Source organism: Oryzias latipes, chromosome 16, assembly GCF_053564925.1.
Source record: "Oryzias latipes strain Hd-rR chromosome 16, Olatipes_Hd-rR_3.1".
NCBI lineage: Eukaryota > Metazoa > Chordata > Actinopteri > Beloniformes > Adrianichthyidae > Oryzias > Oryzias latipes.
Genome location: NC_136252.1, coordinates 36,305,867 through 36,440,892, shown reverse-complemented (window position 1 = coordinate 36,440,892; position 135,026 = coordinate 36,305,867). Strand labels below are relative to the sequence as shown.

General features: G+C 46.9%; 7 protein-coding genes across 17 annotated transcripts; 2 read left to right on the top strand and 5 right to left on the bottom strand.

Moving 5' to 3' along the window:
• Positions 1 to 6,469: 6,469 nt before the first annotated feature.
• Positions 6,470 to 32,428, bottom strand: LOC101174395 (transmembrane protein 79). The gene is made up of 5 exons (XM_023963874.2): positions 32,293 to 32,428; positions 24,302 to 24,825; positions 23,993 to 24,187; positions 7,021 to 7,252; positions 6,470 to 6,930 (listed from the first exon to the last, which is right to left on the bottom strand). The coding sequence occupies exons 2-5, from the start codon at positions 24,783 to 24,785 to the stop codon at positions 6,726 to 6,728; spliced, it is 1,116 nt and encodes a 371-aa protein (XP_023819642.1). The 5' UTR covers positions 24,786 to 24,825; positions 32,293 to 32,428; the 3' UTR covers positions 6,470 to 6,725.
• A 1,573-nt stretch (positions 32,429 to 34,001) lies between these two features.
• ankrd34a (ankyrin repeat domain 34A) lies at positions 34,002 to 42,851 on the bottom strand. 4 transcript variants are annotated; one of them, XM_078933754.1, is made up of 3 exons: positions 42,712 to 42,851; positions 36,939 to 37,015; positions 34,002 to 36,086 (listed from the first exon to the last, which is right to left on the bottom strand). In XM_078933754.1, the coding sequence occupies exon 3, from the start codon at positions 36,001 to 36,003 to the stop codon at positions 34,426 to 34,428; it is 1,578 nt and encodes a 525-aa protein (XP_078789880.1). In that variant the 5' UTR covers positions 36,004 to 36,086; positions 36,939 to 37,015; positions 42,712 to 42,851; the 3' UTR covers positions 34,002 to 34,425. The 4 variants fall into 4 exon arrangements, with proteins under 4 accessions (XP_078789880.1, XP_023819641.1, XP_023819640.1 ...); XM_023963873.2 differs by having other exon boundaries at positions 36,966 to 37,015; XM_023963872.2 differs by lacking the exon at positions 36,939 to 37,015.
• Positions 42,852 to 42,955: 104 nt separating this feature from the next.
• pnp4b (purine nucleoside phosphorylase 4b) lies at positions 42,956 to 60,024 on the top strand. 4 transcript variants are annotated; one of them, XM_078933758.1, is made up of 11 exons: positions 42,956 to 43,095; positions 46,481 to 46,631; positions 47,110 to 47,186; positions 47,266 to 47,301; positions 47,378 to 47,402; positions 47,901 to 48,073; positions 49,115 to 49,218; positions 58,924 to 59,099; positions 59,270 to 59,460; positions 59,670 to 59,749; positions 59,820 to 60,024. In XM_078933758.1, exons 3-11 carry the CDS (start codon positions 47,168 to 47,170, stop codon positions 59,961 to 59,963), a joined length of 948 nt encoding a protein of 315 aa, XP_078789884.1. In that variant the 5' UTR covers positions 42,956 to 43,095; positions 46,481 to 46,631; positions 47,110 to 47,167; the 3' UTR covers positions 59,964 to 60,024. The 4 variants fall into 4 exon arrangements, with proteins under 4 accessions (XP_078789884.1, XP_023819644.1, XP_078789885.1 ...); XM_023963876.2 differs by lacking the exon at positions 47,378 to 47,402 and having other exon boundaries at positions 46,481 to 47,186; XM_078933759.1 differs by lacking the exons at positions 42,956 to 43,095; positions 47,378 to 47,402 and having other exon boundaries at positions 46,558 to 46,631.
• Positions 60,025 to 61,066: 1,042 nt separating this feature from the next.
• decr1 (2,4-dienoyl CoA reductase 1, mitochondrial) lies at positions 61,067 to 70,040 on the bottom strand. Of its 3 annotated transcripts, none has more exons than XM_023963869.2 (10): positions 69,902 to 70,040; positions 67,832 to 68,136; positions 67,709 to 67,766; positions 67,553 to 67,639; positions 67,327 to 67,474; positions 62,165 to 62,264; positions 61,987 to 62,059; positions 61,782 to 61,928; positions 61,386 to 61,448; positions 61,067 to 61,309 (listed from the first exon to the last, which is right to left on the bottom strand). In XM_023963869.2, the coding sequence occupies exons 2-10, from the start codon at positions 67,951 to 67,953 to the stop codon at positions 61,250 to 61,252; spliced, it is 858 nt and encodes a 285-aa protein (XP_023819637.1). In that variant the 5' UTR covers positions 67,954 to 68,136; positions 69,902 to 70,040; the 3' UTR covers positions 61,067 to 61,249. The 3 variants fall into 3 exon arrangements, with proteins under 3 accessions (XP_023819637.1, XP_078789882.1, XP_004086742.1); XM_078933756.1 differs by having other exon boundaries at positions 67,327 to 67,431; positions 67,516 to 67,639; positions 67,832 to 68,037; positions 69,902 to 70,035; XM_004086694.3 differs by having other exon boundaries at positions 67,832 to 68,037; positions 69,902 to 70,035.
• pmvk (phosphomevalonate kinase) lies at positions 70,009 to 71,455 on the top strand. Of its 2 annotated transcripts, none has more exons than XM_004086695.5 (5): positions 70,009 to 70,144; positions 70,489 to 70,552; positions 70,622 to 70,774; positions 70,846 to 70,975; positions 71,044 to 71,455. In XM_004086695.5, the coding sequence occupies exons 1-5, from the start codon at positions 70,050 to 70,052 to the stop codon at positions 71,193 to 71,195; spliced, it is 594 nt and encodes a 197-aa protein (XP_004086743.1). In that variant the 5' UTR covers positions 70,009 to 70,049; the 3' UTR covers positions 71,196 to 71,455. The 2 variants fall into 2 exon arrangements, with proteins under 2 accessions (XP_004086743.1, XP_011471667.1); XM_011473365.4 differs by having other exon boundaries at positions 70,135 to 70,238.
• LOC101168689 (tropomyosin) lies at positions 71,446 to 81,256 on the bottom strand. Of its 2 annotated transcripts, none has more exons than XM_011473363.4 (9): positions 80,959 to 81,256; positions 77,366 to 77,509; positions 76,400 to 76,533; positions 75,664 to 75,781; positions 75,505 to 75,575; positions 75,272 to 75,347; positions 73,782 to 73,844; positions 73,636 to 73,705; positions 71,446 to 71,847 (listed from the first exon to the last, which is right to left on the bottom strand). In XM_011473363.4, the coding sequence occupies exons 2-9, from the start codon at positions 77,498 to 77,500 to the stop codon at positions 71,765 to 71,767; spliced, it is 750 nt and encodes a 249-aa protein (XP_011471665.1). In that variant the 5' UTR covers positions 77,501 to 77,509; positions 80,959 to 81,256; the 3' UTR covers positions 71,446 to 71,764. The 2 variants fall into 2 exon arrangements, with proteins under 2 accessions (XP_011471665.1, XP_023819638.1); XM_023963870.2 differs by lacking the exon at positions 75,272 to 75,347 and adding an exon at positions 75,005 to 75,080.
• A 382-nt stretch (positions 81,257 to 81,638) lies between these two features.
• arhgef2b (rho/rac guanine nucleotide exchange factor (GEF) 2b) lies at positions 81,639 to 128,653 on the bottom strand. Its single transcript, XM_023963868.2, has 22 exons — positions 128,486 to 128,653; positions 118,224 to 118,386; positions 113,064 to 113,131; positions 112,832 to 112,895; positions 112,587 to 112,719; positions 112,381 to 112,484; positions 108,357 to 108,500; positions 102,595 to 102,845; positions 99,507 to 99,632; positions 97,298 to 97,415; positions 96,978 to 97,226; positions 96,817 to 96,893; positions 89,658 to 89,830; positions 88,557 to 88,624; positions 88,234 to 88,443; positions 88,094 to 88,165; positions 84,201 to 84,256; positions 84,024 to 84,065; positions 83,533 to 83,583; positions 83,161 to 83,448; positions 82,927 to 83,068; positions 81,639 to 82,844 (listed from the first exon to the last, which is right to left on the bottom strand). Exons 1-22 carry the CDS (start codon positions 128,540 to 128,542, stop codon positions 82,810 to 82,812), a joined length of 2,691 nt encoding a protein of 896 aa, XP_023819636.1. The 5' UTR covers positions 128,543 to 128,653; the 3' UTR covers positions 81,639 to 82,809.
• Between the last annotated feature and the right edge of the window lie 6,373 nt (positions 128,654 to 135,026).

Sequence of the window (135,026 nt, the reverse complement as noted above, 5' to 3'; positions counted from 1 at the left end):
AGGGCAGGGGTGTCAAACTCATTTTCACTGAGGGCCACATCAGCATAGTGTCTGTCCTCAAAGGGCCAGATATAACTTATACATTTAACTAAATGTACTGAAAAATAAATGTAACTACTCCTTAATGTTAAATAACTCATTATTTATTTACTATAACTTTTTGAAGTAACAAATACAGCTGCATAGAAACATATGTTTGCTTCCTACTTTAGCATAAATCCTTTTACATTTGATTCTGTCAGGTTAGGTTATATGGACAGTGTTTAAGTCCTGATGTGCAGTTGCCCAATCCCATATGTCCAGTCCGAATCCCCCTAGATATGAATACATACACACACATTTTAATTTTTTATTCGAAGAATATAAACTTTTATGCTTTCGCGGGCCACATTTGGCCCCCGGGCCTCGAGTTTGACACATGTGATTTAGAGGAACCAATGAACCTAGGAAGCATGTTTTTGGACGGTGGGAGGAAGCGGGAGATAACCCAGGCATGCACAGAACACGCTAACTCCACACAGAAAGGTCCCCATTGGTGTTCGGCTTCAGGTCTTGAACCGGGGGGCCGTCTTGCTGTGAGGCTAGAGCGCTAACCACTGCGCCAGCCCTTCTTGAGTAGCGATGGCCAAATGAAGCTCTGACCAATTTCAAGACAACCCGCCTAAGATGGACAGTCTGCTCTGATCATTTCAGTTCTAGTGACTTCTGCAGTTAAAACCTCAAGACTGTAAGAAGATTTTAAAGCTCAGTCCATATTTGTCTTTTATGAAGTGTTTGATCAACAGTTGTCATTTTGTTTGACAACTATCTGATGATCTGATGTGGTAAATGTTGAATCGTAATATTGGCTTTGGATATACAACCATCATCATCGTCATCTCCACTACTGATGGGTTGGGGGGTCGTCACAGGCGCAGCAGCTCATGAACCGAGGCGGTGAGAGAGATGACAGCAAGAAACTACAGCAACACAAAAACATCGAGAACATTTTTTACAATATTTATTCATTCTGTGCATAATCTTATACTGTTGATAATAAATGAAATAAAGCAACAAAAAAATCTAAAGAGCCTTTTTTTAGTGAGCCGATCCAAAACAGCCGAGTCTCTATGAAGAGCCGGGATTTCCATCACAACACTGATCCCACACCAGCACCAATGTTCGGCCCGTTCTGAAGCCCGGGTAAAGAGTCGCACCTGTTGGGTTCACACAGCTCACCCATTGACAGACTGTCAGTGTGCTCCATGAAGTGACGTGACCAGGGCTCGTTTGCATTGGTCACGTGAATTGCAGTCTACTTGAACCACTGAGCACATTTGCAGTAAAAGAAATGGATGCTGTGTCGAGCTGGACATCTCTATTCTTGAGTCAGTCAGGAATTCCTCATAGTGGAATGTTGTGTTTCACCGTTCAATTGAAAACTACGCCATGTTAATTAAACATGACCCTGGGGTACGTGGATGACTAAATGTTTACACCTCAACACCACTAAGGATTTGGTGGATGGGTGACTCAGAAATCTCTGGTTTGCTTCAGAGGAGAAGAAACACAAGCATGGCACCAGGTAGCGGCCAAGAGGGGGGGGGGGGATTTAGTAGATTTTGAGCAAAAAATTAAGTCATATCAACATAAATTGTGTTAGGTAGTCATACAAATTTAAGTTGAATAAACTTAATTTAATGAGGTGTTACCAATTGGAGTGATTCAATTAAGTTGGATCAACTTTTATCTTTTGAGAGTGAGCAACAACATTAATTTAAAGTTAGGTCCAACTGCAGTATTTAGATTGAATCAACTTAAATTTATTAGTTTGAACCTAAGTACATTAAGTAGGACCAATATGATTCATTTTTGTTCAAGTAACGCTGTCTAATCATGTGGAAATCATTTCCATAATTTTTTTATGTTCATTCAAAGTGAACGTATTTTGAGTGTAGTTTACCTGCTTTGTTTTGTCCTTATTCAATAAAGGAACATAATGTTACACATTGTGTTTTCATATTTTAATGGAATGTGTATTTGTTTATATGACAGAGTACCAGGGCCCCACTGAGGAAAAATGATAAAGTCATAAATTTATGAGGCTGGTTCTTTCTGCAGAAAAGCAACATATTCTTTTTACAGTTTTGATAGTTATGACTATGTAATACTTCATATTCTGGCACATCAGCATGTCTTCGTTTATGAAACCATACTGAAGGACAATTTCAGGAAATGCCCCACATCTGTCATTTTAACAACTGTCCTTTAAAACAACTGGTTACAATATTATGACTTGTCTTTTTTCCCTCTGTGGCCCTAATATTCTATCATTTTACATATAGCCTTATAGTCTATGGGAAACTGTAAATTATCTAATGATAGCAACATCGTCTAAAACTCATTATTTATCCAAAATGATTGAAATGAATGATCACAAACGTTTAAATAATGACAGTGGGTCTAGTTATATGTGATAACAATGTATAGTTAGCAATGAAATAACTATTGGTTTCCATTTGTGGCGAATGCTGACTGACATTAGGGATGAGATTAAATAGATCCTGGAATTTAGCCTGGTCTGGAGCAGGCTAGCTCCACAGAATAAATCTCCATGGTAACTTATCCCATAACATATCCTCCTGCCCCCTATCCAGCTTTAGTGCAACCGGATTGGGGATCAATTGAGCCAGGATCACCAAGATATCCTGGTTTAATCCCTTATCCTACTTTTGTGCAACAGGCACCCGGTTGCAACTTTAATCCAGGTTTTAATCCTCCTGTTATGTTGTGGGTCAAATTGACCCGTTTCAAAGTTTGAACATCTAGGAAAAATTGTTAAAAGTATTTTTTCAGCATGAAACTTCTTTTGCTTGCCTTATTTAGTGTAATCAACATATATTATGAATTTGGTTCATCTCACATATTTGCAACCCCCCCCCCCCCCCTGCATGTTTCTATCACATAGATACTGTCCGGGTCAATTTGACCCGGCAGTCAAACTGGAGGTACAAGGATGTCTCATTATTAGTAGTAGTCCTTTATTTGCAGCTATGAGACATATTTCACCCCAATCACACACACAGACACACACAGGTGCATAGGTGTTATGACTTTTGACAGGAACCATTTATGTTCTAGCGGGAAAACTCAACCCACATTCAGTGATCACTCAACAGGGGAGGGGCTAAACTTATAAAAGATTCTTTGCATGGGAGTCCTTCCAACATTACACAGGCAGACCTTTAGAAAATGAGCAGCAGAAGCAGAACGATGACAGTCCAGGAGGCTCTGGAAGTCATCACTGATCATGATCAGAAGAAGACTATCTTGAGCTAAATTCTGATTCTAATGATTCTGATTTTGAACCAGATGAGGGAATTGTTATTCCTGTTCCTCCAAGCAAGACATTCATTTCAAAGAATGGTGAAATATATTGGTCTTCATCCTCAAATATGCGTCAGACAAACCTGTCTGCAGAAAACATAATAAAGACAGTGCCAGGGCCCACTAGGATGGCAGTGACTCATGTGACTGTCAATTCAAATCAATTCAATTCAATTCAATTTTATTTGTGTAGCCCAAAATCACAACAACAGTCGTCTCAATGGGCTTCGTCTCGGTAATTGAAAAAGTAAAACATAAAATCAAAAGGATCATGAATACATAGAATTCAATAGGAAAATACTAAACTGAAACGGACATCCCTTCCCTTAGACCCCCCTTCACGGTAAGGAAAACTCCAAATAAAAAAAACTGATTCCGGAAAGAAATTAGAAACCTCAGGGGTGTCCACATGAAGGAGGGATCCTCCCCCAGGACGGACAGGCGATTTACCAGAACTCTTAGAGAAGAATGAATTCATCAAACTCTACAACTACAAAGTCCAGCAGACGAGCTTCATCCAGATGGAGTTGGGGGGACGGCTGGGGGTGCGAGTCTAGCCGGAGACAGGATCCAGGTCAACACAAGCGTGACCTGTGGGAAATGTGCAAAATTAATTTGCACAAAGCACAGTGTGATGACTGATCACTCTTGTGTTATGTAGATGTACAGACACACACATAACTTCATATTGCGATTGCTTGTCTGTTGTATTGTGATTTTGTTTTTTTCTGGTTTATAGATCATGTATGTAAAACAAAATTTCAAGATTATGTTTCAATCTCATGTAAAACTATTGTATTTTATATGTCAGCCTTTCAAAAGTAATGCAGTAGTGAAAAATTTTAAAAAAGTTTGAACATGTATATTTTTAAGAAAAAAAGAGTGAATTATCTAATAATTGAACCGCTTCCTGTTAGAGGTAAGGAACACCATTTCACTAAGTTTTTGAAAGAATAATTAGTAATGGAGTTAGTGATGATATATTCACACTATTTGTTAGGATTTTTTTTGGGTTTCAGACATTGTTTTAATTAATAAAACATGCACCGGGTCAAATTGACCCAGGAACATCATCTCTGTTCCTCACAAATGATCATAACGGGAGGGTTAAGCAGATGTCTTGAGCTGATCATCCATGCTTTTATCTCCTCTAGTTTAGACTACTGTAATTGTTTTTACTTGTTTTAACAAAAGTCTCTTAAACGTCTCCAACTGGTCCAAAATTCTGCTGCAAGGCTTTTAACTGGAACCAATAAGGACACTCATACCCCCCCCCCCTGCTTTTATCTCTACATTGGCTTCCTGTTAAATTTAGAATAGATTTGAAGATTTTGATTCTAGTTTTTAGAGCCCTGCACGGACAAACCCTGAACTGACCTTTGAACTCCCTACACTCCTGCACGTTCTTTGACGTCCACTGCTAAAAATCTTTCAGGTTCCAAAAACTCATTTTAAAACTAGGGGAGGCGTCGCCTTTCAGGCAGTCGCTCCCCGACGTTGGAACGACCCCCGTTGCCAGATTGACTCAGTCGAGTGTTTTAAAGCTCAAGTTAAGACTTTCTTATTTAGGAGAGCTTTTAGCTGACTTTGACTTGTGTTCACTTCTGCCTGTGTGTTTATTTCTATGCCTGTGTGAGTTTATTGGGTATCGCTACTGATTTTATATTGTTTTTTACTTTGTGAAGCACTTTGTGAGTCGCTCTCTGTGAAAAGTGCTATATAAATAAAGATTTACTTACTTACATAATGGTAGTGCAGGATGAGTCCCGGTGCAGTAGACTGTCTGGAAACGGTTCTGCTGCATTGGGTCAGGTTTCCTCTGAGAAGATGTCAGTCTTTCAGGTTGTGGAAGCATGCAGGGTTGAGCGTTGGAACCTCTTTCAAATCAAACTCTGTCACATTTCTTTGTGAATTAGGTTCATAATAAGTGAAAAAGAACATCTTCTAAGTTCAGTGTTAACTTACAGGTTATTCAAATCACTTAACACCTTGTTCTATAGAACAGTCAAATAAAAGCAGATTTAACCAAGTTCACAGTCTCAATTCAATGTTATTTGTATAGCCTAACTTCACAACAACACTCGTCTCCATGGGCTTCGTATGGGTCTCCAGTCTGTTGGGGCTGGAGCGCTTCTCTGCTGCTACTGAACCAGAAGGTCAGGTCTACTTGGGTACAGTGAGGGCTGGCTTGTGTGAGGGGGTCCTTAGTAAAGTCAAGAGCCTTTGTAGTCAAAGGACAAGGGCCACTCTCACTCACAACCACGCCGACCTTCCCAAGGGCCCAGGGTGGAGATGGTGGAGAGCTGTTGTGGGGCCCCGTAAATGCATTATGTCCTGGTATAGGGGGTCATCAGAGGCCCTCTAGCAGGGTCAGGGGCCCTCATAGTTAAAGGAATCCTAAAAACAGAGACCCTCTGAAATAGAAGTGTTCTTCTTCTAGTCATTGCTGTTTTGGGCTATGGGCCCACCAAGGGCCCCTGGGCGCTGGCCCCGCTGACCAGTTCCATAACCCAACCCTGGCCAAGGGAGGTGTGAGATTGAAAGCACAAAACTTACAACTTTGTCATCTTCTACTCATCTATCACATTCTATAGATATCTATTCTATTCTATCACAACAGACGGTCTTGTGGACCATTTCCTTCGTCTCGTTTCCTGACAAACACCAGAAGGTCTCCCGTCTGCACATCAAGAAATCTGGGATTTCATCATCGGAGAGTCACCGCGCGCTGGAAAGAAGACGAACGGCAACAGGAAGATCACGGACAAACTTAATGGCAGAGCTTGGTCTGTTGGAATGATGAGTGGGACACATTTTTGTTCACATAGGCAACACATCAGGACTGGATCCAACACGGGTTTCTAACACGACAGCAGTACAATCTTAGTGAAAGAGTTCACTGGGCAGCCGTCATTTTCTAATCTTCATAGGGGAGGGAAAGGGAAATTAGCCTTCAGTACCCAGAAAGCTGTCAAAATCAGAGAAGGCAAATTTAATGATTGCAATATTTTCTAGGAAAACCTCGTAAATACAGAGGGGCAATCAAGTACTGATGCACGTTCTCACTCACTTCTCTCTTTTTCCAAATGATTTGACATCAGAGTTGAGGAAAGTTTTACAGTTTTATTGGGAAACCAAGAAAAATAAATGCAGTTTTCAAATATTTCAGGATTCTAAAACCATTTTTACAAAAGTAATTAAAGCTTAAAAAACAAGTAGCAGAACAATAACTAAATCATATAACCTTAAACAAAATGACTTATCTGAAGAAGGTGGAGGCGACCCTAAACCTGTACTAAACATTCAAACCGAATGGTTTGGTTTACAAGTCAGATGCTGTGTTGCTCAGAAAGCAGAACTCAGCCCCAGAACCTCTGTTTGCCAGAGGGCGGGGGCAGCACCTCTACAGGGGGAACCTGAGCACTGAAGATGGAGCCATCTGCCTCCACCAAGAAGATGAAATAGAAGTTTGCAGCCATCATGACGACTCCTGGCAGGAAGGACAGGCCAAAACCAAAACCCCGGATGCTGCTACCAAAGGCTGCCGCCCCCCAGTAGACAAGCCTGGAAAAAGGAAAAGAGATGAAGCTTTACGGCCATCACTTCTATGGATTAATTATCAATGATTCTGACTGCTTTGCTTTAAAAATTCACCGTCCAAAGGCAAAAACAATAGTCAGCAGAGGGATGAGCTTCAGCTGCTCCTGGGTTAGGTACATCGCCATGACAACCATCTGAAGGAAGTAGATCAGGAACAGGGAGGCGGAGTCTGTGATGAAGCGCTGGTGCACAGCAACCTCCTTACACTCTGCCTCTTTCAGATTCTCATCAAACAAAGTTGGGGTCGAGGCTGACTTGAGCCGACTGATACCCAGAACCAGCCAACCTGAGAGACGGGAGAAACCACAGAGGCACAAAGGTGTGAGGAGGACAGTCCAACACCGGCAGGGGTCAGCAAAGGCCAGGCAAAGTCTCACATCTACGTTCATGGTCAGTCTGAAGGCAGAAACCTCCACTTTTGTTCTGCAGGCTGTGTAAACCGGCTTTTGGGTGGGTGCACTCTAAAATGACAAATGTTTCAACACCCAATTTTTCACAAAGCAAGCAGACATTTATAGAAAAACATGTTGTTTTATTACGTCTCATTTAGCATAAGCAGGGTCTTCCTTTTGATATTAATTTAATATTAGCTTGAACACACACTGGCAATTGCATTTTTTTAAGTAACCTTTTGACTTTTATCATAACTGGGTCGTGACCCCAACGACCACAACAGTCTGTGGGTTCAGAATGAATCAGGATGACGGCTTATCCCACACTTTTGCAATATTTTAAGAAAATACCAAAATCGAGAACTACTTAAGAATTGTTCTAAGCTCTAAAACAGCCAAAAGTGATGCTCCACTGTGAAGGTTTTCAGGAAAAAACTTCAAATTCATCTTTTTAGTAAAGGATTTATGTAGTTTTTACTTTCACACATGTTTTCATTTGATTTGATAAATTTGATTAACAATTTGATTTATTTTGATTCAAATGTTAACAATAATTACACATTTTATTTATAGGGCACCTTTCTGAGACTGCAGACAACTACACCAGAACATCCTCAGGCTCCTACAGCCAGGCCTCAGTGTCTGCACGGTGAAACGACTGGTAGCCACCAGGACTCGGTCCGCTTCCTCAGCCAGTCCTCTAATCTCCTGCTGTTGGCCAAAGCTGCGCGGCGGAAGCTGCCGCAAAAGCAATGTGCGGTAAAAGAAAACCAGCTGAGCAGCGACAGCATTAAGTCCATGGCCGAACGGCCTCCCAGGCCCGACATGCTGTCAGCTCAAGTCAACTTCATTTATAAAGAACTTTTAAAACAGCAGAAGCTGACCAACGTGCTAAACAACGCAGGGTAAAAACAAAACAAACTAAAACAAACAGAATAAAATCAATAAAACCAATGAAAACATCAACTCACACTGAGTTTCTACAGTGTCCTTCATCCAGGAGCAGCTGATCTAAGTGAGCGGGAAGGGTAAAGCAGCTGGAGCAGCTCAGAGAGGTGGGCGGAGCCAGACCATTTAAAGACTTAAAAACAAATACAAGAATTTAAAAAGCAACTCTAGAATGGACAGGCAGCCTGATCTGGTGTGATATGCTCTCTCTTCCAGTTACCAAGCCTGCAGCAGCGTTCTGCAGCAGCTGGAGAGCAAGGATGAGTGAGAGACACCAACGGAAAGACAGTTACAGTAATCTAGTAGGAACAAAGGCCTGGATTACTGTCTCAAAGTGCTTCTTGATAAGAACGATTGACTTTAGCTGCCTTAACTGAAAGAAGCTGGATCTCACCACTGAACTGATCTGCTTGTCCAAATTCAAACCGTCGTCCATCTTCACTCCTACGTTTGTGACAATAGATTTAACAGATTGTGTGAGAGAGTCCAGAGTTTTGGGGTGTGACCCACTGTTGCCACGGAGACCAAAGACAACCATCTCTGTCTATTCCTCATTGAGGTGGAGAGAATGAAGAGCCATCCAGATTTTTAATTCCTCCAAGCACTTAATTAAAGCGTTGATTATCAAGAGGCTGAAGACCAGATCCACTGCTGAGGTGGCTGACACCTTCAATGTGTCTCAGCGTCAAGTACAAAGTATAAGAAAAAGATTTGAAGAGACTGGAGATGTTTTTGACAAGCCCAGGTCCGGCAGACCCCCCAAGACAGCTGCTGGGGAGGACCAGCCCCTTTTCCACTGCAGCAGAGCTCCACCAGGCCTGGTCACCTCAAGTCCCTGTGTCAACCACAACAGTTTGTAGAATTCTGTCTCAAAATGGCCTCCATGGTCCAATCAGTGCCCAGAAACCAGCACCAAACAAAAGGCAATTGAACAAACGTGTGGCATTTGCCAAGGCCCACAGCCTGCTAAAAGGATGGACGCTGGAAAAGTGGCAGACGGTGGATTTCTCAGATGAGTCTTCAGCTGAATTACATCACAGGAGACCAACTGGAGCCCGCATGGACCCTAGAATCACCCAGAAAACAGTTCAGTTTGGTGGCAGGAAAATCCTGGTCTGGGGTTCCATCCAGTATGGGGGGGAGCGAAACATTTGCAGGGTGGAAGGCAATATCAATAGCCTAAAATATCAAGAAGTATTAGCTACCTCCTACATTCCCAACCATAAAAGGGGTCAAATTCTGCAGCAGGATGGGGCTCCATGGTATACTTCCATCTCTACATCAAAGTTCCTCAAGGTGCTCCAGGACTGGCCAGCCCAGTCAGCAGACATGAACATCATTGAGCATGTCTGGGGTAGAATGAAAGAGGAAGCATGGAAGACCAAACCAAAGAGTCTGGATGAACTCTGGGAGGCATGGAAGACTGCTGTCTTTGCTATTCCTGATGATAATCATTGTCAAACCGCATGGATGCTGTCCGTCAAGCTCATGGAAGTCATACAAGATATTAAATATGGATCTCACAGTAGCACTACTTAATTCACTGATGTTATGCAACATATTTTTGTTTTTGAAGTAAATTATTTGTTACATTTTCACATTACTCTCTGTAGGCCACAAAACTTTTGTCTTGCCAAAATGTGACCTTTCTGTGTTCATTAAATGATCAATCTTTCTTCAGTGAAGGAATTTTATTTTAGTATATTGAACATAATTTGGGAGGGTTTTAGCTTTCATATCAGACATTTCTAAAACCAATGGATTCATTAACAGTGAGGTTAGACGCTTTTGTTTCTACAAAATGGATAAGCGACAAGACTTTTGTCAGGGACTGTAAGTAAAGGGAGAAGAGCAGAGGCCCAAGGACCCCGTACAGTAGAGGAGCAGAGGAAGTCTGAACATTATTGAGGTTTACACAAAACGTTCTATCTTCTAGATATGACCTGAACCCCTACAGAGCAGTGCCATGGATGCCTACAAGTTGCTGTAACCGGGAGATCAAGATGTTGTGATCTAATGTGCCGAAGGCAGCCGTAAGATCCAGTAGTACCAGGACCACATGGTCCCCAGCATCTGTAGCTAAGAGGATGTCATTAAACACCCTGATCAGAGCTGACTCAGTGCTGTGTAGAGAATGGAAGCCAGACTGGAAAACCTCAAGGTTGCCATTTTCATCTAAAAAATCCTTCAAGTGGACATACACAAAACACAATTTTTCCCAGAATCTTCGAGAGGAAAGGGAGTTTGGAAATAGGCCTAAAATTGGACAGCACAGAGGGATCCAGGTTAGGCTTCTTGATCAATGGCTGCACTGTAGCATGTTTACAGTTTCTAGGGAACACACCAGAGGAAAGGCTGCCATTTACAACAGCAAGAACTGCAGGTCACAGAGTAGAGATAACCTCTTTAAATAATCGGGGTGGAACCACATCGGAGGGGGAACCTGAGGGCTTCAGGTGTTGCAAAGAGTCACTGGTTCAAACTGGTCAAAGGTTACAGGGCAAGACACAACAACAGAGGGGGTCTTGGTGTGGGGGTGGCTGGTCACTCCCCCTCCTTTTCACATTCCACCATCCATTTTATTTTATTTATTTTTATTTTTTTATTTTTTTTAACTTGTCCTGTCCAACAGCTGGGCAGACAGATGAGAGCTGAGGGCCTCTTGTGTTGGACATATTTTACTTTAACAACAGGGGTTATTAATCTTCAGACAAACCAGAGGTATGTCTGAATAAACCCCTTTTGGAATTGAGGCCAAACTTTATTAATTTCAATCATGTTTGAAAATCTTTGGTGTTGGACTGGACAGAAAAGGAAAGAAGGGAAGAAGAGAGAGGGATGTTAGAGAGAGGGGGGGAAGACTGCTGTCTTTGCTATTCCTGATGATAATCATTGTCAAACCGCATGGATGCTGTCCAGTTAAAAAAATAGAACATGTGGAATATGGGATGACACTGGTTTGATTAGAAGAAGCAGAGAAAAGAGCTGCAGTGGAAGGATTGATGATACGGATGCACCGAGCCGGAGCTCCAGGCCTACAGGAGGGCAGAGTGATGTCAAATAAAACAGGCATGTGATCTGAAAACACGGCAACACATACCACCAGGTTAGGAACAGAGAGTCTATATGTCAGCACCAGATCAACTTGTTAACGGTTGCGCCAACTGAAGTGGCAGCAAGTTCGTGTAGCGCTGTGTTTTTGCTGTCAAAAGTAGCTTCTTGTGCTTTTTCTTCTCTTCCTTTTTGACCGAAATGTGCATCTACAAATACTCGAGAGATATCCTCCTTCAATTACGACACACATCGAACAGATGTAAACATCTGATTCCTCCGGAGATTAAGAAGCCCGTCCGTGGATGCCGTGCTGGGGCTAAACTAAAGGCTTGAAGGTGGAGAAACAAGCCCTTCGTCCCATCGATTATCATGGGGAATGTAAACTCTCTACAGAATAAGTGTGAGGAGCTGGTCGCCTTGATAAGAACTGACGAGGCATACCGTGTGAGTTTATATCTGCTCACAGAGAGCTGGCTGACTGACGTGATCCCCGACTCAGCTGTTAGCATCCCCGGCTACGCACTCGTCAGAGTGGACAGAGAGGTGGAACTATGCGGAAAAACGAAGGGCGGTGGACTTTCTGTGCTGGTCAGCAACAAGTGGTGCCATCCCGGTCACATCACGGTCAAAAGCAAGATCTGCACTCGTGATGTGGAGCTCTTGGTGGTCGGTATAAGACCATACTATCTTCCACGAGAGTTTTCCAATGTAGTCGCCATTGTTGTTTACATTCCGCCGCGGGCGGACCCATCGTCAGCGTGTGACATCATCCAGGAAGTGGCTGCGAGGGCTCAGTCTGCACACCCAGAGGCGCTCATCATAATATCGGGGGACTTCAATCATGTTGATGTGAGCTCTCACTTAGGGGTTTTCATACAATATGTGAACTGTCCAACTAGACACAAAAACACTCTGGACCTGTGTTATGTGAATTTAAGATCTGCCTACACTGCAGTGGCTCTACCCCCCCTTGGTAGGTCTGATCATAACCTCAGTCAGCTCAGACCATCATATAAGCCATGTGTGATGAGGCTGCCTAAAGCTACCAGATCCTTTAGGCAGTGGACTCCTGAGACAGCAGCCATGCTAAGGGACTGTTTTGAATCCACTGACTGGGACTTGCTGGTGGGAGACAGTGACATCGATCAGGCTGTGGTGTGTGTCACTGATTACATCCACTTCTGTACAGATGTGGCAGTGCCTCTGAAAAAAGTACGCTGCTTTCCCAATAACAAGCCGTGGATTAAAAGCAATATGAAGCACCTGTTAAACCTGAAGAAGCAGGCCTTTAAGACTGGTGATCGGCACAAAGCAAGGGTGGCTCAACATGATCTAAGTAGAGCCATAAAGCGCGCCAGGAGGGATTACAAATCTGGGCTTGAGATGAAGCTGCAGAATAAGAACACTAGGGAGGTATGGAGCGGCATGAGAACCATTACTGGCTTTAAGGAGAGGGGATGGACTGTGCCTGGTGATGTGGCCAAGGCGGATGACTTCAACCATTTTTATAATAGGTTTGACTCTGTACACGCCCAACCATCAGTGACTCTTCCACCTCTGCTGCTGTGACCGGCTCCCCTTTTCCACCCAGTGACAGATCCTTGACTTCTGCTGCTGTGACTGGTTCCTCTACTCCACCAAGTGGCAGCTCCTACACCTCTGCGGCTGTGACCTGCTCTTCTCCTCCACCCAGCAGCGCCTGCTCCAGCTCCAGCCCTGATGCTGTAACACCTATAAGAATAGAGGAAGTGTGCATAGAGCTCAGGAGGCTGAATGGTTGGAAATCTGCTGGTCCTGATGGAATATCACCACGGTTGCCAAAGGACTGTGCGTCAGAGCTGGCGGTGCCTCTTCAAACCATCTTTAACAGGAGTCTTCAGACAGGATGTGTCCCTGGCTTGTGGAAGACCTCATGCCTTGTCCCAGTGCCCAAGGTGACAAGGCCTGCAGGGATGAAGGACTATAGACCAGTTGCCCTAACATCTGTCATAAGGAAGACTTTTGAGAGGCTACTACTCCGGAGGCTCAAACCCCTGGTGGAGGGGGCGCTTGACCCCCTTCAGTCCCCTTCAGGACAGTATGGGAGTGGAGGATGCAGTCCTTTATATGGTCCATAGGGTGCTCTCCTTTCTGGAAGGGACTGGCAGATATGTGAGGGTGATGTTTTTCGATTTCACAAGTGCCTTTGATACAGTCCAGCCTCAGCTGCTGAAGGGGAAGCTCGAGAGTATGGGAGTTGATCCAGTTCTTGTTCGCTGGATCCACAACTTTCTGACTCTTAGGTCACAGTTTGTCCGACTAGGAGACTGTGTATCTGGGACATTGATGAGCAACACCGGAGCACCACAGGGAACTGTACTATCGCCTTTTCTCTTCACACTCTACACTGCTGACTTTAATGATGCATCTGCAGCTTGTCATGTCCAGAAGTATTCGGACGACACTGCTATTGTGGCGTGTGTAAAGGGAGGGGATGAGAGTGAGTACAGGGAGCTCATCACCAGATTCACCTCCTGGAGCAGGGACAATGGTCTTGTGCTGAACACATCAAAGACCAAGGAGATGATCATTGACTTTATTAGGAAGTCCTCCCACCACCCAGTGATCATCGATGGTGGGGGAATCGAAGTGGTTGACTCCTACAAGTACTTGGGTGTGCACCTTGACCACAAACTGGACTGGTCAGAGTAGGCTCATGCTCTGTATAAGAAAGGGCAGAGTAGGCTGTTTTTCCTGAGAAAGCTGAAGTCCTTTGATGTATGTACTGACATGTTGCTCCTCTTTTACCAGTCGGTTGTGGCGAGTGCTGTCTTCTATGGGGTTGTATGCTGGGGTGGCAGAATGACCACAAGGGATTGCACTCGATTGGACAAACTGATTAAGAGATGTGCATCTGTGATCGGGAGGAGGGTGGACTCTCTGCTGCAGGAGAGGATGAGGGCTTTGACTCAGAGCATCCTGGACAATCCCAGACATCCCTTGCACAACACGATGTCTGGTCAGAGGAGCTCACTGAGTAATAGGCTCCTTTCACTGCGCTGCAGGACAGAGCACTTTAAGAACTCATTTGTCCCTACTGCTATCAGGCTGTTTAATGAACCTGCCTGATATGAATTGATATTATTTTGTGAACTGTCTTTTTACTGTTGTTTGTTGTGTGTGGTTGTGTGTTTTGCTACCGGACACCTGAATTTCTCCTTTGGGAGATTAATAAAGTTTATATCTATCTATCTAAGTGTGTGTCCACGTTCCTGCTTGGGTTCAGACACATGCTGAACAAGATTAAAAGAGTCAATAAGACTTAAAAAGTCCTTAGACATTGTATGGTCTGTGTTAGAGTTAAATAATTATCATTTGCGTGCACACTATAATCTCCATAATATGTTTGTCCCATTTCTATCTTTCAGTAAGAAAACAATGACTTGAATAGCTCTGATTATAGTAGAATATGATGTTCTTGTTGTTTCTGATTAAATGACCCACATTCATGTCTGCAACCTTCAGTTTTCAATAAAAGAAGGCTTCATGCACCAGGATGGCAGAACTCCTCTGCGACAGTTTGCGCTGTCACAGACTGATTCTCCTTCTGCAGAAGTCTAGCAAAAAGTTCTCATCTCCTGTGTGGTTCTTCTCTTTATTAAGGAAAAAGTCAAAACCCTGACATCTTGGTGCCGTGACCCGGATCTCAACATACCCACCGGTGGTGGACTGAGGACGACGCGCTGAAGCCGTGCACGCCCGGACAATATAGGCTGTCCGGAAGAAAGTCCCGGGAGGTGAATTCTTCGCCGGGCCAGCGTCATAAGTCTAACCCTCATCTGCCAGCGGTGGCTTGACGAGATCCGACCGGAAGTGATGAACCACAGGACTGAGTGAGTTTTGCATACGATCACAGTGTTGAGAGTAAAAATAGCAGAAAAGGTTTCTGGCTAAAAAGGGTAACCAGTCCCAAGCGCAAAGAATAGGAATAGCAGAAAAGGTTTCTGGCTAAGGGGAATAAAAAATAAATAAATAAATAAAATAAAAAAACATTTTTTACATTTTTTTTACATTTGTCTTTTCTTTATTTTTCTCCTCCTATTTTCCGCATTAATATCAAAGTGACCTTGGTGTCGGAGATTCGAGCTAGTTCGATCTCCCTGGACCAGGAACTCGGGACATAGCGTGCCATACCTCCTGGTTGGCCGAGGTCACCAAAGTAATCTCGGAGGTTTCCTTTTGCATTTTTTTTTCCATAATTTCAAAAGTGTGGACTGCAGACGATTAGAATTGATTTGTGTTTAAATTCACCGTCCTACAGTGTGATTATGGGTAGCAACATGAGTAAATCCCCTGACGGGGCTCCTTTACAGGGGGATGAAAAATATATGGCACGAAAAGACCCAAACAGCATGCGATACATGTTAAAATGGAAGAAAAAGTATGGTGTGAAAGGACAGCTAAAAACAGAAGAATGGAAAGAAGTAGTTGTTAAACTAGAGGCAAGTGTAGCTGGAAAAACCAGAGATAAGGAAAAAATGGAAGACAAACAAAAAGAATTAGATTGTGCAAGACACTGGCTTAGAGAAGCAGATAAACGTAAAAAAGATATCCAGGCTGCGAAAGACAAAAAAAGCAAACAAATCAAAAGAAGCAGGGACTCCTATCACCATGTTCGTACGTCCGGAAGATAACGAAACCCAGCTCTGTAGCAGACGCCAGCAGGCTGCGAGAGTAGCCGACATGCTACAGTCAAAAACTGAGGAAACACCTGCAGTACAACGTTTGTCCCTGACCAGTCCCCATGTCTCCCTCTCATTATACCCAGACCTTACCTCTCTGCCCCCACCTCCACCCGAGCCCCCTACTTACGATTTCAGAGACAGATCCGAGCTAAAACCCCCCCTCAGATATCGGGCTGAGGGAACAGAAACATATCCAATGATTCAGGTGGCTAATCCAAATCCAGGCGAAAGAGGGCCCGAACACCTTTATGTGTTCCGACCCTGGACCCTGGAAGAAGCTCGAAGGGCTGTTGAAGGGCTGACTCCCATTGATGAAGATGTAGAGAAGTGGATAGAAGATATGAGAGATCTTATACTCTCGTACAGACTAAATGGGTATGAGGCTGGCCAAGCAGCCCAAACATCAGTGGGAAAACATTGGGCTAGAGTAAGAGGGGATTATACAGGCAGAGATGGCCAAAATGAAGTTTTTCCTGCCCCTGTCGATGCACTGTCTAGCAGCTATGACAGAGCCTGGACAGCTTTGGAAGGCAGAAGTAGAACAATATTCAAGAAGAAAGCAAACTACTCCCACCTGGCAGGGATAAAACAAAAAACAGGGGAGCCGGTAGACGATTTTGCCCTCCGCTTTGAAAAAGAATTTAAGACCCACAGTGGCATTACACACAATGAGGACCCAGCCTCAGCTTACCAACAACAGTTAAAAAAATGGTCTCCTGAAAGCATTGCGGCCAGAAATTAGTGAATGGGTTCGTACCCATCACGTTGAATCTGATGACAGCTCAGTACCACAAACCATGACATGGGCCCGTCACGTTGAAAGAATTACAAAAGAAAAGAAAAACCCTGATGTGTTTTTCACCTCAGATGCTCTTCCACACTCTGCAGTGTTTTTCCACGGACCCACACCTCGCGGGCGGGGGCGTGGGCGTGGGCGAGGCAGAGGACGTGGTAATCCCAGGGGAAGAAAAGGCCCTAATCGCTCAGAAGACTGTTGGTGCTGTGGTGGCCACGGCCACTGGTCAGCAGAATGCCCAAACAACAAACAAGGTCCGAATCACGGACAACCCAATAAACCACCTAATCAGCAATCATGCCATTTGCATGGGAATGATTTCTGACTAGATGATGACCAAAGCAATCGTAGTGAAATAGTAGACGTTTGCTCAGCTTGGAACATTTTAAACACCCTTTATGAAAAACCATGGGTAATGTTAACATTAAATGGCAAAGACATACCATTTCTTTGTGACACCGGAGCATGTAAAACAGTTGTGAAAACGCAGGTACCAGGAATAATGAAATCCAAACATCAAATAAAAGTAAAGGCAGCAAATGGTCAGATCGAAACTGAAAACGTGTCTAAACCCCTAAGCATTATAGACCCAGAAACAGGAAAAGAAATCAGCGCAACAGTAGTCATGTCCCCAAAATGCCCCGTTAACTTATTAGGACGCGACCTAATGGTAAAACTAGGAATTGCTGTGGTTCCAGTAAAAGACGGCATGCGAGCTTTTAGAACACCACACGGTTCCTACGTTGCTGACACTGAAATAAATCAGAGAGTGTATTGTTCATATGATTTGCTCCCAAACAACAATCACATACAATCGACCTGCATGCTGACCACTGCACGAGAATCGTTAGAGGAACCCCAAAATGAAATGGCCTATAGTAATCTTCAGATTACTATGGCAATTTACAACGACCCGTCTGACCCAAACATTTTGAATTTCTGCTCCCAGCACCAGACCCTTGTAGGAACAACACATTTATATACAGATAGGCGTTCACTCGCAGCCGTGCATGTGGTCCCACCCTCAGAACCTCCATATCAGTTAGACGCAGTCCCCCACATTCCCCTTTTTAAGCCTGAAAACATCTCATGGACAGATGTGGGACAAAGGCTAAAACTGGCATGTGCGGCCACTGATTATCACACTGATGACTCCCGCTGGGCTTACAGCCCATCCACCAACATGTGGCGCACTACACATACTGGAGTGCTCACTGGAACAGCAGCAGTCCACCCCCTGCAATGACAAGCTGAAATTTACCTTACAGACAGAGATTTAGCAGACCTGGCCAAAATTCCAGATGACCTATGGACCAAAGGTCCTACGGATGTAGGGCTACTAAGGTCCATTCCACCTGTTCAGATCACCCCGAAATCATCTTGGCATCCCCGATTTAGACAATACCCCTTAAAACCAGAAGCTGCAGTCGGTATAAAACCAGTCATAGAACAATCACTGAAAAGTGGCATTATCCGCCCATGTCCTGACTCCCCTTGTAACACCCCTATTTTTCCTGTACAGAAAGCAAACAAAACAGATTGGCGTATGATCCAGGATTTAAGAGCGGTAAACGAAGCAGTGCAGACCAGAGCCCCATTAGTACCAGACCCACACACACTGCTGAATTCCCTCAAGCCAAACCATAAGTTTTTTTCAGTGGTAGATCTAAGTAATGCATTTTTCTCTATCCCAATACATCCAGATTCCCAATTTTGGTTCGCATTTACTTACAATGGTGCTAAATACACATATACCAGACTCCCCCAAGGTTTTGCAGACTCTCCCACTATCTTCACACAGGCCATTATGGCTTGCCTTTCTGATCTGCAGCTATCACCTAAAAGCCAGCTCATAGTGTACGTAGACGACATACTAGTAGCAAGCGAAGATAAAGAAAGCTGTAAACAAGATTCCCTTGCACTGCTGCGCCACCTCCACAAGACAGGAAACAAAGTAAGCCAGGCAAAACTGCAATGGGTAAAGGAGGAAGTCACATACCTAGGTCACACTTTGACAGCTGCAGGAAAACAAATCCATTTTACCAGAAAACAAGCTGTGGCAGACACCCCCAAGCCACAAACTAAAAAGCAAATGATGTCTTTCCTCGGGTTGTGCAACTACTGCCGTGCTTGGATACCCCACTATGCGGTTGTCACTCAACCCCTCCTTGACCTGATTCACGCCAAACCAATGACCATGACAGATAAGATACAGTGGACACCAGAGGCGGAAAAAGCATTTACAAACCTTAAACAAGATCTAATCAACACTACCACATTAGCACTGCCTAACTATTCCAAACCGTTCGTGCAGACAGTGGACTGCAGGGAGGGGTACATGACTTCTGTACTTATGCAAAAACACGGAGACAAATTACGCCCCCTTACATTTTACTCAAAAAAGCTTGATCCTGTTGCCCAATCTCTACCACCATGTGTACAGGCCGTTTGTGCTGCATCGATGGCTGTAACCTCCTCGGCAGATGTAATATTATTTCATCTTTTACAACTTTTAGTCCCTCATGCCGTTGACGTTTTACTTCTACAAAGCAAAATGAACTTGCTTTCACCCGCGAGACATCTCTCTTACACAGCTACGTTATTAGCCCAACCACACATCACAATCACTCGGTGCAACATTCTCAACCCAGCAACATTGCTACCTCTCCCAAAAGATGGCGAGCCACACAATTGCCTGGAAGCAACCGACAAGTTACAGTTACCACGTCCAGACTTAACTGACACGCCTTTAACAACCGGCATGACTTGGTTTGTTGACAGTTCTTGCTCAAAAACGGAAATGGGAAAAAACCAAACTGGTTACGCTGTTGTCCAGTTACCTAAAACAATCATTGAAGCAGCTCAGCTCCCTCCTAGCATGTCAGTACAAGCAGATGAAAGTATAGCATTAACCAGAGCGTGTGAATTAGCCAAAGGGAAAGACCTTACCGTGTACACAGACAGCCAGTACGCTTTTTCCACACTTTTTTATTTTGCCAAACAATGGGAACGCAGAGGAATGAAAACTTCCACAGGCAAACCCATCACCCACGCACAACTTTTACTTAACCTCTTACAAGCCATAAAGGCCCCATCAAGGTTAGCAGTTTGTAAATGTGCTGCACACACTGCAAACACGGACACAATCTCAATAGGGAACAGGCTTGCTGATAAAATTGCAAAACAAGCTGCAGCAGGACACCACAACACAGAAACATACTCTGCAGAAACAGAAAACACACAACTCCTAGACACTAGCATCCTGCATGACATGCAAAGCTCAGCTCCACTGCAGGAAAAGAAATTGTGGTTATCAAAAGGAGCAGAAATAACTGAAAAACAAATTTATGAACTGCATGATAAACCTGTACTCCCGAAATCATTGTTCAAAGCAGCAGCAGTTGCGACACATGGGCCATGCCATGTGTCGACAGGAGGAATGACAGTGCTCATACAAAGTCACTTTACAGCATTTGGCCTACAATCGTACTTAAAAAGGTTTTGTACAACATGCCCTACCTGTATACGGCATAACCCACAGGGTAATATGCGACCAAAGCGGGGAACTTTTCCTAAGCCATCCTACCCTTTCCAGGTATTACACATGGATTTCATTGAACTTACGGCAAGTGGCCCCTATAAGTACTGCCTTGTGCTAATAGACGCATTCTCAAAGTGGGTAGAAATAATCCCTACCAAAAAAGCAGACGCGATCTCAGTAGCAAAAGGTATCTGTAAAACCATCATTCCCAATTATGGAATACCAGAAATTATATATAGTGATAATGGAGCCCATTTTGTTAACACCATCATCCAAAACATGGCCGCCAGCCTAAAAATGACGTTGAAAAATCACTGTGCATACCACCCACAAAGTGCAGGACTTGTGGAACGCACAAATGGAACAGTAAAAAGCAGACTCAAAAAATGCATGGAAACAACAGGAAGACCATGGCCAGAGTGTTTAGATCTAGTAAAACTATACATGAGAATCAGACCTACATCCGATGGCCTGACACCCTTTGAAATAGTCTATGGAAGGCCCTATAGGTTACCTATAGTAGCCACAGACTTACAAAAAGCAAATGAAGAACAAACAATAGCAGATTTTATCATAAGAATGATAAACCAGAAGGAGGTGTCCAATGCAAATTTACTACCATCTGACTCTTTATCTCCACAGGAAAGCTCACCAGTGAAACCAGGCGACTGGGTGTTCATCAAGGTCCTAAAAAGGAAGAACTGGGCCAGCCCACGGTGGGAGGGACCATACCAAGTCCTCCTAACAACACCCACGGCAGTAAAAATAGCTGGATACATCTCAGTCACTGTAAGTTGCAGCGTGCACCAGAGGCCTAAAGGAGGCTGTTGTGGTGAAGTCTGACTACAAAGGGGTTCCGTCTTTTAGTGGCGGTTCGTCTCAATCGTCAGCGAAGAAACCAGCCGAACCCAACATCCATTAGAACCTGGGTCTTTGAAGTGACCCTGCAACCTAGCAGCATGGAAGGCCCACTGCTGGGAGACCGCAGCAGGTGGGTGCGGAGCTGCGCTGTGACTGTAGCATGTCTTCTAGTCGCACCGACTTTCCTAGCAATGGAGAAACCAGGAGAAGGCGGTATCAACCTCGTCCACCGCTCATGGGATCTGTATGAAAAGACAACTCACCTAAATATTGCCACCCATGATCATTCCTACAGTACCAATCTCTGGTGGCAACTGATGAACAGAACTGCACACGACAGCAACATCACCAGCTGTTATGTGTGTACTTTCATGCCGTATGCTTCCCACAATACAGGTCTCCGTCCAGGCAATATCACCAGAAGACAACAAGATTGCCTGTATGAACTTAGCACACACCCTGGCTACAACCGAACTAAAAGGAGGACATTCAACTCCTGGAGCAAAAGGAATTACTCTGAGCGGTTTTGGGTTCCTCCCAATAACCCCCGTGGACCATGTGGCCCAATGAGAGACCTGTTGCCACTACCACAAGACCCCATTAAGCTCCCGGAGGTGATATCTTTGGTGAGCATGAAGCCTGGCTCACTTGGACGTTGTGTATACAACAATGGCACAGTGAAAGTGGGCATGGTGCCCTGGCATCTGTGTAACGTTACCTTGACCTTCTGTGACTACAATCTTACAGTTCGGTCTAACTACTCAGCTTGTATGCAGAAAGCCAACAGGATCAGAGGAAGCTGTGGATTATTCCTGATCAAACGGACATTTGACATAACAAACCAGACCAAAGGTAGGCAAAACTTAGCAGGTTGCAGTACCATAGTGCCTGGGGACCGAGGATCCAGGGTCCTAGCTGATTGGTACTTCCTGTGCGGACACACTGCCTATGCATCCCTTCCTCCAAACTGGGGAGGCCTTTGTGCTCTGGTCCCTCTGGTTCCACCTGTGTTCTTCATGAACAGAACCGTCCGAACACCCCACCCCGCACGACGGAAACGTGCTGCACCAGAGTTCCACATGAACGCCCTACAAATGACTACCACTACTGGAGTCCCATGGGAGTTCCGCATCTGGGGTGGAGGAGCAAAATTCGGACAATCACTCCTTCCATGGATCGGAGTGGCAGAAGTAAGAGACCACATCGAGAGCAACAGGTACGCATTGCTGAGACTCCTTAACACCACCTACAAGTTTTCCAATGCATCAGCAGCAGAGATGTCGGCCATAAGAACTATGGTTCTGCAAAATCGACTCGTGCTCGACCTCCTAACTGCATCATCAGGAGGTGTGTGCAAAATGGTTGGAGACACCTGCTGCACTTTCATCCCGGACGGCACCAGTGATGGACAGGACATTTCTACCGCACTGCACGACTTAGCAGAGCTGCAAGCCTATGTTAAGTCTGCGAGTCCTGGCGCCAGTCCCACCAGTGACATCTGGTCCTGGCTGACCACAGGCCCATGGTGGCACCTCCTGCTGAAATTATTGACCCCTATACTCATCATTTTGTGCCTATTTTGTCTTTTTACAACATGCGCTCTGCCTTGTGTCATGTCCATGATCGCAAAGGCTACCACGCAGGCTTTCATCCGTTACCAGCTTGTCCAACAAGCTGAAGAGGACCCCTCCCCATGTGAATACTCCTACGTCAGAGGCATCGTATGAATCTCTCACTGAAAGTGCCAAAAGCAAGTGGTGAAATGATGATGTTTGATGCCTTGTTCTAAAAAAAATAAAAACAAAAAAACAATAACATTTTTTTTACGGTTGTACCTTCCCCTTATAGTGTTTACTTATGACGTGTTTGAAATGATAAAAAAGGGAGGGATGTTAGAGTTAAATAATTATCATTTGCGTGCACACTATAATCTCCATAATATGTTTGTCCCATTTCTATCTTTCAGTAAGAAAACAATGACTTGAATAGCTCTGATTATAGTAGAATATGATGTTCTTGTTGTTTCTGATTAAATGACCCACATTCATGTCTGCAACCTTCAGTTTTCAATAAAAGAAGGCTTCATGCACCAGGATGGCAGAACTCCTCTGCGACAGTTTGCGCTGTCACAGACTGATTCTCCTTCTGCAGAAGTCTAGCAAAAAGTTCTCATCTCCTGTGTGTTTCTTCTCTTTATTAAGGAAAAAGTCAAAACCCTGACATCTGAATTGTAGTTTGTCGATCTTTATTTGTATTCTTGTTGATGCATAAACAAACCTGCATCATCTGGAATGTGTTGATTTGCTTCCTGGTTCTGAACTGCTGCTGACGCCAACATTTTTTTGTTCCAGGGAAGTTCTTTTCATTCATCTTCCTCCTTTTCTCTCATTGTTGCTGTCACTTACAAGTTTGTCTCTTTCCAGTTCTCTGAGACTCCTAGCAGTCATAGGACAGACCACCCCTACCCTGAGTTGAGTTCTGCAGGTAGGGGGCAGTATATGAATTACTTTAACTTGGAGCTCATGGAAAGGACTTGCTCTTACTGCCATCTCTTCGTCAGAGGACAGGAGACTTTCAAACGTACAGATATAAACTGAAGGAAGATTGAGTCACACAGGTGAGAGACAGGTGAGGGAGGCATTAAGACAGGTGAAAAAGGAAAGACCTAAGGAGTTCAGGTGAAACAGATAACTGGGAGAAGCAGACTTACCAAGAACAATAGGGGCAGCAGCAAACACAGAGCAGCGCAGTGTGTAGACCAGCCTGAGGGGTGCGCTGTCTAGAAGAGGGGCATCAAAGGGCAGGAAAACAAACCCACCCCACACCAGGACAGGGAAGATGAGTGCTGACATCATCAAGGACACGCCCACCTTTAAAATGTCTCTGCTGGAACAACACAGGCCACCTAAACGATAAGAAAGCAAACATGCAGAGACATGACCAATAGCACACCCCTGTCATCCAAGACACTTCAACAGCCTGAAGGATGAAAGAACGACATCCGAAAAAGTGTATTTACATTTGGTAGGTGCTCTGGTCTCAGTCCATTCATACTGGAAGCCATGCTGGTCGTAGTCCACTCCTGTGTAGTTTAGGAAGGGACTTTTCTCAGACTCTATTTCCCAGCATGCCACTTCATCCTTGGGTGCTGAGTGCGAGGGTGGGACGGTCACCGCAGGACTGAACACCTGAGCCGCTTTCTCTGGCAGGCGGTTCTCTCCGAGGTTCTCTTCTTTCTGCAGGTAGGTTTTCAGAGGCATTCCTTCACCTGGAAGTTCTGGCCTTTCCTGTCTGGCCTTGCCGTCAGCCCCCAACGCTCTCTCACTCTCTGTACAGCTGGACGCCTCATGGATGGAGGTGTCAGACCTGATGCTCTTCCGGTCACCTTTACCTCTCAGTCCATCTGCCCGTCTGTCTGCCCGCTGTGGGGTGCAGGCTCTTGAAGATGTCACAACCTTCTCCTCTCCTGGGTTTGTCTCCCCTCTGCCTCTGTCATCCATCATGCAGCGTAGCCAGAAGGTCAACAGCAGATCAAAGATTCACCTGAACAAAAGCATGCAGTCACATAAAACCTTCAACTTTCAGTTCACTGCTGGATTTCAAGCTGACATTATGACAGCTTCTCCTGGCCTTCAGAGGTCCTCAGCATTGTAACATTGTTCAAAGGCCATCTTAGAACAATCAGTCCTCCAAGGATTTGGGGATGTTGTGATCAACACATTCCTGCAAATGTATCCAACACCAGTGGTGATAAAGTCTCAGTTTATTAAAAAAAAAAATCAAAGGAAAAAGATGGTGCTCAGCAGTTCACAAATATTCCTCATGAAAGTGGAGATTAAAGGTTTTCTTCTTCATCAACATTGTGTTGGGGCACAAATGGTGATGATTTACCGTGTCTGATAATAAACCATCTGTGTGTGGCTTTCTGTTACGGTTACTTCTGGACAGTGTCTACTGTAAATGTTTCAGAAAAGCCTCATATGCACCGTTTACATCATCTGTTTAGATTCCATTCCAGTCTTGATTTATGAGATCGTTTCTAAAGGCGTCCACAGTTTCATCATTCCTTATTCTTTTATATATTTGAAGGATTTCTGCTGACTTTTTGGGCAATTTAAAGCCAAATAAAGCAAATACAGGCAAGTGATCGCTTATGTCATTAATTACTAATCTCTTAATTATTAATCTCTTTGACCTTACAAAATATTGGTAAAAAATATTGTCTATTAATAATAATAATACATTTTATTTAGAATGCGCTTTACATTTTAGATAAAGTTGCACTAGTTGTTGTTCTATAAGGCTTTGTAATGAAAGGATACAATCCTTTACTATATAATGAATCAAAATAAATCAGGTGTTTGTAAAAGTGAATTAAGTTTTATGAGATCTATATAGAATCTCCACAGATTATTAATTGTTTATGTTGGTTTAGATTACTTAACATATCTTCTAAATTGTCCTTAAAGTTTCCATTTTTGATCCTGGTTTCCTATCTACACATCCAACAGTCATATTTTTGTTTTTTTGTAACTGTTTCCACAGCAACACTTTCCATTCAATCATCAATAGCAGAAGTCATACATTTTACCAGTTTCTATTTCAAACCGTTGTCAATATGAAGGGCGACCCCCCCTCCAATCCCATTCATTCTGCTATTGAAATACAAATCATAACCATCAAATTTCAAATCGTTCTCCTTCCCTTTAATTATCCATGTCTCTGACAGAGCAATTACTTTAAATGTTCCTTTAAATGTGTTCAAAAATATGTCATTTTATTCAAATGTCTTATTAGACTTCGACAATAGAAATGAATAACAGAAAATGTTCCCTCAGTTTTAACTTCACTGAGTTGTTCCTCACAGTAATATCTGCAGGGATCCTTGAACGTATTAAACACATGAGTCTCTGGATCCACATCATTAATAAAAAAACATAAAGTCCATGTTCTGTATAATCAAACTTAGAAGTCATTTGTGCCGAAAATAAAGTCCAGGGGCCTCATTTCTAAAACTTTGCGTAGGATTTGCGTCAGAAGTGGCGTACGGATGAAACATAGGACGTGCGTACGCACAGAAATATTGGGATTTATAAAACCGTGCGCACACACATCCTATAGATCTTTCCCTTAATAAAACACAACCAATTCTAAATGCAGCGCAGCTTTTGTGGCCTCATGACACGCCCATAGTTGCCCATAAATAGTCCGTGAAACGCCCACAAATGAATATTCATTGATTGAAACCATGGCACACACCGAGAGGAAATCAATAAAACGTAACTTCACTCAATGTGAAGTAGAAGTTATCGTTGGCGAGGTGGAAAAGAGGAGAAAAGTGTTGTTTGGAGGGCACAGTGTGGGCATTACTAATGCCAAAAAGGCACGTGAGTGGCAAACGGTGGCAGACGCCGTAAATGCTGCAGCCTCACAACCTCGGACCGTGGCCGAAATAAAAAAGAAAAGGTCGGACATCAAAGTCAAGGCAAAAAAACGTATAGCACTGCATCGCCAGAGTGTGTCTGCCACGAGGGGGGGGGGGGGGGGGCACCGGAGCTGACCCCTCCTGATGAGATGCTGCAGTGCCCGTTCTCGTTGGGTGGGCTGGGGTCCCGCTCTGTGGTCTAATAGCCATGGAGTGGGCCCTGGGCTGCTCTGTGCTGGGCGGGCGCTGTGGTACTGACCCCTGTGGTCGGGCTGGAATAAATGGATCCCCATCATATTGTTTCCTTGCAGCAGTACCAAACCAGAACTTCTTTAAGTGCAGTTCTTTGGTTCTGTTCAGGGTTCTATGGGGGGAACTGGGTAGGTGGGGTGTGGGTGGGTGGGTTGGGGGGTTGGGGGGGTGAGGGAGGGGTCCCATCTTTGTGTGATTGTCCTTTGTTTGCTGTTTTTAACAAACTTCGGTTTTTATGACTGTTTTATCTGCTTTTATGTGAAGCGCTTTGTGTTTTTAACTGAAATGAAAGGCGCTATATAAATAAATAAAGTTTGAGTTTGAGATGATGAGAGACTGGCGGCAATAATTGGGGAATCCCTTTTTAGTGGAGTGGTGACTGAGGCGGAGGGGGACACGACGCGCCAAAAGCCCGCAGAGGTCCAACAGGACGGCTGGAGGAAGTTGGAACCGGCTCATAAGCCACTCAACAAGTCTTCTTGCTGTCTAAAGATGCGTTCACTCCGAATTCTTCCATTTGCCACATCTTCTAAGATCAGCCATTGTGCGTCATTACGCATTGTGATGGAGCATTTTATTTCCCTCCATTTAATTACATCTGACAAGCTACAGATGTCGGTAATAATCCACGTGGAAATGGGAAATTGATCAGCAAATGTAATTTCTTGTTGCTTTCTGAATGGTTGAGACATACGCCATACATTGTTTTATCAAAAATAAAACAAACTAAAGGCATATGCATGAATACCATAATTCTGTAGCTTATGAAGAAATGTTTGACTATGAAAACAACTTTCCCCAGTGGACAATAAGTACATCTGTACGTCTGTCCGTCCATCCGCACCTCTATCTGCTCCTCCAGACGGACACATTGAGGAGAATATCAGTTTTGTACATTATTTCGTTCTGTTAACTATATTATTTATGAGGATGAATTGCACAACATGCCAATATTGCAGAACATATTTCACTTTTCTTTCTGCAAATATGTGTTCATTTGAATTTCTGTTGTAATTTTCGTTTGATCTTTTTTGTTTGTTTCACTGCTGATCGATCAAACGGGTGTTTGTGTAGCTGTTAATTGTCAGACTTGCTTTGTGAAGTCTTCATGTTATTTCTGAGAGGCAGTATTGTCATTTTCACTTTCACGTGTTTCTTCCATCTGCCGACGGCGTCGCCGTTTCTCATTTCACCCGTTTTTGTGCGTACGCCTGGGTCAGAGCGTGAAGGACCGCACATTTTCCCGTCAAGTTTGCTTTTTATAAATCTCAACTATTGCGTAGAGAGTGGCGTACGCCTTCTTTTGTGCGTACGCAACCTTTAGAAATGAGGCCCCTGGCCTCTACAGAATAGTCCACAGTCTGATTCTGTCAGCAGAATCTAAACTAAAACAGAACTTTAGAGTCTTTCACTTGTCTCACTGCTGCCACTTTAGCTTCTGGTGATCTATTTAGTTTTATGAACACGTTTCCATTCCTGGTCCAGTATTTTCTTGTATTTTATGTTGCTTTTTCAGGATAGGACATGTCCAAGCAATGTCTGAGTTGTTCTTGGTCAAGTGTTCATTTAAATAAACTCCAGTGCCTTTCAGTTTCTTTGCCTCCTTTAGGATTTCCACCTTGTGCTTTCTGTTCACAAATCTTTTTTTTCTCCTTACTTGGCAGAGTGTGGTATGCTGAGATGTGTCGACTGTCCAGATGAATGTCTTTACTTCTCATTTATTGGATCACTTGCTGCTCCTCAGGTGGAGCATCTTCACCTTCTCGATCCCTTCTTGGGTCAGCAGCATAACTCTGATGTCTGGTCTCTGTGAGCAGAAGCTCATCCACCTTTAGCTCCAGGAGTTCAATCCTTACATCCTTTTGTTTGATGACAGCCTGTAGCTCCTGGATCTCTTTTTCCATGAGACCTGTCAGTGTTTTCTGATTTTTTACCACTTCACTGACGTCCCTTAACATGAAGTTCAGAGATTCCTTCATACCTGCAATTTCAGCATCTAACTTGGTATTACTGGAGTCCCAATAGGATGACATGCGCTGCATTGTAGTTCTCTTCTTTCTGGACACAATAACTACTAAATGTCAAAATTATCCAATAGAATAAAGTGGACACATGAAGCACAAATCCCAATATCTTGACTTTTGATGGCTGTCACCATATTTTAGCGATTTTTGATGGATTGGATCAGGCCTTTAGGCTGAGAAAAGCAGTGGATATGTATAAACATTTGAAAAAATTATTTAAATATTATATTAAATATTAGATTAGATCAGCTTTATTAATCCCATAATCCCGTAATCAGCGGGTCGTCTCGCCTGATCTAAGGTCGTAGTTGGACGTGTGCCATGGAGGCGGCGTGGCTCGCATCCCGCACAACAAGGCTGGGGGGGCTCACGTGAGCATCCAGCCGTCCGGGTTCCACGCCGCTGCAGCGGTTGCAGACACGCACAGCTCCCGTCCACTGGGCCCGCGGGTATCGCTGGCACGCTTGATTCCCCCGCCATGGCCCTGTGTCGCATGGGCGGGCGCGGACAGCACGGTGACACCCGGACCGTGCAGGGTCCGGGCGCCGGCACACCCCCCGCCAGGGGTGTCGGGGAAGGAGAAGGAGGGAGGGGAGAGGCAAGGAGCCCACGGGGAGAGGGCAGAACACGGCTAAAACAGTCCAGCCTACCCCCCCCCCCCCGCGCAGTGAGGGGAATTGATTACAAAGCGCCCCCTCAGACAGGCGTGGCCCTGGGAGGAACACGGGGCCGCAAAATGCGTTTGAAGTGTTGATGATCAATGTAAACATAACCAATAATATGAAACAAAGACATACTTTCTCACAAAATATTGATTGTAACATGAAAATGCTGACAAGTCTTCATTACCAGCTCATAAAAATATAGATATTTATTCTTTTTTTGAGAGATTACTTTTACAGAATGGTGTTTTCACTGAGCTAGCAATTTGATGACGGTCCCTTGGCCGCTGTCTTGCTGCTCTGTCTGCATTTACTGCTGGAATAGAACAATTCTCAATAAAAAGCAGAAAAAATGATCTTTTTTAGAAATGCATTTGTGTTCAAACAAAATGACAGACTTGCTGTCACATTTGAACGTTTATCAGAAGTATTGAAGCAGGAAGTTCGCATCTGTGAAGACCTTTCTAACTTTACCAAGTCCTCTGGGTCCTGCTCTCTGATTGGTCGACTACCCTCTACTCTAACCCCCCCCCCCCCCCCCCCCCCCCCTGCTGTGTCAGTTTTGACACAAGTTTCTCGCAAGGACTTTGTCAAAAATCAGAGCGCAGTTGTAGCTCACTTGTGATTTGCACCAGCAGGTCTGAGCAGTTGGAATCACAGATTTGAAGTTGTAACGCTAAATGAACACCTGCAAATGGGAATTTGTCATTTGTGATTTTGTTTGTCAAACTTTACAACAGAAGCTTTTTACACACGGATGCAGATTTGTGGTGCCCAGGTTTTCACATTCTGTTTTACAAGTTCTTACATCAAATCTACAAGCTTTAGACACATTTAAACCTTCAGAACTGAACCTCTTTGAACGGTTCTACACACACAAAACTACAACATCTCAGCAATAGGCCTGCACAATATACCGCAAAGTTATTGTTATCGTAATATCCAGCTCTGCAATAGGCATATCGCAAAAGACTGCGAATATCGCAATAAATCGTAAACCCAAATGTGTTAAAACAATGTTATGGCAGCTTGACGCTTTTAACAAATCAAATAAATCCCTTTATGCTTTGACCAATCAGATGGAGGCCTATTATGTTAGATGTTTGTCACCTATGTCGATGAGGGTCATTTGGAGTATAATTTTAAACTGTTGCAATGAAATGGGAATGATGTTTTTGGCATTTTTCTATTTTTTTATATACACCGCAATTTATATCGTTATCGCAATGTTAATCTTTAATATCGCATATCGCAAGTTTTCCTCATATCGTGCAGCCCTACTCAGCAAAAAGTAGCTTGTTTTGTTGTTCTGAGACATAAACTACTTAGTATTTACTCAAGATGCTGCAATCATCATTTAAAACACGGATTGTGGTTCTTTGTAGCTCAGATAAAACCGAGTGGAGCTCTGCAGCAGATGCACAGAGACAAAATGCTATCGGCAAAGCGGGCCAAAGTTCTAGGTCAGTGACCCGGTGGATCCAACGCTCTGAAAAAAGGCCATCGTCGTGGCGATGAGCGGTGAAATCCCTGTTTACGGAGCTGCAGCTGAAGAGCAGACTGTCATAGAAATAAAGCATCATAGCCACATTAAAGCATCTCCTTCATCCTTTTATCCTGCCTCATCATCATCACTTTAATGTTCCTGGAAAGAATGACTGTTTTTTTCCTTTATTTATAAAATCCCCATTCAGACTCCTGAACCGGTTTAAAGTTCTGGAGAATCTACATTAATGTTGGAAATAAACAGAACTTCATTTCCCCAATCGTACTTTAGCACATTATCATTTAAGAAGTATTCATTCTATGTTTTTCTTAGCCTGAAAAATATTATATTGTGGAAATCAGACAATGTTGACTGTTCCAAGTTGCCAAAATAAAAGCATTATGAATTTTCTTGGGTAAAAACAACTTCCATATGAGATACAGTTGCAGTGGTTAACATTTGATCATTAAATAAACGGAATTTGACCATTTTATTACAATGGAAGGCATATTGATATTCAGATGTGTTCCGGTACACGTATTGTATCGCCAAACACACCCCTACCCCAAAGACTTTTGCCCCCACATAGAAATGGAAGATCGGAAAATGTGGTTGAACAACATGAGATGTTTGTCTTGTGATTGGAAAGTGTTCAGGCGTTGGTTTTAAGGTGGAATGGCAGGCCTTAAGGTCCACTGCAATGCTCTCAAGTTAAACCAGTTCAAGTCGCTAGGGCTCATGTACACAGCGAAAGCGGAGTAACCCTTGTGCTAATCTATCCTAGGTACTTTTACATTGGGAGGTGGGTCATCTAGACCCACTAGACAGAGCTCTGAACCTTTTTTCTTCAATGATTTGTGATCTTCACTGGTGAAGGTACATGAAATCTTTCCACCTTTATCCACCTTTGTCATGGTAGGGAGAACACCTCAATGGAAGGGGGGGGGGGGGGGGGGGGGGGGTCATCTGGACCCCATAGGATGGCACAAGGGTTAATCGGACGAAGGAACCCGAACCCGCGCATGTTCCGCCTCGTCCTGAATTCCCGGGTCCAAAGCGGGACGAACTGCGCACTTTTCCAAACTACTCCCACGTCATTAAGACACGAGCCCACGCGGAGGAACTGACGAGCTGTGCGCGCGGCGGCACCGAGGAACTCACAGACACTCTCCGGTTCGCTGTCCGTTCTGGACCCGGCTTTGGTTCGGTTCGGCCGTTCTCCCGATGTTATGAAATGTTAGAGGAAGCGCAGTTCAGGTGTGGCTGCAGGTAACTTAAAGGGGAGGTCCTCTTAAAGGGGACGCGTCACTTTACCTTCAAAGCAGCTGCGTGACGTCACTTTCGCCAGGTGAAAGTGGAACAATTGGAACATTCCAAAACATTGATACCAAAACTGTAAGAAATCACAGTCAGACGGGAAAAAGAAATCCTAAAATGAAATTAAGTCGTTCATTAAAATAAGAGACTTTTTTATTTGACTCTATTGTTTTTACGTTTGGCTCCTTTAACAGTTTCATTGATTCTTAATTCAATGTTTTACATTTTGGGGGGACCTTCTGAATGTATGTATATCAAAGACAGATAATATCTGGCTTTTCATTATCACAGCAAAGATGATACTGAACAGAGTAAATATTAATAACAATGAGATCTGATATTTCAGCCAACGGTTTATTGTTTGGCAAAATATCTGTGTTTGGGGAATAAATTACACCAATGCTGGACGGTCTCAATTTCATCTTTATAAAATGTACATATACTATCGTTAACATTAAATAAGCCTCAATAATTCTCTAAATAGCTCAACAATTATTTAAAATGAATTTAACATGATTTTTTTATTTAGTTTTCAAAACAAGCTTTCAAACTGATGAAATAAACGGGTAACTAATCATTTTCTCAAAAGGAAGTAAATCTAAAAGTTTTACAACACACCTAAAAGAAACAATCAGAGGTAGTTCAGCCGTCATCCAGACGGTGAGATTCTGGACTCTGGAGTTGGAATAATTCTTTTTGATTCTTATAACAGACACCAGTTATGGCTGAATGATAACCTGTCCGCCCCAAGACGGGTTAATTATGGGTTCTAATCCCCAATTAGGTTACTCCAGAGGCTAAAACGAGACTGTGACTCTCAATTTCTATGGCTCTAGAGTGGGATTGTGACTCCAGGGTCAAACAGGCTTTAGAACCTCCACCACACCCAGTTCTTCTGGGAGAGTTTCACTAACCCTAATATCAACACCTATCATTAGGCACAATTGAGGACTAGAGAGCAGAACACGTGGACTTATGCACAGATGAGCACAGGCTGGTGTTTACAAAGATGTTTGTAGAGGTTTCAGAACCCAATCACTTTAGAATGATTTGTAATGGACTCAATACCAATAATAGAAGTCTAGCAGACGTCAGATACAAGAGCTGCCGACTGACTGGAAAAATCTTAATGGGAAACATTCAAGAAAGGTCTGTAAAAGCAGGGCTTTGTGAAGCTTTCCTTTCCAGCCTCTTCAGGACTGAGTGAAATAAGGAGTTTAGCAGGAACGCTGCTCCAAACAGATCTTCTGATGGACTTCAACATGTTAGAAGATGCCAGCAAAGTCTGAGTGTCTTCAGTACTAACAGCCATGCTGATCTTTATTGTCTTCTCTAGAAACAATGAAGTTACGTTTTTTTGATGAACTTCACCGGCTACCGTGAAGGACCTGGTTTACTTCAGTCATTAGCACCTTCTGGATGGTTTCCCATCCTTTTCGTTGTGGATCAGGGAAACAGTGAAGAACGTTGTTCTGATGATCTGAGACATAAAGATTGTGGCAATCGTTTCCCTCAAAGTTCTTGTCTGGAATGTTCCAAACGGACACAAACACTTCTGTAAGATAATAAAGTTTATTCACATAAAGTTGTTTCTTTTCTGCAAGATTTTCAATCAGACGGCATTTTAAAAGATCAATGAAAACACATTTTAACATGTTAACACGTTGACCAGTGCACTAATGTTAGCACATTCACATGAGTGCACTGGTCTCACCACTTACTGCACTGTGGGGACATTCCCTGTCAAGCTCCTGAAAGGGGTTTCTGTATATGACAATAGAACATGTGTTGGAATTCACCACGCCATGTTGATATGAACTTAGTAGAATTCAGTTAACTGTAAAAAGTGCATTCATATTATTATAGTTTGAACTTCTGCATTGACCAGGAGCTCTTTGGCAGCCACTGGTCATCCAAAGGAAACGATACTCTTTCACACAAAGTCTTGGCAGAAACCAAAAACGCTTCCTTTGGTCATCAGTCCCCGTTACAATCGGAGACCTTCTCCGCCAGAATCTCTTGAAAGGTGGAGAGCTGTTTCATCTGCTCCGTCTGCATCGAGTGTCTCCTCATCAGTTTTTTCTTCATCTTGAAGTCAGGACCACGTTTTGGTGAAGCTGGTGCCACTGGGACCAAGATCTTGTGCCCTGAGTGGACTGGGGACGTTGCTTTTCCATTTGCACGGATGTCAGGAATGGTTCTCTGTGGGTTGATGTTAAGTGGGGGCAGAAAACCATGCCTGGTGTGAGACATGTGGTCCAGCAACAGGGTTCCAGATCCCCGGCGCTCCAAGAGTCCTGGGGGATGCCGCCTTATGATCATGGGGGACACTGAGTTAGGGATGTTTTCCAGGGACTCCCTAGATGAACTTGTAACCAGTGACAGGGGGGAAGCGTTTAACCTCCTACGCTCCACAGACAGCCGTCCGGAGTCCGGTGATCCTGGAATGGACTCTGGAGAGAGGTGAGTGTCCGACTCGTAGTGATCCATTCGTGTGAGTTTTGGGTGAGCCAGGGCCCGGGACACCATAGCATTGTCCTGGGGCTCTGGAGCAGTGTTCCTGCGGTACAAGGTTTGATGCTGCTGGACTTTTTCAGCCCAGGAGGTTGCAGATAAGGCAGCACTATCCTCAGAGCAAGACCGGTCAATTGGTTTAGGGGAGCAGGGGTCATGAGTTTCAATGCTGTGCCGTCTGGACAGAAGAGGTCTGACTGGCTCTGTGATGTTCAAACCGTTCATCTCAGTGCTGACATCATGGCTGCTCTCCTCTTTCAGACCACAGTCTACTCGTTCCTGAAAAAGGCTGCTCAGCACCGAAGGGGCCACCAAACCCCAGGGCTCAGAGTTAAGTCTCTTCAGCAGTTTACGAGGTGGCAGCCTTTTGTCCCCTGGGGGCCGGGTTGAAGGTAAAGGTAATGCAGGAGTTAGTGCAAAACTGAAGATCTGGTTCTTGCCTTCACTTTGGTGTCCTGCAGGTGAGGAGGTGGAAATCTCCACTTCAGAAGGAGACATGCAGGCTGGAGACAGCTTGTCAATAATGCCTGGGGAGGGGGGTGAGTTGAGATACTGTTTTGTCTTCTTGGTACCTAATGGAGACGTGTCAGTTGTGATGATGATCACCTCTTTCCCTTTAGCTTTGCAGGCATCTAGCAGCACCTGCAGTGTGTCACGGTCTTCTCTGTTGATGGCGTGCACAAGAGCTGAGGCGCCAGAGTAGTCCTTGAGGCTGGGATCAGCTCCATTCTCCAGCAGCAGAGAAACCACCTCCTTTCCCGCCTGCTTGTCGCAGGCATGCATTAAAGCCGTACGTCCGGTCTTATCAGGGATGTTGGGGTCAGCTCCTTTCTCCAGCAGGTACCGGACTATTTTCTGCCTTGTCTGTGGATCGTCATACTCAGCCAAGCAGGCCGCACAGATGGGAGTCTCTCCACGCTCATTACCCTCATTGATGTAAGCTCCGCCCTCCAGCAGCAGGCGGGTCAGTCTCAGCTTTCCCTGGAAAACTGCTTTGAGGAGGGCATTTCCCTCAGTCTGTTGAGGTCCTCCATCTCCCATGATCCTTTGTCACACCTCACACCTCCTGCCACTTGAAGCCAGCACAACACTGCCTGAGCATGCTCCTAGAGAAGTTACATGACCTGCAGGAGAAAAACACAGAGGTCAGTTTGGAAAAACGTGTGAACAGATGAAACTGAGCAGAAACGGGGATGATTAGCTGAGAAAGAATGAGGAGCCAATTAGAATAACCCTTTTCAAGTTTTTAAGTAGTATTCCAGTGTGATTTCAGGGTGGTATTCCAGAAAGCAGGTTATGCTAGTTACCACGGTAATTTTGAAGCTAAGGAAGTGGAAAGCCTCAGCTTTCAGTTCCAAAAATGGAGGTATGTTTCAGGGTATGTCAAGCTCAGATAATACCTTTTCCACCGTGAGAGGGTGATAGGACCACATATGGATGTTGGAAAGATTAACTTTTTTACATTGATTTAACTTAATTGAATCGGTGAATTCAAAAGGGGCCGAAGTCCACAATTTTTCAAAATAGAGATATGTTTTATGGTCTTCAAGGGAAAAGCTATCTGATTATGTGCAAAAACGTCCCAAGTCTGTTGTAATGTATTGAGTATGCATGGCATTTAAAATGCATTGAGTGCAAGAGAGGCCCAATTCCTGGACTTGGGCCTCTCTTGCATGGGTTTAGCTTTATCCCACAGATGGCAGCACTAGTAATCCAATATGGCAGCGCCCCTGTTTAATTTCAGAATCAGAATCAGAAATACTTTATTGATCCCACACGTGGGATATTTGTTTGTCACCATAGCAACTGACAGCAGAGGGGGAAAAAAGACTTAGAATGAAATAAAAAAACAAGAACAAAGAAAATGTAGCATAAATGCAAACATCACGGTAGTATAATTTAAAAAGCTATTTACAGAACAGTGCAGGTGAAAAGATGTGCAAAAGAAATGTGCAAAAAGAAGAGAAAGCAAGTACCTAAGAGATACAGCCAGATGGCCATACCTGAAGCACTGGAAACTGCCAAACAAAGGCTCCTAGCCTTGAGCAGCCGCCTAAAGAGGTACACAAGAGACAATGAAGCCAGACGAATAAACAGGCTGTTCACAACTCAGCCTGCAAAAGTGTACACTCAGTGGGAGGGTCAAAACAGCCGAGCAGACCCACCAAGGCTAGAAACTGAACAGTACTGGAAAAGTATATGGGAGAAAGAGACAGCACACAACAGCAATGCCCAGTGGCTGGTCTCTCTGAGAAAAGAACATAGCAACCTCCCTGAACAGAATCCAGTAACCATCACAGTGGCAGACATCCAAGAAAGAGTCTCAGGGATGAAGAACTGGACAGCACCGGGCCCTGACATGATACATGCCAACTGACTAAAGAAACTCACCGCACTCCACGAGTGCCTGGCAGCACAAATGAACCAGCTGCTAAGTGATGGGACTCACCCTGATCCAGAAGGATCCCTCAAAGGGTGCAGTCCCATCCAACTACCGGCCAATAACCTGTCTCTCCACAACATGGAAGCTCATGTCAGGCATCATTGCAACCAAGATAAATAGGCACATGGATCAATACATGAGCAACACACAGAAGGGCATTGATAGAGACTGCAGAGGAGCCAAAGGAGCTGGATTGATTAAAAGAAGGCCTATGACTCGATGCCACACACATGGATCACTGAATGCTTGGAGCTGTACAACATCAACATGACTCTAAGAGCCTTCATAGGAAACTCAATGAAGCTGTGGAAAACCACCCTTGAAGCCAATGGGAAGCCACTTGCACAAGTGTCCATCAAATGTGGGATATACCAAGGTGATGCTCTGTCCCCACTGCTGTTCTGCATGGGTCTGAACCCCTTCAGCCAAATAATCACCAAGACTGGCTATGGATACCGACTCAGAAATGGGGCCAACATCAGTCACCTCCTCTACATGGATGACATCAAGCTATATGCTAAGAGCGAGCGTGACATTGACTCCCTGATTCACACCACCAGGATCTACAGTACTGACATTGGGATGTCATTCGGGCTCGAGAAATGTAGCCGGATGGTGACAAAGAGAGGCAATGTAGTCCGCACAGGAGGGGTCTCACTCCCAGAAGGAACAATAGCAGACATTGAGGACAGTTACAAGTACCTTGGAATTCCGCAGGCAAATGGCAACCTGGAGCAGGCAACAAGGAAAGCTGCAACAGCTAAATATCTCCAACGGGTAAAGCAAGTCCTGCGAAGCCAGCTCAATGGCAAAAATAAGACCAAGGCAATAAACAGCTATGCTCACCATGCATGGAGGGTTCGATCCCAAATCCAGCACCCTGAGACTGTATGGTAGCCGCAAGGAAGGAGGCAGAGGACTAGTGAGCGTAGAAGCCACAATCCAGGATGAAACATCCAAGATGCATGAATACATCAAGCTGAAGGCCCCAACTGACAGTGTGCTCAGTGAATGTCTCAGGCAATGGAGAGCAGAGGATACAGTGCTGGAGGACAGATCCTCATGGGAGGACGAACCCCTGCAGGGGATGTACCACCGGACCATAACTGAAGTGGCTGATATCAAAAAGTCCTACCAATGGCTAGAAAGGGCTGGCCTACAGGACAGCACTGAGGCACTCATCCTGGCAGCTCAGGAACAAGCCCTGAGCACCAGAGCCATAGAGGCTCAGATCTACCACACCAGACAAGACCCAAGGTGTAGATCTACCACACCAGATAAGACCCAAGGTGTAGATCTACACCAGACAAGACCCAAGGTGTAGATCTACCACACCAGACAAGACCCAAGGTGTAGATCTACCACACCAGACAAGACCCAAGGTGTAGGCTGTGCAAAGAGGCGCCTGAAACAATCCAGCACATAACTGCAGGATGTAAGATGCTGGCAGGGAAAGCACACATGGAGCGCCACAATCAAGTGGCTGGAATAATATACAGGAACATGTGTGCAGAATATGGACTGGAAACCCCAAGGTCAAAATGGGAAACACCTCCGAAGGTGGTAGAGAATGAGAGGGAAAAGATCCTGTGGGACTTCCAGATCCAGACTGATAGGATGGTAATGGAGAACCAACCAGACATTGTAGTGGTGGATAAAGAACAGAGGAAAGCCGTTGTGGTGGATGTGGCAATATATATATATAACAGCTAAGATACTGGGCAGTTTCTCAAGCTCCCAGGCTTCTGGTAGAGGACCCGAGCTGGTGTGAGAAACCACCTGCGGAAGGGTGAGAGGGGCAGTATATATGTAAAACCAGGTTGGTTATGGTGCAATATCGCATGTAGCTACCTGATCTTTACTGTTACGACCCTTGTCATATTTGTGTATGTTTTTTATTTGTATTTGATGTTTTGTATGTTGAGTGTTCGTGTAGGTGGGTGAAAGTACTTTTGTATGTGTGTAAGTTCTGTTTTTTTCAGGTGACCTGGATTGCTGCACCAAGGCCTTGTGGCTGCCCAGGATTGGAAGATGAGTGACTGGTACTGGTGCTTTGATTGATTGATGGCTCCACGTGATTGGAGGATGGGACTTTAAAAACCTGGCATCTCCACACCCCCATGGGGGGGGGGGGGGGGGGGGGGTCTTTGGCTGGAGTTTCTGTCTGTCCTTCCCCCCACTGACAAAACTTAAGTGTTTGTGTGAGGCCTTTTGGCTGTGTAAACTCCTTTGTGAAGCTTAGCTTCTTGGTGTAGCTTGTATTAGGATTTTTGTTGTGTTTGTAGAGCAGTACGGGTGAACTGCCATTTTGTTTGACTGTTTTCTCCTGTTTTGGTTGAGGTTCAGGGAGACAGGTCAGACTCTGTCGTTTATTTTTACGTTGGTTTCTGGAAAGTTAGGTACAGTAGATCCCTTGGCATTTGAGTTAGTTCTGTTTTGTTTATTATTTTGGCCTGTGTTCACCCTGAAGTTAGATGCTCCTTTTTCTTTCCTTTTGTCACCTTTACATTTGGGACAATAAATCCTTATTGGAACAGAAATTGGTTTCCACAGCTTTATTAAATTTGGTGGTTTTTGAGGGCTTACCTCTTGCCTTTTGGGTCATTTTCTTATTTTATTCTTCTTTGTGTTATGCCCCACACCCCTAGACATAGGGTCCATAACAGTACCCTAACTGCTACCTAATCTGGGACTGCTACCTGATTGGTCCCTACATGCACAACCATTACGTCACTTTTGCCAAAGCATTTTAAAGTCATAGTATATTTTAAGATGTTAATAACTATAATATCGTATTGTGACGGGAGGCAGGAGAGGACGGAGGCGTTTGTTCACCGCTTCTCCACCTTGGACTCAGCTTTTTCTCTCTTTTTCCCCCTCTTTTTATTTATTTATTTTTCTCTCACTCAACTGGAGTGACAAACACTAGCTGAGCGACATCATCTGGAAGCGGGAAACTCCAAACAGCACCAGGCATCGTGTTCAAGTACTCCGTTTCCCAGTTATTGGCTCTTAACTGGCGGTTACCTCCACCTCCCCTGTGAAACAGCTTGGACTTCTGCGACGACCTCGAAATGTCTATAGAAAAATACCCTCCATTTGGTCCCTGGCCTCACGTCATCAGAACACTGACGCACCTGCATCACGTAGCAGCCATCAGACCCCCCCCTCTTTGAGGAGCTCTGGGCTAAACAGAAAACATGGAGTGGACTGCACTGTGCTAAGGAGTCTACAGCTGCATCAACCATCAGATCTGCCTCATGCCAAAATGGAGTTATTTAATGCACACATCTCTTTCAAACAAAACCCTCCTTGTCCATGATCATATTTTGGATAAAAAACTGGACTTTGTGCCTGGTTGAATCTTGGCACAGAACAGGGGACTTCTCAGTGCTAAATGAAGCCTGCCCCCAAGGTTACAGCTACATGGAGAAAGCCCGCAGTTCTGGACGTGGGGGTGTGGCTTAGCCGTCATTCACCGGGCTGATCTAAAACTTTCTCCACTATCACTGCCTGACTTTTCTTCCATGGAATGTCTAAACCTCCATATGTCAGAACAATGTTTCTTATATATCGGCCCCCCAAGCCAAATTCATTATTTCTGCCTGAAATACATGTTCTACTTACATCACTCTGCTCCATGTCAACCAACATTGTTATTATTGGTGATGTAAATATTCATGTGGACAACCATAAACCATCTACATAAAAATGCTCCAAACTCCACTGCAGCTCCATCCCATCTCACCGCATGCCTTGAGGAGATAAAGACGTGGAACAGCAACTTCCTACAGCTAAACAGCAGCAAAACCGAGGCACTCCTTGTTGGCCCCCCCAGCAGATAATTTCCTCCTCAATATCCCAGTTCACTTTCAGCAGTCATATCATCACTGTTTCCTCCTCAGTCACCATCCTAGGAGTACAGTTTGACCCTCAGCTAAACTTTAACAACCACATAAAGGATCTGTAACCCTTGTTCTATCCTAGGCAGGTTACCGTTGGGAGTTGGGTCATCTAGACCCACTAGACAGAGCTCTGAACCTTTTTTCTTCAATGATTTGTGATCTTCACTGGTGTCCATGGATTACATGAAATCTTTCCACCTTTATCCACCTTTGTCATGGTAGGGAGAACACGTCAATGGAAGGTGGATAAAGGTGGAAAGATACAGATATGAGTGAGATTAATAAAATTTAGCCTAAATTACAAAGGGGGTTTATTCAAATATAGACCCAGTGTGTCAAACATTTCACAACCCCTATTGTAACTTTAAAATCTGTCCGACACGAGGCTTTCAGCTCTCATCTGTCTGCTCTGCTGTTGGACAGACAGGACAAGTAAAAAAAAAACAACGGCATTTTCATGGATTCTAATGATGTGGAACAACATCTCATTCAGAAAACAGATTTTCTTTCTTTACGTTCAGTGGATGACACGTTAACATATCAGGTCATCTGCTGTAGCCGCACAGGTGGGAATTTCACCTGGAAGATTCAAAACTACATGCACACACATGCACACACATGCACACATGCAAACATGCACACACATGCATACATGCTCTCACATGCACTCGTAAGCACACATGCACACACATGCATACATGCTCTCACATGCACACACATGCAAACATGCACACACAAGCACACATGCACACACATGGATACATGCAAACTCATGCATACATGCACACATTTATACTGGCACACATGCACACATGCTCTCACATGCACACACATGCACTCGCATGCAACCATGCACACACAAGCACACATGCACACACATGGATAGATGCAAACTCATGCATACATGCACACATTTATACTGGCACACATGCACACATGCTCTCACATGCACACACATGCACACATGCACTCGCATGCAAACATGCGTACAAGTGTGCATTAATACATGTAAACATGTATGTCCAGAGAGAAAGTTTCATGCAGATAACCTGTTAGCCGTTCAGGGCTGACGGCTTGAACATCGTGACGTAAGGCCCTGAGTCACGTGACGAACAATGTGGTATTTGGAGGAATGCGGCTCCCCGCCTCACGTCACTGCGCCGCGGTGACGTGAACATTCTATATTTAACATCTGCGCTTAAGTTTTCGTGCTCGTGCGCGTTTGTCAGCGCGTGACCTGAGTGCGCATGCACAAATAAAGATGTGATTTAGCCGAACCCTCTACGGCGTTGGTGTCGAACTGGCCTGTAGGTCGGGGAGGAGGATGGAGACATTATGGAGGCTGCAGTGATGGGAGGGGGTGGGGGGGGGTGGGGGGGGCTGCACGCTTCGCAGTCTTACCGCGTGGAAGCTGCCGATCCTTCCTCCGCTGTGGACCCACCGGACTGTTCCACCGGACCGCCTGACTGCACCGACAGTTGTTCTTCGCCTCCACAGTCCAACGCTCCGACCACATTCACGGCCCGCTGCCTCCCGCCCCCTCCACGCGCGTGCACATCGATGACGGAATGCGGAAACAGGTGCGGATCCGAGCACGCAGCTCTGTCACCATGGCAACAGCTCACCTCTACTTCCTAACTCGCAGGTGAGTTTCTGTGTAAAATCCCCGGTGGGCTTTCTCCGTCTGAACATCGGGATTCTGGAGAGGAGGAGGTCCGGGAGACCAGCAGGCCTCCTCTGGAAGGAGAGTCACAGGAGCATCCCTGATCTGATGGACATCTGCAGGTGCAGCTTCTTCTGCTTCCTGTAGGGGGCAGCACCCTGACTGATACCTGCTTAAGCCTTTTATAGTAAACTTGGTCCATATATCATGTATTACTCTGGCACTCTAAGATTTTCTTTATCAAATATGAGTTCTTTTCACAGCTCATATTTCTACCTGGAAGTTGTTTTGAAGAATCTATATCCTGCTCTTTCTTAAACCTTTCATTCTATATATATATATATATATATATATATATATATATATATATATATATATATATATATATATATATATATATATATATATATATATATATATATATATATATATATATATATACTTCTATATGATAATATCCTTTGACACAACAAAGAACCATTTTTCTAAATTATTATGAGTTATTTTCAGATCATTTTCCATCCCGGAAGTTAGACGACTTAATCTCTAAAACTCCGCCTTTATCTCCTTGTGGGCGCCGCCCATTTTATGACGCCATCTTAGAGTCAGTCTCGGCAGCGTGTCTGCGTTTTGACCACGAAAACAAACATCAGAACTTTTACAAAGATGGATGTTCAGATTGTTCATAGAGAATAAAAGTGTTTAACCGATCACCGCTAGCTCCATGGAGAAAGTGGGCGTGTCTGTTAGCTTGGGTGCGGAGCTGACAGTGCAAACTCTTCCTGGAAGGGACGGTTTCTCACTTTGTGATGTCACAACGTGAGGACCCACTCATTTTGGTGGATAGAGAGGGGCTGGTGCTCAGAGAGCAGGTTCTTAGAGGAAAACTCGGAAATGTGTGAATGGATCAAAATACGGCTTTGGGGTTGATTTCGGGAGGAATGAAGATTAAAATACACGTAAAAGTTTAAAGAATTGATTTTGCACCATGTAGACCAGGTCTGGCCAACCCTGGTCCTCAGGAGCCCCAACTCTAGTTTCCAGCTCTCTCTGGACTCCTGGATGCTGCCAACCTAATCCAGGTTTGTTCAGTCAACCAGGATGTGGAATTAGCCGTGTGAATCAGCTGCAAGCTGGTCAGGGAGAACTGGAGGCAGGGTGGAGGCTCTTGAGGACCAGAGTTGGCCCTTTAACCTATAAATGCTCGTGAAGGGAAGACGGTGCATCCTTTCTACATTCACACTCTGCATGAGTGTAAACATGACGGGGTAAAAATCAGAGTATGGAAAAAAAAAATTTAAAGCCGCAAGCGGCATTGTATGGCCCGCAGACACAACCCGCCTTCCACGCCCAAGTCTACGCACCACCGCCGCCCTCACCACGCTCACCGCCCTCCCCGCCTACCTTTGATCAAGGCTAGTCAAAGCTGCATTTGCTAACTCTGCTAGCAATGCTAATGTGGCTAAAAGTGCTAGAATTACGAGCAGCATCAACAACTCTTTCAGAAAAACACACTACCTAAAATGCTAATTATGCTAACTATGCTAACTATGCTAATGTGGCTAAAAGTGCTAGCATAGCAATCAGCATCATCAACTCTCTCAGAAAAACACATTGCTGAAAATGCTAAATATGCTAACTATGCTAGCTATTCTAATATAGCTAAAAGTGCTAGGATAGCAATCAGCATCATCAAATGACTCAAAAAAACACATTGCCCCATTGGTGAGAGCTATATGTCATTAGTTAGCAAAAAAACACTTTTTCCAAAATGCCGGCTTTTCTGTTGATTTTATCTCCATAGCAACCATTTTGTGTTTTGGTCGCCTCGGGAGGAGGAAAATATCGACGTCAGTTTCAGACGAATCACGAAAAGTAAACTTTTGTTGTCCTTAGCAACAGTGGTTTTATGCTAACCACGCCCACATACCTCATATGTCCATGTCCAGTGTTTTTCAATGTATTCAGTTTCAGGCATAAATGCATGCATTCAAATTTCACAGTATTCCATTGAATAACATGAGAGTTATAACAGTGCGCCACTTTGCTAGCTTGCCACGAGCACGCCGTTCAAAATCTACAACTTTTAATTCCAACATTTTGTCCACATCACCTTGCTATGGATGCCTGAGAAGTTACGAGACGATGGCAAAAAATCCCTAGGACGAGTTTTCGTTTGTATGTAGCGCTAAAGCTATGTAGCTTTTTTTTTAAATGCAGGATGGCGGCCTTTTCCCAAGGTCAAAGGTCAACGACACTTCTGTGGTGTTTGTAGACTGGAGCTGGCAGCAAGTGTGTGCAATTTCGTGAAAATCGCTCCGACATAAGTGTCGTTTTCCCATATCGTGGGAAAACACAAAAATCGCCAATTCTCAGAGTTCGCCACAAAATGGCCGCCAGGCCGTAGGTCGTGTGGCCGCCCCGTAATGATTTAAAAACTTTTTGGGGATATCCCCAACACGTGTGTTTGGGTTTCGCAACTGTATTTTGAGGTACATTTTGTTCTGCCCCATACGCGATTTTCGGCCCATTCATTTTTTTGACGGGATCGCTGGCCGTGATGTTATCGTCTTCGGGGGGGTGACGTTGACTTTGTGGAAAATTCAGTTGCAATTTATCCCAAGTGTGTGCACGTTTTGGTGACTTTTCGAGCATGCGGCGGGGGTCACATTCTCGCTGCAAGGCGGCGAAGTCGTCGTTCCAACTGCGAAAACAATCTGGTCCTTGCAGTCAGTGACTGCTGCTGCGGGCCATAATAAACCTGCCAGAAGGGAGTCGTCTTTGCTGAGCCGCTCTTTAGGCCTAAATGGGGGCAGAAAAGAAGTAAAGCACCACATTGATGGACGTCAGGAAGACACGTCTGAGCTCTGATGTTTGCAGTTTGGGCACCACTTTGTTGTCATTAACCTGCTACCTTTAGGGGGCGCCACCGCAACTCTTCCACACTCACACCAACTACTATCGTGTCTTCCGTCTCTACATCCATGAACCTCCATTTAGCTCCAGCTGTAAATGTGATGAAGGTCCAGAAGATGCTGGACCGACAGCAAACGTCCAGAAAGACATTTTAATTTGGTAACTGGATCAAACTATTGTGGCTAAAACTCCAGTCTGTCAAAAATAAAAGATGTCAACACTGTTGCTACTATGGAAACATGGTTTCCTTAGTAACTGATGAGCACACACATACATACACACACCCAGACACACAAGTAGACACAGAAACCCAAAGTTCTCCTTAAACACATGTGGTGTTGATGAATCTGACATAGGGTCCACTGATCTTCCCTGAATCCACAGGTGCATTCTGGGAACTTCTGCTAATCTGCTAAAAATAAAAGCTGTGTTTAAAGAAAGGCCTTCAGAAGTTTGTTCTACTGCCAGACCAGCCTTGTTACGTTCACGTGCACACTCTGTGCATGTGAAGATCAATTACTTAGAGGTCACACTTGTAATGTTCTGTTCAAAGATGGTGCAGTGCGATTCATGTCCTCTCCCTCTTTCCAGATTCCAGTTGGCTCCTCTCTGCTCCTCCTCCTACACTTGGCTGTGGACCCCCCCCCTCAGGCTCGTCTGGCGCCCCCAGCCGTCCCCCAACTTCATCTGGATGAAGCTCGTCTGCTGGACTATTTAAACATGTAGTTGTAGAGTTAGATCAGTTAAGTCTCTCTCAGAGATCTGGTAATCGCCTGTTCGTCCTGGGGGAGGATCCCTCCTTCATGTGGCCCCGCCCTGAGAAGGAGGGTCTAAGGGCAGGGATGCCCAGTTTAGTTTAGTCTGTTTAGTTCAGTTTAGTATTTTCCTATTGAATTCATGATCTTTATGAATGTATGTTTATTTTACAAATACCGGGATGAACCCCGTTGACGCGACGGTTGTGAATTGGGGCTATACAAATCAAATTGAAGTGAATTCGTGTTCTGAACACGTACAGGGATGAGAACCTGCCCCGACAAACAGGGATTCTGTTTTTGCCTAATTTCACCAGCAAGGATTCACACGCACCTCATTTTCAGGAACAGACAACCTCAACATTTGAGATGCTTCTTCATGGAAGCTGCTGAACTTTAGCTGCTGTTTAGATTTTTAGGACAGTGATTTTCATCAAACTCAAACAGAGCTGCTTTTTTCAGCAGAATGAGCAGCTGATTGCGTTGTTGGAGATAAACTACAGACGTCAAAGGCCACAAACGGATGAAGTCAGTGAACCCGGGTATGTTTACACAACCTGATCTAGCCAGTCGTGGTGAAGAGACTCTCATTGCCTCCTCCTCCTCCTGCTGCCCATCCAGGTTCTGAAACTCAACAATGCACACCAAGGGAAACTGGTGAGAAATCTTCCCTTTCTCCACTGTCTCCTTGTTATCTTGTCATCCGAGATTAACATCTGTGTGTTACTGACAGATCCGCACAGACACCGGCCCTCAGGGTCAGTATGCGCCTGTCGTAGACTGAACTCAAGCTTTCTCCTTTTTATTCAAGCCCCAAATCATTTCAGAAGCAGAAACTCTGATACAGACAGAGATGTTCTCACAGGAAGGTCAGTTTGTCTCCATGCTGTCAGGTGGCTGTTATTGTGACAGAAACATGTGAATTGAAGTTGGGGATCTTTAACCAACAGTCATACATTTGTCTTTATCACTTGCTGTTTATCTGGACAGACCTGAAAAACAGCAACGAGAAACCTGCAGCAGAGCATTGTTTTTATGGACCAGTGAACTGTCCTGAACATTTGAACCGGGTCACCAGGCAGTGGTGGCCTGAAGATAAAGATATGACAGCACGTACTGGATCAGACCCTGGAGTAACAGCGTCTTTAACCATTTTAGAGCTGGAGGTCTGAAATAGGAGATAAGACAACAAACAGTCCTTCAGTTCTGCTGTTTGACCTCTGCTCTGTCTTGTCAACATGTTCTCGCTTCAACAGCTGTTGCTCTTTTGAAGACTACAAGCTGACCACCGAATGGCTGATGAACCAGACAAGTCATCGTCCCAAGGTGGCAATAATCTGTGGATCAGGACTTGGACTGTTGGCTGATGGTGCCTCCAACAAACAAACCTTCAGGTACCAGGACATCCCCAACTTTCCCATCAGCACAGGTAAGTGGCTGCAGCCTAGAGGCAGCTTCTCCCACATCAAAGACCTTTCATTGGTACAGGTGTGAATCATTTATCAATAGACATGCAAACATTTGCCCTGAGATCCACATTCATAGACCTAACAGAAAGTTTACCACAGCCCGATGAGAACATCCAAATTTCCATGTATGGTTTACTTTTCCAGCCCCAGGCATCCTTCAGTAAACTCAAAGACCATTTCTCTCTGTTCGGCACCAAAGAACGTCTTTGACAGCTCACAAACATCATGAAGGTTCAAGGAGAAGCTTGGGTTCAGTTCATTCTTATGAAGCTCCTTCTTCGTCCGGGACAAAGGCTGTTGTTGGGTTGATGGGGGGTTAAATCCACCAAATGGTTCCCGAGCGCGGCTGTGTCTGCAGCTCACCGCACCCCCAGGGGAGGGGTCAAATGCGGAGAACAAATTTCACACACCTATATGTGTGAAATAATAATAATTTGTGAGAATTTAATAATACGAAAAGAGGGATTTTTTATGTGGATTTTTGTAAGCACAAATGATCCAATTGTCTGCCGACCACCGACCCCCACCTCTTCCCCCATAGCCCGTGGCCATGGTATCTTTCCCAAAAACCTTTCCACAAAGAGAGATCTTCAAAAGAAGAATAAGATGTGCAGAACAAAGGCCATGAATCTTTGGTGGTCAGGTTCTGGGCTGTGTGTGATCCGCTTGGGCCATCGATGAATAAACCCCAGAGATGTCATTAAGAGCCAGACCGTTCCAAAGATTCATTCCTGGTGGAAAGCAAGCAGAAGAAGGGTCGGTGAAACATTTGGTATGCAACCCCTGAAGAGTTAATGATGATTCAAAATATCTTTTGAATTTATATAGTAAAAACGAATGTGATGTTTAGCATTAATCATGAGTTAAACTGAATTGTGAACTTGTGATTTATCCCTTATGCTATCCTAGGCACTTTCACCACAGTTCCTGGAAGTGAGGACAGACTTCCTCATTGAAAATGTGTCAGAGCCTTGCTTTAGCATGATTTCCTTGTCTTTCAGTTCCAGGTCATGATGGCTGTCTGGTCTTTGGGACAATTGAGGACAGATCTTGTGTCTTCATGAAGGGTCACTTCCACCTGTATGAAGGTTACACCCTTTGTCAGGTAAGTCTTCACTGATTTGCCTGACTAAGAAGTAGGACAATACAGTTATTAGGTCGAATTGAAAACGTGAGAGCTGTTGCACACTACCAAGACCGGGAATGAAGCTAGAATTCTACAGATATCTGCCTGAATTTATTTTTAATTTGTGCCTAGTATTTGTACCATAGTATAGTGTGATACTGATCTTTTCTCTCTGACTGCTCTCAGTTCAGTCAGTCTGTTCCAATATTTGACTTTTCATGCACTTCCTGTAAGATGCTTTTCTAGAAAAACATTCATATCTTTTCAGTTATGCAGATGACACCCAGCTCTGCATCTCCACCCACCTCTACCCTCTGTCTTCATGCTTTCTTGACTACCAGTAGACTCCAACTAAACAGCTAGTCTACTAGTTAGCACCAAACCAACTTCAAGCAGTGCTCCCAGTTTATCAGTATTGATTGATGCTTCTCTCCTAACTGGTAAAAACCTGCACCATCTTTATTCTGACATGTTCACATGTTCATCTGGTCCCTGTAACGTGAACCATTTAGGACCCCCCCCCCCCCCCCCCCCCCAACACACACATAGTTCACAGTCTAGTCACGTGACAATTGCAACTCTTTACTGTTTGGTCTTTCAGAAAACTATCTACAAACTCAAACTTCTTCAAACCTCAGCAGTCTGGATAATAATGAAAACTCCATCCAGCTGTTCCATTACACCTGTTCTCCAGCATCTCCACTAGCTCCCAACTATTTATTGGATCCAATGCAATGCAAATCATCCTTAACCACACGTTGCTCCTGGTGCTTACAGGTTGGCCAGTGTTTGGCATCAGAGCTGCCATCAGTGTGTTAATGTGTGTGTGTTGTGAGTATGACTGGAAAGCGCTTTGGGCCTTCTAAGACGGTAGTAAAACGCTATGGAAGTAGACGCCATTTACCATCCAATGCAACAATATATATTTTCTTTAATCTACAAGATTGCTTGCAGTTACACTCCTTTTTCTCCTCACCCATTTCCTCCATTACTAGAGCTGGCTGGACATCCAGAGCCTCTTCATTGGACTTTTTCACCAACTATGTGGCTCTGATAAGTTCAGCTGCTTTGTTTTTTGACTACCAGGTTCCCGCCAACATTTCCAGTTTCAGTTCAGCTTCACTCTTTAAGACAAAACTGCAAACTCTTCGTGAGTGTCCCTTTGTTCTTTGGTTGAATATTTTCTTTATCTATCGGCTGCACGGATGGCCGGGGACAGCATCCCATCTGGCCTGGGGGGTCAGTGTCCCTGTGGTGCTGGTTCTGTGCTGGACCTGTTTCTCTTTTCCAACATTAAGGGAGCCAGGTCAGTCCATGCTCACCATTCCGTTTCTCGTAGGCATCCTCCTCCTTGATTACGGTTAGACCCTGCCGTTGCTCTCTGCTGACCTTAGTTTTCTGAAGTTAAATATTTCTCGACTCTCGTCTGTGAAAACTTCTTGGATAGGAGGCTTGAACTTCAGACTACGTCCAGACAAGACTTTGTTCTTTTTTTAACCTTTAATTTACCTGGAAGTCCCTTGAGATAAAATCTCTTTTATGAGAGAGACCTGACCAAGAGGCATTGACACACATAAAAACAGATAAACATTAAACATGAAAAGAAAACTTAACAAGTCCTTAAGTCCTTCATAGAGGTCCACCTGAAGCTCCCCAAGGAAGAAGTCCAGAAGATCTCCTTCCACAGGGTTCACCGGCTCGGAGGAAAAAGGCCGGACAATCAGCGTCCCCGTCCTATTGTTGCTAAATTTGAACATTATAAACAAAAGGAGCTGGTAAAAAGCAGAGGGCGAGAGCTGAAAGACACACATTATAGCGTGAATGATTAGTTTCCAGGCGAGATCCTCCGCCGGCGGAAAATACTCTTCCCGCTGAGGAGGAAGCACCTGTCTGCTGGAGCACGCGCGGTGGTTGCCGTTGATAAACTTTTTGTGAATGGCAAGCTGTTCCGGGACCCCGAGGTAACACCCTGGCTGTGCTGAAGGCTTTCAGAGGCGCACTGACATCTGCGCTGCCCAGAAGAAACCCGCAAACTTATTTAACTGAATGGGAAATAATCGGATCATCAATAATCCACACCTCTCAGGAAAACTGTCTTTTCTTTCTCTCACATTCATGTTTCTGTTGTTGTTTCGTTGTTTTTGTTTTTTGTTCTTTCTCTTTCCCTCTCTCTTTTCTCTTGCCCCCCCCCCTTCCCATGTTCTCATATGTGAATCAGGTAAAGTCAACGCAACCACGGTGAGTATTTATTTATGCACGGAACGGGCGCGCGCGCATACTAGCGCGCATAAGAGCACACACACATTGATAAACTGCAAAAACCTCACTTAGGCTCACACAGGACGCACGCAACATGCAGCTCACAGCTAAGACACGTTCACCCACAACGCATAGCGCTTGTCAGTGTAGCAGGAACGCACAGCGTGCACGCGCACACGGACGGGCACACGCACTATTTAGCCTTGCACTCTCCCGGTTAGAACAGCTATGAACAGTCTTAACATCGTTAGCTGGAATGTGCACGGACTTGGTTCTGGGCCAAAGAGATTGAAAGTGTTAAATCACCTGAATGATCTTAAAGCAGATATAGCTCTGCTGCAGGAGACCCATTTATCTTTATCAGCTGGTCATCTCCTGTGCTGTTCCCAGTATCCAGTTATGTATTCTGCCAGTTTCAACTCCAAACAACGAGGAGTTGCTGTTTTAATTAATAAAAATCTTAATTTTACTCATAAGGATACAGTTACTGACCCAGAAGGCAGATTTGTAATCATTAATATATCCATTCAGAATAAGGACTTTTGTATAGCGAGTGTATACGGTCCTAATTTTGACGACTCTTCCTTCTTTCACAGATTCTTCACCTCACTCTCAGTTCACTCTGACTCCACAATCATAATAGGAGGAGACGTCAACCTTGTTTTGGACCCTGAACTTGACAGACTCAGCACAGCAGCAAACCAGCGTACATGGCAGTCTGCAAGTATTCTAAAGCAGTACATGAATGATCTGGGTCTCTGCGACGCTTGGCGCTCATGTCATCCAAGCACTAAGGGGTTCACCTTTTTTTCTCCAGTTCACCATTCACAATCTCGTTTAGATTATTTATTAGTCAGTAACTCCCTTTTGAAAGAAATTGAAAGTTCCAACATTCATCCAATTATTATCAGTGACCATGCACCAGTTTCTGTTACTATTTCAAGGGAAGTACCCAGACCCTCGGGTTCAACCTGGAGGTTTAATACATCTCTGTTAAAAGACCAGGAATTTATTGAATTCTTTAAAAAAGAGTGGGCAACCTTCTTAGAATTCAACGATACTTCTGAAATATCACCAAGTATTCTTTGGGAAGCAGCAAAAGCAGTCATGAGAGGGAAAATCATCTCTTATTCAACGCATAAAAAACGCAAGGAGAAAGCAGATTTATTAGAATTAGAAAATAAAATAAAAACTCTGGAGACTGCTTATAATGCTTCTGCACAGGAACACATACTCGGGGACCTGAAAAATTTAAAGCTGCAGTTAAATGACATCATCAATAAAAAAACACAATTCCAGATACAAAGGCTATGACTGGAAAGATATGAAAACTCAAATAAATCTGGCAAATTTCTAGCTAATCAGCTTAAAATTAATAAAGAAAAATCAACAATCACTTCGATTATGGACCAAACAGGGAATGTCACCCATGACCCGGTAAAAATTAATAATGCGTTTAAAGACTTTTATCAAAACTTATACACTCCACAGATCAATCCATCAGAACAAAGCATCAACTCATTTCTCAACAATATAAACCTGCCCAAGTTAAACGAAGATCAAATCACAAATTTAGACTCTCCGCTCTCGTTGTCTGAGCTTCATGAAGCTCTGTCACTTATGCCTAATGGTAAAGCACCAGGGCCTGACGGCTTTCCTGCAGAGTTTTATAAGGAATTCTGGGAACAACTGGCACCAACGTTTTATAAAACGGTAAAATTTATCAATGAAAGCCAATCTCTAACACCTAACATGAACTCTGCCAACATTATCCTTCTTCTAAAACCAGACAAAGACCCCACGAGTCCTTCAAGCTATCACCCCATTTCTTTAATTATTGCAGATGTAAAAATTATCTGCAAAGCACTAGCACAGAGAATAGAAAAAGTCACTCCTCACATAATTCACTTTGATCAAACTGGATTCATCAAAGGCAGACACTCGGATGACAATGTCCGCAGACTCGTTAACATAATAGACTTTGCCACCATCAAAAACCAGGAAATGACTATACTATCACTGGATGCTGAAAAAGCCTTTGATAGAGTAAACTGGAACTTCCTCATTGCTGCCCTCCATAAGTTTGGGTTTGGAGAAACATTCATCAATTGGATCAAAATATTATATCACAACCCCAATGCATCAGTTAGAACTAATAAACAGACTTCCAACAGGTTTTTTCTTGGAAGAGGAACTAGACAGGGTTGCCCACTCTCCCCCTCTCTTTTTGCAATATTTATCGAGCCTCTAGCTGCAGCAATAAGACAGAATGAGAGTATTAAAGGAATTAAAACCAAACACAGCCATCATAAAATTAGTCTCTATGCAGATGACATATTACTGTTTTTAAGTAATATACATTCTGTAAATGAAACGGCAACAATCATTAATGAATTCTCTTCTATATCAGACTATTCCATTAATTGGAATAAATCTGTTTTATTACCACTGAACAGTAATGCGGAGCAAGGACTCACAATACCAGTTAAATCAGGCAATATAAAATATCTAGGTATTTATTTTTCCCCCAAAATATCAGAACTGGTGCAGCTAAACTACACCCCATTACTGAAAAACATACAGGACGATCTAACACGCTGGACCAACCTGCCTTTGTCCCTTATGGGCAAGGTAGCCACGGTTAAAATGAAAATCTTACCCAAAGTTAATTATCTCTTCTCAATGATTCCCACACAACCGCCATTAAAATGGTTCAAAACATTAGACTCATCCATATCAAGCTTTCTATGGAACAACAAACCTGCAAGAATTAGTCTAAAAACTTTAAAATCTGCAAAAAGCTGTGGAGGATTAGAATTACCTAACTTCCACAATTACTTTCTTGCAAATAGATTACAATATATCTTAAAATGGTTAAAAAATAATCCAGAAACCAACTCATGGTTAGACTTGGAACAGGCGTTATGTGGAAAGATCAACCTGTCAGATCTTCCATTTATTAGTCAAATAGTTAAAAAACAGGATTGTTTCAAAAGTATTAATATAAATGCCACTTTAACAGCCTGGTGGGAATTTCTCAAAATATCAAAATCATCAATTCAACCGTGCAAAATGACACCCATCTGGAACAACCCAGACATCCTCATAAACAAAAAAATTATCCACTTCCCAGCTTGGCAAGCAGGGGGCATAAAACAACTAGAGCACATAATTATTGATAGAAGATTCATAACTCTCCAGGAACTTCAAGACAAACATGGAATATATAACTTCTTGGAATATCAGCAACTTAAATCAATTATTACTAAAAAGTTTAAATACAGAGACAACGATTTAAAGCTACCAGATGTAGTTACCACTCTGATCAATTTCTCAATGAATAAAACTCTCTCCAAAATATACAAACTTTTATGTAATTTAGATAACAATATTTCACTTCCGACAACAAAATGGGATGCGGATTTGAGCATCAGCACAGATGAAAGTTTTTGGTCAGAACTTTGTCTAAACACCTTTAAAATGACAAAAAGTCCAAATCTGCAGCTAATCCATTTCAAAACTCTTCACAGAATTTACTACACTGGACAGAGGATGTTCAAGATGGGTCTCAGTAACTCAGACATTTGCCAGCACTGTGACAGTAATCTATCCGACAATTACATGCATGCACTATGGTTCTGCACGCCTGTCCAGGCTCTCTGGCGGCAGGTATGTGCCGATCTATCAGTCTGGCTTAAGGTTTCAATCACAGCTTCACCGTCACTTTGTGTGCTTGGTGACATGAGTGCCATCGATATAGAAGGAGGATTAGGCTCTATCATTTACATAACTCTTTGCATTGCTAAAAAAACTATTTTAATAAATTGGAAAAGCAAAAAAAATATAAACATAAGTCAACACAGAAATCTGCTGCTTGATCATATCAGCTTGGAAAAAATGTCAGCCCAAAGTTCAAGTAACTTTGAAAGAATTCGGTCTCTCTGGTCTCCCATAGCTAACTCCGTGACTTAGGGGGTGGGGGGGGCATGGTCGTCGCTGCTCCTTGCCTTTCTGCCGTGGGCCGGGGTGGGGGTCGGGGCCTCCGGTGCCTGGCCGGGGGTGGTGGGGGCTCCGTTGGTCGGGGGGTCGGGTCCGGCGCCTGGGTGGGGCGGCCTGGGGCGCTGCGTGGTCCTCTGGGCTTGGGTGTGGGGGTGCGTGGTGGGGGGGTGGGGGTCTGGCGTGGCTTGGGGGGGTGGTCCCTTTGCCTGTGCTGGGGGGGATTGGCGGGGGGCGCTGCTCGGGGGGGGGGGCCCAGCGGCGCTGGATGGGCTTCCCGTCTACACCTGGGGCTGGGATCGGCCCTTCCCTGGCTCTGGGGCGGGACGGGACAACCCTCTTGGGGCCCCCCAAGAGGGTTGCCCCCCCTGCCCCGTACCACTATTGGTACGGGGCAGGGGGGGTTGACGGGTCGGGGTCTCCGCTGAGGCCATCGGCGGTTTCCCCGGCCGGTTGGCTGCCTCGGTCCCGTCGAGGCCTGACCAGAGCTCTTCTAGGGCCGGCGTTTGGGGGTGGGGGCCTGGGCTTGCTCCGGGGGGGGGGGGGCGGCGCTTTCTGGCTCCCCTCTCTCTGTGTGGGGGTGGTGGTGCTGGGCCTGGGGTGTCTGCGCCTCCGGGGGTGGGGCCCCGGGGCTGGGTGGGCCTGGCCCCCTTGCTGGGGGGGGGGGGGCGGGGGACGGCTGTTTGACCACCAGGGGACAGTCTATCATCTGTCCCCAACTTACCCCCTTCCTCATATATCCTCATAATAGGGTGAGGGGGTGGGGGGCTTAGCCTGCGATGAGCCTTGGGGGGGGGGTTTACTAGGCAGTGGCCCCCCTCCTGTGGTTGCCGTATGGAGTGGGCCCCCCCTCTTTCGGTTTTATTTGCACCTTAGACATGTAGGGCCCTTGGTAGGGGGGGTGCTTGGACATCACTGCCAGCAAGCAGCGGATGTCCTCCTAGCACCCTACCCGCCAATTTTAACCGCACCTTAGACATTTAGGGCCCCTTGGTGGGGAGGGTGAGGGGACGTCACTGTGAGTAATCAGGAGATGTCCCCTTAGTGCCCTACCCGCCAATTTTAACCGCACCCCCCTTAGTACACACACCCCTCCCCCCTCAATATATACATCCCAACATAAACACACACACATGCACACACACACTCTCTCAAACACACATACACGCACACACATTTTGCAAGGAAGGTGGGACCTAGGACCATCTGTCCCCTGCCTCTTCCCTGGTGGGGGGTACGGGCCCCTTTGCAACGGCGGCTGTGTCCCCTGGGTGCCGGCTTCCTGGGCCCGGCGGTGCTCTCTCCGCGCGGTGGGGGGGTTCACAATACATCTGAGCCGGGGGTGTTCGTGTCCCTGGGGGGTGGGTTCTGGTCCTTGCTCCTGAGTGCTGGGCCCCGCCAAATTTCCAACTGTGGCCGAGCCTGGTCGGGCCATATTTACAACACCCCTTGTGGGCCCTCTTTTTTCCCCGGGGTTCCCCCCTCCTGGGCGGGGGCGGCGGGCCCCTGCCTCGCTCCTCCCTGGACCAACCGTGGGCCGGGCGGATGGCTGCCTGGAGTGCGGAGTGGGTCTCCCTTGGGGGGTCCTGGCTCGTACCTGGGGTTGGGGCGGGGGGATGCCCGGAACTCCTGGGTGGTGGTGGGGTGCTCGTCTGGGGCTGTGGGCGTCCTTCTCCGGTGGGGCCCTGCGTTGGGTTCTCCCGGCGCGGCGGGGGGGGCTGCTCTCCTGGTTGGGCTGGGGCGGCGCCCTCTTTCCCTCCGTGCCTCCCTGCTCTCTGGCTCTGGGGGCCTTGCGGCGGCCCTGCTGGCCCTGGCCTGGGTGGCGGGCTTGGTCGCCCGGGCGGCGGTTGTTCCCTGCCGGTTCCCGTGTGGCGTTGGGGGGATTCCGGCTGCCGCTGCTGGTGCGGTGGGGGTCTTGGGGTGGGGATGGCTGGGCACTCTCCCTCCTTCTTTTCACGTTCCACCATCCATTTTAGAAGAACATAAACACTCACCTGAGCACAGGTGTTAGCTCAACAGACTGAATGACTGAAATATTTCACACTAGTTGGTTTTAAGGCATAAGTATGCGTGTGAACACTATCTGTTTTGTGTACATGTCGACAGGTGGACATTTTTGCAACTAACAGGTGTGTTTATAACATTTGAGTGTGTGTGTGGACAGGCTCCGCCCCTTTTTTTTTTTTTTTTACATTTAAACCTTACCATAATGATTAACAACCAGTAAACTTGTTGCTTTATGCTGCTTCATGGTCTTACCCCCCTTCCCCTCCTATTATCACCCTCCTACCCCCCCCTCTCTAACATCCCTTTCTCTTCTTCCCCTCTTTCCTTTTCCGTCCGGTCCAACACCAAAGATTTTCAGACATGTTTGAAATTAATAAAGTTTGGCCTCAATTACAAAAGGGGTTTATTCAGTCATACCTTTGGTTTGTCTGAAGATTAATAACCCCTCTTGTTAAAGTAAAATATGTCCAACCCAAGAGGCCCTCAACTCTCATCTGACTGCCCAGCTGTTGGACAGGACAAGTTGGGGAAAAAAAAAAAACATGAAAAGAAAACTAATATAAAATTAGCTGAAGAATAACATACACTCTTGGGTCACACACTCAGAAAGATTTGTTTTAAGCAGCTCAGGAAAACGTTCCTGCAGTCACAGATTTGAGCGCTATTCCACGAGAGACGAGCGGCAGAGGAAAAGGCAGTTTTCCCAAGATCTGTGTGGATCCAAAGAGGAGAACCGGAGTGAGGAGCGGGAGTATCCACTGTCAGCAGGAGACAGGAGGCGGCAGGAGTATGACGGTGGTTTTCCACAGAGCCAGTGTCTTTGCTGTCTGAGGATGAGTGAAAGTCCAGCCGGTGGAGAGCAGAACTGAATGTCCCCATAATCCAGAACGGGGAGGAAGGAGGTCTGATCAAGTCTTTTTCTCACAGCAGAGTTCAGACAGGCTTTGTTTCTGGAATAAAAGCCCAGCAGAGCCTTCAGGGTTTTCAGCAGATGATCAATGTGAGATGTAAAGGATCATCTATCCACACACCCAGATATTTACAAGAAGAGACTTTTTCAAATCCCACTCCTTCCATAGTTTGAATACCAGCCTGTAAAACATTTTATTAAGGTTATCCAGTTGGTCTTTTTTGCATCAAGGACCAGCTTCAGCTGTTGGATTGAAAACTGAAACAGCTGGAAAGCACCCGGGAGCTCATTCACAGCACAACTGGTGGAAGAGGCAGTTGTGCAGATGAGAGTATCATCTGCATATAGATGGAACTTTGCATCTGGTAACTGACTACCCAAGTTGTTTAAAAAATAGTGAAAAGCACAGGGCCAAAAATCAACCCTTGCAGAACTCCGTTGCTGATGTTCATGAAGTCTGATTTGACACCATTTCTTTGGAGAGCAGTAAAGGTCTGCCTCTCTCTTGTCAGGTGACATTTCCAGTGAGGATCTTTAAGCTGATGGGGGTGGAGTTGGTGCTTGTCACGAATGCCTCTGGAGGAATATGCCCAGATTTTAAGGTCGGAGACATCATGATCATTAAAGATCACATCAATCTACCAGGTTTCGCCGGACAGCATCCACTTTGTGGCCCCAACGACGAGCGGTGAGACATCCAGAGAGACCAGAAACTTTTTCATCTATTTCACACATCTCAGGATAAACAAAAATTTCAAGTTAGATGTGAAAAAAGTGATCAGAAAGTTTTCGGCCTGTCCACAGCTATGAGGGATTTCTGCCTAACCTTCTGGGTTGTTCTGATCTGTGTGTCTCCAGGTTTGGGATCAGGTTCCCATGCATGTCGGATGCCTACAGCAAAGACATGAGAAGTGTGGTGGTTGACATAAGCACTGAGCTTGGCTGCAGCGACTTTATCAGAGAGGGCGTGTACTGCATGGTTAGCGGACCAAACTTTGAGACTATTGCTGAGGCCCGGATGCTGTGGATTCTAGGCTGTGACTCTGTGGGTAAGACCAGAACCTTAAACCCCTGAGATGTGACCTTCATGACAGACAGAAAGCCTCAGGATGGATGAGGTAACCTTCAGATCAGACAGAGGAGACTTTACCCTGGATGTTTACCAGGCTCGCTGTTTTTCTGGTTGTCCTTCATTTCCCAGATTCTCTTTTTTCCACCGTGGTCCTTCATCTCCTTTTTTCTTCTTCTGTCTCCTCAGGCATGAGTATGGTTCCTGAGGTGACTGTGGCCAAACACTGTGGGCTGCAGGTGGTTGCACTCTCCCTCATCACTAATAAGGTATTTTGCTGAGTCTGGAACGTGTTACCACCCTATGACAGGTGTGAGACATGCTTGTGTTCTTCTCCAGGTGTCTCTGGATTATAGTCGGGAGGAGAAAGTGAACCACGAGGAGGTTCTGGAGATCTGTAAAATGAGAGCCGAGCTTCTACAGAAACTGGTCACCTCCCTGATCAGTCGCTTCAACCAGCAGCAGATTATCAACACAAACTAAATTGACGATCTCCCTGCAGGGTGTCAGACAGAAGCTTTCCTCATAAATGCTCTCATTTTGCTTTTCTGGCTCCTGTGTGTTTTTTGGGCTTTGGGTTGGTCGACGCTTCAGTTTTGTTGAATGTTTTCCATCTAACTATTTTTTTCTGAATCTGCTGAGTGGGGTCAGCTGCCTCCTATTGGAGGGTGAGGGTGGGGGTCAGTGGGTTTTCCCCCATTGGTCTAGCACTGTTGGGTCATGGGGCGGTTGAGCGGGTCGGGGTGTGACTTTTCTTGTGTGAATCAAAGTACAGTGGGTGTAAAGCTTTTTCTGTCATTTTTCAAAGACCATATGAGATCCAGTTTGATCCGGTTCTGCTGTTTCGGGGTCTGTGATAGTGCAGCGCTCAAACCTTCAAGGCCATATGAAGGTTGGGGGGGGGGGACTTTTGGGTGGAGCTTTCAGGGCAGACTGGTTGTAAGTGTTCATGATGACATCATCCAGCGATGCATTCTGGGTAAATCATTTTCAGATTCCAGATACGATAGCCGCTGACAATTAACACTTTATGAAATGAACTTGGGGACAGGGCTGCAGGGTGGCGCAGTGGTTGCCTGACAGCAAGAAGGTCCCCATGCTTCCTCCCACCGTCCAAAAACATGCTTCACAGGTTCATTGGTTCCTCTAAATTTTCCATAGGTGTGAACGTGAGAGTGCATGGGCGTGTGATTGTGGCCCTGCGACAGACTGCCGACCTCTCCAGGATAGGCTCCAGCATCCGTGTGTCCCCTAAAGGGACAAACGGTTCAGAAGATGGATGGATGGGTGACTTGGGGACTATCCACCAGGAAGTAGAAAAGTAGCTTGAACAGCCCATAGAAACGTGTTCAATGGGGGTTGGGGGGTTAAACATAAGGTCTGCCCCCCTTGTGCCAAACAAGATGGTGCGGTCAGATAATGCAGGAGTAGAGGCACCACTGTTGTCATTGGACAACTCAATGAATCCATAAATGAATGACATCACAGCTCGTCAAACTCAGCAGGATGCCCCCCCCACCCCCCCCACCCACACACAACTGTTGCCTATGTACTGTTTGGAAAAGACAGACTGACAAGAACAGCACTAAGACTGGATCCTGATCATTTATTCTTTTTAGTTATACATCGTGTTAGTGCAAGAAAAAAATCCCAACAGAGGAATGAAAATGTTGAAAGTTCTTATTTAGCACCTTGTGGTCCCACCCACACATTCCCACAGAGCTGGCATGCAGCAAGAAAACCAAGTATACAACGAGAAACGTCAGACTTTAGGATCCCTTAGTGCTTCTGATCATGGCTTCCATCATCGTCCACTGATCTGGAGTCACCTGGAACACAAAGTGGGAGACTATAGTCCTGGATCCAACCAAAGCCACCAACAGCTCCTTTAAATGTGAAACTCACACTTCGCAGCTCATTAAACTCTCCTGCCATCGACACGAGCTCTCCGCCGTCAAACCGGACCACCTCGGATACACAGAGCAGAACAAAAGATCGTTGAGTCACAATCAATGCCACCGTCGCTCCAAAGTACTGGACCAGCAAGGTCAAGACCTTCGTCCTTGATGTGTACCGAGACATTTGGGTTTCAGATCAAAAGATGACAATGAGACAAAAGGTCAGAACTCCAATGAGAATCAGAGCATCTATATGCGTCAAAGGACTTGGGAACGTTTTCTCAGTCCTGGCTTGTTACAATTATTCCTTTTATGAGGGGAGGTAGATCACAGTTTCAGGGCAGACCCGAGTTCAGACGCCTTTTTCTGTAACACTCCAATGTAGGTTCTAATCTGGACTTACTGCTCCAGACATCCAGTTGGCGTAATCGCTGCTCAGGTAAGCTGCGAGGTTTGCAAGCTCGGCTGGCCTTCCCAGTCGACCAGTTGGGATGCGGCGCATCATGTTCTTCTCAAAAGCGCCGGTTGGATCGAGACGACTGAAAGCCCCCTGAGCAGCAGAACATGTCAAAAACAAACAAAGACTGGATCATTTATCTCTGGTATACCTTTGTTCTGATTGGTCCAGGCTGTATGATGTTGAATCTGTGGCCATAGCGCCCCCACTCTGCTGCTAGAGACCTTACACAAAACGACAACCATCTGTTACCAAAAACCTCGAGAAACACAGCAGGACCAGATAGTGGTCCGGTCAGGATGTCTGTGTGAGGTGAAACTCTCACGAACTTGTACAGCGCCTCAACTCCGGCCTTTGCAGACGCACTCGGAACCACAAAACCAGAACCGGTCTCTGCATAAATTGTGGTTATGGCCAAGAAGGAGGCTCCTGAGACGACAGAAACCACAGCAAAGGAAACAAACGTCAGTCCAGTGTTGGGTCAGTCATTGTTGCTGTTCCAAAAATGACAAGTGAAAATATTGTAAACAGAAAGACATAGCTCTAAGGCAGGGGGGTCAAACTCATTTTGGTTCGGGGGCCACATTTAACCCGTCTGATCTCAAGTGGGCCGGACCAGTAACATAAAAGCTGGAACCTCTCCAGCTGGGTCGGCTATTGTTCAGCCACTGCGGCTCTAGATGGGGACCTGCATCACCGCTTAGCTGTGGTGGAGCGGTCCCCGCCTGTGATGCTGCATTTGGCTGTCTATGCGGCTGTTCACGGAGGGGGAGGTTCCAATTATTAGCGTTTCCTGCATCCTGTTTTTGTGCTCAGCATATTTCTCATTGTCCATTGCCATCACTTAGCGGGTGGGAGGTGTGAAAGGAGTGGGGGGCTAGGTAGGGGGAGGGGGCCCCTATTTATTTATTTATTTTTATGTTATTCATTTTTAAATCGTCAATCCTTGTTTTTATATTTTATAGTGTTTTAATGTAAAGCACTTTGTGTTATATTTTTATATGAAAAGTGCTTTATAAATAAAGTTTGATTTGATTTGATTGAAAAGCAAAATAACAGCTTTGTTTTAGTTCTTTACTCAGTTGGAACAAATGCCTCAACCAACATAGTAGCCTAATCACGTGGGGCCAATCGATCTCAAATAGAATCAATTTCAATTAAAGAAAAGTTGGTCTATTCAAATTTATACAGACTGAATATTTTACATCTGACACTGAAGCAATCCAGAAACTTTTCTTTATGGTGAGTCTCTGCTGGATGTCATATTCTTTGAGCACTGCGATGTTGATGACATACAAAGCATTTGGGGTTTGCATTCAGCTTCGTGAAAGAAAGAAAAAAACTCTGTCCATTTTTCCTGGAAGGCTCTTCACTCCACTTCACGTTTGACAACATTTTGGTCGTTAGGGTGTCGCTACTGATCATCCTTATAGCAAGATAACAGCGGTGAGGCTCATAGGGAACCAAGGTGCATCCTACCCAGACGCAGAGCTGTTAGGTTTCACTTTTGGCACGTGCAGAGATTTGCTGTTTCACCTGTTTTTCCTTTCCTATGCTCCGGAATTGCACATTTCGGTTATTTCTTTAAAAAATCATAACTCGCCACAGGAATGGACTAGAAACTTGGTTTCATTTTTAATCATCCTTACGATTTTTACTCTTCATGTGTGGGCCGGACTAAACCACCTGGGGGGCCGTATGTTTGACATCCCTGCTCTAAGATGTACAGGAGGTAAAAGGCTCAGCAGCATCTTTTAATCTTTTAAAGTTAAATAAAAGTTTCCTGAACGTGTTCATAGTTAATAAAGTAAAACTCTCTTTGTGAAAAGTTGAAACTAAAGTGCAGAAAGGTCCTTGGTACTGTAGCATGTCAAAGAAAAATGTAAATCGGGGCTGTCAAACTCATTTTGGTTCAGGGGCCACATTCAACCTGATTTGAAGTGGGCCGGACCGTAACATAAAAGCAGAAGAAGCTCCCCCATTATAATGTTTTTGTTTTTCCTCACTTGGAAAAATGTCTCAACCAACATAATAGCTTAATTACTCATTATGGCACATTCCTTCACAGAGGCCAATGGATCTCATATAAAACAAAGGAAAGGTGTGAAGGAAAGAATGAATGGGGCCATGTATGGTCAGATTTGGAGTGAAAACCTCCTTCCATCAGCACTGAAGATGAAACATGGCTGGGTCTTTCACCATCCCAAACACACGTTGCCCGGGTAACAAAGGAGAAGCATTTCAAGGTCTTGGAGTGGTCTAGCCAGTCCCCAGATCTCAACCCCAGGGAAAATCTTTGGATGGAGTTAAAAGTCTGTGTTGCCCAGAGACAGCCCCAGACCAACACTGCTCTAGAGGAGATCTGCATGGAGGAATGGGCCAAAATACCAGCAACAGTTTGTGAAAACCTTGAAAGACTTACAGAAAACGTTTGACTGCTGTCATCGCCAACAAAAGGTAAATAACAAAGTACTAAGGTGAACTTTTGTTACTGACTAAATGTTTATTTTCTACCATAATTTACAAATAATTCTTGAAAAATCGGAAAATGTGATTTCCTGGATTTTGTTTTGTATTGTTCTTACAAAAGCTAAGCGTTAAGCTCAGGGGTGGCGAACACGAGGCTCTAAGCCAATGAGCATGCGGCTCTTTGCGTCTCATCATATTTTTCACTCAAACCTTCAGAGGGTATTAAAAATAAATAATAATCAAAGTAAATCGGCAGTTGATGCTGCTCCCGACACACAAGTGAGCGCCAATCATTTGCGTGGGTTACGCCCACTGCCAACTAAACATTGATGTGCTGCAGACCGTTACCCTGATGGTCAAAATGGTGAAATTCAGAGAATAAAGATGAACACAGGACGTTTCTGGAAGAACGGGAAGATTCTTACTTTCTACTGAACAGAATGACGTCACCATGTTTATCATTATGAGCTTTGGAAGCAGGAAAAATGTTCACGATAAAAAAGAACTAAACGTATCCCAGAGAAAATGAAAAACTCTTCCTGATCAACACAAACTGTCTCCTTTATGATCCCTCCTTCATGTTGTAGCCATTTAAAATAAGGAATTGACATTATGATTAAATTCTGTGTCAAAAACATTTGTTCCCATAACACTGTAAAGTCCTATTTCCGATTTCCTCAGGAAATGTGTTGTTATTTTTTTGTTTTTTGTATTAAGGACACGTCAGCTGTAAGTCATGTGACTGACGGTACCGGGGACTGATTTGATAAAGGGGACCAAAGTAAGGGGGGGGGAGCAGCGCATCCTGTCGTGACGGGGGGGGGGGGACTTCAGGGAGTCTACGAGAGACCTGAGGAGAAAAAGAAAAAAGAAGCGCATCTAACGCCTGAGGCTCGGATTCCGTTTTGGGGATTTGTTTCTGTTTGGACAAACTTGGACAGTCAACCGTTGGGTGAGAGGATTCCTTTTTTTCGTTTGGATATCTTTCATTGGGAAGAATGCCTACGTGTCTGGAGTGGGAGTGACCGTGAACTTTGAAAAGGAAGACGCTACAGCACGGACATTAACGGCACATTTAAAGAAAACAAACGGTTTTGAGAGACTAAGGATTCTTATATTATTTGGGTTTTTCTATTGTTTGGTTTACTTGTGTTATATAAAAGAATCTGAATAACAAAGAGGAAAAACTGTTGTGTGTAAATATATCCATTTAAAGAATCTAATTACCCTAAAAAAAGTAATGAGCACTATAAATAAATAGATGATCGTTGAAATGTGCCCCCCCCTGAGGTTTCTTATTTTTTTAAAGGAGTTTTTCCTTACAGAGAAGGAGGGTCTGAGGGCAGGGATGCCCAGTTTAGTTTAGTCTGTTTAGTATTATCCTATTGAATTCTATGTGTTTATGATCCTTTTGATTTCATGTTTCACCTTTTCAATTACCCATACGAACCCCTTGGAGACGACTGTTGTTGTGAATTGGGGCTAAACAAATCAAATTTAATTGAATTGGCGGTGGGTGGGGTGGGGGGCAGTTATTCCCACCCACAGAGCAGCTTCTTTCTTTCTCAGTTTAGGACAATCATTCATCGTCTAACTCGTGATCAGCAGCGTTAGCGTTAAAGTGACTAGTTGTCCAGTTGCTAGCAGCCTGACGAGCAGAGAGCTGAACCATAACCACGCTGTTGAAGCTCCTCATTGGCTAAACACACCTGATCAGGTGATCAGCAGCAGGTAAGCCAGGCATTCTGGAGAACCAGCAGGAGGCGGGCCCTCCAGGCCTGAAGTCTGACACCCCTGGTTCTAGATATGTCTGTTAAATGGTTTAGAACAGGGGTCTCAAACTTGCGGCCCCCACCGTAACCCTTGTGCTATCCTAGGCACTTTAACATTGGGAGGTGGGTCATCTAGACCCACTAGACAGTGCTCTGAACCTTTTTTCTTCAATGATTTGTGATCTTCACTGGTGTCCATGGATTACAGGAAATCTTTCCACCTTTATCCACCTTTGTCCTGGTAGGGAGAACACCTCAATGGAGGGGGGGGGGGTCATCTAAGATAGCACCAGGGTTAATATGAAAGTTTAATGTTAGTGCGTCCTGACACTTTGTATGAATGACACCTTTCAGTGTTGTGCGTGGAGTATACAAGTTCCATACAAGTTTACTGGCTCTCAGACACTCACACGTTGCGCGTGTGTGTGCGTGTGTGTGCGTGCGTGTGTGTGTGGGTGTGCGTGCGTGTGTGTGTGTGTGCGTGTGTGTGCGTGCGTGTGTGTGCGTGTGTGCGTGTGTGTGCGTGTGTGTGTGTGTGTGCGTGTGTGTGCGTGTGTGTGTGTGTGCGTGCGTGTGTGCGTGCGTGCGTGTGTGTGTGCGTGTGTGTGCGTGCGTGTGTGTGCGTGCGTGTGTGTGCGTGTGTGTGTGTGTGCGTGCGTGCGTGCGTGCGTGTGTGTGCGTGTGTGCGTGTGTGTGTGTGTGCGTGCGTGTGTGTGTGCGTGTGTGTGCGTGTGTGTGCGTGCGTGTGTGCGTGCGTGGGCGTGCGTGCGTGTGTGTGGGTGTGCGTGCGTGTGTGTGTGTGCGTGTGTGTGCGTGTGTGTGCGTGCGTGTGTGGGTGTGCGTGCGTGTGTGTGCGCGTGTGTGTGGGTGTGCGTGCGTGTGGGTGTGCGTGCGTGTGTGGGTGTGCGTGCGTGCGTGTGTGTGCGCGTGTGTGTGTGTGTGGGTGTGCGTGCGTGTGTGTGGGTGTGCGTGCGTGTGGGTGTGCGTGCGTGCGTGCGTGTGTGGGTGTGCGTGCGTGTGTGTGTGTGTGCGTGCGCGTGTGTGTGTGTTGAAGTTGCGGCCCTGCCTCAGCTAGACCCCGCCTTCTGTGGCCCCCAGGTAAATGGAGTTTGAGACCCCTGCCTTAGAAAATAAGTGAAGCGGATGAAAGTGGTTCTGGACCTGTAGAAGAACCACATGGGTTCTAAAGTTAGGTCCTTCCTTTCTAGTTTTCTGCTTCTTCATCCGTCGCTGACATTTCTGGTTCTGACCTTTCTGGTTCTGGATCAGCCTCTTTCCGAGCTCCAGAGTGACAAAGGCGGTTCCGTTCAGGACGATGTCGGTGATGCTCTTCCAGCCGTTAGGAGACAGGCGTTCTGTTGGACAGACAAAGTTCCCTGCTGCATTGTTGATGATCACCTGCACCAATCAGGACACAGCACAGAATCACTACAACAGACCGGGCTCTGCTGTGAGGGTCCGGTCACATGAGCTTACATCCGGAAGGCCCGTCAGCGCCTCCATCTGGTCCACACAGTGAGACACGGCCTGTGGGTCTCTGACATCACACTGGACCGCGTGAACCTGAGCAGAAACGGAGCAGCGTCAGACCGTGGCGGCCGGCCGGCCGGCCGAGAGGTTCTGCTTCCTCACCTCCTTTCCCGTCAGGCTCCGGATCTCTGTGGCGGTTTCCTGAAGGACCTCCAGCTTCCTGAACAAACCGGAGGTTACGATTTCAAACGGACCTTTAGGGTCCTCGCTCGTGTGACCTCTAACCTGCTGGCAATGACACACTGAGCTCCCAACTGCGACAGAACCGTGGTCATGGCCTTGCCCAGGCCAGTCCCGCCTCCAGTGATGAAGGCCACTCTGTTGCTGAAGGTGCCTGCGGGCAGCATTACGCCCTCTTGTGGAGGGAAGAAGTCGGACTCGGGAGCAGAACCAAACTGACGGGGGGCGGACCTGTGGAACCATGACCCAGACTGCACAGACGTTTCTGTGTTAGACCTGCCTGATCCAGATCCAGATCATCCAGAACCAAAACGGCCACATGGACTCTGACAGCGGCGTCGCCCCCCCACCTTTATCGAGCACAAACAGACGGACGCAAACACTGTGGACAGCAGATCACATGGAGCGCACTGAACTCTGTGAGAGGTCAAAGGTGAAGGCCTCAGAACTTTAGGAGGCCAACAATGAAACCCTCCTTTTGGGGGTCATTGCTGTGTTTCTAGAGGTCAAAACCGGCGCCGTTTTGCAGTGTCAGTTCAGGGGAACGTCTTTACCAACATTTGCACCAAGATAGTGTTTAGTAGTACCGTGACATCATCAGAGTAATACTGACATAAAAAAACCTAATATGAGTTTTTCAGGCAGACTACTCTAGTAGTGTTTTACTCAGTTACTCCAACTAATCAACTCACCTGTTCGGCCTCCTATTTTAGGAGCTGTTCATCCTTCTTTACTGAAGCGCTGCGTTCTTCGCACCACCCCCCCGGTTTCCACCTCCGTTAGGGAAGTTATTACCCAAAAGTTTATGGAAATCTGTCTCATGGAATTTTACAGTTTTATGACAAACGAAAGGAAAATGAAATAAAGATTTTACTGCATGAGTCGTCTGACAGAAACAGGAAGATCATGATGTCTCTTTTTATAAACATGTTCTTCGTGACTAAATTCCATATTCACAAAATGAATTTGCTAATAAAAACCTGAATTCTGCATTTTTAAAATGATGATGTAAATGATTAACATCAGTAAATCTTTTGGATTAGTGACATCAATTTACTCTCATTTCTATTTTTTTCTTTTCTATTTTAGTTCTTTATTTGTTTGGTTATTGTTGAACACCAGTTTATTTTAAAAATCTAATTTTTATTCTTAATAGTTAAGATTATCATAAGGTTACATCAATGTTATCCTGTATTCAGAGTTGTGTTCTATTCTTATGTTGGATTGTTATAAATTTTTGTATTATTTTCAGCAAATGTGCAATTAAAAAACTCCTTTCCATTCCCTCCCCCTCCACCCCCACCCCTCTTGTCCAATGGCGTCCATGGAACCGACTGCAGCACCAATGGAGACGCAGAACCACCGAACACTGACTAAAGCAACACGGACCAGAGGAAACCGTTTCCATCGGCGCTACAGCATCGGTGTCTGCCTGCTGATGATGTCATCACGGCGGCGGCTAACGCTTCACAGAGAATTTCCTGCAGCACTGATCTGCTCAGGAAATAGAAGAAGATTGTTGGACTTTGAAGAGTTTAGCGTTCCACTCATAAATAAAGTGTCATCAGGCCTAAGCTCTATTATTGAAAAGAGGATCTGAAGCGGGGACATGCGTCATTCGTGATTCTTTCTTAGATCATTGCTAACATTATAAAGCCTCTAACTCCATCTGCTGCATTGACTTGATCCTATTTGTCTTTTATTTTGAAAGGAAATAATGTGAGGGAAAAACTCAATTTAGAAACTGTTTCACATTAAAAAAACTATTCACTTCATGCTCATGTTTTGTTTATACAAAAAATAAAAATCCAATAGTTTATTTATTTCACACAATTGTACCAATATTAGCGTAAATGCTAATCAGTGTTAACGTCCTGTTTGGACCCCCAGGGGGCGGAGTCACGCAGAGGCCCAAACCTAAAGGGTGGAGCCAGACTTTTTGGCTCCTCCTCCTCCTGAGTTCAGGGGCGAATCGACCCGAACGGCTCTTTTTGTTGAAGGTTGGCAGCACGCGCGTGTGCACGCGCATGTAAATCGGGAGAAAAGTGGCTTAAAGGCGAGATTTGATCATATTGTTGGCAGCATCGTAATCAAAGACGTCCACGGTCGTCTCACCCGTGACACTCGACTCGTCTGCGCTCCAACACGGGCACCGCTCAGCCACGCCGCCATCTTCCTCCAAGTTTTGTCCTGCGATTTACCGGAACAGCCGGTCCCTCTTATTTTGAAGGATGTGTGTTTCCGGTGCGGTTTGTCCGAGCTGATGGAGGTCCGAGGTCCTGGCCCCAAGTTGGTCCTTGTTTTTAGCGGGAAGCGGAAGTCCGGAAAGGATTATATCACGGACCTGATCTTAGATCGGTAGGCATCCGGTCCAAACAAACGAATGATCTCGATCTCACAAGCACGCGCGAACTCTAACCCTCAGAAAAACGAAACGATCGCGCATGCGCAGGTGACGTTAAGGTGACGGACTAAGGGAAAGGGGTGGAGGAATTTGTATTACATGCATTTGGGTGGTGTTGCGTTTATGTTCAGAATGAAAACTAAACATCAAGTTAAAGGAAAGATGGACGAAAGGAGATAAAAGAAAAGAAGGAAAGGAGAGCAGAAGTTCATCGTTTTTTGTAGCAGAGCAGCAAACGCAAATAGGAACTGACATGTCCCATGCCCTTAAATGCAACACGTGACCTCTTCTTTTGCAGTCTGGGTCCAGCGGTCTGCACCGTGCTGCGCTTGTCCGGACCCCTTAAGCAGCAGTATGCTCAGGTGAGCTCACCTGTATCCCACCTGCCTTTCCCGTTGCTCTGGTTCCGATCGGTTCTGCTCCTTCTCCAGGAACACGGCTTGGACCTGGACCAGCTGCTGGGTCCCGGGCCGTACAAAGAGCGGTACCGGGCTGACATGATCCACTGGGGAGAGGCTCGCCGCTGCCAGGACCCAGGCTTCTTTTGTCGCCTAGCAACCGCAGGGGCACAGCAGCCTGTGTGGGTACGTTTCTGATGTGCCGTCTCCATGGCGACTGGGGGCAGATGACTCACTGCCACGCTGTGATTGGTCAGGTGGTCAGTGATGCGAGGCGGCTGTCGGACCTGCAGTGGTTCCAGTCCGAGTTCCCGCACAAGACCGTCAGCGTGAGGGTTCAGTGCTCAGATGAAACGCGGCAGAAAAGGGGGTGGAGCTTCACCACAGGTGAGTGCACTTGTTTGTCAACAGCCGTCCATCCCGACATCTCAACTTACTGACCACCTGTCATCCAGGAGTGGACGACGCTGAGTCTGAATGCGGGCTGGATGAAGGCGTGCACTTCGATTGGCTGATAACCAACGAGCCCACGGCCCCCCCCCTGGATGAGCAGCTGCAGCCAATCCTGAAGCTGGCGGGAAAGGCTGCCGCTTCCGCCATTCAGTGACTCCCAGACTCACCTGGTCTACTTCTAACTCACATTGATGGATGGGAGGGCTGTGGTGACCAGCTGATGTAGAACTGCTCCACAGTGGCAATGCATGCTGGGTAAAACCTCTTCACATCTATGCAGCTGCAGCCGTGGCGCCTTTGAGCAAGAAGACGGCTCGGATCAGTGGGTCTACCGGTTATTGATCAGTGGGTCTACCGGTTATTGATCAGTGGGTCTACCGGTTATTGATCAATAAAGAAGCAAGTTTCCGTCTACTTTGGTGCTTTTATTTGATAAAATCCTGTGTCATCATTGAGTGTAAACTAAACATCAGGTGGAGTTTGGCCCCTGCTTCGTCACGTTTGGCAGTGGAATCCTTTACCGGTTGGCTAAGCAACCACTTGGGCCACGCCCCCAAAACAAAGTTTAATGGCTGACAGGAAATCAATGATGATTTCAATCAATTAGGAAAAAATACTGAATTAGTAACAGATTAGCTATCAACCAGGTTAGGCATAAAACAAAGACGAGGAATGTGACAGCGGGAATCATCACAAGAGAAGGCCACGCCCCCGAGCGGCGCTTCAGCAGGAGCCCAGCTCGTCCATGGTCTGCTTCAGCGTGGCCTGCAGCTCCATGTTGGCGTTCCTGGCTGCGGTCAGAGCATCTGGAAGAAAAGGCAGAGATGATGGCTGAACCTTCCTGGACTCGTTCCATGAATGTGCTGACGGGAACGCAGAGCTCTGAGCTTAACAGACCTCCACGTCGTAAAAACCTAACCTTATGATGACCGAAAAAAACCTGGCACTGGACCCTGATAACTTGGCAAACTACAGACCCATTTCCAACCTACCATTCCTGTCTAAGGTTCTTGAAAAAGTCTTCACTGCTCAGCTCCACCATCACCTCTCAACGCACAGCTTGTATGAAAAATTTCAGTCTGGTTTCCGGCCAGCTCACAGTACAGAGACAGCCCTGGTCCGAGTCATGAATGACCTACTCATGGCTGCAGACCAGGGCTCCCCATCTCTACTCTTCCTTCTTGACCTATCAGCTGCATTTGATACTGTGGATCACAGCATTCTCCTCAACCGTCTTCATACTACTGTTGGACTCTCTGGGAACATCCTCAACTGGTTTAAATCATTTCTCACATCAGGACAGAATATGTGGCTCTGGGAACTGCTAAATCTCACACACACACAGTCACCTGCGGAGTTCCTCAAGGCTCTGTTCTTGGACCTTCACTCTTTACCATCTACATATCTCCACTTGGACAAATCATCCGTAAACACAACACTTCATTCCACTGTTACGCCGATGACACACAGTTATATGTAAAAATGATTTCCACTCCCAGCCTAACTTCTTCTGCCCTCCAGGCATGTCTCGAGGAGATAGAGGCATGGGTGGCTAAAAACTCTCTCCAATTCAACAGCAACAAGACTGAACCCATATTAATCGGTACCCCTCACCAGATCAAAACATCCTCCACCAAAAGCATTCTGGTCTCTGGTCACAACATTCTGCTCTCTTCACCTGTGATCAATCTTGGTGTCAAAATCGATTCTACTCTAACATTTGATCATCATGTACGTCACCTCTCCAAAGTCTCTTTTTTCCATCTGAAAAACATTGCAAAGCTCCGCCCCTCACTCACCCAGTCTGATGCAGAAAAACTGATCCATGCATTTATGTCCTCCAGACTAGATTACTGCAATGCTCTCCTTGTTGGGATTCCTGGCAGGAGCCTGGAAAAGCTCCAGCACATCCAAAACTGCGCTGCTAGGGTCCTGACAAGGATTTGACCACATCACTCCTGTCCTTCTGTCACTTCACTGGTTACCCATTCGTTCCAGAATTCAATACAAACTCTGTCTCCTCACCTACCAATGCGTCCATGGAACTGCCCCTGCCTACCTCAGTGAGCTCCTTTCCCCGCACGCCACTTCACGACTCCTCCGCTCCAATTTCACACACTGCCTTCATCAGCCAAGGACCAGGCTAACCACTATGGGAGACAGAGCCTTTCAGGCTGCTGCCCCTCCACTCTGGAACAATCTTCCACAATCCCTCAGAGCCCCACAAAGCCTTGGCAAAACTAAAAAAGGCTTAAAAACTTCTCTTTTTAATAATGCTTTTTAGTACTTTCATTGTTGTTTTATTTTTGTCTTATTTTGTTCTTATTGTAAACCATTTTTATTTCTGCCTCCATTGTAGCGCTTTGAGATTTTATCTAAAATGTAAAGCGCATTCTAAATAAAATGTATTATTATTATTATTATTATTATGAACCAAATGGAAGCTGGACGCTCTGGTTCCAGTTTAGAAGTGGACCAACAAAAGCTGAGCGTAAAAAACAAAGAGCCTGCAGGAAGGTTTCCGGTTTAAATGAAACGTTCAGCATCGGTGACGGGTTGCCACGGCGCCCGTCTGATCAGGACTCATCCCTCACCTTCCAGCCCGTCGATGGTTTTCTCCAGTTTGGTCACCGTCCGCTCAGAGAGCTCGGCTCGAGCCTCGGCCTGAAATGGCAGAAAGACGGCAGGTGAGCAGGTGAGACGAACACCTGAGTCCCTCTGCGGGGGGACGCCGACTCACCTCCTTTAGTTTGTTGCTCAGGTTCTTGATCTCCTCCTCATAGCGGTCCTCCTTCAGGGAGTACTGAGACAAAGAATACAGCCAATCAGACACAAGGAGCCGGCCTGAGCGGCTCCATTTGTCCCGGACCACACAGGTGCAGAATGGACCGGATGGACGCCAAAGGCCAGAACCAGCTCGGACAGCATCCTCAGCCCACCTTTTGCTTTACATTGGATCCTACCTCCCAGACTGGTATGGTCGGGACCACGATGGTCCCAGACTGGTATGGTCCGCATCATGACGGTCCCAGACCACTACGGACCACGACAGTCCCAGACCAGTACGGTCCGGCCCAGTACAGTCCCAGACCACGACGGTCCCAGAATCGGTACGGTCCGGACCAAGACGGTCCCAGACCAGTACGGTCCGGCCCAGTACAGTCCCAGACCACGACGGTCCCAGACCAGTACGGTCCGGCCCAGTACAGTCCCAGACCACGACGGTCCCAGAACTGGTACGGTCCGGACCACGACGGTCCCAAACCAGTACGGTCCGGCCCAGTACAGTCCCAGACCACGACGGTCCCAGAACCGGTACGGTCCGGACCACGACGGTCCCAAACCAGTACGGTCCGGCCCAGTACAGTCCCAGACCACGACGGTCCCAGAACCAGTACGGTCCGGACCACGCCGGTCCAGCCCAGTACAGTCCCAGACCACAACAGTTTTGAACCCATATATTCAGGTCAACAAGAAGTCTGGCCTCCTGGGGGTGCGGTTTGTTTTCAACTGACCTCCTCACTGCTGATTACCTGGCTCAAGAGTGTCCAGCCAATCAGAAGATGCCAGATCAGCGCAGGCCTCTGCGGCCCTCCCAGTCACTTGAGAACCAGACCAACCAAAAGAGCACACCTTTGTTTAAATAACTGAGTCTGCTCGGTTCTGGAACCGGTGCAGTCTGAGGCAAAGGAGAAAGCTCCGTGTGCTCCCAGCAGGGTCACTGGGACACCTGTGCTGCTCCTTCAGGGTACCGGACCACACCAGGACCATGGCAGAACCGCAGCGAGAACAGGAGCTCCATTAAGGAAGTCATAGGAGAACAAACAGCAGCCGAAAACGGCTCACACCAGTCTTTCTCCAAATCTTTCCCGGAGAAATTTCAGAGAAAAAACAGGAGCTGAAACGTTGTGGGAGGTTCTAGGCGCGAGCTCCTCCTCCTCTCCCCACACCCCCCCCCCATACCTTCTCAGACTGCGCCTCCAGAGACTTTGCACTGGCGAAGACCGTTTTCAGCTCCTCCTCCAAAGCACGACCCTTACTGCAGATCAGAGGTTACATCACACAGTGCAGTCAGACAAGTGGGCGTGGTCTGCTGTAAGGTGTTAGGAGCTGCAGCAGGTAAAGCCATGCACAGAGCGGGAGGAGGAGCTGAAGCAGAAGCTGAAGGTCAGAGGTCATGGAGGCAGGAGGAGGAGCTCAGATAGCCGAGGGTCACATGACCTCATGTACCTTGTCCTCAGATGCTTGCAGGCTCTTCAGCGATTGGTCGTAACTCCTCAGCTGCTCCTCCAACCTCCGAACTTTACTGTTAAAGAGGTGAAGAGACAGACAGGTGGGCAGAGAAGGGAGAGGCAGCGGCCATCGTTTCCATGGAAACGGGAGGAAGGATGCAGAGCGCTATTAGTGAAGCCATGAAGGGAGATCAGAACTGAAGAAGTCCGGTGTCAGAAGACGGCACTGACCTGTCGGCCTGCTCGGCCCGGTCCTCAGCCCGTTCCAGTTCTCCTTCCACTATCACCAGTTTCCGGGCCACCTGTCAATCATGATGAGCACATGCTGTCATTTCAATCAGATCCGCTCCAGGTCGGCGCAGACTGAATGCGTGGGCGCTGTGGACGTACCTCCTCGTATTTGCGGTCGGCCTCCTCGGCGATCTGCTTGGCCTCCCTCAGCTGGACTTCCAGCAGCTCCATCTTCTCCTCGTCTTTCAGAGCTCTGTTCTCGATCACCTTCATGCCTCTGTGGACATGGGAGGAGCCCCAATCAAGACGGCTTCTTTACGTGAGGTCAGCCCCTCCCCACTATAAGCTTGGCCCCGCCCCTTTAAACATAAACCCCAGATGACACAGCTAACATCTGCCTGGAACTGTTTGTTCAGCCTAAACCTCGGCTCTGACACCATCTGGTCTGTACCAGGGTCCGTGTCAGAGACCAGAATCTGATCAGAGCGGGGGCCTTGGTCTGCGCCATCATTTAAAAAAGTCCCGCCCCGATAACCTTCTGATTTTCTAGGTCATCGTTTCTGCAGAGCAGCAGGACTTCATCAGAAATCCCCCTGTGAGTTGTGGGCGGGACTGTTGGCAGGGAGTAAACCTGCCCTCATTTCCCATCATCCATCTGTTCTCACTCTCCCCACTAGCTTACAGCCCCTCACCAGATTCCAGCTCAGACCATGAAAACAAAGACGTTCACGGATAGATTTGTCTGCAGGTGGATGATCAGAAAGGGGCGGGGCGTGGAGACTGAACCCGCCCACTGTTGCTCGGCATATTTAAAGAAATACTCAAACAGTTTTGATCTGAGTTTTCTTTTCAAATGTGCTCCAACACCAAGAAGAGCGTTGTCATCACAACCCACCTCTCGCTTTCATCGGCGACCTTCTCCACCTCATCCAGTTTGAGCAGAGCAGCACCAAGACGCTCGTGGACTCTGTCCAGATTCTCCTCGCTCAGCTGTAGACGCCGACCCAGGGAGGACACCTCCGCTTCAGCCTGCAAGACAAACCCCAGGGTCCACAGAGCCCACGGTCAAGCAGTGACCACACCAGATCCATCCACCGAATCCTCAGCCCACCCCCCCAGGGATCGGCATCCGGCTGCAGGCTGAAGGAAAGCAGGCGCCGAATCTGCCTTCAGATGCTACAGCGTCGTCATGGTGACGTGGTTAAAATGGGCTCTGGTCCCAACCTAACCCCCCCCAATAGAGCTCAAACCAGCCAGAGAGCTCACATGCCACCAGAGGACAGTCTGCTGTCAAAGTCTGTACTTAGACCGAGGAAGGCGAGGATGGCCAGTTGGTCTTTTAAGGTATTTTGAGACAGATGGAAGTAAATCTGAGTTTTTCCAGGTTTCCTAAAGTGGTCTTTTTATTTTATGCACTCTACTTTTTCCACATCTTACACCGGATCCTGCGAGACGCTACAACGCTAAGCGGGATCTTCAGATCCCCGAGTCTGTGTGGGTCCCCGAGTCGGTGTGGATCCCCGAGTCAGTGTGGATCCCCGAGTCAGTGTGGATCCCCGAGTCAGAGTGGATCCCTGAGTCAGAGTGGATCCCTGAGTCAGAGTGGATCCCTGAGTCAGTGTGGACTACTTCTTATTTGATTTCTATAAACAGACATTATGAGTCGTTTGGACGGGAAAATGGTCTGGTTTTGCTGTAGAACCTTAATGTGGTTCTGGAACTAAACTGAAACCAGCACTGAGTGGTTTCTCCTGAGAGCCTTGGGTTTTTGTACACCCACCCCCTCCAATCCAAAAGTCTGTTTGGACTGTTTGTGCTGGAAAAAGACCCGGATGTTGCCTCAGACATCAGACATACGCACCTCCTCTCTGCTCCTCTTCTCCTTCTCCACCTCCCTTTGCAGCTTTTCGGCTCTCTCATCAGCCTCTTCTGCCTGGTCCTGCAGAACTTTGATCTTCTTTTTCACCGCCTCAATGCTGTTCATTCCTCCACTCATGTTCTTCTCCTGGAAATGGGCCAAACATGTTCAAGATTAGAAAATCACGAATCAGTTCATTAAAGAAAGGACTGCAGCAGAAAGAGGAGGACTGGCTGGAGGAAACAGGTTCTTGAAGTTGGGTGATCCGGTTCAAACCAGGTTCCTATGGAGGTCTACCATTATGCTGAAGTGTGTGGAGGAGGACCTGCAGGTTTAGAACCCCCCCCCCCCCCCCCCCCCCCCCCCATATGAAAGTCTGTGTCAATGCTGCTGGATCACATGCTAGCGCTAATTACGGTTCTTTCTTAGCAAACTACAGAACCCCAAGAGGCCATTTTAGCTCAGTGACAAACACCCCACCCCTCCATCACATACAAACTTTCTATTGCAGCGTCATGCCATTCCAGGCCATTCCAGGCCAAAAGCATTGGCGTGTCTGGATGTTGGAAAGCATGCAGGAATGTGATCCTCAGGCTCTACTTTGAAAACTAAAAATCAAAGCCACCAAAACCAGCAGGTGGCGCCAGCCTCCCTCCAGACTGCAGCACAACAGAAAGGTCCGACTCCAGATGAGGCCTGCAGAGACCCACCCAGCAGCCGGAGCTCCAAAGAACCAGTCCAGACACGCAACAACAGTGTCTGGTTTCAAACGTGGTCTAAAGAGAGTCTAGTCAGTGTTTGTGTGACGTTTAGTGGAGTTTTCTGCCCATTTCAATGTAAATGTTCCTTATTTTAGAGATTCTTATAAATCAGCTTTTATAATAAAATGCTGAAGATGAGCTGATGAAGAAAAAACCTCACAAGCAGCTGAAGGAATTCCATGTGATTCAGCAGCTCCAGAACCAGAGAGAACCCGGCCTCCAGTGGGAACTCCTAACAGTCTTTGGAGCAACGTTGATGAACTTGTGGAGAACCAAACACCCGGTTCTGGGTCAGGTGGCGACATGCAGACCTGCCGCCGTCTGCAGCCACACTGCTGACCTGCACCGTAAACCAACCTGGATGATCACCTGACGATTCTAATGCAGCCTCAACACGCTAGTGGAGAACTTTTAGGGTTACAGCAAAGAAGGAGAAGAACCCGTCCTCAGTGCTGGAACGATCACATCAAGATGCTGGTTTTCCGTCAGCTTTGAATTAGGGGTGTATTTTCAGTTACACTCATCTACCTCCAAGATGAAGTCATGTCTGATTAGATTTCAGAATTATTTCTCTGCGCTCTGTAGGACAGACATTCGATTACATTAAACCTAGAAGCTGTAAAGCTGCAGAAGCTTTTCTGTGCAGAAAGCGGCGTGTGAACGTACGGCTGAATTCACGCCTGTGTCCAGGGTTATGAGGGTCTATGAACGTTATGTTTCAGGAAGTCCCACTGAGACCACCAGAACCATTGTCTAGCATGTTCTGTAGAGCTGCGATGGCGATTTCTGACCTGATGACATCACATCTGAGAAGGAGGGTCTAAGGCAGGGGTCGGGAACCTATGGCTCGCGAGCCATATATGGCTCTTTTGATGGTCACATGTGGCTCGCAGACAAATCTTTACTTATACTTTTTTTTTCATTAGACCAGTCCTTCTCGGGCGCGATGCCAGAGGCGCGCAGTAGTAACAGTGCTTAGAGAGAGAAATCTGCGCCAGCATTATCAGTTTACTATTATCTATTATTTCACAGAGTTTGTAGCAGCCGGAAACCTGTGAATTGCCGTGCCCAAAACTGCGCTCCCGTCTCTGAGAAAGAGCGCGCAGATGCGGGGACGGGATGTGTGAGGGAGAAAGCAGAGGGCGGGGGTGAGGGGTTGTGGGGACCGGCAGCAGGTGAATCGCGCTGGGATTGTAAAAACGTAAAACCCGCTGCCCGTCACCCACTGCAGCGTGTGAGTGTGTGTTTGGCTCCGCGTCTGCATGTGATCAGTCTTTGTCACATCTACAGAACATTCAGACCTACGATCACGTTAAAGTCTCAACGCCTGCATGAAGCAGAAACTCACCACGGATCAACCAGACTAGACAATCAGCAAAACCACCACAAGAAATACTCATCATTTATTAGCAACAGCATAACAATGTTATTAAAAAGAATCCACAGACTTCTTGTACTTTAGAAATGTTGAAATTAAATCAAATGCACACATTCATTTGTATATTTAGTTTTAAACAAATTGTCGCGGACTGAGTTGGATGGCTGTTGGGTCGCGTTAAAAGTTCTGGAGTTCATTGAACGCGTCAAGCAGAGATCTGATTGGCTCTCAGTTCTGTCGCTCAGCCTGTTGTTAGGTAGTTTGGACCAATGGGGTTCAGCTATGGGCCGAATAAGGGAAATGGGAGGGCTGGAGCGGGAGCAGGGGAATATAAAGTAGGGAGACGCGCTCTCTCTCGTCTCGGCGGGAGAGATTCAGGAGTTGCTGAATTAATTGAACGGTGTTTGTTGCGGTCTGCAGTAATCGGAATAAAGAACTTTAAAAGAGGTTAAGTCTCCGTGCCTCAGTGTGGGGAAGGGACACTACATTATTGTATGGCTCTTTCGAAATTACATTTCAAAATATGTGGCATTTATGGCTCTCTTGGCCAAAAAGGTTCCCGACCCCTGGTCTAAGGGCAGGGATGTTCATTACCCATAGAATGCTATGACTATGTTCTGTACAATTCATATCTGACTGACAAAAGTGAGGCACTTTGTCATGATGGATTTTATATTTTAATTTATGTTTTGTGTCATTTCACTTTAAATGTGTTCAAAGGGAAAAAGTTACAAAGTAAAAAGTTAAATTAAAAATAGTTTTTTGTTGTTGACATTTTATCAGGAAGCACGTCCAAATAATAAACATTTATAACCCAAACCCTAATTTTATATTGTTGATAAGAATGCATTCAAACAACAAAACTGTTAAAGCATCCACATGTAGGACCTCATGTAACTAAAGTAAACCGGGTTTAGTCTGGAACCAGATTCATACTTTGCACGAGGGCAGTTTTAAAAATGAATGAAAGACGAGAGGATCTAGTTCATGCTGTTTGCATGACTGGATAAAAAGTAATAAGTACAATCTCATCCACTAACTACAGTGAAGTAATCGATTACTTTTTAGAAGTACTAGTTACCCAACTCTCGGCGCGTGCCCGGGATTTTGTCTTAAGGAAAACTTTGTGCTGAAGGCGATGAGAGTTTTCTGTTCGTACCACCAACCATTCAGACCAGGTCTGGACTCGACCACCTGAACACCTTTCCACAGGTGTAGCAGGCAGGAGACCTGGAGCCCTTAGGCCGGTTCTGGCTCACGGTCGCGCGGCGGAGCCCCTCTGCTCTGGGCGTACCGGTCTTCCGCGTGCTCACCAACAAGCGGGAAAGGCGTCGTCACTTCCTGATGCCGTTTGGTTAGAATTCTGGTCCATAATCGACCGAACTTTTTAAAATGGTTCCGCCCGGAGGCCGAATCAGACAGTCATCACAGGAACGGCGCACCTGAGCGAAACTTACCTGAGAGTTCGTCCGACGATCGTGAGCTCGAGTCCGGCCTGCGCCTCACTCCTCTGTTAGCTGCTAACGGCTAACGGAACCGCTTCTTCACGGTACAAGGCTGACGAGGCTGCGCGTTCGGTCCCGTGACGGCTTCTGCTCCGCGTTAGCAGGTCCGGTTCTGGTCTCTCCCGGTCGGTTCTCGTTCAGCCAACTCCCAGTTCTGAACACCGCCTACTTCCGGGTTAAATTCCCACAGCAGGAAATGACGTCACGAAATCAATAAATTGCATCTTCCGTTTTCAAAGAGCTCTTTTTCCTCAATAAAAATATCCTCCTGACTGCCAGAAAAAAATTTCGTCCAGAAAAACGTTTTAACTCCACCCAGAACTACAATTCCCAGAGCCCCGCCCCTTTCCATCGGTATCACTGAAAAGCCCAGGTCTTCTGTGGATCCCAGGTGTTCAGGTAGATAATATCCACGGTGGAAACGTCATCTGCTGTGGATTTACTGGTAGTCAGAAGGACGTCATGTTTTCTAATAAACGAGATCCTCTTCATCAGTTTGGCTTTTTTCCTCATTAGTTAAAATGATCTTCAGTAAACATGCTGAGAAACCCACAAACACCTGAGTGTGAGTCAGAACAGCTGTCAATCTGCTGAGGAACAGCCAGGAGCTGTCAATCAAGAGGACAGAAAGATGAAAGGAAGCAAATTTGATTTATATGAACACACACGTACAGCAGGAATCAATAGATGAACAAAATTCAGTTCAGCAGTAAAACTATGAAACATCCGTCCCGTGTTCCTGAGCGGGACCACGGGCATGCTGGGGGCGTGTCCAGCCCCCCCAGGGAGAAGGTCACGCTGGGGTCAGGGCTCCATCACACATGTGAAGAACTACTTAGAGTCCAACCTAAAGCAGGCGTTTAGACTGTGGCAGAAACCCACGATGCAGGAGGACATGCAAACTCCACGCAGAAAGGTCCCAGCCGGGATTCAAACCAGCGGCTTCTGGCTGTGAGGTATGGAGCAGACAGCACACTGCTCCGCAGCCTGTTAAATATGAAATGTTTCTGCAGGTTCCAGGACAGCCTGAAGGGTGTTGAAGCTGCATTATTGATGGAAACAGTCAGGGTTGACTTCTATCTGTACATTGAAAGGCTGCAGTTTCTGCTCTGGAAATGCTGAAGGTCCAGGTTGGACAGCAGGTGAGCAGGTTCTCACGTGTTCTGTCCTGCAGGTCTTTTTGGTTTGATGCAGTCGCTGCACATAAAAAGCAAAGTCACATATGTGGGCGTGTCTCCGCTGAAGCTCCTCCTTCGTCATTCATAACAGCTGAGCTGCAGGAGGTCCCACTAACCAGTTCTTTTCCTGTATCAGTATAAAAACAAAGCCATGCTAACATGCTAACAGCGTTGCAGCCATGCTGCTCACGGTACGACACCAAACAGCCCCCACCCCCCTCACAGACGTGGTGACATCCTGAAGTCCACAAAGTTTCCGTAGAACAGTTCAGAGGATCGGAAACCTTTAATGTGCACCGGATGAGCTCCATGACAGATGTTTCCAGGACCAGTTGCATTCTGGGTAACGTAGTGTGTGTGTGCGGGGGGCTTTAAACTTTTTTGGTTTAAACCATCCTCTGTGGTTTGATCTGTTTACACCCCACATCCACAGCCGTGCAGCTGCCCCCCCCCCCCAGCATAATTATACAAACAGCAGTTTTACATCCAAAGATAAAACTGAATGACCCCCCCCCCCCCCACACACACACACACTGAAGACTGTAGAGCAGCAGAGTCTAACGGTGGGTAAGTGGGGGCTCTGACATCACAGGAGGATCTGAGGTCCATCCATCTGGGGGTGTGGTTAGCTCTCGCTCTCCTCTGGGATGTCTTGCAGGTCTGGGGTTGACATGTCACAGTTACCATGGTTACCATCATTAGCAATTACTCCCAGCAGCAGAAATGATGAACATTTACTGACCTCTTGGGCTGTCAGAGCGGGGAGAGATCTTCATCACTTCCTCCTTGTCGTCCTCATTTTCTTCATGGAGACCATCTAATTGGTCAACAGGATCCTCTGTGGCGAGTGGAGCCAGTGGGTGGGGCTCCAGCTCCTTACTGACCTGCAGGAGGACAGTGACGTCAGGATCTTTCAGGGTGGTGCTCACACATTTCATACATGCATTTGTCACACTCAGTAAAAGGTCAAACGCACCTCCTCTGCCTTAGACGGATCAGATTTGTCTTTCTTTCCTTTCTTCTTTTTCTTCCCTGACCCCGCCCCCTTCTTGCTTAAGTCCACCCCTTTCTGACGCAAGCGCGTTAGTTCCTCCTGCAGAAGCTCCACCTGTCGCTGCAGCAGCACCACCTCTCCGTTTGGATCCAGGCCTGCGTCACGTGTCACCGAGAGAGTAGGACCGGGGGCGGAGCCAGGAGGGGCAGAGGAGGGGACAGACACACTAAAGGACAGCTCCAGGATAGAGTCCTGACGAATAACAGCAGCCTGGAGGCGGAGTCAGTGAGTCAAAGACAGCTTCTACTGATGATGAATACACGGAAAGCTTGAATAAACCAGCTGATGTCACACCTGCAGAGCGTGAAGGAGCGTGCTCAGACCAACCAGCTGGTGCCGCACTTCCTGTGGTTGAGAGGGAGGGGACAAGTCAGCGGACGCCTCCACCACAGCCGGGTCGCCGCAGGACCCAGTTTGGATACAAAACTATTCCCCTACATGAGCCTGGTCTGTAAACCCTTTCATACTGGAGATGGCGCCGGCAACTAAAAAACACACCAGGACCGTTTACACGATAAACAAAAACTCCAGGGGAGTCTGACGCTGAGGGAAGCAGGCGGCGCCGTCTCCACCACAGAATCAGGAGAAGCGTAAACACCTCACGGCTGCTTCATATCAACACAAAGCTGCTTTTCTTTGCTTCAGAATTCAGTGGAATGACGTTCACTGCAGCCAAAAATAACCGTCTGGTTCTAACTTTAAAGTGGGTCATAACGACCATTGATCGGTTATTGGCTGATAGTCGTCATGATCGGTCACAGGGATCAGGATTCTGGCATTCTTACCTCATTCAGGGCGCGCTCCTGCAGCTGGTTGCCATTGTTGTCCTAAGTGAGAAGTTCAGAAGCTGTTAAAGAGGAACTTTTATTCTGAAAAGCTTTCAGATTTAGGAAACGGTTGAAACAGTTTGATCATGTCAGCGTTAACGGTGTGTGAACAACACGGAAACATGGAATCTTTACCTTTGCAGAACTGTTAGTCAGTTTAAACGAACCATTTAAAGATCCAGAGTCGCCATCTGGGGGAGACAGGTGAGACCGACAGGTGAGACCGACAGGTGAGACCGACAGGAGATACCGACAGGTGAGACCGACAGGAGAGACCGACAGGTGAGACCGAGAGGTGAGACCGACAGGTGAGACCAGCAGGAGAGACCGACAGGAAAGACCGACAGGTGAGACCGACAGGAGAGACAGACAGGAGAGACTAACAGGTGAGACCGACGGGTGAGACCGACAGGAGAGACCAACAGGAGAGACCGACAGGAGAGACAGACAGGAGAGACCAACAGGAAAGACCGACAAGTGAGACCGACAGGAGAGACAGACAGGAGAGACCAACAGGAAAAACCGACAGGAGAGACAGACAGGAGAGACCGACAGGTGAGACCGACAGGAGAGACAGACAGGAGAGACAGACAGGTGAGACCGACAGGAGAGACCGACAGGTGAGACCGACAGGAGAGACACACAGGAGAGACAGACAGGAGAGACCAACAGGAAAGACCGACAGGAGAGACAGACAGGTGAGACCGACAGGTGAGACTGACAGGTGAGACAGACAGGAGAGACCGACAGGTGAGACCGACAGGAGAGACAGACAGGAGAGACAGACAGGTGAGACCGACAGGAGAGACCGACAGGTGAGCCCGACAGGAGAGACACACAGGAGAGACAGACAGGAGAGACAGACAGCTGAGACCGACAGGAGAGGCAGACAGGTGAGACCGACAGGTGAGACCGACAGGTGAGACCGACAGGAGAGACAGACAGGAGAGACCGACAGGAGAGACCGACAGGTGAGACCGACAGGAGAGACACACAGGAGAGACAGACAGGAGAGACCAACAGGAAAGACCGACAGGAGAGACAGACAGGTGAGACCGACAGGTGAGACTGACAGGTGAGACAGACAGGAGAGACCGACAGGTGAGACCGACAGGAGAGACAGACAGGAGAGACAGACAGGTGAGACCGACAGGAGAGACCGACAGGTGAGCCCGACAGGAGAGACACACAGGAGAGACAGACAGGAGAGACAGACAGCTGAGACCGACAGGAGAGGCAGACAGGTGAGACCGACAGGTGAGACCGACAGGTGAGACCGACAGGAGAGACAGACAGGAGAGACCAACAGGAGAAACCGACAGGAGAGACTAACAGGTGAGACCGACAGGTGAGACTGACAGGTGAGACAGACAGGAGAGACCGACAGGTGAGACCGACAGGAGAGACAGACAGGAGAGACAGACAGGTGAGACCGACAGGAGAGACCGACAGGAGAGACCGACAGGTGAGACCGACAGGAGAGACACACAGGAGAGACAGACAGCTGAGACCGACAGGAGAGGCAGACAGGTGAGACCGACAGGTGAGACAGGTGAGACCAACAGGAGAGACCGAAAGGAGAGACCGACAGGAGAGACAGACAGGTGAGACAGACAGATGAGACTAACAGGAGAGACCGACAGGAGAGACTGACAGGTGAGACCGACAGGGGAGACCGACAGGTGAGACCGACAGGTGAGACCGACAGGGGAGACCGACAGGTGAGACCGACAGGTGAGACCGACAGGAGAAACAGACAGGTGAGACCAACAGGAGAGACCGACAGGAGAGACGGACAGGTGAGACCGACAGGAGAGACACACAGGAGAGACAGACAGGTGAGACCGACAGGAGAGACCGACAGAAGAGACTAACAGGTGAGACCGACAGGTGAGACCGACAGGAGAGACCAACAGGAGAGACCGACAGGAGAGACAGACAGGAGAGACCAACAGGAGAGACCGACAGGTGAGACAGACAGGAGAGACAGACAGGAGAGACCAACAGGAGAGACCGACAGGTGAGACCGACAGGAGAGACTAACAGGTGAGACCGACAGGAGAGACCAACATGAGAGAGAGACAGGAGAGACCGACAGGTGAGACCAACAGGAGAGACCGACAGGAGAGACCGACAGGAGAAACAGACAGGTGAGACCAACAGGAGAGACCGACAGGAGAGACCGACAAGTGAGACCGACAGGAGAGACCGACAGGAGAGACAGACAGGTGAGACCGACAGGAGAGACTTACAGGTGAGACCGACAGGAGAGACAGACAGGAGAGATTGACAGGTGAGACCGACAGGAGAGACCGACAGGAGAGACAGACAGGAGAGACAGACAGGTGAGACCAACAGGAGAGACCGACAGGAGAGACAGACAGGAGAGACAGACAGGAGAGACCGACAGGTGAGACCGACAGGAGAGACCAACAGGTGAGACCGACAGGTGATACCGACAGGAGAGACCGACAGGAGAGACAGACAGGTGAGACACACAGGTGAGACCGACAGGACAGACCGACAGATGAGACCGACAGGAGAGACAGACAGGAGAGATTGACAGGTGAGACCGACAGGAGAGACCGACAGGAGAGACAGACAGGAGAGACAGACAGGTGAGACCGACAGGTGAGACCGACAGGAGAGACTAACAGGTGAGACCGACAGGTGAGACAGACAGGTGAGACCGACAGGAGAGACCGACAGGTGAGACCGACAGGTGAGACTAATAGGTGAGACCGACAGGAGAGACCGACAGGAGAGACAGACAGGAGAGACAGACAGGTGAGACCGACAGGAGAAACCGACAGGAGAGACAGACAGGAGAGACAGACAGGAGAGACCGACAGGTGAGACCGACAGGAGAGACCAACAGGTGAGACCGACAGGTGAGACCGACAGGAGAGACCGACAGGAGAGACCGACAGGAGAGACAGACAGGTGAGACCGACAGGAGAGACCGACAGATGAGACCGACAGGAGAGACAGACAGGAGAGACTGACAGGTGAGACCGACAGGTGAGACCGACAGGAGAGACCAACAGGAGAGACCGACAGGGGAGACCGACAGGAGAGACCGACAGGAGAGACAGACAGGTGAGACACACAGGTGAGACCGACAGGAGAGACCGACAGATGAGACCGACAGGAGAGACAGACAGGAGAGATTGACAGGTGAGACCGACAGGAGAGACCGACAGGAGAGACAGACAGGAGAGACAGACAGGTGAGACCGACAGGAGAGACTAACAGGTGAGACCGACAGGTGAGACAGACAGGTGAGACCGACAGGAGAGACCGACAGGTGAGACCGACAGGTGAGACTAATAGGTGAGACCGACAGGAGAGACCGACAGGAGAGACAGACAGGAGAGACAGACAGGTGAGACCGACAGGAGAAACCGACAGGAGAGACAGACAGGAGAGACAGACAGGAGAGACCGACAGGTGAGACCGACAGGAGAGACCAACAGGTGAGACCGACAGGTGAGACCGACAGGAGAGACCGACAGGAGAGACAGACAGGTGAGACAGACAGGTGAGACCGAGAGGAGAGACCGACAGATGAGACCGACAGGAGAGACAGACAGGAGAGACTGACAGGTGAGACCGACAGGTGAGACCGACAGGAGAGACTAACAGGTGAGACCGACAGGAGAGACAGACAGGAGAGACCGACAGGAGAGACCGACAGATGAGACCGACAGATGAGACCGACAGATGAGACCAACAGGTGAGACCAACAGGAGAGACCGACAGGGGAGACCGACAGGTGAGACCGACAGGTGAGACCGACAGGTGAGACCGACAGGAGAGACCGACAGGTGAGACCGACAGGTGAGACCGACAGGAGATACAGACAGGAGAGACCGACAGGAGAGACAGACAGGAGAGACCGACAGGGGAGACCGACAGGAGAGACCGACAGGAGAGACAGACAGGTGAGACCGACAGGAGAAACCGACAGGAGAGACAGGGTTAGGGTTTGAGGACAGCAGTCAGTCCGATGTTCTAAGGTGACTCACTGCTGAAGTCTTGGTTGGGAACAGGGGACCTCTGGGTGCTGGAGTCCAGCAGCAGGGCCGTCAGCCTGTCGACTGGGACAGGGAGACAGGTTCAGCTGTCTGAGTGCTCATAGCCACGGACACCTGGAACGCCTTCTCACCTTGACAGATGGCAGCCAGGAGGAGCGGCTCGGCCTTGGCGGCACAGGGAGTGTCCGCTCTGAACAGGTTTCTGCTGCAGGAGGTCCTGACCTGCACCCCGCCCTCCTTTTCTGCTTCTCCTCGAGCCGTCGCCTCCACAAGGTCAGAAAACAAAGTGACACGCTCTTGCAGGAGCTCCATCACCTCTTTGTCCTTCTGCTGGATGTCGGCTGCAGAAGAGGAGCGGGATGAAGAGTAAACACATGGTCAAAGGGGTGGGGCAGTAATGGTGTAGTTCTGTGAGGTGGGGGCAGGAATGGCGGGGGAACAGGAAGTGGGCTACCTCTCAGCCGGCGCAGTAAAGCTTTGTCTTCGGTCTCAATGAGAGGAAACTCCACTCTGGAAGGACAGCTGCAGAGAAACAGCAGAACCTCTTTAGGACCGCGGCCTGGTCCAGTTTCAGAGATCAATCAGAGATGCAGGAAGAAGCCGGTACCACGACAGCAAAGAGGTGGTGCTGACACCAACCAAGAACATACAACAGGAACCAAGGAGTTTCAGTGCTGCTGGAGGAGCAGGGGAACCCTGAGAACCAGATCATGAAGGTCCACTGGTCTCTAACTTTTCTTTCAAGAGCTAAGACGGCGCTAGCATCTGCAGCGGGACTTTCTGTGATCCTGCTCCGAGTCCGAACATCCATGGACAGGACAGCTGTGCCGTCCACCAGAGACTACAGTGGAGGTCTGATGGACGAGGGGCATGAGCACCGAGGCATGCAGGAGATGTGGACCAGCCTTTACCTGATCAGGAAGACTCAGGAGGGACAGGATCACCAAACCTGTCCGTCAGCTGGAGCCCTGTGGATGTTCGCTGTCTCTGTTCTTTTGGAAAGGCCTCCAAACATCAAATATCTCCAACTTTGCCGCTGGTTTAACCCTTGTGCTATCCTATGGGGTCCAGATGACCCCCCCCTTCCATTGAGGTGTTCTCCCTACCATGACAAAGGTGGATAAAGGTGGAAAGATTTCATGTAATCCATGGACACAAGTGAAGATCACAAATCATTGAAGAAAAAAGGTTCAGAGCACTGTCTAGTGGGTCTAGATGACCCAACGTTAAAGTGCCTAGGATAGCACAAGGGATAAGCGGGAACGTTTTCCATTCAGACACGTCTCCATTATCAGCTCGGTCAATGTGTCGTCTTTAACGGCTGTTTTTACACTTGGTTGGTTCTCCTTCATCCGTTCACTTCAAATGTTGTGGTTTTCGTTCTTATGGCCAGTTTAAATGTCTAGAAATGAATTGGTTTCATGCTGATGAGAAGACGCAGCATGGAGACAGTTCCCCATAAGCCCAGCATGCGTTTGGCTTCCTGCAGGAGAAGCTAGCGGTCACATGGTCCAGACGAGGACAAGCTGCTAGAGGGGGCGGCGCTGCCACTGACCTGACAGCAGCTTGCTGGATGCGACTCATCCAGGTCTTGCGATCTTCCTTTGATGACGCATACAGCTCGTACATCTCAGGAGGGGTGGAGGCACTGATCAGGTACATCCCTCGCTCCTGATTGGCTATGTCTCGAACAATCAGGTTATTCAGGGAGACCACTGGAGACTTGTCCTGAAACAGGTTGACAACAGAGACAGCGTCAGACCAGAGAGGAAGCTGATCCGGAGGAGTGAGGCCGCAGCAGCAGATGTCTGGAAAAACAGTGGATCGATTCAGAAAAAGACCTTTTTAGCTCTTCACCACCGACACAAGAGAACAGGGACAGGTTTTGCGGCCAGAGCTTCTGCAGAGAACCACTTCTGTATGTTCTGGTCATCCCTGAGATCTCAGGGATATCTCGGGACCCTGGGAGACCCTGGAAGTCTTTCCAGCAGAACCGGCTCTGGTGCTGACTGCATTGAGCTTGTTAGAACTCTTTGTTTCACACATTTTATTTATTTTATTGTATTGATTGGAATTAGGACAGTGTTTATTACACAATGTTTCAGCAGCTGCTTCAACACACATGTTCCAGAGTTATTAGCACCGGAGCTAAATTGCATCCGTTGTCCTAATAAGACAGGATAAAAGGTTCAACAGTTACATTTACAACACAACACAATAGCACAATATTAGTGATAAAGATATTTACAAAGGTTATTTACAATAAAAAGCAAGAAAAACACCAACAACTAATGTCTGCAGGACTGGTTTGTCTTCAGAGCTGTTTGGAAGGTAGGGTCGTTTTCACACTTTCTAGTGTGCGATTGTGTATTCCATAACTGTGTGCCTCTGATTGACACCAATGTTTGGCTACATTTAGTCCTGCACCTTTGAACATTATAGACCCCTCAAGTGAAAGCCGTGGTGCCCACCCCAACATTGTTTTTTTTACTTATAAAATCTAATAGGGGGGAGGGGCCAGCCCATTCAAAACTTTAAAAATGAGACAGGCATCCATGTACATTTTGTAACTTTCCAAATCCATTAGCCATACTTGGTTAGAATGTCACAGTAATGAGAACGCAGAGGCCTTATGTCTCAAACTTTCAGGGTTCTCCTAAACAGAGACTTGAGGGGTTTCAAAGTGCTTTCATTTGTCTGGGACCATGTAGTGAGTCAGTAAGTTATATGACTAAAAATAATGAATGCATATAAACCTTTGCAGCCTCAGTAGTCAGAGAAGACCTTATTTGTTTAAAATTTGACAGATTAAATTTGACAATATTGGATATTTTCTTTACATGATCTTTAAAAGTTAAGCTTGAATCAGAGATTACGCCAAGATACTTGAATTGTTCTACAACTTCCAATCGCTCCCCATTGACCACCAGAGGTGGTTGTTCTTCCCTCGCTGGTTGACGTGAAAAAACATACAGACTATGTTTTTACGACTGAGACGTGAGCGGGGGCTTTGGAGCCACTGAAGGACTGGAACCATGGCTCCAGACAGAACTGCAGCTGCTTCAGCTTTTGTTTTGGCATGAGCATTCAGAACTGTCAGGCCAGCTCTGGTGATTTGGTTGTTCCTTTTTCAAGAACTAACTGTAGTAGTAGTAGTAGTAGTAGTAGTAGTCTTTTTTATTTTTATTCTGTATGAGAAGAACAGTGCTGTTTAGATCCTCTGTTGCATGGAATCAAGTGTCTGGAAGGACAAAGCTTATTAGCAACAAATATCATTTCAAAAAGACTTTAAAACTAAAATACATGGACTACTTACAATAACTAACAATTTGAATGATTTGCTGTTATGAAATGTATTATTGTTGATGTTATGTTGCCATGTGTTTTGATATGCTGGTATAAAAATGAAATTGTTTTAACTTATTTTAACATGTGAAGCTTTTAAGGTAAATATGATGAATTAGTCACTGTATTTTGTGAAATCAGTTTTGGTTTTTGTGAAATTGGTCAAATGTGTGTTTTTTGTGTGTATGGACCCCAGGAAGACTAGCGACCACTTTGAGGAAGCTAATGGGGCTCCAAATAAATAAATAAACTGTATCGTCTGCATATTATTGTATTTTTGTTTTTTGCATACATCTGGCAGGTTGTTCACATGCAAACTAAATAAAAGTGGCCCCGATATTGAGCCTTGAGGGACTCCATCTGAACAACTGAGAAATGATGACTGAATTTTCAATTTGTACAGCTTGTTTTCTGTCACAATATATGATTTCATCCAGCAGAGGGCACTGTTCAAGAAATTAAAATAAGTTAATTTTGCAAGGAGAACATCATGATTAACCCTTGTGCTATCCTAGGCACTTTAACATTGGGAGGTGGGTCATCTAGACCCACTAGACAGAGCTCTGAATCTTTTTTCTTCAATGATTTGTGATCTTCACTGGTGTCCATGGATTACATGAAATCTTTCCACCTTTATCCACCTTTGTCATGGTAGGGAGAACACGTCAATGGAAGGGGGGGGGGGGTCATCTAAGACAGCACAAGGGTTAATAGTGTCAAAGGCGCGTTTCAGATCAAGGAATACAGCACCCACAAAGCCTCCCTTGTCAAGCTGCTGTTTTACACTTTCAAGTATCAGTGGAGTGATATTTTCTGAAACAAACTGCATTGGATGGAGAGAGGTTTGACTGTTGTTTAGATGTATGGTTAGTTGTGTTGTGACCCATTTTTCTAACATTTTTGATATAATTGGTAGAATGCTTAATGGAGGGTAGTTCTCAGGTTTCGTAGCGTCCCCTGACCTAAAACAGGTATAACCTTAGCAAATGTAACATTGGGTGTGCGAGAACATCTTTATGTTACTTCATAAAATAACTAGACTATGCATCTCTAGCTTTGGAGCTTTTGAAGGATGAAATGATTTTTGAACATCAGGAGCAGATATTTCCTTTTTCTTTTTTTTCTTTTTTTTAACTTGTCCTGTCCAACAGCTGGGCAGACAGATGAGAGCTGAGGGCCTCTTGTGTTGGACATATTTTACTTTAACAAGAGGGGTTATTAATCTTCAGACAAACCAAAGGTATGTCTGAATAAACCCCTTTTGTAATTGAGGCCAAACTTTATTCATTTCAATCATGTCTGAAAATCTTTGGTGTTGGACCGGACGGAAAAGGAAAGAGAGGAAGAAGAGAGAGGGACGTTAGAGAGAGGGGGGGTAGGAGGGTGATAATAGGAGGGGAAGGGGGATAAGACCATGAAGCAGCATAAAGCAACAAGTTTACTGGTTGTTAATCATTATGGTAAGGTTCAAATGTAGTACAAAAAAAAAAAAAAAAAAAGGGGTGGAGCCTGTCCACACACACACTGAAATGTATTAAACACACCTGCTAGCTGCAAAAATGTCCACCTGTCGACATGTACACAAAACAGATAGTGTTCACACACGCATACTTATGCCTTAAAACCAACTAGTGTGAAATATTTCAGTCATTCAATCATGCAAGCTATTAGTGCAAAGGTGAGCTAACCCCAGTGCTCAGGTGAGTGTTTATGTTCTTCTAAAATGGATGGTGGAACGTGAAAAGAAGGAGGGAGAGTGCCCAGCCATCCCCACCCCAAGACCCCCACCGCAGCAGCAGCGGCAGCCGGAATCCCCCCAACGCCACACGGGAACCAGCAGGGAACAACCGCCGCCCGGGCGACCAAGCCCGCCACCCAAGCCAGGGCCAGCAGGACCGCCGCAAGGCCCCCAGAGCCAGAGGCCAGGGAGGCACGGAGGGAAAGAGAGTGCCGCCCCAGCCCAACCAGGAGAGCAGCCCCCCTGCCGCGCCGGGAGAACCCAACGCAGGGCCCCACCGGAGAAGGACGCCCACAGCCCCAAACGAGCACCCCACCACCACCCAGGAGTTCCGGGCATCCCCCCGCCCCAACCCCAGATACGAGCCAGGACCCCCCAAGGGAGACCTGCTCCGCACTCCAGGCAGCCATCCGCCCGGCCCACGGTTGGTCCAGGGAAGAGCGAGGCAGGGACCCGCCGCCCCCGCCCAGGAGGGGGGAACCCCGGGGAAAAAAGAGGGCCCACAAGGGGTGTTGTAAATATGGCCCGACCAGGCTCGGCCACAGTTGGAAATTTGGCGGGGCCCAGGACTCAGGAGCAAGGACCAGAACCCATCCCCCCGGGAACAGACACCCCCGGCTCAGATGTAATGTGAACCCCCCCACCGTGTGGAGAGAGCACCGCCGGGCCCAGGAAGCCGGCACCCCGGGGACACGGCCGCCGTTGCAAAGGGGCCCGTACCCCCCACCAGGGAAGAGGCAGGGGACAGATGGACCCAGGTCCCACCTTCCTTGCAAAATGTGTGTGCATGTATGTGTGTTTGAGAGGGTGTGTGTGTGCATGTGTGTGTGTTTATGTTGGGATGTATATATTGAGGGGGGAGGGGTGTGTGTACTAAGGGGGGTGCAGTTAAAATTGGCGGGTAGGGCACTAAGGGGACATCTCCTGATTACTCACAGTGACGTCCCCTCACCCTCCCCACCAAGGGGCCCTAAATGTCTAAGGTGCGGTTAAAATTGGCGGGTAGGGTGCTAGGAGGACATCCGCTGCTTGCTGGCAGTGATGTCCAAGCACCCCCCCTACCAAGGGCCCTACATGTCTAAGGTGCAAATAAAACCGAAAGAGGGGGGGCCCACTCCATACGGCAACCATAGGAGGGGGGCCACTGCCTAGTAAACCCCCCCCCAAGGCTCATCGCAGGCTAAGCCCCCCACCCCCTCACCCTATTATGAGGTTATATGATGAAGGGGGTAAGTTGGGGACAGCTGATATACTGTCCCCCGGTGGTCAAACAGCTGCCCCCCGCCCCCCCCCCAGCAAGGGGGCCAGGCCCACCCAGCCCAGGGGACCCACCCCCGGAGGCGCCGACACCCCAGGCCCAGCACCACCCCCCCCACACAGAGAGAGAGGAGCCAGAAAGCGCCGGCCCCCCCCCGGAGCAAGCCCAGGCCCCCACCCCCAAACGCCGGCCCTAAAAGAGCTCTGGTCAGGCCTCGACGGGACCGAGGCAGCCAACCTGCCGGGGAAACCGCCGATGGCCTCAGCGGAGACCCCGACCCGTCAACTCCCCCTGCCCCGTACCAATAGTGCCCCCCCCTCCCCCAGAATGCCCCCCCACAGGACAAGGCCGACAAGAACCCCCAACCCACCCCCCCCAGACCCCGCAGCCGAAGCGGATGACACCCAGAGCGACCGGGGGCCCCAAGAGGGTTGTCCCGTCCCGCCCCAGAGCCAGGGAAGGGCCGATCCCAGCCCCAGGTGCAGATGGGAAGCCCATCCAGCGCCGCTGGCCCCCCCCCCCGAGCAGCGCCCCCCGCCAATCCCCCCCGGCACAGGCAAAGGGACCACCCCCCCAAGCCAAGCCAGACCACCCCCCACCACGCACCCCCCCACCACGCAGCGCCCCAGGCCGCCCCACCCAGGCGCCGGACCCGACCCCCCGACCAACGGAGCCCCCACCACCCCCCGCCAGGCACCGGAGGCCCCTGGTCGTCGCTGCAAGGAGCAGCGACGACCAGGCCCCCCCCACCCCCTAAGTCATGGAGTTAGCTATGGGAGACCAGAGAGACCGAATTCTTTCAAAGTTACTTGAACTTTGGGCTGACATTTTTTCCAAGCTGATATGATCAAGCAGCAGATTTCTGTGTTGACTTATATTTATATTTTTCTTGCTTTTCCAATTTATTAAAATAGTTTTTTTAGCAATGCAAAGAGTTATGAAAATGATAGAGCCTAGTCCTCCTTCTACATCGATGGCACTCATGTCACCAAGCACACAAAGTGACGGTGAAGCTGTGATTGAAACCTTAAGCCAGAATGATAGATCGGCACATACCTGCTGCCAGAGAGCCTGGACAGGCGTGCAGAACCACAGTGCATGCATGTAATTGTCGGGTAGATTACTGTCACAGTGCTGACAAATGTCTGAGTTACTGAGACCCAGGAGCAGATATTTCCTTAATGTGAAATATTGGCTTACTTTTGTCTACAGATTTGCATGTCTGGACATTTTAGTTGCTGCGTTAAATTTTGAATTGAACTAATGAAAAAATGTTGACAATAATATCCAAATTGTCAGTTAAGGCACCATTTATCTCACTGCTTCTCAATTATTTTTTGCAAGCCCCCCCCCAGAAAAAAAAAAAGGTATCACACCCCCCCCCCCCCCCTCACGTGGTGACAATATCTTAGGTTTGTACCAATACAAATTGTGTAATTATACCTAAAATTGTATCTTTTAACATCAACAAAATCAATATTCATCCACTTTTAACAAATATTAACTTTATTTTTCCACAGAAACCCTGTTTTAGTCTAAAACAGAAAAGAAGCTTAAAGTGCTTGAAATAAAAAAATCTGTCATTTTTTATTTAAACTAGAAACATTTTGACCAACTGAACCATTTGATGCTGAGAAAATAATTAAATCAATAAATCATATTAAATGTAACTTGATCTGAAACATGAACACAGCAGCACCAATACATTTAACGGTTTTAGTCTGAAGAAATAGATAAAAACATTGTTCTGATTTTGTTTCTAAATGATGATTGTTTATCTGTGATGTCATAAAGTGCAGCTGTTTTCCTGCATTACCTGCTGTCTTTATGTCAAATACTGACACCAACTAAACCACAGGCAGACAAAGAAAACATTGATGGAAAATAAAGACATGTCATCAAATTGTCTACAATGTTCATAAAGAACGACATCTTTAGCATGAGCTGAGGAATCTAAAGCCCCGCCATGATCCTGGTGTTGCACAGCAGGCATCGCTCCGCGTTTTTCTTTGAAAAATGAGCCAACGGTTCACTGATCATTCGTATAAGGAGATCTGAGCTTTCTTCGATGTTATTGTTTTCAAATACATTTGTCCAATTGAGATGTTCAAGATCATTTTTCAAGTTTTTAGACCTTTTTTGTGACAAACACACATGACCTGCCAACCTGTGTGTGTGCACCTTGGCAGCTACTTGGCAGCTGCCAAACCTACACCTGGTCCTACAGGTGTAGGACCAGGTGTTCTGCTCTCAGCCCTGGATCCCAAATGGAGCCCAGATCCTTGCAAAGTCAGGGCGAAAGCCGGTGTCGGTTAACTGGCGGCGGGGTTACTTGTATGCATGAACGTGAAGGTGTGTTCAGGTGAGACTAACCAGAGCAGCAAAGGTGAACTTCTGGTCTTTCTCCTGAAGGAAGACCAGGATGTCTGACATCAGCAGAACCTGAACATCTGGAGACAACCGCACAGACGTGGTCAGCAGAGTCACAGAGGTCATCTACATGTGACGTCAGAACAAGATACTTCTGTCTTCACCTTTCATCCTGGAGCCCTGGACCTTCCAGAGAAGTGGTCCCTCATGGAGGAGTTTTCTCCTCAGAAGTTCCCCCGCTCGGAACACTCCTCCTTCCTGGACTTCTGCCAGGGCCCGAGGGTCCAGACGGGCTTGGATCTCTTGCAGCCTCCTAGTTCTGTCCAGCTCGAGCACCTCCTGATCCACAGAGCTGATCAGCTCCTTCAGGAGCTGCAAAGCCTTCTTCAGCGCTTGCTCCTCCTCCTTGCTCCCTGTGGGGTTCACAGCTTCATGAGCAAGAGGACCTAGGCGTCACCAGACGGCTCGGTGGAGCAAAGCTTACCTTTGGTGTTGTCCAGGACTCGTTGGATCAAGACGGGATACTTTGTGATCCGCTGCGTCACCAGCAGGATGCACTCCTGGACTCCATGACGGCGCAGCAGAGGACCACGACAAACCCGCTGAAGACGAGGAGAAGTTCAGTTTTTTTTTTTTTTTACCTGTCCTATCAAACAGCTGGGCAGACAGATGAGAGCTGAGGGCCTCTTGTGTTGGACATATTTTACTTTAACAAGAGGGGTTATTCATCTTCAGACAAACCAAAGGTATGACTGAATAAACCCCTTTTGGAATCCAGGGCAAACTTTATTAATTTCAATCATGTTTGAAAATCTTTGGTGTTGGACCGGACGGAAAAGGAAAGAGGGGAAGAAGAGAGAGGGACGTTAGAGAGAGGGGGGGGTAGGAGGGTGATAATAGGAGGGGGGGATAAGACCATGAAGCAGCATAGAGCAACAAGTTTACTGGTTGTTTATCATTACGGTAAGTTTCAAATGTAGAACAAAAAGGGCGGGGCCTGTTCACACACACACTCAAATGTTATCAACACACCTGCTAGCTGCAAAAATGTCCACATGTCAACAAAACAGATAGTGTTCACACGCATACTTATGCCTTAAAACCAACTCTTCTTTCTCTTTCGGCTTTTCCCATTCGGGGGTCGCCACAGTCAACAAGTCGCATGGTAAACTTGGCAATGTTTTATGCCGGAAGGGCCCTTCCTGACGCAACCCTCTCAAAGCAACTGGGCTTGGGACCGGCACAGAAGTAGAGAAGGGAACAGGGAGCCCAGCACTCAGGAGCGAGGACCAGAACCCACCCCCCAGGGACCAGACACCCCCGGCTCAGATGTAATGTGAACCCCCCCACCGTGCGGAGAGAGCACCGCCGGGCGCAGGTGCCCGGCACCCAGGGGACACGGCCGCCGTTGCCAAGGGGCCCGTACCCCCCACCAGGGAAGGGGTAGGGGACAGATGGTCCTAGGTCCCACCTTCCTTACAAAATGTGTGTGCGTGTGTGTGTGTTTGAGAGGGTGTGTGTGTGCATGTGTGTGTGTTTATGTTGGGATGTATATATTGAGGGGGGAGGGGTGTGTGTACTAAGGGGGGTGCAGTTAAAATTGGCGGGTAGGGCACTAAGGGGACATCTCCCAATTACTCACAGTGATGTCCCCTCGCCCTCCCCACCAAGGGGCCCTAAATGTCTAAGGTGCGGTTAAAATTGGCGGGTAGGGTGCTAGGAGGACATCTGCTGCTTACTGGCAGTGTTGTCCAAGCACCCCCCCTACCAAGGGCCCTACATGTCTAAGGTGCAAATAAAACCGAAAGAGGGGGCGCCCACTCCATACGGCAACCACAGGAGAGAGCAGAAGTTCAGTTTTACCGGCACTTCAGCACAGGAAGACCAGGTAGGACCGTCTCCACCCCCATGGACCAGGGGCAACGGCACCAACTGGACCTAACTTCCTCTGATCTGCCTTCTCCAGAAGAGCTGGACGTTTAAGGTTCGATCAGACAATCAAAGTCCTTCTGGACAGAGAGACGGTCTGAAGAGGAGGATGGAGAGGAAGATACGTCCGTCCAGATGGACAGACCTTCCCTCAACGGGGGGGCTGACTTCACTCAGTTTCAGATACTCTATCCAGTTCTGAAACACTCCTCCAGCACGCCCACAATTATGTGTGTTGGCACGCCCACAATTATCCATGAATAAGCCCCGCCCACCGGGCCAATAAAAAGGACACACCTGGTTAGCAAAAACAAACAACCTTCTGTTCTTCATTACATTCATCCGCTGAAGATGACGATTCCCTAAAATAAATATCTGATTGCTCAAGGCTCCGCCCCCTCTCAATCTAAACTTTCTAGAAACGAGGAGAAATACGGGCAAAGAACTTGGTTCTGTTTTTCCCAAACAGAATCAAGTTCTTGGCCCGTTCCTGCAAAACTGGAGATCTTCTGGCAGTTTGGACTCTGGCTGCACCTTTTTGGACCTAAATGAGAAGTTTCAGAAGAGCCTGGTGCTGAAGAACGACGACGGCAGTTTGGGCGCCAAAAACCAGAATTTAGGAGCCGTTGATGTGAGGAAAAAGCCTGATCTGGATTGGTGTAAATCAATGTGACCTAGCTTATAAACCACATCAGCTCCAAAGTTCCAGCAGAGATAACCAGAGGAAAAGAGGGAAGTAGGTCTGAACATGGACCAGGTCTCACCCTGACGAACTGCTGCAGTCTTCGGTCTCGACTCAGAACCTCCTTGTAAAGTTTCACAGCTTTTGGGTGTCGACTGCAAAACTCAGAGTAAAGTTTCTTCATGTCTTCAGCAGGCTGGCCAGAAAACTGCAAACACAGAGAACAGGAGATGAAGCAGAACTCCACGTCTTCAGCTCTGAGGGTCCAGCTTGGCTTGAGGTTAGACTTTGACAGTTTCAGATATTTTCTGACAGTTTTCGTCAAAAGTTTATTGGTACAGTTGTTTCGAAGCATCTATTTCCTGCTTTTTCTTAAACCTTTCAGAGTCAACTATATCCATGTAGATGATGATATCCAAGTCATTGTCACAGCTCATTTTCCTACCCTGAATTAACATGACTCCATCTCTGAGGCTCCGCCTTTCGCTCCTTGTGGGCGCCGCCCATTTCATGACAGGATCCTAGTGTCGGCCTCAGCAGCGTGTCTTGAGTTTTCCCACGAAAACAAACATCCGACCTTTTACAAAGATGGATGTTCAGATTGTTCATAGAGAATAAAGGCGTTTAGCCGCTAGCTCCACTGAGAAAGTTGGCGTGTGTGTTAGCTTGGGGGCGGAGCTGGCAGCGCAGACTCTTCCTGGAAAGGGCGGGTCCTCACATTGTGATGTCACAATGTGAGGACCCACTCATTTTGGTGGATAGAGAGGGGCTGGTGCTCAGAGAGCAGGTTCTTAGAGAACAACTCGGAAATGCGTGAATGGATCAAAATACGGCTTTGGGGTTGATTTTGTTAGGAATGAAGATTAAAATACAAGTAAAAGTTTAAAGAATTGAGGGTCATGGAGGGTTCCGGGTTATACAGCAGGACGCGTGGCGTGCCTCTCTGCGAATACAACTATCTTCAAATTACTTAAAAAGTTGATTTTTCTCCAAAAAAGAGAGCTGACCATGCCCCCGAAGAAACCCCAGGAATATGAAGAGCTCAAAAAGTCTCTTGAGATTATTCAAGAAACGCTGAAAAGTTTTATGGATCAAGTGTCGGCTAAGCTAACACCGCTCTGGGAGATGATGGAAGAGTTCCGAAGATTTCAGGCTCAAAACGAGCAGCGAGAAAACCGGGTCGAGATTCTGGAGAAAAGACTGGACGATGTGGAACAGCAAGTAAGGATAAATAATGTCATTCTCACTGGAGTACCAATCAAGCCTCGAGCGAAGCTGAATGCAGCAGGAGCTAGCACTGCTAATGCTAGCGCTAGCGTAGCTAGCAGTTCTAATACGGAGTTCGGTGCAGCGTCGCTGGAGCAGCAAATACTTTCATTTCTCACATTTAAAGGGATTTCCCTGGATCTCGATACCATCGAGACCTGCCACCTGCTCCCCAGGAGAAAGGAGACGGATAAACCAGCGATCCTCATCAGGCTTGTGAATCTCAAACACAAGCTAGCTTTGATGAACCAAAGGAAACACCTGAAAGGTTCGGCTGTTTATCTGAACGACCATCTGACCTGAAGGAATGCTGAAATCTCAAAACATGCACGGCTTCTCAGGAAGCGTAAGCAGATTGAGAACACTTGGGTTAAAGGCTGCAGGATTTATGTCAAACCACTCGGTCCAGAGGACCGGGCCAAGGTTCTGGTGGTGAACACCATGAAGGACTTTGAGAAGTGCTTGATTACGGTTGTCTGAAACAACGTGGAGTAATAAATCAAAGAGCCAAATAATTTCAAGAAATATGACACCTGGAATCATCACTTTCTCTGTATGCCTGACGTAACCTGAATAGCAGCAGAGTTCTGACCTGCAGACAACTTGACCTCAACTTTCACCGCAGCTGATATCAGCTGAAGAAGGATATGGACCTGAATCTAATGTCTGCAGACATAACAGGGAAGAAAACTATTAACTGTTTAAACCAAGAAAATCGGCTGTTATCAGTAAAAGAAGAAATGCCAACCTTGGACAATTCAACAGTTTATGGACCCTTTTTATTTTTCCCCCACAGCATTACTTTATTATATAAAAAAAAGAAAAAGAAAAAGAAAAATACAAAAAGAGTAAAACAAATGATTAATCACCTTTGAAAATTGTTAAATTGATTGACTTTTGATGATAGTACTTCACTAGCTCCTAAAATTGATAAATTGATTCAAAAATCTTTCCTAATATAGCATTACTTTGCACATGTTTTTAACTTTTGATACTTGATGAAATTTTTGCTATGAAAATTCCTGAAACAGTGTTGTGTCTACTTTACTGATATAGTATTATGTTTTAACATAATTTGCATATATTTCAGATGCTGCATTTGCCATGTTGATTTCTAAAATAGTTATTTTTGACGTAGTACTTAAGTAATTCATCTTTGGCATGTGCTTTATTGATACCTTATGATTATTAATTCTGTCAGATAAAACCTAGGAACCGGATATTGATAAATCATGTAATAAAATGGTTATAGTATAACGGGGTGGGATTATATAAGTTCGCTTCCTTCCACTCCCTTTCAAGCAATATTTATTAATCATGTCTAATTATCCTAAGTTTGATTAGTTACCGTATGAATGTATAACTGATGATTATATTGTTTTTGTGTATTATTTCTATTTGATTGCTTGAAATAAACCATTTCAAAAAAATCTAAATCAAGAATTGATTTTGCTGATGTAGACTCTTTATGCAAGGAAAATCAACAACAGAAATTCAGACGAGACATTTTAGTCTCAGCATTCTTGTTGCTTGGCCAGCTGGTATCAGTTAGAATAGAATAGAAAGCCTTTATTGTCATTATACCTGTTATAATGGCATTCGGGATTTGAAATTCAAATTCATTTAGGTTTGGAAGGTGGGAGTATTTGGGGGCTGCAGACTGGTAAACCTAACTATTCTTTTAGGAGCACCAGTACATTTGGTTTAACTTTATTTCTTTTTTTTTTACCCATAAAGCTTCAGGAGCATTGTTCAATACATCTTACATGGACACATTTTTGATGGTCTAGTTGCTGGATTGGTGTCCAGTTGTAATTAGACTCAGACGTTTACATCACCATCACCGTTTTAGTAAAATCTTCTTTCTGAAACGAAGGAGCATCCAGAGAACAGGTGCTCCGTACCTGTCGCAGGAGCAGATCTCCCAGCCTGCAGACGGTGAAGTTGGTGGAGCTTCCGTCCTGCAGGCCCTCGCTCCTCCTCTTCAGCAGCTCCGACAGGAAGCTGGAGTGGAGCTCCAGCAGTTGGTCCAAGCAGGGGAAGATGGTGTGGACGACAGCCGCCTCCAGCATCACGTCGTCCAGCATCCCTCGCCGGTACACGCCCTCCATGATACGCAAGGTTCGGACGTGGTGGAACTCGGTCTGGATCAACTCTGAGACAGGACAGACATAGACGGAGACGGAGAGCTCAGCCTGTCGTCACGAGACGTTTTCTCTTTGTTGAGAGAAAATATTGGTCAAACATCTGTCCGTCATCTGTTCTGGTAGAGGAGTCTCTTCATCAAAGTCTTCATGTTTCATCCAGTGAGCATTCAGGATCTCTGTAGGCCACACCCCCAAGCCTAACCCTGCAGAAAACCAAGTCCTGTTCTCCTCCCTATGATCTCATTTCTAACAAGACTTTTATTTTTCAACCGTCTCACCTTCCAACAAACCAATCTCACCTCAAGACCTTTTTCCTCGTGTCAGCGTCAAGTTAGTGACACAACTTCTCCAGTCACGTCAGTGTCGTGTCCCTGCTGTGTCAGTGTTGTGTCCCTGTCAAGTAGGTCTCGAGTCCCTGTTGAGTCAGTGTCGTGTCCCTGTCGTGTCAGTCTCGAGTCCCTGTTGAGTCAGTGTCATGTCCCTGTTGAGTCAGTGTTGTGTCCCTGTCAAGTAGGTCTCGAGTCCCTGTTGAGTCAGTGTCGTGTCCCTGTCGTGTCAGTCTCGAGTCCCTGTTGAGTCAGTGTCATGTCCCTGTTGAGTCAGTGTTGTGTCCCTGTCGTGTCAGTCTCGAGTCCCTGTTGAGTCAGTGTCATGTCCCTGTTGTGTCAGTGTCGTGTCCTTGTCATGTCAGTGTTGGGTCCCTGTTGTGTCCCTGTTGAGTCAGTCTCGAGTCCCTGTCGTCTTCCTATCGAGTCAGTATTGTGTTCCATGCGTGTCAGTGTCGTGTCCCCGTCGAGTCAGTGTCGTGACCCTGTTGTGTCAGTGTCGTGTCCTTGTCATCTCAGTGTTGTGTCCCTGTCGAGTCAGTGTCGTGTCCCTGTCCTGTCAGTCTCGAGTCCCTGTCGAATCCGTGTCGTGTCCCTGTTGTGTCCTTGTCATGTCAGTGTTGGGTCCCTGTCATGTCCCTGTCGAGTCAGTCTCGAGTCCCAGTCGAGTCAGTCTCGAGTCCCAGTCGAGTCAGTCTCGAGTCCCTGTCGTGTCAGTCTCGAGTCCGTCGAGTCAGTGTCATGTCCCTGTTGTGTCAGTGTCGTGTCCTTGTCATGTCGTGTCTCTGTCATGTCAGTGTTGGGTCCCTGTCAAGTAGGTCTCGAGTCCCTGTTGAGTCAGTGTCGTGTCCCTGTCGTGTCAGTCTTGAGTCCTTGCTGAGTCAGTGTTGTGTCCCTGTCGAGTCAGTGTTGTGTCCCTGTCGTGTCAGTCTCGAGTCCCTGTCGAATCCGTGTCGTGTCCCTGTTGTGTCCTCGTCATGTCCCTGTTGTGTTCCTGTCGAGTCAGTCTCGAGTCCCAGTCGTGTCAGTCTCGAGTCCCTGTTGAGTCAGTGACACGTCCCTGTTGTGTCAGTGTCGTGTCCCTGTTGTGTCAGTGTCGTGTCCTTGACATGTCAGTGTTGGGTCCCTGTCAAGTCAGTCTCGAGTCCCTGTCGGGTCAGTCTCGTGTCCCTGTCGTGTCAGTCTCAAGTCCCTGTCGAGTCAGTCTCGAGTCCCTGTCGTCTCAGTCTTGAGTGGCGTTGAGTCAGTCTCGAGTCCCCGTCGGGTCAGTCTCGTGTCCCTGTCGTGTCAGTCTCGAGTCCCTGTCGAGTCAGTCTCGAGTCCCTGTCGTCTCAGTCTTGAGTGGCGTTGAGTCAGTCTCGAGTCCCCGTCGAGTCAGTGTCGAGTCCCTGTCGTGTCAGTCTTGAGTGCCGTCGAGTCAGTCCCGTGTCCCTGTCGTGTCAGTCTCGAGTACCTGTCGAGTCCCTGTCGTGTCAGTCTTGAGTACCGTCGAGTCAGTCTCGAGTCCCTGTCGTCTCAGTCTTGAGTGGCGTTGAGTCAGTCTCGAGTCCCCATCAGGTCAGTCTCGAGTCCCTGTCGAGTCAGTCTCGAGTCCCTGTCGTGTCAGTCTCGAGTCCCTGTTGAGTCAGTGACACGTCCCTGTTGAGTCAGTGACACGTCCCTGTTGTGTCAGTGTCGTGTCCCTGTTGTGTCAGTGTCGTGTCCTTGACATGTCAGTGTTGGGTCCCTGTCGAGTCAGTGTCGAGTCCCTGTCGTGTCAGTCTCGAGTGCCGTCGAGTCAGTCTCGTGTCCCTGTCGTGTCATTCTCGAGTCCCTGTCGAGTCAGTGTCCAGTCCCTGTCTTGTCAGTCTTGAGTGCCGTCGAGTCAGTCTTGAGTCCCCGTCGGGTCAGTCTCGAGTGCCGTCGAGTCAGTGTCGTGTCCCTGTCGTGTCAGTCTCGAGTCCTTGTTGAGTCAGTGTCGTGTCCCTGTTGAGTCAGTGTTGTGACCCTGTCGTGTCAGTGTCGTGTCCCTGTTGTTTCAGTGTCGTGTTCTTGTCATGTCAGTGTTGGATCCCTGTCGTGTCCCTGTTGAGTCAGTCTCGAGTCCCTGTCGTCTTCCTATCGAGTCAGTATTGTGTTCCATGCGTGTCAGTGTCGTGTCCCTGTCGAGTCATTGTCGTGTCCCTGTTGTGTCAGTGTCGTGTCCTTGTCATCTCAGTGTTGTATCCCTGTCGAATCCGTGTCGTGTCCCTGTTGTGTCCTCGTCATGTCCCTGTTGTGTTCCTGTCAAGTCAGTCTCGAGTCCCAGTCGTGTCTGTCTCGAGTCCCTGTTGAGTCAGTGACACGTCCCTGTTGTGTCAGTGTCGTGTCCCTGTTGTGTCAGTGTCGTGTCCTTGACATGTCAGTGTTGGGTCCCTGTCAAGTCAGTTTCGAGTCCCTGTCGGGTCAGTCTCGTGTCCCTGTCGTGTCAGTCTCGAGTCCCTGTCGAGTCAGTCTCGAGTCCCTGTCGTCTCAGTCTTGAGTGGCGTTGAGTCAGTCTCGAGTCCCCGTCGGGTCAGTCTCGTGTCCCTGTCGTGTCAGTCTCGAGTCCCTGTCGAGTCAGTGTCGAGTCCCTGTCGTGTCAGTCTTGAGTGCCGTCGAGTCAGTCCCGTGTCCCTGTCGTGTCAGTCTCGAGTACCTGTCGAGTCCCTGTCGTGTCAGTCTTGAGTGCCGTCGAGTCAGTCTCCAGTCCCTGTCGTCTCAGTCTTGAGTGGCGTTGAGTCAGTCTCGAGTCCCCGTCGGGTCAGTCTCGAGTCCCTGTCGAGTCAGTCTCGAGTCCCTGTCGTATCAGTCTCGAGTCCCTGTTGAGTCAGTGACACGTCCCTGTTGAGTCAGTGACACGTCCCTGTTGTGTCAGTGTCGTGTCCCTGTTGTGTCAGTGTCGTGTCCTTGACATGTCAGTGTTGGGTCCCTGTCAAGTCAGTCTCGAGTCCCTGTCGGGTCAGTCTCGTGTCCCTGTCGTGTCAGTCTCGAGTCCCTGTCGAGTCAGTCTCGAATCCCTGTCGTCTCAGTCTTGAGTGGCGTTGAGTCAGTCTCGAGTCCCCGTCGGGTCAGTCTCGAGTCCCTGTCGAGTCAGTCTTGTGTCCCTGTCGTGTCAGTGTCGTGTCCCTGTCGAGTCAGTGTCGGGTCCCTGTCGTGTCAGTCTTGAGTGCCGTCGAGTCAGTCCCGTGTCCCTGTCGTGTCAGTCTCGAGTACCTGTCGAGTCAGTGTCGAGTCCCTGTCGTGTCAGTCTTGAGTGCCGTCGAGTCAGTCTTGAGTCCCCGTCGGGTCAATCTCGAGTGCCGTCGAGTCAGTGTCGTGTCCCTGTCGTGTCAGTCTCGAGTCCTTGTTGAGACAGTGTCGTGTCCCTGTTGAGTCATTGTTGTGTCCCTGTCGTGTCAGTGTCGTGTCCCTGTTGTGTCAGTGTCGTGTTCTTGTCATGTCAGTGTTGGGTCCCTGTTGTGTCCCTGTTGAGTCAGTCTCGAGTCCCTGTCGTCTTCCTATCAAGTCGGTATTGTGTTCCATGCGTGTCAGTGTCGTGTCCCTGGCGAGTCATTGTCGTGTCCCTGTTGTGTCAGTGTCGTGTCCTTGTCATCTCAGTGTTGTGTCCCTGTCGAGTCAGTGTTGTGTCCCTGTCGTGTCAGTCTCGAGTCCCTGTCGAATCCGTGTCGTGTCCCTGTTCTGTCCTTGTCATGTCCCTATCGAGTCAGTCTCGAGTCCCAGTCGAGTCAGTCTCGAGTCCCTGTCGTGTCAGTCTCGAGTCCCTGTCGAGTCAGTGTCATGTCCCTGTTGTGTCAGTGTCGTGTCCTTGTCATGTTGTGTCCTTGTCATGTCAGTGTTGGGTCCTTGTCAAGTAGGTCTCGTGTCCCTGTCGTGTCAGTCTCCAGTCCCTGTTGAGTCAGTGACGCGTCCCTGTTGTGTCAGTGTCGTGTCCCTGTTGTGTCAGTGTCGTGTCATTGTCATGTCAGTGTTGGGTCCCTGTCAAGTCGGTCTCGAGTACCTGTCGGGTCAGTCTCGTCTCCCTGTCGTGTCAGTCTCGAATCCCCGTCGGGTCAGTCTCGTGTCCCTGTCGTGTCAGTCTCGAGTCCCTGTCGAGTCCCTGTCGTGACAGTCTCGAGTCCCTGTCGTGTCAGGCTCGAGTGCAGTCGTGTCAGTATCGAGTGCAGTAGTGTCAGTCTCGAGTGCAGTCGTGTCAGTCTCGAGTCCCTGTCGGGTCAGTTTCGAGTGCCATCGAGTCAGTCTCGAGTCCCTGTCGTGTCAGTCTCGAGTGCCATCGAGTCAGTCTCGAGTCCCTGTCGGGTCAGTCTCAAGTCCCTGTCGAGTCAGTGTCGAGTCCCTGTCGAGTCAGTGTCGAGTCCCTGTCGTGTCATTCTCGAGTGCAGTCGAGTCAGTCTCGAGTCCCCGTCGAGTCAGTTTCGAGTCCCTGTCGGGTCAGTCTCGAGTGCAGTCGTGTCAGTCTCGAGTCCCTGTCGAGTCAGTGTCGAGTCCCTGTCGTGTCAGTCTTGAGTGCCGTCGAGTCAGTCTCGAGTCCCTGTCGTGTCAGTTTCGAGTGCCATCGAGTCAGTCTCGAGTCCCTGTCGGGTCAGTCTCAAGTCCCTGTCGAGTCAGTGTCGAGTCCCTGTCGAGTCAGTGTCGAGTCCCTGTCGTGTCATTCTCGAGTGCAGTCGAGTCAGTCTCGAGTCCCCGTCGAGTCAGTTTCGAGTCCCTGTCGGGTCAGTCTCGAGTGCAGTCGTGTCAGTCTCGAGTCCCTGTCGAGTCAGTGTCGAGTCCCTGTCGTGTCAGTCTTGAGTGCCGTCGAGTCAGTCTCGAGTCCCTGTCGTGTCAGTTTCGAGTGCCATCGAGTCAGTCTCGAGTCCCTGTCGGGTCAGTCTCAAGTCCCTGTCGAGTCAGTGTCGAGTCCCTGTCGAGTCAGTGTCGAGTCCCTGTCGTGTCATTCTCGAGTGCAGTCGAGTCAGTCTCGAGTCCCCGTCGAGTCAGTTTCGAGTCCCTGTCGGGTCAGTCTCGAGTGCAGTCGTGTCAGTCTCGAGTCCCTGTCGAGTCAGTGTCGAGTCCCTGTCGTGTCAGTCTTGAGTGCTGTCGAGTCAGTCTCGAGTCCCTGTCGTGTCAGTTTCGAGTGCCATCGAGTCAGTCTCGAGTCCCTGTCGGGTCAGTCTCGAGTCCCTGTCGGGTCAGTCTCGAGTGCAGTCGTGTACCCACCATAGATCACGTCCTGTTGCTTGATGACGTCCTTGTGTAGTGTCTGCAGAAAGTGAGGCTCCACAGCCAGACTCCAGCTGTCGGCTTGAATGCTCCTGCCCTCCTCCTGCAGCTCCTCCAGCAGGGGGCTCCACCACCACTCACCTGCACACAGCAGGACGTCCGTCAGCTGATTCACCCAGAGTGTTTGTGATACAAGTGTGGTAACCCGACAGAACAGGCAAAGACAAGTTCATGCAATAACTGTCAGGAACACGGTCCCTGTGAGAAGAAATGTGACATAGAGGGTTTGGAGCTCCGAGCCGTGAGGATCATCATCACATGACTTCCTCTGGATTGCAGTTGTTTTGGGACTGTGACTGTATTCTGTACGTCTGACAGACGTGTACCAAGTGGAACAACCTTACACTCCCATATTTGCCGTTTTGTTGGGGAGACGGTAAAACTAAAGGAGACAGAAACGTCATCCTTTTACCTCAACATGGCAAAAACAAAGATTATTGAGACCTCTGCTTAACAGAGCTGCAGCTGAGATCAGCTCATGAGGAACCATAACGGTTCACAGCTGTTGTTTTGTTATTTTGCATAGTTTTAATTCTGGTGTTAGTAATCTGCTCCTCCAATCCTGATCAGAGCTTTCCGCTGATCGTTCATGTCACAGATGTCAGAATATCGTCTCCTTTGCTCCTGCAGCGTCCTGTTCCACGTGTTCTCCACTCTCTACATGCTGCATTTATATAATATGAAGCAAGCTAGATTCTATGGAGGCATCCATAGAAACCTCTGTAACATTAGACTGCTTCACTGCTGTGGATCAAGCGGAAATAGCATCAATTATTACGTCCTCCAAATCCTCAACGTGTCTGTTAGACCCAATTCCCACCAGACTTTTTAAAGAAACTTTTCCCCTAATTAATGATCCCATATTAACAATGATAAATGCCTCTCTGGAAACGGGTTACGTGCCACAGTCTTTTAAATATGCAGTTGTTAAACCTCTTCTGAAAAAGCCCAGTTTGGATCCTAGCATCTTGGCCAACTATAGACCGATATCAAACCTGCCCTTTATTTCTAAAATCCTAGAAAGAGTTGTAGTTAAGCAGCTTTACTGCCACCTACAGGACAACAGCCACTTTGAAGACTTTCAGTCGGGGTTTAGACCTCACCACAGTACGGAAACTGCACTAGTTAGAGTCTCTAATGACTTGTTATTGGCCTCAGAAAAGGGACTACTTTCTATTCTGGTCCTGTTGGACCTCAGTGCAGCCTTTGACACTATCGACCACGGTATTTTACTCCATAGATTAGAGCAGGACATAGGGATCAGAGGATCTGCTCTCCAGTGGTTTAAATCCTATCTGTCCGATAGGTATCAGTTCGTTAATGTAAATGGCCATTCCTCTCAGTGCACTCGGGTCAACTATGGAGTCCCACAGGGCTCAGTCTTGGGACCGATCCTGTTTACGCTTTATATGCTACCCCTAGGAAACATAATCAGGAAACACAGCATTAATTTTCATTGTTATGCCGACGATACGCAGTTGTATTTATCCATGAAGCCTGACCAGAATGACCAGATAGAGAAACTGAACGCCTGCATCAGAGACATCAAGACCTGGATGACAATTAATTACCTCCTCTTGAACCCAGAAAAAACTGAGGTCATTATACTAGGTCCTAAAAACCTCAGAGATGCTCTGTCTGCTCAGATAGTCTCCCTGGATGGCATAAGTATAGCCCCCAATTCCACAGTTAGAAACCTTGGGGTTTTACTTGACCAGGATTTATCATTTAAGGCTCACATATCTCAGGCATGTAGAACTGCCTTTTTTCACCTGCGGAATATTGCTAAGATCAGAAATCTACTTTCTAAGAGTGATGCTGAAAAACTCATCCATGCATTTGTTACGTCGAGGCTGGATTACTGTAACTCCTTGTTAGCAGCGTGTCCTAAGAGTTCCTTAAGAAGTCTCCAGCTTGTTCAGAAAGCAGCAGCTAGATTGTTAGCTGGAACTAGCAGAAGAGATCACATCACTCCTGTGTTAGTTTCGCTCCATTGGCTCCCAGTTGATTCTAGAATTAAGTTCAAGATCCTCCTGTTAACCTATAAGGCCTTACATGGAATGGCCCCGTCCTATATTAAGGACCTCAAAGTCCCTTACCATCCAATGAGAACACTTCGCTCGCAAAATGCAGGACTGCTTGTGGTTCCTAGAATTAGTAAAAGTACGGTTGGAGGTAGAGCGTTTAGCCACCAAGCCCCTGTTTTATGGAATAAACTCCCAGCTCATATAAGAGAGGCCGACTCAGTTTCTACATTCAAAGTTAGACTGAAAACATTCCTCTTTGGACAGGATTATTGTCAGACTAGTTAGTATTCAGAGATTATTTAACTTAATGTTAGTTTGTTTAAATTAAACTTAATAATAACTATTTCTTTTAAAAGGCTGCTAGAAGTTGAAGCTGGGGTAACTATGGTACACTGGGGTTCTGTCCTCTTTCCTTTTTTACTTCTACTCTTCCTCTCCTCTATTCTTGATCATTATTTATCATTTAGTTCTCCATGCCTCTGTTTGGTGCAGTGCGATTCATGTATTGTCCCTCTTTTCCTCTCCCCTCCTGGGGAGTGGGAGTGCTTCCAGACTCCAGTTGGTTCATCCGTGCTCCAGTTCCTGACCGTTTACCTCGCCTTTGCTCCTGCTCCTACACCTGGCTGTGGTTCCTGTCTCCGGCTCGACTCGCGCCTTTGACTGTCCCCCCAACCACAGCTGGATGAAGCTCGTCTGCTGGACTTTATATATGTAGTTGTAGATTTAGATAAGTTAATTCTTCTCTTTGAGTTCTGGTAAATCGCCTGTCCGTCCTGGGGGAGGATCCCTCCTTCATGTGGACACCCCTGACGTTTCTTCGTTTTTCCCGGAATCCGTTTTTTTAGGAGTTTTTCCTTACAGAGAAGGGGGGTCTAAGGGCAGGGATGCCAGTATAGCTTAGTCAGTTTGTTAGTTCATTTTAGTATTTTTCTATTGAACTCTTTGTATTCGTGATCCTTTTGAGTTCATGTTTTACTTCGAAGCCCATCGAGACGACTGTTGTTGTGATTTTGGGCTATACAAATAAAATTGAATTGAATTGAATTAATGTATTTACTTTCAGTGACATTTAAAACAAATTCAGAAAGAACGGTGACTCTAAAGTCCCGTTCACACTGGGACGAATTTCGCCGGCGATTTTCGCCGACGTTTAACGCCTCGTGACTAAACAAAGGGCACCAATGAGAGTGTGCACACCGACGCGAAAAAACGCCACGCGTCAAAGCGTCAAAAAAAACCCGCCTTGGGTTTGTTTTTGTTTTTTTGACGCCTTGCGTCGAAATCTGTTCGACCAATGAGAATGGCGCTTTTGCACACGTGTCTGGAGCTTCTGAAGTTACAGTAAAACACAACTTGGGGGCACTCAAACACAAAACTGCCTTGCTGAGCACATATACCAGCGAAGAAGATAGACGCCAAGTAGCGTCTACACTGCCGCGAAGAAATAATGACGGACATTCTAAAATATCCCCGAACCAAGCAGCAGTTGGAGCTACTGGTGCTGGAAATATTCATGTTTTCTTTGTTTGATTCTGACAAGCGCGTAAATACTTGCTCTCTTCTTCTGAGTGAAAAGCGACTTTAAGAAGCGTAAAGTTGCGCAGCGCCACCTTGTGTACAGGAGTATTTCTGTTTACATTAAGCGCCATCTAATGTCAGGGAATGAAATTGCATGTTCGCTCGGCTCATCGTCAGCGAAAATCGTGGCGAAAAACGCTGGCGAATATTCGTCCCGGTGTGTACGGGCCTTTAGATTATATATTATTAACTGTTGAACAGGTAAATTTAATTCAATAGAATTTAAATAACGCGTCATGCTTTATGCAGATGCTAACCTAAAACACACCTTTATCGTCTTCGTTTACACACAAAGAGCTCGTTATGGGATCTTAGGGAATCGGGCATCGAGTGTTTGGAGACGGAACCCAACTCACCGTCATCTGTGAGGGACTCCATGGACAGAGTCCTGCTCCTGAAGTTCAGAGACTCTGTGGACTGGGACAGAATCCTCCTGAGACCCACAGAATCATCGGTTCCCCTGAAAACACACAGGAACGGCGTTATGTCGTCTACTTCTCACCCTCTTAGTCAGCAAGATATTAAAGTGACCAGAACCAATCGGCTCTGTTGAAAAACGGACCCTGCAATGTTGTTGGTGGAAACACTTTTTGCCAGCGAGAGGCTGGGCCGAACCCGTCTGGACCCGAGCAGAGACTGGCGAAGACTCTCAGACGGGTAGATGGCCGAGCTTGGACGCTCCTTCATTATTGGTGCTAAGACAAGAACGGCACTCGGGATGAGGAACCACTGACACACAATGGAGCCTGACGCTTCTTTTCAAATATAGATACTGGATATCGCTTCAGAGCCAGACGGCCCACTCACTCTTGGTCCGGAGGGCGACGTTCTGCAGAGCTGAATTGTTCCTCATCAATGCCAGTTTCTGTTGCTGTTGAAGAGACAGGAGATTAACTACAGACAGGAAGGCAGACAGACAGACAGACAGGCACCCTAACTCAGACACCAAGTTTAATCCAAACTATAGAACGATTTTGAGTGGATCATCCTGGTTGTGAATAGAATAGAATAGAATAGTATAGAATAGAATAGAAGTTACCTTCTGCTTCATCTTGGCACAGCTGGCCAGGCTGTCTCTGCAGCGGTTGTGGATGGTAACATTACAGGCTGTAAGACAGTCAAAGAGAGACAATCTGTCAATTTGGAATGGACACACACTGATAGACACACACTGATAGACACACACTGATGGACACACACTGATGGACACACAGATGGACACACTGATGGACACACTGATGGACACACACTGATGGACACACTGATGGACACACAGATGGACACACTGATGGAAACACTGATGGACACACTGATGGACACACTGATGGACACACTGATGGACACACTGATGGACACACACTGATGGACACACAGATGGACACACTGATGGACACACTGATGGAAACACTGATGGACACACACTGATGGACACACACTGATGGACACACACTGATGGACACACTGATGGACACACACTGATGGACACACTGATGGACACACACTGATGGACACACACTGATGGACACACAGATGGACACACTGATGGACACACTGATGGAAACACTGATGGACACACTGATGGACACACTGATGGACACACAGATGGACACACTGATGGAAACACTGATGGACACACACTGATGGACACACTGATGGACACACACTGATGGACACACACTGATGGACACACACTGATGGACACACACTGATAGACACACACTGATGGACACACTGATGGACACACACTGATGGAAACACACTGATGGACACACACTGATGGACACACACTGTTGACACACTGATGGACACACTGATGGACACACACTGATGGACACACTGATGGACACACACTGATGGACACACACTGATGGACACACACTGATGGACACACTGATGGACACACTGATGGACACACACTGATGGACACACACTGATGGACACACACTGTTGACACACTGATGGACACACTGATGGACACACACTGATGGACACACTGATGGACACACTGATGGACACACTGATGGACACACACTGATGGACACACTGATGGACACACACTGATGGACACACTGATGGACACACACTGATGGACACAAACTGATGGACACACACTGTTGACACACTGATGGACACACTGATGGACACACACTGATGGACACACTGATGGACACACTGATGGACACACACTGATGGACACACACTGATGGACACACTGATGGACACACACTGATGGAAACACACTGATGGACACACACTGATAGACACACACTGATGGACACACTGATGGACACACACTGATGGAAACACACTGATGGACACACACTGATGGACACACACTGTTGACACACTGATGGACACACTGATGGACACACACTGATGGACACACTGATGGACACACTGATGGACACACTGATGGACACACTGATGGACACACACTGATGGACACACACTGATGGACACACACTGATGGACACACTGATGGACACACACTGATGGACACACTGATGGACACACACTGATGGACACACACTGATGGACACACAGATGGACACACTGATGGACACACTGATGGAAACACTGATGGACACACTGATGGACACACTGATGGACACACAGATGGACACACTGATGGAAACACTGATGGACACACACTGATGGACACACTGATGGACACACACTGATGGACACACACTGATGGACACACACTGATGGACACACACTGATAGACACACACTGATGGACACACTGATGGACACACACTGATGGAAACACACTGATGGACACACACTGATGGACACACACTGTTGACACACTGATGGACACACTGATGGACACACACTGATGGACACACTGATGGACACACACTGATGGACACACACTGATGGACACACACTGATGGACACACTGATGGACACACTGATGGACACACACTGATGGACACACACTGATGGACACACACTGTTGACACACTGATGGACACACTGATGGACACACACTGATGGACACACTGATGGACACACTGATGGACACACTGATGGACACACACTGATGGACACACTGATGGACACACACTGATGGACACACTGATGGACACACACTGATGGACACAAACTGATGGACACACACTGTTGACACACTGATGGACACACTGATGGACACACACTGATGGACACACTGATGGACACACTGATGGACACACACTGATGGACACACACTGATGGACACACTGATGGACACACACTGATGGAAACACACTGATGGACACACACTGATAGACACACACTGATGGACACACTGATGGACACACACTGATGGAAACACACTGATGGACACACACTGATGGACACACACTGTTGACACACTGATGGACACACTGATGGACACACACTGATGGACACACTGATGGACACACTGATGGACACACTGATGGACACACTGATGGACACACACTGATGGACACACTGATGGACACACACTGATGGACACACTGATGGACACACACTGATTGACACACACTGATGGACACAAACTGATGGACACACTGATGGACACACACTGATGGACACACACTGATGGAAACACACTGATGGACACACACTGATGGACACACACTGATGACACACTGATGGACACACTGATGGACACACTGATGGACACACTGATGGACACACACTGATGGACACACACTGATGGACACACTGATGGACACACTGATGGACACACTGATGGACACACACTGATGGACACACTGATGGACACACTGATGGACACACTGATGGACACACACTGATGGACACACACTGATGGACACACTGATGGACACACACTGATGGACACACTGATGGACACACACTGATGGACACACTGATGGACACACTGATGGACACACTGATGGACACACACTGATGGACACACACTGATGGACACACTGATGGACACACACTGATGGACACACTGATGGACACACACTGATGGACACACTGATGGACACACTGATGGACACACACTGATGGAAACACTGATGGACACACACTGATGGACACACACTGATGGACACACTGATGGACACACACTGATGGACACACTGATGGACACACACTGATGGACACACACTGATGGACACACAGATGGACACACTGATGGACACACTGATGGAAACACTGATGGACACACTGATGGACACACACTGATGGACACACTGATGGACACACACTGATGGACACACAGATGGACACACTGATGGAAACACTGATGGACACACACTGATGGACACACTGATGGACACACACTGATGGACACACACTGATGGACACACACTGATAGACACACACTGATGGACACACTGATGGACACACACTGATGGAAACACACTGATGGACACACAGATGGACACACACTGTTGACACACTGATGGACACACTGATGGACACACAGATGGACACACTGATGGACACACTGATGGAAACACTGATGGACACACTGATGGACACACACTGATGGACACACTGATGGACACACACTGATGGACACACACTGATGGACACACACTGATGGACACACTGATGGACACACACTGATGGAAACACACTGATGGACACACACTGATGGACACACACTGATGGACACACTGATGGACACACTGATGGACACACACTGATGGACACACTGATGGACACACACTGATGGACACACAGATGGACACACTGATGGACACACTGATGGAAACACTGATGGACACACACTGATGGACACACTGATGGACACACACTGATGGACACACACTGATGGACACACACTGATAGACACACACTGATGGACACACTGATGGACACACTGATGGACACACTGATGGACACACTGATGGACACACTGATGGACACACACTGATGGACACACCAATGGACACACACTGATTGACACACACTGATGGACACACACTGATGGACACACACTGATGGACACACACTGATGACACACTGATGGACACACTGATGGACACACTGATGGACACACTGATGGACACACACTGATGGACACACACTGATGGACACACTGATGGACACACTGATGGACACACACTGATGGACACACTGATGGACACACTGATGGACACACTGATGGACACACACTGATGGACACACACTGATGGACACACACTGATGGACACACTGATGGACACACACTGATGGACACACTGATGGACACACTGATGGACACACACTGATGGACACACACTGATGGACACACTGATGGACACACTGATGGACACACACTGATGGACACACACTGATGGACACACTGATGGACACACACTGATGGACACACTGATGGACACACACTGATGGACACACACTGATGGACACACTGATGGACACACACTGATGGACACACACTGATGGACACACTGATGGACACACACTGATGGACACACTGATGGACACACTGATGGACACACTGATGGAAACACTGATGGACACACTGATGGACACACACTGATGGACACACTGATGGACACACTGATGGACACACACTGATGGACACACTGATGGACACACACTGATGGACACACTGATGGACACACTGATGGACACACTGATGGACACACACTGATGGACACACACTGATGGACACACTGATGGACACACTGATGGACACACACTGATGGACACACTGATGGACACACACTGATGGACACACTGATGGACACACTGATGGACACACTGATGGACACACACTGATGGACACACACTGATGGACACACTGATGGACACACACTGATGGACACACACTGATGGACACACTGATGGACACACTGATGGACACACACTGATGGACACACTGATGGACACACACTGATGGACACACACTGATGGACACACACTGATGGACACACTGATGGACACACTGATGGACACACTGATGGACACACACTGATGGACACACACTGATGGAAACACACTGATGGACACACACTGATGGACACACACTGATGGACACACACTGATGACACACTGATGGACACACTGATGGACACACTGATGGACACACACTGATGGACACACACTGATGGACACACTGATGGACACAAAAACCCGTAGTGTGACACTGATTCAACTTTTTAAAGTAACTTGTTGCTGGACTTGGACCCTCAGAGCTGCTGGACGAGGACAGGGAAGGTCACCTGTCCGCTCAGGCCTACCTGGGCAGCTGAGGGCCTCCTTGGCCGTGATGCTCCGGTTACAGGAGGAGCAGAGGGTGGTGGCCGACACGCTCAGGGACGTGAAGAGGTGTCCGCTGCTGGACCGGGCCTCTCGCTCTCTGGCCTCCTTCTCCCTCTCCTTCAGACGCTCCTTCTCCTTGTTCTATAACATACAGGTGCAGCGTCAGACCACTCCACGCCGCCACGGTCAGGACAACACGCCGTGTCCACCCCAGAATTACGGTTGCCGACAGGGCTCACACTACATACCAAAGAAAAAACGCAACGGCATTACCCGCAACACAACGGAAATTAGGACCTTTTTTTTCCCACTGGCGGAAAAAAACAACGGGTTCAAACTATTCAGTACGGCGGAGTTTTAGGGCCACCATAAAAAAGTAAAATTACCAGATTTTAAACCATAAATTAACGAGAAAAAGTGGAAGTGAGCGTTCAGAGCAGCAAGTGAACGCAGCAGAGCAGACAGACTAAACTCAATGAACAGGTGAGCTGAATGTTTATTGATAACCTTCCAAATGGTTGGAAGCTCATTTGTTTGATTTACGGTTTCTTAATGTTTTATTCATTGATGGGGGGTTTGCAGGATCTCTGCAGCCGTTGATGAAGACGTCGGTGTCCCTGCAGATGTCCACTTCTATCCCTTCTTCCTCCAAAGACCTGATCTCTACATCTGTGTGACGCTTCCGTCTGAGGAGAAGGAGCACTTTCTGGCATTTTCAACATTCTAATGCTAATATAACAGACTATCTTCATTCCTCTTTATTGTTTTATGTTGAAACGGGACGTTTCATCTGCAGGAAGGGGCGTATGGAACACTGTTTACTTCAGCTTTGGTGTTCGGATGACGTAAGGTGACAGATGAACTTCAGGTTATGTGAATGAAAAGGAGAATAAAGGCTGCAGCGGTCCTCTACACCCACACGTGTCTCTGAGCTCCTTATTTTACAGATGACACACCGCTTTACCGACACCAAACCCCGGACAGACGGTTACAATGACAATAATCTGATTTTGAGTCACCAAAAGGTTCAGAATCTCTGTGTTTTAAACCTATACGGAAATAAAGCTTCACAAAAGGCTCTGCATATTTCATCTTCAAGCTAGGCTCCAATAAACGGAAACCTTTGGTGTTTTTCCTCATTAATCTATGACTTTTTACTCATAACTGTACAAGATTTAAAGTCGTACATTTATGAGATAAAAACTTGTAAATGTACGAGTTTTTTTCTCGTAACTTTACGACTTAAGAGTCGTCATTTTAAAAAAAGCACAAACAGCGTTAGATGCAGATGTCACTATGTGGAGAGCTGGGTAAATGTATATATTTAGACAAACGTATATTTGTAAGAAATCTTTATCTAGTAAGAAAACAACCGAATCTTGTCCAAATATCACGTATAGTCAGGACCATAAATATTTGGACAGAGACACATTCTTTCTAGTTTAGTTTCTGTACATTACCACAGTGAATGTTAAATAAAACAACTCAGATGTCATTAAAGTGCAGACTTTCAGCTTTTATTCCATGGGTTGAACACAAAGATTGTATAAAAATGTGAAAAACTAAAGTATTTTTTAAACACAATCCTTTCATTTCATGGGCTCATGAGTAATTGGACAAATGTCTTCCATGCTATTGCATGGGCAGGTGTGGGCAATTCCCTTGTTATGTCATTATGAGTGAGGCAGATAAAAGGCCTGGAGTGGATTAGAGGACTCGTGCTGCATTTGGAAGATATTGACGTGTTCTCCCTACCATGACAAAGGTGGATAAAGGTGGAAAGATTTCATGTAATCCATGGACACCAGTGAAGATCACAAATCATTGAAGAAAAAAGGTTCAGAGCTCTGTCTAGTGGGTCTAGATGACCCAACTCCCAATGTTAAAGTGCATAGGATAGAACAAGGGTTACACTGAGAAAACAGAAAAAAAACATGCCAGAAATTAATACAGTATTAGGTAGGGATGGGAATAGAAGCCCCATGAAGCTTCCCTTGGGGTTCATGTAATTCAGGGCTCGACATAGCCATTTGTCCGCTGGCCCGGTCCTGTTTTTCGAGCAGTGCGGACCACAAGACTTTACTTTTCACTTGTCCGCTCGGGCCACCAAAATATCTAACGGTTTATACATTCTTCACCTTTTTCAAAAAAGTAAATTTTGCGAAAACGTGTAGATTTACCTTGTCTTCATAATTTAGTTTTTCTGCTAGTCGTGTGTTCAGACTTCAAGGGTTTCTATGGGAAACCTTTGATCACTTCTCCTTCTCTCCCGCCTGCGCGCGCGGCTGTCGCTGCCGAGCACCACGCGGCACGCGCTCACTACTTTTTTTTTTCAAACTTTATTGAATGTAACAATTCAATACAAAACAATGTTAAACAGCAACAACGAAGGCACAAGCCAGTGGGTTATTATTACATTTGATTATAAATCCGACACCGTCACTGAAGAGAGACTGAAGCATGTCAGAGATGTGGAAGACATGGCAGGAATAGATAGGAATATGTTGGAGTAGTGGGTATAATTAGTAGTATGGACAGCAAGATATTTAATGAATGCATTGAAGATGAAACTGTATCCACTAAGCTTTAAGCTGAATGTCAAAGAATCAAAGGCAACTCCAAATACCTGAATCTCAGACTCAAATGCAGTAGAATGTTAAACTACTTAATTTTGTTTTTCTTTACAACACTGTAAGCAGTAAGTATTTCTAGTTAGCTGAATGATCTCAGTTAGACCTGCACAATATGAGGAAAACTTGCGATATGCGATATCAGAGATTAAAATTGCGATAACGATATAATTTGCGGTATATAAACAAACAGCAAAATAACCAAATAACCATTCCCAGTTTAAAAATTATACTCCAAATGACCCACGTTGACATAGGTTACAAACATCTAACATAACAGGGCTCCATCTGATTGGTCAACAATGTGAAGGCGTCCATCCGATTGGTCAAATGCATTAAGGGATTTATTTGATTCGTTAAATGGTTCAAGCTGCCATTAGATTGTTTTAACACATTTAAGGTTTATGATTTATTGCGATATTTGCCGTTAGAAGCACCATGAAAACTTCTGAACTAGTGTTACCTACTCAGGGCTCCAGACTGCGAGCAATTGGTCGCATTTTGCGACCAAAATTTGAGAGTGTGCGACTGAATTTTACATCCATTCGCACATGTGCGACCAGTAAATTTGCCTCCCCCACCCTTCGTATTTTTTTATACATTAAACGTGGAAGGGGCACGTCAATGATCAATGAAATAATCAATGAGACGCAAACGCACACGCACGCAGGCAGACACACACACTCGCGCACATACTCATGAAACGCGAGCACACACTCGCGTGATGCCTGTGTGTGAGGCGGCCACTGCGTGTGAGAAGAATAGGGAAAGCCACTGTGAGTGGCTAAAATGCGTGGAGGGGGAGGGGCCTAGAGCTGACCAACCAATCACAGTGGGGTATATGACTCTTGGGGCCTGACAATGACAGGGTTTGAAAGCAGGACACCTGACAGCGCCCTCCCCGGACCACATGAAGGAGTTCCTTACTTTCCTTTAGAACGTATCTTTTCGCTCGTAATTTTCTAAATACATGCAGTCCGTGCTGAACTTTTCTCTGAAATCACCCAGGTGAACTCAACGCTGCGCAGATCACCTGGTGTGTGACATATATTTTTGTTTTTGCTCCAACATCAACTGTCAATCATCACAAAAATATTGCGAGAAAGGGGTGGAAGCAAGGGGCAAACCTACCCGGACACAGCTGGAAACTGAACTGACTGAAAGCTGCCCTACAGACTACAAAACAATGCATTATGGGACATGTGTCCTGATGGTTTTTGTAGTGGAGTGATTAATTAAAATAATTTAAAATACCAATTCATTAAAAAAAGGCTACATTCATCACAAAACATTAAAATAATCATAAAATATATAATAACACAGATCATACTAAGGGGGAGAAGAATATTAAAACTAAATGGAATGTTAAGGACAACTCCAACTTCCTGTTCTCCTTCAGTCTTGCTGCAGATTCACCTTCATCTCACAGCCCCCCCCCCCGTGCCTGGTGTCCCCAACGATCCAGGCGAGGTGCCGGTTCATCTCAAACACGTCATTCATACAAACTGGCGGGCAGCAGTAACATTAAACTTTCTTATTAAGGCGGGGGCCGCAAAATATCATCTTGGGGGCCGCAAATAGCCCGCGGGCCGAGAGCTTGAGACCCCTGCTGTACACTCTGGCACTGGTACACTAGCCGCAGGTCAGAGGAACGAATCAATAGTTCGCTTACTCATAGCTCAGATGCACATATCAGGTTGTGATGATATTTGTCTCTCCGTTTCCTTCCCACAAATGTTTACGCGTGCTCGATTATCTCTAGGCCCCGCCCCCTCCACGCATTTTAGCCACTTACAGTGGCTTTCCCTATTCTTCTCACACGCAGTGGCCGCCTCACACACAGGCATCACTCAAGAGTGTACGTGCTGGCGTTTCATGAGTATGTGCGCGAGTGTGTGTGTGTCTGCATCCAGTCGCACATGTGCGACCACATGTGCGACTAAACCACCTGGGGGACCGGATGTTTGACACCCCTGCACTAGACAGTGCTCTGAACCTTTTTTCTTCAATGATCTGTGATCTTCACTGGTGTCCATGGATTACATGAAATCTTTCCACCTTTATCCACCTTTGTCATGGTAGGGAGAACACCTCAATGGAAGGGGGGGGGTCATCTAAGATAGGACAAAGGTTAAAAAGAACAACGTAAAACAACACCACATGTGACGTTTTCTGGGAGAAGTGCTTGACACAGCAAAATACACATTACAAGAAGAAAATAAACGCAAAGCAAAATATGTATATATATATATATATATATATATATATATATATATATATTAAAACACTGGTCTTGAACTCAGGACCTCCGGCTTCAAACCTCACTGACAGTTCCACTGAGTTATCTCTACTGACACTAATTTAGGCTTGCCATTATATATTATAGATTATTATAGTGTATTGTTTTATTCGGGGAAATTGAGTTGAAACGATCCTGAGCCACAGTACGTTTTTTACAAGGAGCCATGGTAGAGTGCAATGAACTGACACTGATTCCAATACAGGGGAAACAATAAAACAACAATAAAACTGGTCGGGAATAGCGCGCCCAACTGTTCAGAACACAAGTGACATCTGAACCGTGGTTCTACCAAACAATGCATTTGGCGCGTCATACGTCATCAACCACGTGATCTATGCTAGTTGACACGCGTCCCGAAACATTGTGCTGAACTACTCTGTTTTATGAAGGTGAAATGCGCGCCGTAGCGTCGTGTCAAACGGGGCATCCCTAGTATTAGGAGTGGCAACATCAACAGTGTGGTCCATCCTGAGAAAGAAAGAAAGCACTGGTTAAAACTCAGAAACACAATAAGACCTGGACGTCCACGGAAGACAACAGTGGTGGATGATGGCAGAATCATCTCCATAGTGAAGAGGAACCCGTTCACAACAGCCAACCAAGTGAACAACACTCTCCAGGAGGTAGGCGGATCAATATTCAAGTCTACCATAAAAAGAAGACTGCATGAAAGTAGATCCAGAGGGAACACTGCAAGATGCAAGCCACTCAGAAGCCTCAGGAATAGGAGGGCTAGACTGGACTTTGCTAAAAAGCATCTAAAAAGTTCTGGAAAAACATTCTTTGGACAGATGAAACCAAAATCAACCTCTACCAGAATGATGGCTTAGAGAAAAGTATGGAGAAGGCGTGAAGAAGCTCCTGATCCAAAGCACACTACATCATCAGTAAAACACGGTGGAGGCAGTGTGATGGTCTGGGCGTGCATGGCTGCTAGTGGCACTGGGACACTAGTGTTTATTGATGACGTGACACAGGACAGAAGCAGCCCAATGAATTCTGAGGTGTTCAGAGACAGACTGTCTGCACAGATCCAGGTGAATGCAACCCTGTCTGCGCAGATCCAGGTGAATGCAGCCCTGTCTGCGCAGATCCAGGTGAATGCAGCCCTGTCTGTGCAGATCCAGGTGAATGCAGCCCTGTCTGCGCAGATCCAGGTGAATACAGCCCTGTCTGCGCAGATCCAGGTGAATGCAGCCCTGTCTGCACAGATCCAGGTGAATGCAGCCCTGTCTGCGCAGATCCAGGTGAATGCAGCCCTGTCTGTGCAGATCCAGCTGAATGCAGCCCTGTCTGCGCAGATCCAGGTGAATACAGCCCTGTCTGTGCAGATCCAGGTGAATGCAGCCCTGTCTGCGCAGATCCAGGTGAATGCAGCCCTGTCTGCGCAGATCCAGGTGAATACAGCCCTGTCTGCGCAGATCCAGGTGAATGCAGCCCTGTCTGCGCAGATCCAGGTGAATACAGCCCTGTCTGCGCAGATCCAGGTGAATGCAGCCCTGTCTGCACAGATCCAGGTGAATGCAGCCCTGTCTGCGCAGATCCAGGTGAATGCAGCCCTGTCTGCGCAGATCCAGGTGAATGCAGCCCTGTCTGCGCAGATCCAGGTGAATGCAGCCCTGTCTGCGCAGATCCAGGTGAATGCAGCCAAACTGATTGGGCGGCGTTTCATAATCCAGATGGACAACGACCCAAAACATACAGCCAAAGCATCTCAGGAGTTTATTAAAGCAAAGAAGTGGAATATTCTGGAATGGCCAAGTCAGTCACATGATCTTAACCCCATTGAGCAGCATTTCACTTGTTGAAGACTAAACTTCAGACAGAAAGGCCCACAAACAAACAGCAACTGTTTACCGCTGCAGTAAAGGCCTGGCAGAGCATTCAGAAGTAGAAAACCAGCATCTGCTGATGTCCATGAGTTCAAGACTTCAGGCTGTCATTGCCAACAAAGGCTTTTTTTTCCGGCGGTAGGAAAAAACAGTCCTCATTTCCGTTGTGCTGCAGTTGTGTGGTTGTGTTGGGGGTAATGCCGTTGCGTTGCTTCTTTTGTATGTGGTGTGAGTCCTGTCGGCCACCCAACAGAACCAGCAGGACAACAGCAGCCTCATTCCTGAAACTGCAGGACTTCAGGCAGACTGGACCTTCCAGCAGCCTAAAACACCAGGTCTGCTCATGGAGAGCAGCTGGTCGGTGGGCTTTGGAGCCGGACGGTCCGGCGTCAGGGACTCTGGACTCTCTGGGAACCGTTGATTGGGGTTGAAAGTAGAAAGCCTGAAGTGTGAGTCGTGTAGAAGCTAAGATGGCTGTTTGAACTTCTGCTTTCTGGCTGGGAGAGGCAGGAAGTGGAGGCTGCGCTGCTGTTCCTGAATTTCTGCTCTGAGCACGCTCAGACCCAGTCTTTGACCTGTCCTGCGGTCCACCCCCCGTACCCATCACCATCAGACTGCCTCCAGATCCCCTCTGGATCAGGGAAACCTGCTTCCCAGCAGCCCCGGTGAATGGTGACAGTCAGCGATCAGCTGATCAATGGAGAAAGAGCTCAGTGATGCAGGCGAAGAAAGAGCGCTCTGTCTGCAGGGGAGGGGCGGAGTCACTGAGGACGGGGCCGCAGACACACGACGATCAGCTTTCACCCCACAACCTGATCCTGGAGCCAACAGGCCGCCAGAAACGGCAGGTCCTGAGCCGCCCACCAGGTGAACAGTCACCTGTGTGGAGCTCTCTGATTGGCTGAGAGAAGTCAGAACCGCTCTGGACGTACTTCCTCCTGTGGGGCGAGCGCTGACAGCCTCACAGCTTCTGCTGTGGCGGAGGTGTGATCCGTCTGAGCGCCATGACAGAAGGTCACGGACGGATCACCGCCACGGGGGCCAGAGGGGCCAGAGGGGCTCAGGTTCTGCTCCCGGATCGATCCAGAACTTCTGCTCTGATCGGACCTTCACTAAACTCTGTCAGCTGTAAAAACATAAACGCTTGGCCACATATTTAGTCAGCGCACGAGCGTGGGCGTGCACGTGTGTGTGGGAGGACAACTTAGATGCAACCAGCAGGTATCCATGGCAACAGGATGGATGCCTCAGACGGGCGTAGGAGTGAGCGCCGGCTGCACTCATCCTCCTCGGGATGAAGAACTCTGCACCAAACCAACCCGGCTTTGGACACGCACATGTACAACCACACACGCGTGACGACCACCAAAGCATCAGCCGGACTGAAACCAGAACCAGAACCACCGGGTTCTGACGTCAGTTCACCTGTCCATCTGCTGTCCCTCTCACCTGCAGCGCCAGTGTTCACAGGTAATCCTTACAATCACAGGTAATCTATAGAGTCACAGGTAATCCCTACAATCACAGGTAATCCTTACAATCACAGGTAATCTATAGAGTCACAGGTAATCTATAGAGTCACAGGTAATCCCTACAATCACAGGTAATCTATAGAGTCACAGGTAATCTCTACAATCACAGGTAATCCCTACAATCACGGGTAATCCCTACAATCACAGGTAATCCTTACAATCACAGGTAATCTATAGAGTCACAGGTAATCTATAGAGTCACAGGTAATCCCTACAATCACAGGTAATCTATAGAGTCACAGGTAATCTATAGTCACAGGTAATCCCTACAATCACAGGTAATCTATAGAGTCACAGGTAATCCCTACAATCACAGGTAATCCCTACAATCACAGGTAATCTATAGAGTCACAGGTAATCTATAGTCACAGGTAATCCCTACAATCACAGGTAATCTATAGAGTCACAGGTAATCTATAGAGTCACAGGTAATCCCCACAATAACAGGTAATCTATAGAGTCACAGGTAATCCCTACAATCACAGGGTAATTCCTACAATCACAGGTAATCTATAGAGTCACAGGTAATCTCTACAATCACAGGTAATCCCTACAATCACAGGTAATCTATAGACTCACAAGTAATCCCTTCAATCACAGGTAATCCCTACAATCACAGGTAGTCTATGGAGTCACAGGTAATCCCTACAATCACAGGTAATCCCTACAATCACAGGTAATCTATAGAGTCACAGGTAATCTATAGTCACAGGTAATCCCTACAATCACAGGTAATCTATAGAGTCACAGGTAATCCCTACAATCACAGGTAATCCCTACAATCACAGGTAATCTATAGAGTCACAGGTAATCTATAGTCACAGGTAATCCCTACAATCACAGGTAATCTATAGAGTCACAGGTAATCTATAGAGTCACAGGTAATCCCCACAATAACAGGTAATCTATAGAGTCACAGGTAATCCCTACAATCACAGGGTAATTCCTACAATCACAGGTAATCTATAGAGTCACAGGTAATCTCTACAATCACAGGTAATCCCTACAATCACAGGTAATCTATAGAGTCACAGGTAATCTCTACAATCACAGGTAATCTCTACAATCACAGGTAATCCCTACAATCACAGGTAATCTATAGACTCACAAGTAATCCCTTCAATCACAGGTAATCCCTACAATCACAGTTAATCCCTAAATTCACGCTTCATCACAATTGTCACTGATGAAGACCACATTACTTTTTAAGTAACCGTTGGTTTTAGTTTCCTCCGTGTGGAGATGAAACACTGAAAACTCCTTCCATGTAATCTGTTGCTTACAGTAATGGTGATGACAGAATAATAATCTGGATTATCACCACAGATCTGGTCTTTGGCTTCATTTGTCAAACTAAACGTCTGTCGTTGACAGAAATGTTTCTTTCTTTGATTCCAGCCTAAAAGTCAAACTTTGAGTTTGTGTCTTTAATGTTTTATTTTGAAAAAGCACATTTCATACTAAAACGACCCCGACCATGACTCCTCCACCGCCGGAAGAGTTTTTGTTTACATTCGTTGTCGTCCTGGCGACGGAGTTTCCGTTATTTCTTCACCATGAGCGCGTGCACATCCACCTCGCTCCTGGACACTTCCTGAAAGATGCGTGCACGCAAGCGCAGCCGCGCGCTCCCCTCCCCCCGTCGCTTCCTTCTGCAGGACAAAGCGCCACGCGCTCACTGGCGTTGATACCCGGTAAAATAACGGGCACGCGCACAGCGAACTCTCTGAACACATCGCCACACGCGCATGAGCTCGCACCTCGCGCTCTTTCCACAAAACGAGGGAAGCGTTTGACGGGGCGCGTTCTGAAGCTCCAAACTTTCCGCGTGTCTTCCTGCTTGAGTCCAGATGTGAAAAAAAGCCCACCCATCATTAAGAGTCTCAGCAGGCGCGCGCGCGCGAACCTTAGCGTGAAGGTCCGCGCGCGCGCGCGCCTCCTCACCTTTAAGAGGACCTCCTTCATTCTGTCCTGTTTCCGGTTCTCAAGCAGCCGCGACATCCTCACGAGCTCGGGCTCACACCGGGGCCGCCTCACAAACTCTTTCTGCGGATCCTGCCGCCGGAGCCGCGCGCGCTCAGAGCCGGAGGGCGGGGCTTCGCTCTGACTGACAGTTCCGCTTTTCACACTGACAAATGAGAGCTCAGCCCGCTCCCCACTATCTCAGCCAATCCTGTCACTGATAACCACGCAGGACCCGCCCACCAGATGCCTCAGGAGCGCTCGTTTCCTACACACGTCTACGCCGGTGAAAGGGTGGGTGGAGTTTATCCTCAGAAAGACGTGTCACTGCGTCACGTGACTTGCTTCAGCCTATTCTAGAGCGCCAAGAGATCATGCTGGTCATGACCAAATCCCTGACAGAGCGGTGAAAGCGACCCCGCCCCTCCCCACTCAGGGGTGGACAGCAGAAAGCATGTGACGTGGAACTCCACCATCGACTCCGCCCCATCTGGACAAAAACGGGGGCTGCAGGTGAGGAGGACGAACCTACACCTCCGCACGTGAAGGCACAAAGAATCGGACAGGTCTGGTAATGAAGCTGGGACATTACTGAGCATGCGCATCTGTGCGCAGAGAACGTTTTTTTTTAGTCACATCTAGAGGATCCCCGGTGCAAGTCCCACCAAAGGGGGACGTTTCTGTGTGGAGTTAGCATGTTCTCCTGTGCATGTTTCTTCATCTTTTACTGGATGACATCTATGTATAAAATGGAATATTCATTCTTGGATTCTGTTGATAAGATGTATTTATAGTGTAATAAAAAGATTATATTCCACTGACTTTCTGTCAGGTGAGCCCATCTGTGTTCACAGGGACTTAACATTTTTCTACCTGAGATCTCATAAACCCGTTTACACTCCTATCAATTTCACCCAAACGGTAACTCTAGCAACATATCGCCAATAATATTCCTTTAGTTTTGGATGTACTTATTTAATCATCTAATTGCAGATGACTCCTTTATGTTGTTTCTGGACTTATTTAAGGCTTTTGACACAGTAGAACATAACTTCCTGGATTGTTCTGTACAAAAATTTGGTTTTGGTGACTTCTTCTGCAAAGTCATTAAAACTCTTTACAACAAAGCCACCTGCTCTGTTAAACTTAAATCTGGCTCATCACCTAGGTTGGTAGGTACGCCCAAGTAGCCGGGATAGGCTCCAGCAACCCCGTGACCCCGAAAGGGAATAAACGGTTAAGAAGATGAATAAATGATGAATGAATGAATCATCACCTAGGTTTGATATAAAACGTGGAATTAGAAAGGGATTTTCTATATCGCCATCTATTTCTCCTTGTAGCTCTGTTTCTCTGTTGCCACATTAAATCCAGTCCATTACAAAGGATTTCCATCGCTAATAAATCTATTGTCGGAAGTCAGCTCGCCGATGATACGACTCTTTCTTAAAAACAGGCAGACAGCTGGATCCAAATGCAGCAGGTTTGTTAGCTCCGTTGAAAGTCCACAAAGCTAAATCAGGGTCAATAACAGCCATGAGATCATCAGAGGACAGATGGGGTAGTCAGGATCCAGGCGAGAGTCGGGGCAGGCGGAGTCAGACACAAGGTCAGGAGACAGAAGATTAGGTCTAAATGCAATGCTTAGAAAAGAAGGCAGAGTGGCACAAACAATACTTCGCCCACGAGCACCCCTTGTGGCGCTCGCAGGGAATGCACCCAAAAAAGTTTTTCTTTTTTTTAAAATTGAAGCAAATATTCAACAAACAATCATGGCATGTCTGTCAATGACAACAATATCAATTCTGAGACAAAGGTAGACAAAAAAAACAAATATGAAAACAAATCTAACTTAAAAAATAATCAACAAAAATAAGGATCTATTACAAAAGTTGAAATAGATCAAATAAATTACACAATGTCTGGGCATTCTTATGATTCATGTAATGTAAAGATTTAGAGAATAGGTTGAGACGGTTGAGTAATCCATTAATATGAGGTTTCACCTTTAAGAATTTACAAGTATCAATAAAATGCTTTGAAATTACAATCAGTGCATCAATCAGAAAGTCCAGATTTTTGTGAATTAATTGTAATTTAATTTTAATGGTATTCCAATTTATAGGGTCAATGATGATATATTTGGATTTAAGCCAATTATGAAAAGAAGACCAAAACTCTTTTACATAAAAACATTCAAAGAAAAGATGTTCCACAGTTTCTACATCATTTCCACAAAAGACACAAAGATCACTGTCCCAGTTAAAGCCAGAATGTAAAAAATGATTGGAAGGGTAAATATCATTTAGCGGGAATGCTCAAAATATAATACTGCTCATATAGCAAATCAATATATTGTGGCGATCTGGGGGTTAGCCTCGCCTTCAGCTTTTAAGACTCATGGGAAGTGGGGAATCTTGGGTGTGTTAAATTGCTCACCATAAGTGAGGGAGCTGTGAGCAGAAGTGAGGTTAAGGCTGTTTGGCTGGTGGTGGGGGTGTTCAAAATAAACAGACAGATATGACTGTCTGCTAACTAATGTGAGTGATGGTCTCAACAAACCGGTGCTGTGGTTTGCATGGGGCACGGGTAGCAGGTTTGGACATGTCCAGTGGGGCCATTACTAAGTAAGAGGATAGTGAACTAAGACTCGGGTACAACGGTTCTTGCCTGGACAGTAAAAGGTGCTGATTCAGTGCTTGCTATTAGTAATTGATGCACTTTAGTTCTGCTTTTGTGAAATATATGGCAGAGTATGGAACGGCCTTAAACTTGGGAATCGGGATTCCCGCTTTTGAGAAAAGGGCGTGTGTGTGAGGAGGAGAAGGGGAGGGGTAGTGGGCGCAGGTTGTGGGGTAAACCGGCACACAGAGACCATTGCGCAACACCTGGATCATGGGGGGGGGGGGTGGCTTAAATGACTCAGCTCATTCTAATAATGTCATTCTTCACTAACTATTGCAGACATTTTTAATACTTGTCTGTATTTTCCATATCCATTTATTTTTACGTTTGTTTAGTTGGTGATAGTTACTTATAAATAAAGACAGCAGGTAATGCAGGCTGGAAAACAGCTGCACTTTTTCAGACCATAAATAAACTATAGATCATTTGTTTACAAAAGTATTGAGGATTTTGGAGGATTTTTACTGTTGGTGTTGCACAAAATTAGAAAAATGCCAAATATTTTTGGAGTAATCCCAGTGATGAGTTCTGTGATTTAGTTTTTAATGTTTTATGAGACATAAACATGGTTTTCACAATAACAGGTTTTTAAAAAATCAAATCCCTCTGATTCAATTCAATTCAATTTTATTTGTATAGCCCAAAATCACAACAACAGTCATCTCGATGGGCTTCGAAGTAAAACATGAACTCAAAAGGATCACGAATACAAAGAGTTCAATAGGAAAATACTAAAATGAACTAACAAACTGACTAAGCTATACTGGCATCCCTGCCCTTAGACCCCCCTTCGCGGTAAGGAAAAACTCCCAAAAAAACCGGATTCCGGAAAAAACGAAGAAACCTCAGGGGTGCCCACATGAAGGAGGGATCCTCCCCCAGGACGGACAGGCGATTTACCAGAACTCTTAGAGAAGAATTAACTTATCTAAATCTACAACTACATATATAAAAGTCCAGCAGACGAGCTTCATCCAGCCGTGGTTGGGGGGACAGTCAGGGGGGCGAGTCGAGCCGGAGACAGGAACCACAGCCAGGTGTAGGAGCAGGAGCAGAGACGAGGTACTCGGTCAGGAACAGAGCAGAGACGAGCCAGAGATGAGCCAGAGGCAGGATCCACAGCCAGGTGTAGGAGCAGGAGCAAAGGCGAGGTAAACGGTCAGGAACTGGAGCACGGATGAACCAACTGGAGTCTGGAAGCACTCCCACTCCCCAGGAGGGGAGAGGAAAAGAGGGACAATACATGAATCGCACTGCACCAAACAGAGGCATGGAGAACTAAATGATAAATAATGATCAAGAATAGAGGAGAGGAAGGGTAGAAGGAGATGAGAAAAGAGGACAGAACCCCAGTGCTCTGATACAAAGACACACACAGGACCAGAGACCAACACAGAACCAAAGACACACACAGAACCAAAGACCCACACAGAACCAAAGACACAAACAGAACCAAAGACACACACAGGACCAAACACACACACACAGAACCAAAGACACACACAGGACCAAAGAAACACACAGGACCAAAGACCCACACAGGACCAAACACACACACACAGGACCAAACACACACACACAGGACCAAAGACCCACACAGAACCAAAGACCCACACAGAACCAAAGACACACACAGGACCAAACACACACACACAGGACCAAAGACCCACACAGAACCAAAGACACACACAGGACCAGAGACACACAAAGAACCAAAGAAACACACAGGACCAAAGACCCACACAGGACCAAACACACACACACAGGACCAAACACACACACACAGGACCAAAGACCCACACAGAACCAAAGACACACACAGAACCAAAGACACACACAGGACCAAACACACACACACAGGACCAAAGACCCACACAGAACCAAAGACACACACAGGACCAGAGACACACAAAGAACCAAAGAAACACACAGGACCAAACACACACAGGACCAAAGACCCACACAGAACCAAAGACACACACAGGACCAGAGACACACACAGGACCAAAGACACACACAGGACCACACACACACAGGACCAGAGACACACAAAGGACCAAAGACCCACACAGAACCAAAGACACACACAGGACCAGAGAAACACACAGGACCAGAGACACACACAGGACCAAACACACACAGGACCAGAGACACACACAGAACCAAAGACACACACAGGACCAGAGACCCACACAGAACCAAAGACACACACAGGACCAAAGACCCACACAGAACCAAATACACACACAGAACCAAAGACCCACACAGAACCAAAGACACACACAGAACCAAAGACACACACAGGACCACACACACACACACAGGACCAAACAAACACACACAGGACCAAAGACACACACAGGACCAAACACACACACACAGGACCAAAGACCCACACAGAACCAAAGACACACACAGAACCAAAGACACACACAGGACCAAAGACCCACAAAGAACCAAAGACACACACAGAACCAAAGACACACACAGGACCAAACACACACACACAGGACCAAAGACCCACACAGAACCAAAGACACACACAGGACCAGAGACACACAAAGGACCAAAGAAACACACAGGACCAAACACACACAGGACCAAAGACCCACACAGAACCAAAGACACACACAGGACCAGAGACACACACAGGACCAAAGACACACACAGGACCACACACACACAGGACCAGAGACACACAAAGGACCAAAGACCCACACAGAACCAAAGACACACACAGGACCAGAGACACACACAGGACCAGAGACACACACAGGACCAAAGACACACACAGAACCAAAGACACACACAGGACCAGAGACACACACAGGACCAGAGACACACACAGGACCAAACACACACAGGACCAGCGACACACACAGGACCAAAGACACACAAAGGACCAAAGAAACACACAGGACCAAACACACACAGGACCAAAGACCCACACAGAACCAAAGACACACACAGGACCAGAGACACACAAAGGACCAAAGACACACACAGGACCAAAGACCCACACAGGACCAAACACACACACACACAGGACCAAAGACACACACAGAACCAAAGACACACACAGGACCAGAGACACACACAGGACCAGAGACACACACAGAACCAAAGACACACACACACAGGACCAAAGACACACACAGAACCAAAGACACACACAGGACCAGAGACACACACAGGACCAGAGACACACACAGGACCAGAGACACACACAGGACCAGAGAAACACACAGAACCAAAGACCCACACAGGACCAGAGACACACACAGGACCAGAGACACACACAGGACCAGAGACACACACAGGACCACACACACACAGAACCAGAGACACACACAGGACCAGAGACACACAAAGGACCAGAGACACACACAGATCCAAAGACACACACAGGACCAAACACACACAGGACCAGAGACACACAAAGAACCAAAGACACACACAGGACCAAAGAAACACACAGAACCAAAGACACACACAGGACCAGAGACACACACAGGACCAGAGACACACACAGGACCAGAGAAACACACAGAACCAAAGACCCACACAGGACCAGAGACACACACAGGACCAGAGACACACACAGGACCAAACACACACAGGACCAGAGACACACACAGGACCACACACACACAGAACCAGAGACACACACAGGACCAGAGACACACAAAGGACCAGAAACAAACACAGAATCAAAGACACACACAGGACCAAACACACACAGGACCAGAGACACACACAGAACCAAAGACACACACAGGACCAGAGACACACACAGAACCAAAGACACACACAGGACCACACACACACAGAACCAAAG

What these genes read in the sequence shown, in the direction of transcription:
- LOC101174395 (XM_023963874.2), bottom strand. Translation starts at nt 24,785, where the DNA reads ATGATGGATGACAGAGGCAGAGGGGAGACAAACCCAGGAGAGGAGAAG. An exon ending in TGCTGCCCCTATTGTTCTTG is followed by an intron (nt 7,253 to 23,992) that starts GTAAGTCTGCTT and finishes CCCGTCTCTCAG; the next exon opens with GTTGGCTGGTTCTGGGTATC. An exon ending in ATTGTTTTTGCCTTTGGACG is followed by an intron (nt 6,931 to 7,020) that starts GTGAATTTTTAA and finishes TCCTTTTTCCAG; the next exon opens with GCTTGTCTACTGGGGGGCGG.
- arhgef2b (XM_023963868.2), bottom strand. Translation starts at nt 128,542, where the DNA reads ATGTCGCGGCTGCTTGAGAACCGGAAACAGGACAGAATGAAGGAGGTC. An exon ending in GGAGGCCCTCAGCTGCCCAG is followed by an intron (nt 113,132 to 118,223) that starts GTAGGCCTGAGC and finishes ACTGTCTTACAG; the next exon opens with CCTGTAATGTTACCATCCAC. An exon ending in CCGCTCTGACAGCCCAAGAG is followed by an intron (nt 82,845 to 82,926) that starts GTCAGTAAATGT and finishes TGTCAACCCCAG; the next exon opens with ACCTGCAAGACATCCCAGAG.
- pmvk (XM_004086695.5), top strand. Translation starts at nt 70,050, where the DNA reads ATGGAGGTCCGAGGTCCTGGCCCCAAGTTGGTCCTTGTTTTTAGCGGG. An exon ending in TTAAGCAGCAGTATGCTCAG is followed by an intron (nt 70,553 to 70,621) that starts GTGAGCTCACCT and finishes CTCCTTCTCCAG; the next exon opens with GAACACGGCTTGGACCTGGA. An exon ending in GGGGTGGAGCTTCACCACAG is followed by an intron (nt 70,976 to 71,043) that starts GTGAGTGCACTT and finishes CCTGTCATCCAG; the next exon opens with GAGTGGACGACGCTGAGTCT.
- pnp4b (XM_078933758.1), top strand. An exon ending in AAGGTTACACCCTTTGTCAG is followed by an intron (nt 49,219 to 58,923) that starts GTAAGTCTTCAC and finishes CTCTCTTGTCAG; the next exon opens with GTGACATTTCCAGTGAGGAT. An exon ending in TCTAGGCTGTGACTCTGTGG is followed by an intron (nt 59,461 to 59,669) that starts GTAAGACCAGAA and finishes CTGTCTCCTCAG; the next exon opens with GCATGAGTATGGTTCCTGAG.
- ankrd34a (XM_078933754.1), bottom strand. Translation starts at nt 36,003, where the DNA reads ATGGGAGATGGAGGACCTCAACAGACTGAGGGAAATGCCCTCCTCAAA.
- LOC101168689 (XM_011473363.4), bottom strand. Translation starts at nt 77,500, where the DNA reads ATGAGTGGAGGAATGAACAGCATTGAGGCGGTGAAAAAGAAGATCAAA. An exon ending in TGCAAGCATCTGAGGACAAG is followed by an intron (nt 73,845 to 75,271) that starts GTACATGAGGTC and finishes TCTTTGTCTCAG; the next exon opens with TACTCCCTGAAGGAGGACCG. An exon ending in AACCATCGACGGGCTGGAAG is followed by an intron (nt 71,848 to 73,635) that starts GTGAGGGATGAG and finishes CTTTTCTTCCAG; the next exon opens with ATGCTCTGACCGCAGCCAGG.
- decr1 (XM_004086694.3), bottom strand. Translation starts at nt 69,958, where the DNA reads ATGGCGGCGTGGCTGAGCGGTGCCCGTGTTGGAGCGCAGACGAGTCGA. An exon ending in CGCTGACGGGCCTTCCGGAT is followed by an intron (nt 67,475 to 67,552) that starts GTAAGCTCATGT and finishes TGATTGGTGCAG; the next exon opens with GTGATCATCAACAATGCAGC. An exon ending in AGTTTAATGAGCTGCGAAGT is followed by an intron (nt 61,310 to 61,385) that starts GTGAGTTTCACA and finishes TTTGTGTTCCAG; the next exon opens with GTGACTCCAGATCAGTGGAC.